General features: G+C 42.6%; 2 protein-coding genes across 8 annotated transcripts; both read right to left on the bottom strand.

Annotated features, from left to right (window-relative positions):
* Positions 1-21,843: 21,843 nt before the first annotated feature.
* BCL9 (BCL9 transcription coactivator) lies at positions 21,844-36,825 on the bottom strand. Of its 3 annotated transcripts, none has more exons than XM_007182130.2 (7): positions 36,696-36,825; positions 35,411-35,727; positions 34,018-34,207; positions 33,019-33,118; positions 26,988-29,229; positions 25,532-25,792; positions 21,844-24,200 (listed from the first exon to the last, which is right to left on the bottom strand). In XM_007182130.2, the coding sequence occupies exons 1-7, from the start codon at positions 36,746-36,748 to the stop codon at positions 23,083-23,085; spliced, it is 4,281 nt and encodes a 1,426-aa protein (XP_007182192.2). In that variant the 5' UTR covers positions 36,749-36,825; the 3' UTR covers positions 21,844-23,082. The 3 variants fall into 3 exon arrangements, with proteins under 3 accessions (XP_007182192.2, XP_057414270.1, XP_007182194.2); XM_057558287.1 differs by having other exon boundaries at positions 21,844-24,164; XM_007182132.2 differs by having other exon boundaries at positions 35,633-35,727.
* LOC130709391 (uncharacterized) lies at positions 36,790-117,423 on the bottom strand. 5 transcript variants are annotated; one of them, XM_057558325.1, is made up of 5 exons: positions 46,907-47,116; positions 43,173-43,308; positions 43,011-43,055; positions 41,189-41,280; positions 36,790-37,008 (listed from the first exon to the last, which is right to left on the bottom strand). In XM_057558325.1, exon 5 carries the CDS (start codon positions 36,994-36,996, stop codon positions 36,790-36,792), a length of 207 nt encoding a protein of 68 aa, XP_057414308.1. In that variant the 5' UTR covers positions 36,997-37,008; positions 41,189-41,280; positions 43,011-43,055; positions 43,173-43,308; positions 46,907-47,116. The 5 variants fall into 5 exon arrangements, with proteins under 5 accessions (XP_057414308.1, XP_057414302.1, XP_057414293.1 ...); XM_057558319.1 differs by lacking the exons at positions 43,011-43,055; positions 46,907-47,116 and adding an exon at positions 117,406-117,423; XM_057558310.1 differs by lacking the exons at positions 43,011-43,055; positions 46,907-47,116 and adding an exon at positions 105,220-105,486.
* Between the last annotated feature and the right edge of the window lie 19,345 nt (positions 117,424-136,768).

The following is a 136,768-nucleotide window of genomic DNA, read 5'->3' as shown; positions in this document are numbered from 1 at the left end:
CTCCACCGTGACCTGGGCCCCCAAGGTTACCTGGTGATCCCCCTATTTCCTTATCAATTTTCTCATTCTTCCCCAGAATCTATTTCAAACTTTCTCTGATCTCGAGCCACCAACCCCTTTTCTTCTCAGAGAAAATAGCAAGCACAAAAACCTCTCTGCTTCCTATCTTTATGTTGATGACTCCCAGATCTACTTCTCTAGTTCAAGGTTTTTCTTCCGAGCTTCAGACACTTATGTCCACTTGGATTTCCCACAGACACAAAATTTTCCCCCTCTCCTCCTAGACCTGCTCTTCCTACAGCCTTCCCTATTCGAATGGAAGACGCCTCCACCATCCACTCAGTTACTAAACCAGAAATCTATCCTTGTCTCCTTCCTCTCACATTTTTCTATGTCTAATCAGTTAAGTTCTATCAGTCCTACCTGTTTATTTCTTGAATATACTCATATCTTTTTTCCTCGATCTTCAATATCCCCTCACCCTACTAATTGCTATATTTCTTACTTCACTAAGAAAGTAAAAGCAATCAGAAGAGAACTTCCATATCCATCACCCTACCCCCAACCTGCTAACCCAGCTGCATTGGTGCCTGTAAGGCCCTCCTTCCTGTTACTGAGAATGAACCATCCCTACTCCTATCCAAGGCCAACCCTGCAGCTTTGCATTAATTCCTACAATTATTTCTTTCCTCTATTGTTAATTTTCTCTTCCTACCAGTTATTCCCATTAGCTTACACATATGCTGCAAAATCTCCTGTCTTAAAAAGTTTTCCCACATCTTTGAACTACTATGCTATTTTCTTCTTCCCTTTGTAGCAAAACTGCTCAAAAGAGTTGTTCATACTTGCCATCTCTGATTCTTCCCTTCCCCTTCTCTCTTGAACCACCTGTGATTTGGCATTCACCCCTCCCACTCCATGGAAACAGCTTTGTCCAAATCATCAGTGACCTCTGAGTGCTAAATCAGTAGCCAGTTTTCAGTCTTCTTTCTCAGCTTCTCATCAGCACTCTTGGAATATTTTCTTCATTTGGCTTCCTTGACAAATACTCTCTTGGTTTTCCTCACTTCTCAAATTCTCAGTTTTTGCTGAATCTACCTTTTAAAACTCTCTAAGTGTTGGAGTATCTCAAGGCTTAGTCCTTGGACCTTTTCTCCTACACTTACCCCCCTAGGTGATCTCAAGCAGTTCCATAATTTAAAATATTATTTACATAATGTCTCCTAAATTCATACCTTCAATCTGGACCTTTCCCCTGAATTCTGGTTCCATTTCCAACTGTCTACTCAACATCTCTGCATGGATATTTAAGCTATTTAATATGTATTGAACTTCCCATTGTCCATGCTAAACTCTCAATTCTCATGCCTCTTCACCTTCTCCCACATGCTTCCCGTTGAGGTAAGTGGCACCACCATTAACCCAATCGGTTGGGCCAAGAACTTTGGAGTTAGTTACCCTTAACTCCTCTCTTTTTCTCGTGTACTACATCTAATCCGTCAGTAAATCCTATTGCACCTCTCTTCAAACTTTATCCAGAATTGACCACTTCTTAAGACTTCCATTGCTACTGTTTTCATCCCAGCATCACCTCTCACCTGGATTATTGCAAAGTCTCCTGTTTCTGCCCTTTCCCTCTCTGCTAATTTATCCTCAACACAGGTGTTGCTTTTAAAATACGAGTCAGATCATGTCACTCTTCTGCTCAAAATTCTCCCCGGGCTTCCCATCTCAAAGAAAGAGCCAGTCATAATGGTCGTCAAGGCCTTTATGTGACTTCCTCTCCTACCTGTCTCTTCTTACTTTACGCCGGCTGCACTAGCCGCCTTACCGTTCTCGTCTGCCAAGGAGCCCCGAGTCATGTCCTCACCTCAGGCTCTTTGCACAAGCTCTTCCCCTCTCTTCAATGCTCTCCTAGACATGGGCATGGCTAGCGCCCTTTCTTCATTCAGATCTCAGCTCACTGTCATCTCAGGGAGGCCCTTCCCTGTTGTCCTACATAAGATATTTCAGATCCACCCCCTCACTCTACCTCCAGCCTAGTTACACTCTATCACCTTGTGTTATGGGTGGAATTATGTCCCTTCAAAATTCACATTTTGGAGTCCTAACCCCCAGTACCTCAAATGTGACTGTATTTGGAATAGAGCCTTTAAAGAGGCAGTTAAGGTAAAAAGAGGTCATATGGGCTTCCCTGGTGGCGCAGTGGTTAAGAATCCGCCTGCCAATGCAGGGGACACAGATTCAAGCCGTGGTCCGGGAAGATCCCACATGCCGTGAAGCAGCTAAGCCCATGCACCACAACTACTGAAGCCCGCTCACCTAGAGCCCGTGCTCCACAACAAGAGAAGCCACCGCAATGAGAAGCCCGTCCACCACAACGAAGAGTAGTCCCCGCTCACTGCAACTAGAGAAAGCTCACGTGCAGCAACGAAGACCCAACGCAGCCAAAAATAAATAAATAAATAAAGTAATTAATTAATTTTGAAAAACCATATTTCTCGACTTAAAAAAAAAAGAGGTCATATGGGTGGGCCCTAATCCAATATGACCGGGTAAAGAAGAGAACATTAGGACTCTGACACAGAAGGAAGACCATGTGAAGTCACAGGGAGAAGATGGGCATCTGTAAGCCAAGGAGAGAGGCCTTAGAAGAAACCAATCCTGCTGACACCATGATCTTGGACTTCCAGCCTCCAGAACTGTGAGGAAATACATTTCTGTTGTTTAAGCTACCTGATCTGTAATATTCTGTCACAGTAGCCCAAGCAAATCCATCCACCTTGTCCTGTCTCTTTTCCCCTGTGGTATTTCTCAGTGCTTGATATTACACATCTATGTATCTATTTGTTTATCTCCCTGATGAGAACGTAAACTCCATGAAGGCAGACTTTACCTTGTTCGCCGATGTGTCCCCAGCACTGAGAATAGTGCCTAGCACGCGCTAGTGCTCACAGATTTGTTGAGTGAGTGAGCACCTCTGGCACTGCTCGCCTGGGCCCATAATCATCCTCCCAGGTTACTCAGTGCCTTCCTAACGGGTCACTCCCTTTCTTGTGCTCCGTTACCCTTTGAGACGTGGCCCCTGCTTATATCTCCAGCCTCATCCCTCACGCCCCCTCATGCATCGCCCCCTGGCCAGACTGAACTGTTTCAAGAAAAGTTGGTCCCGCTCCTCTGGCCCTTGTGACACACTGTTTCCTCCCCTGGCCCCCGACACACCCTCCCTTTGCCCATGTATCCCTCTCATCTTTTTTTTTTTTTTTTTTTAGTTAAGCAATTTTTTTTTAAGGAGAAAGAGAGACGTTTATTTTAAGGAGTTGGCTCACACAATCCTGGGGACCAGCAAGTCTTTAGGAAGGAGGCTCAGGTAAGAGCTGGTGTTGCCATCTTGAGTCTGATGGTTGGAAACTCAGGCAGGGTTTCTATGTTCCTGTCTTGAGAATTCCTTCTTCTTCTTTTTTTTTTTTTTTGGCCGTGCCTTGTGGCATGTGGGATCTTAGTTCCCTGATCAGGGATCGAACCCGTACCCCCTGCATTGGAAGCATGGAATCTTAACCACAGGACCACCAGGGAAGTCTCTATCCCTCTCATCTGGATGCCTCCCGTGTTTCTGTTTGTCCCTCAGTAGGGGGCTGCCTGTCTTGTCCATTATTGTGTTCCTAGAGCCAAGTACAAGACGTAGCACAAAGTGGACTTCAGCCAAGATTTACTGAATGGATTCTGACCTCTCCCGCTCCTTGTTTCTGCTTTGCGCCAAGGGGCTTCTATGTACTCTTCCCCACTCACCACCAGGGGGAAGCATGGAGTAAAGCAAACACGTGGCTTCTACTGGGTTCAAATTCTGAAGCTGGTATTTGTGATCCTTGGACAGGTGTCTCTGAGCGTGTTTTTCCTCTCATGTAAAATGGAGATAATTATACCTACTAATTAGGGTTGTTGTGAGAATTGAGTAAATATAAGGGCCTTCAGACTTTCCTTTTTGCCCTTTGGCTATTTCTTCCCCACTAGATTCTTAGCTGTAACAGGTTTCCTCAACTAGTAGGAAACTGGGATTGTCCTTTCCAGCCACCCTCTCCGTAGGCAGTGCCTCCCCTCTGCCTGCCGTTACCGAGAAGAGTGAGCCTGTGTGTGCAGGAGAACTCTGGCCCCTCGCCCACCAGTTGTGCAACTGTGGGCAAGTCATTTAACTCCTCTGAGCTTATGCTTTCCCAACTATAAAACACTGATGTTGCTATTTGCCTACCTGACGATTTGTTCTGAGGATGGATGTGAAAAGCACTTCATAAACTCCTAACCAGCCCTTGCCCTTGAATCCTTTCTCTTAGTGCTTTTGAAAATGAGTGTTGTTAAGGTTAAAATAATTTCCAGAGAGGATCTCATCCTTGGATGGCAAAGTAAAGGGCCTCCCAGGATAGAGGAGAGTGGTCACTCCTCTTCCCCCTTATAACCGGGCTTGCTCGGGTAGGCTGATTTCATGGGGGACTCACCTGCCAAACCCTCCTGAGGGCCTCACGGCTTATCTTACTCAAGAGCTCTTGGTCTGGTACGCGGTGGGATGAAATAGCTGTTAGTAGACAAGGCCAGGCATTGCTATGTGCCAGCACCCCTTTAATAGTTTCATGTAGACAGTTTAAAAGAACAGCAAGGATGTCAAAACTCTGAAAGTTCCACCTGGAGAGAGGGAGGAAGAAAGAGTTCCCATCCCACCCCACCCCCAGACCTCAGAGCACTGGGTCTTGGCATGCTGACCTGTTTGTATTTATTATAAGAAACTTGGGTCTTTGTAAGTGATACCTGGCACCCCTTTTCCTTAGCCGGACTCCGCTAGGGCACTGCCCATGTACCTGCGAAGGAGGCTGCGAGGGGCTAAGAGCCACTACTTTGTTTACTATATGCCAGGGAAGTATCATTCTTCAGCTTTGGGGCCAAGAGCTGTGGTTTGCTGTGCACCCTGGGTCTGCTAGGGCAAGTGTGAGTCCCTTTGGCTGGCTGGAGAATTCTCTGGGGAGAGGGCTGTGTGCTCTGTTCAGACCCCGCCTTCTAGGGGCCAAGGGGACCAGCCATGCAGCCCTGACCCTCCCGGTCCACCCCGCCAACCTCTAGGAACCTGGCCCCTGCCCAAGGGTGAGTGGAGAGAGGGGAGAAACACTTTCCCCAATAAAAAGCTGGTCTTCCCTGAGTTCCTTTCTCTCCACCTGGCTTTTGAAGTGTACACTTCCCTGAAGGTGGGAGGTGGTGGAAGAGGGCTGGTGGCATGGAATCTCCATTTCTGAAGCAAAAATCCAAACTAACGTGTAAGGACTTGAGAGAGAACTGGTCTTGGAGTCACGAGCTGTGAGTTCAAGTCCTACGTCTGTATGTACTTTCTGTGTGACTTTGGACATTCTGTTCACTTTCCATTAACAAGCCTGCGTATCCTCATTTGTACGGTGGGACTCAAATATAGCGCCTCCCTCACAGAACTATCCCAGGGGTCACATATGTAAAGCACTTCATAATGTAAAAAAGTGTTATACAAACGTGAGGCATTGCTCAAATTATTGCCAGAAAAGCCTCTTTGTGGCTCCTTCTGAGTGTTCCTCAGGCAGCTGTGGCAGTGGGCACCCCATCCTAGATGGCCTGCCATTGGTGGTAAGATCCTGGTGACTGTTTTAGAGGCACTTAAGCCACTTGTGGGATGGTAAGAGAGCACCCACCTTGGAGTAAAGAACCAGGGACTTGAATGCCAGCTTTACCACTTTCCTGGGCTTTGTGACCGCGGGCCACTCACTTAACATGGCCAAGTCTCTCTTTATCTGTATATTGAGGATGATGATACTCTCTGCACGTTGGAGGGGGAAAGTGGTGGAGAGTGTAAAGCAAAATAACTATATAAAAGGGTCTGGAACATGGTAGCTTCTTAAGTACAAACTTTGAATCTTCATCTTCATGTATTTGGGGCTTAAAGAAACTAGAATTCAGCAGCTTGTTACATGCCCTGAAGTTTGAGTTGCTCCTTGTGGTGTAGGGATGTTTAGAGAGTGCAAGCATGTGCTTTGAAATCAGAAGTAGGGCCTAGGTAAACCAGTAAAGGAAGTGTGCTGTGGGGTAGGTCTGTTTATATTGGTTGGAAAGCAGGGCATTTTTCCCTGAGGCAGGTTTTCCACGGGGGAAAATCTGGATTCAAGAGAGATTAAAAGTCTCATAGGTAAAGGAAAGATGTAAGAAAATGGCCTGTACTGTATCACTGCAAAGGACAGTATTCATCAGAGAATTAATTTGGAAGGAAATAGAGTGTGAAATAGCAGCAGGGCTTTCAACTCTGGGCACCGTGGCCTTAGAAACCCAGTCAGTGCTTCAGAGGCTTGCCAAGGCCCAGCCTGGGAGCTACCTCCAGAAAAGCAGCCAGGGAATGCCCAGAGACCACAAATTGCTGAGCTCGGGAGGAACTGATTGAGTGTGTAATTAAGGGGAGGGTTGTATAACACTTGGGTAAGTAGAACTTGATGGGGTCAAACCAGCAGGGCTTCTGGGAGATGAGAGAGCAGTCCCTGGAGCTGCTAGTAATGGAAGCCAGATGCATAATGTTAGACACAGCTTACCTGGGCCTGTGGGGAGAAGGATGGAAGAGATCAGGAAGGGGAAAGGTTGAAAGAGTGATTGCTCCCTAGATCAAAGTGTCCCCAGACGCTTAACACCCTAGTGGTTCAGTTCTAGGAGTAAGGTAGCATTCTGGAGCAATGGGCAAAATCCCCAGAAACTGAAGATCAGAGAGGCTGTGACTTGGCCAAGATCACATAGCACGATGCAGATGCAACGGATGCTGAGTCTTGACTGTGGGTCCAGAGTGTGTCTTGGTATACACCAGTGATGGTGACAGCTAGAAGGGAACTGTCAGAATGTAAAGGGGGCATCTTTGATCATGTGTAGGGATTAGGAATGGAAATCATTCACATTGTATTTGTGGAAAAAATGATCATGTGTAGGCTGGATACTGAAGCAATTAGGCATATTTATAAACGCTTGAATTCCTATAGCTATATCCCTAGCATTCCCCTAGTACTAGAGGCCCCTCATGATAGGCCCTCTGCCCACCTCTCCTACCTCTTGCTCTTCCCTCAGTTCTTGAGATGTTGTCTCCCTCTTGTCATTCAGACCTCAGCTTAAATGTGACTTTTTTATATGAGAATATTTCCTTATGTGTTTATGTGTATGTTTAAGTTAGTGTTTATTTTTGCAGAGACCCAATAGAAACTCAGTGGTTAAACAGACAGGCTCTGGAGCCAGACAGCCTAGGCTGATGCTCCACCCGTTAGGATCTGTGTGATCTTGAACACGTGTCTTAACTCCTCTGTGCCTCCGAACACTTAATCTATAAAATGGGAATAATGATAGTACTGTATTTACTTCATAAGATTTTGTGAAGAATAAACATGTAAAGTGTTTAGAAAAATACCTGGCACATAGGAAATGCTCGATAAATGTTAGCTATTATTAGTAGTAGTAGTAGTATTATCCTGTCTCTCCCTCTATAATCAGCAGGAACCTTGTCTGGTTTGTTCACTGCTGTGTGTTTCTCCAGCACATAGATCATGACCTGGCACATACAGCCTCAACACATATTAATTGAGTGAATTTGCTGAATTAATAAAGTAACTAAATCAGTGGTCAATCATTCTTCAGGGAGGTGTTTCATGTTGTACTGTAGGCCTCTGCCCTTTTGGACATGTTTTTCAATGGTTTGTGTAAAAATACAACCGAATAAACATAGAGTGCAGGCTAGTCACATTTACTAAGGGCATAAAACTGGGAGGAACAGCTTATTGAATGAATGAATGAATGAATGAGAGTGAATAAATGATAAGTATGTTAGATATGTCCAGATATGTCCATATTGATATCTTTCTTTTGTTCCTGGGCCAAATATTACAAGATGTAACTTACTGGGGATAAATACAGAGTTCTTGATCTCACAATCCGTTGCCCACAACAGTATAGGGGTTGTAGTGAGCAATTTGTTCAGTGTGAGTCAATAATATGATGTGTTCCTCAAAATTCTAAATGTGCTGTGTCTTCACTGGTCCCTGAAATGAAGGAGGTGATGGCGCTGTTTTGTCCCGCGCAGCCTGGAGCACACCCAGAGAGCTGTGCTCGGATCTGAGAGCCAGACTTGGTAGCAGAGACAGACAAACATGTCAACTGGAAAAGGACCATCAAGGGGGAGGAATGGAGGCGCTGAGGGTACATCAAAGATTTTTTTATGTGGATCCCAAGGACTACACTCAGACCAGTATGTAAGCTATAGGGACATATAGACTTTAGATCAATATAAGGATAGTATAGGGACATATAGACTTTAGATCAATATAAGGATAGTATAGGGACATATAGACTTTAGATCAATATATGGAGAGTCGGTGAAATAATCAGAGCTGCCACGCATGAACTGGGCTGTCACTGGAGGATTTTGAGCTTACACTGGCATTTTGCCAGAGTATGGAAAAGGGTCGCACACCAGCCACGTGGTGGAATAAATGGCCTTTAAAGTCTCTCTCTACCCACCCTGAGAATCTCTGCTCCTATGATTCCACAGCAGCCTTCATTCCCTGTGAACAGTCTGAGTCAGAGGCAGGCCTCATTTTGTTTTTCATGTGGTCAAGGATGGGGTTTGGTCCTCTAATTTGATGGTTCTGAACTTTAAAGAAGAGGGGAGTGCTTGAGAATCTGATGACCTCAGTATAACCCTGTTAAAAGTGTTGCTACCATCACCTTGGGCCGGTTGGGCTTTGAGACTCCAGGGAATAGTGGCTCTTGAAATAGTACCTTCTTGCTACTGCTCCCACCATCCCATCTCAGAATTTACACTCTGGTGCTTCTTTCGCTAAGGCTTTTCTGTGCTGCCTTTCAGTGCCCAGGAGAGCAGCAAGAGGGCTCCCTGGGTCTCTCTTCTGAAAGAAGAAACACAATTTCCAGCTCCAGCTAGAACCTTCCTACTGCCCAGCCAGCACACATCTTGTGAACTTTTGAATTTACTCACTAGAGCAGCCATTTCAGATCTTCTCTTTTTGCACTGTGAGCCCCGGGATGAATCTCAAAAATGCTCCGATAACTCAGCTTGTACTAGGCATATGCATGTATGTTACCTGATATCAGTCTCATAAAAACTCTGTGACATCCAGATGTAAAGCTGCTGGCTCCGAGGGATCAAAGTCGGTGTTCCAGGGAGAGGCAGAGGCAGGACTCAGAGTCCCACCTTGGACCTTGAGGTCAGCTTGGTTTTCTCCCCATATCCCCATACCTGTCCTCTGGGATGTGGCTTTCCTTTTGCTTTGCCTCCTTCACCACATGTGGTACCTTCTTCTTTTCACTTTCCAGTATCTTCCTTTCTCCAAGGCTTACATCCACCTGTGCTCTGGTTCCTTTTCTGCTTCTTGTGATCTTCCTGCCAAGGATGGCAGGGGTTCTCTTGCATCCTCAATCCCTCCCACTCAATTGGTTCCTTCCTTTCTGTCTTTAAATAGTAATATTTCCATTATCTTAAACTTTATTTCTCCTTTCCTTCTAGCTATCATCTTATTTCTCTTGCCTAGTACTGCCAAACCTACTGAGTGTATTATAACTCACTATCTATCTCCTTGTCTCTTTCACACTCAAACCCCTTTCCCTGATACTTACCCTTGCAATCTGGCTTCCTTTTTTTTTTTTTTTTTTGCTTTATCAAAACTACTCTGGAAGACCAAAGCATCATTTAATCAATTTTGAGGCCCATCCTTAGTGCCCTTACATTCTTCAATTCCTCAGTACCATTTGGCCCTGTGGACCATCTCCTATTTCTTGAAAACCACTTTCCCACCCTCTCAGGATTTATACAACTCTATACATTTGTAGCTATTCCATTGACTGATTCTTTTTTATCTGGACAACCATTTCCTCATCAGTTACATGAGAGAGGTGGGCTAGACCATTTCTAAGCTTTCTTCCTATTCTATGAATTTCAGTTTCTTTGGCTGAAACTTCTCCCCGCTTCTGACTGTGCCAATCCTTCATGACTTAGTTCTTGGCCTTCCATGTGACTCTCTTTTCTCCCACTTCCATGGAGAGATAATCTATACTCATCTCCATGTGGAAAAATTCACATCTCCATAACCAATCCAAACCTCTCATCCCCCTGCCTTTACTTCCAGCTGTGCACACATAGATGCCACATCATCACTCACTTCATACTCAGCACTTCCTCAACCTACAACAAGAACTTCTCCCCAACTCCCCCAATTTTTATCCATGATACCCGAGGCTTGGGTAAGGTGTGGTGAGGACGGGAAGCAAACTGCTTTTAAACTATATTCTGAGAATATAATGAAAAAGTAAAATATAGATCCAAGTATCTGGAGGAAAAGATTTAATAAAGGGGAGAGACAAAATGAAATCATTTAACTCCGAATTCTCCTCTCTTTGCTATAAAGGGAACCAATCTTCAAGCCAAAAATGGCCAAACAAACATTGTTAGGAGGGATCAAAACCTTAAAGAGGTGAGCACATAACACCGGGTTGCTTTTAATGACTTCAGATCTTCATATCCAGTGAATAATACCCCGAGGTAGATAAAGAAGTTATAAATGTTACTTCAGAGAATTATCTATAAGAAATTAAGATATTTTCAGATTTTGAGTCTCAGAGAGCCAAAAATACAAAGGCAAATGTAGTCCTAGTTTTTTAAAACCCGTGAAATGTTAGACTCCAGAATCTGAAGACCAAGAGCTCCTTGGCCCCTGGTAGAGCCTAGCGCGGACTCTGAAACTAATAAAAGTTTGTGAGCACTTAGAGAAGAAAGCAATAATTACCATTCGGAGTCAGTAGTTAGCTAAGGTATTTCTTTTGTTTGGGCTAATAGACCAATAAGTCAAAGATTCCCAAGAAATTGATAAAATCTTTTTGGTTAGTTTATGTTTCTCAGTCTTACATGTTGGCAGTTTCATTTTCTTTCATGTCATACCTGTGCTTGTAATCACCTGTTCTGTGTCTGGCTTCTTCAATCAATAGGCTATGAGCTTGGTGAGGGCAGGGTGGGACCATTCCTGACCACTTCACTGCTATATCCATAATTCTTAGCTTTGTAGGTACTCATTAAAATAATAGATAAAAGGATTAATTGCTTAATGAGTAGGTAGAAAATGTGAACTGGATGATAATAGATTTATAAGTGATTGCAAAAATATACTTAAAATATTAATGAATTACTGAATTGATGCCAATCTAAAGATTAGCTCTAACTATAAAACTCTTGGAAGAAAACAGAGGGAAAGCTTCATGACATTGGATTTAGCAATGATTTCTTGGATATGACACCAAAAGCACAGGAAAGAAAAAAAATGGATAAGTTGGACATCATCAAAATTTTAAAAGTTTGTGCTTCAAAGGACACTATCAATAGTGAAAAGGTAGCCCATGGATGGGAGATACAAATCATGTCTCTGATAAGGAATTGATACCCAGAATATATAAAGAACTCCTACAACTCAACAGACACAAACAACCCAATTCAAAAAAGGGCAAAGGTGACCATATGTGCGTGGGTTTATCTCTGAGCTTTCTATCCTGTTCCATTGATCTATATTTTTGTTTTTGTGTCAGTACCATACTGTCTTGATTACTGTAGCTTTGTAGTATAGTCTGAAGTCAGGGAGCCTGATTCCTCCAGCTCCATTTTTCTTTCTCAAGATTGCTTTGGCTATTCGGGATCTTTTGTGTTTCCATACAAATTGTGAAATTTTTTGTTCTAGTTCTGTGAAAAATGCCATTGGTAGGGCTTCCCTGGTGGCGCAGTGGTTGAGAATCTGCCTGCTAATGCAGGGGACACGGGTTCGAGCCCTGGTCTGGGAAGATCCCACATGCCACGGAGCGGCTGGGCCCGTGAGCCACAATTGCTGAGCCTGCGCGTCTGGAGCCTGTGCCCCGCGACGGGAGGGGCCGCGATAGAGAAAGGCCCGCGCACCGCGATGAAGAGCGGTCCCCGCACCGCAATGAAGAGTGGCCCCCGCTTGCCGCAACTGGAGAAAGCCCTCGCACGAACCGAAGACCCAACACAGCCAAAAATAAATAAATAAATAAATAAAATCAAGTAAAACTTTAAAAAAAAAAAAAAAAAAAAAAAAATGCCATTGGTAGCTTGATAGGGATTTCATTGAATCTGTAGATTGTTTTGGGTAGTATAGTCATTTTCACAATGTTGATTCTTCCAATCCAAGAACATGGTATATCTCTCCATCTGTTTGTATCATCTTTAATTTCTTTCATCAGTGTCTTACAGTTTTCTGTATACAGGTCTTTTGTCTCCTTAGGTAGGTTTATTCCTAGATACTTTATTCTTTTTGTGGCAATTGTAAATGGGAGTGTTTCCTTAATTTCACTTTCAGGTTTTTCATCATTAGTGTATAGGGATGGAAGAGATTTCTGTGCATTAATTTTGTATCCTGCTACTTTACCAAATTCATTGATTAGCTCTAGAGTCATGTATCACAATGTTCATTGCAACTCTGTTTACAATAGCCAGGATATGGAAGCAACCTAAGTGCCCATCGACAGATGAATGGATAAAGAAGATGTGGCACATATATACAATGGAATATTAGCCATAAAAAGAAATGAAATTGAGTTATTTGTAGTGAGGTGGATGGACCTAGAGACTGTCATACAGAGTGAAGTAAGTCAGAAAGAGAAAAATAAATACCGTATGCTAACACATATATATGGAATCTAAAAAAAAAAAAAAAAATGGTTCTGAAGAACCTAGGGGCAGGACAGGAATAAAGACGCAGACGTAGAGAATGGACTTGAGGACACAGGGAGGGGGAAGGGTAAGCTGGGATGAAGTGAGAGAGTGTCATGGACTTATATATACTACCAAATGTAGAATAGCTAGCTAGTGGGAAGCAGCCGCATAGCACAGGGAGATCAGCTTGGAGCTCTGTGACCACCTAGAGGGGTGGGATAGGGAGGGTGGGAGGGAGACGCAAGAGGGAGGAGATATGGGGATATATGTATATATATATAGCTGATTCACTTTGTTATAAAGCAGAATCTAACACACCATTGTAAAGCAATTATACTCCAATAAAGATGTTAAAAAAAAAAAGGGCAAAGGACTTGAATAGACATTTCCCTAAAGAAGATATACAGATGGCCCATAAGCACATGAAACAATGTTCAGCATCACTAGTCATCAGGACAATGCAAACCCAAACCACTTCACACCCATTAGGATGGCTATTATTAAAAAAAAAAAAACAAACGAACAGAAAATAACAAGTGTTGGCAAGGATGCAGAGAAATTGGAAACCTTGCACATTCCTGGTGGGAATGCAAAATGGTATAGCCACTGTGGAAAACTGTGTGGCAATTCCTCAAAAAAATCAAGCTTAGAATTACCATATGATCCAGCAATTCTACTTCTGTAAGTTAATGAAGTTGACTTACATTAAAGATTAATTAAAGAAAAAAAAGTTAAAACAGGGACTCAAACAGATACTTGTATACCCACGTTTATAGCAGCAGTATTCACAATAGCCAAAAGATGGAAGTAACCCAAGTGTCCATTGACAGAGGAATGGATTAAAAAAATGGGATATATACACACAATGGATATTACTCAGTGCTAAAAAGAAGGGAAATTCTCATACATGCTATAACATGGATGAACCTTGAAGAAATTATGCTAAGTGAAATAAGCCAGTCACAAAAGGACAAATACTATATGATAATTCCACTTATTCAAGGCACATAGAGCAGTCAGATTCATAGAGACAGAGAGTAGAATGCTGGGTGCCAGGGGCTGGAGGGAGGAGGAAACAGGGAGTTATTGTTAATGGGTACAGAGTTTCCGTTTTGCAAGATGAAGAGTCCCAGAGAGGGATGGTGGTGATGGTTGAACCATGATGATATACTTACTACCACAGAATTGTACACTTAAAAATGGTTAAAATGGTAAATTTTATGTTATTTCTTTTTTACCACAATAAAAAGAAATAGGTGAAAAAAAATGAGTAACTCTAATTGTGAGCTTCAGGAATTTATTCTGGGCCCTTTCATCACTTGGAGAGAACCAATACAAACAATGTTAGAACAATTTTCTAAGGACTTTAAGATTCTGGAATAATAGATTAAAATTAATATTGAAATTAAGGAGGAATAACTGTAAAATTCTGAATGCAGAATATAAAATAAGCAAAATTTATATAGGATTAGGGCAATGACTTATTTTACATGAAAAAGATCTTGGCGTTTTCATTTCCTAAAATTCCAAAGTAACCCCACAGCAGAAATATATATATATATATTTTTTTAAATAAATTTATGTATTTATTTATTCATTTCTGGCTGTGTTGGGTCTTCGTTTCTGTGCGAGGGCTTTCTCTAGTTGTGGCAAGCGGGGGCCACTCTTCATCGCGGTGCGTGGGCCTCTCACTATCGCGGCCTCTCTTGTTGTGGAGCACAGGCTCCAGACACGCAGGCTCAGTAATTGTGGCTCACGGGCCCAGTTGCTCCGCGGCATGTGGGATCTTCCCAGACCAGGGCTCGAGCCCATCTCCCCTGCATTGGCAGGCAGACTCTCAACCACTGCGCCACCAGGGAAGCCCCGAAATATATTTTTTTTAAAGATAACTTTCCCCTATTAGTAGAACTGTGTTCAGATAAAAGGAAGTAATAGTCTCACTGTGCTCAGTGCTGATCAGACAAGACTGGGGCACCACTCTCTTCAGTTCTCGGTATTGTACATTCAAGGAGTTTATAAGCTGTAATAAAGCAGGATAAAACTGTGAGAACTGTTAGGGAACTCAAAACCAGATCTCATGGTTCTTGATTGATGAATAAGGGGATTTAGCCTGGGAAAAAGAAAATTAAGGGGGACAGAATAATTGTTTTCAACTATCTGAAAGGCTGGCCTGTGAAATAAGGACTGTCTTTATTCTGTATTTACTCTTAAGAGCAGAATTGGGATAGATAAAAAGCTAAAAGAAGCCTGATTCTTTGTGTGGCAGAATTTTCTAAATATTAGAACTGATGACATTCAATAGAATGGCCTCCCGGTACTGGGTGGCCACCTGTCAGGAACGCTGTAGGGCAGTAGGTGGGTCCTTTCCAACACCATGATTCTAGCTTCCTTTCAGTTTCTCAGTCTTGGCATTGTTTGACTCTTCCTTCTTCTTTCCCCCAATATCTAATGACATCTTAAGGGCTCTTCCTTCACAGCCCTCTTGGCTTTACCCCTTACTCTTCACTGCCATTGCCAGCAGCCTTACCTCCTCAACCCTGGATGACTTGTGCATGCTGCCAGTCAGCTCTTCCAGCTTTGGGGCTGCTTGCTTCAATCCATTCTGCATGCCCCTGCCAGACTCATTTTATAAAATATTTACCATGTAATTCCCCTGATCAAGACCAAAGAGTGGTTTCCCACTGCCTTCCACATCAAAATGAAATTTCTTGCCTTTTGGAGCCATTCTTCTTTCCCTCTCTTTTCCATCTCACATTCTATTACCCAAATGATCTATTTTGGTTAAGCTGTTCGCTTCAATGTCAACTAGCCTGATTGTCTTCGCCGGTTCATTCCCACTCCATTCCCTCATATGTGTTGTCCTTCTGTGTAGCCCCCGCCCCCCGCTTTATTATACAGACCACCTCATGTACCACAACCATACAAAATCTCCAAAACTCACACTGATCCTTCCTTTCTTTCATTCACTGAACAAATATTTACTGATTGCTCTTAGAATGCAGGTACTATGCTAGATGCTGGTGAACAAGTGATGAGCAAGAAAAATTCGGTTCCTGACTTCATGGAGTGGGTGAGATAGAATAAACAATTGCTACAGAGGACACAAATAGGATGTTGTGCTACAAAATGATGATGTGTATGTGTGTGTGTGTGTGTGTGTGCGCGCCTGCTGAGGATGGGTGGATATTTTGATGGGGTAATCAGAAAAGGCCTTTCTGAGGAGGTAACAATCAAGCTGAGACCTGAAGGATGTGAAGGTGTCAGCCATTGGGAAGGGCCAGAGTCAAGAGCATGCCAGTGCAAGAAACCAGTGTGTGTAAGAGTCCTGAGGCAGGAAGAGCTTGGCATGTTGGAGGTACTGGAGTTAGAATGGTTTGGCTGGAGCATAGTGAGTGAGGGGAGAAGGGCATGAGGTGAAACTGGAGAATGCCTGGGGCCTGGTAGGCCCTGTTTAAAGATCTTGGATTTTATATGAATTACACTAGAAAGCCATTAAAGGGTTTTAAGGAAGGAATTGATGTAAATGACTTATAGTTTTTAAGATAACTCTGGCTACTATGTGGAGAATAGATTGACGGAGAGCAAGAGTGGAAGTAGAAGTTAAGAAATGAATGTAATAGATGAGGTGAAAGATGGTAACTTCAACTACAGCAATGGAGTAGATAGATTTAAGATATGTTCTGGAAATAGACGTAAAAGGATTTGCTTATGGTTTTACGTGAAGAGTAAAGAATTAAAAATGACTCCCGTGTATCTGACATGATAACTAGGTGGATGGACATGTACCATTTACTAGGATGGGGAAATGGGGTATGGAGATTAGACTTGGGGGAAATTCAGAAGTTAAATTTGGGACTTAAGTTTGAGGTGCCGGCGAGACACTCGCAAGGCAGTGTCAAAGGTGCCAGTTGACTAGGAGTCTAGAACTCCTATGGATAGGCTGAGAGGGAGATAGAAATTCTAGACTTACGATCATACAGATGGTATTTAGTGATTTGTGACTGGATGAATTAGAACAGGAAGCAGAAGGCCTAGGGCCAATCCCAGGGCATGTCTGCATGCTGATGGGAATGATCTAAAGGCAGAGGAGAGATGATCACAAGTAACTACATTCTATATGGCCCTAGTCTGTCTTTATTGGCTAATTTAGTAATTATTTCAATACGGACTATGAATATGGAATATGATGGTGCTGAGAATAGAATGTAGTTCTATTTTACAGCCATTGCTAGGATATATGTCTTCAATTAGATGTAGGCTCCTCGTAGGCAGCTGTTATACTTTCCTTTTACTCCACTGTGCCCAGCACAGTGCAGGGATATAAGATAAATGCTCAATGTTTCTTATAAGGCCCTTGCTGAAACCATGGATTCTGTTATATAATGCTAAAGACCATTTCTTTCCTGGGCCAAGTGACGCCTAGTTCATACTTTGTATGGATGTGATCCTTGTATTTCCTTATTGGTATTAATACACTTTTAAATAATAATGATTATATTTTAAAGGCCTTGCAGACACTAAGTATAATAGGAATGAAGAGGATTGCAGGAATTCTCTAGCTTCATTGACAAGGAAAATACAAACTAATCTTTACGACAGTGTATTGACATTTCAAAACTAGCATTTAATTATTTACATACTGTAGTATATTAAAAGTACATATACATTTGTATAAATAAATCTGTGTGTGTGTATAAAATTTTTTAATAGCTCAACTACTGACAGCTGTAACAGAGAACTTCACCAAAGCCTGGAAGAACTTTTGCAGTTTGGAGAACAAAATAAATCACAGTAATCCATGATTCCCTGTAACCAAATACACTTTGAGTGAAGGCAATGGTGATGACTCAGTGTCTAGCAAGGTGCTGGGCCCGGCTGGACTGTATTTGATGCTGGGAACTGAGCAGCCAGAGGCCAGCGCTCCAGAGATCTTAACGCCCAGCCGAAAGCACATGCTTAGATCAGATTGATTCATGGGGAAGTGCGAGAGTCTCCAGGAAAAGAAACTCTCGGCGGAGCTGTGGGGTTTCTATGTGGGGAAAATGAAAGCTCCTGAAAGCTTGGCAAAGACTGAGAAATAAACACAGGCTCCCAGGAGTCTTCAACGGAAGAAACTTAGGCTCTGACAAAAAAAACAAAAAACAAAAAACTTGAAAAGTTAAATCCACCCTCAACACTAATTAGCTGGACAGTGAATACCATTGAGATTTCTAAGTCCGTTTTGCCTTTGACCCTAGCTCCAGCCACAGGAGAAAGAAAGAGGGAGTCTAGCACAGAGCTGTGGGCAGGTTGTACAGTATGAAGAACCAAACTTCCTGGAGTCACACATCAAACCAGGCCAGTCCTGTCCCCCTCTCCCCGCCATGGGGAAGACCTGCACTTTCCTAAGGCTGGGTTTTGTCATTTTTTTTTTTAACCTGTTCTTTGGAACCCCGGGGTCCCTCATAATTGCTTCAGGCTCTGAGGGGGGATTTTGCAAGGGAAGCCTGAGTTCTTGTATGTTTGGTGAAATAACTGAATTTTTCCATGCTTTAAATACACGTGAGGAACTCATATCTGAAGCTTCTCTTTATCTTCTTTCTGTGATCATATACTCACCTTCTTCCTCTGGCAGTATTGGTTGCCAAGCACAACTAAGCACTGAACCAGAAAGTTAACAGTTGAAGTGTGGTTACCTATAGGCAGAAAACAGATCGGGTCTGTTACAGTAACCCAGATAAGAAGCCGTGAGAGAGAGAGAGAGAGAGAGAGAGAGAGAGAGAGGCTTTTTTATTTACACAATCCTCATAGCATACCTTCTTTTTAATCTAGTTTATGATTTAACTCTCTCCAATATAAAATATTGGGCCACAAACCGGCTTCTGGGCTCTATAAACTGTTTGCTTTAAATGTGTCATTAAAATTTTACCACCAAATTAAGATTCCTTGACTTTTCTTAAACATAAGTGTTTGTGATTTTGAAAAACATGACTGGTCTGGGTTAGAGAAAAGAAAGTGACAGTAGGCTCAACTTACTTAAGCAGCAGAAGAAATATGATGCAATTTGATGTTTTTTAAAGCAAAAGAGATGAGTCTGTGAGTTTAAAGATTTCGTAGAATAAGCAAGTTTTTGCACATGATCTTCCTGTGGCTCTCTCACCCCTCCCCCAGCCTATCCTCCACACCCCAGGGCAGTAATCTTTCCGCAGAGCCAATCTCATCACCAGATTCCCGTGCTTAAACCTTGGAAGTTCAAACTCCTCAGTGGGCCACCCCGGGTTCTCCCGTGGCCTGTTCTCTTTCTGGGCTAATTTCTTCTCTCCACCCCCTTTGAAGAGCCCAGCAGGCTGCAACAAGCAGGCCTTTGCTGCCCCCACTTCCTGTTTAAAAGCCTACCACCACCCTCCACCAGGAAGTACTCCCTCCTTCAAGAGTAAACTCAAAACCACCTTTCGTGGAGTCTTCACCGTACCTTCTTCTCTGGCCCGTGGCACTCTGTCCGCACCTTCACTATGGCAATGATCATTAGTACACGGAATGGTCAATTCACACACGCATTTCCCGGTCCCAGCCTTAGCACAGTTCTTGACACACACTAGGCACTCTCTAAATGGTTGCTGGTTGCTGAATAAATGAGTCTTTGGGTGAAATACAGCTTTCCTCTCCTCTCAGCACTTTAAAAGTAGTCAGAAAAGGAAAAGGAAGTGGCTAAAGTGTAGACAGTTTAAACAGAACACAGTACCCACCCTGTCTAGGGTACTCCTGGCCACTGGGAAGGAGAAAGCAAGAATAAAGACAGAGACCAGGATCCCAGCTCTGCTGTGGAGCTGCTGGAATTTTTCATAACAGCCAGAACCGGCTACTTCATCTGTGGGACCCAGTGCAAAACGGACATGTGGAGCTCCTGTTCAAAGATTATTAAGAATTTCAACATGTGACAGCAGAGCATTAAACCAAGCCGGGCCTTGTGCAGCTGCACAGGTCACATGGCCAGGAAGCTGCCCTGATGACAGAAGTTGCATCACGATCACAATATCAAGAAGTACAGGAGAGCAGGGAGGCTGGGAGAAATTTTGGATCAATTTTTTGAATCACAGCTTTAAAACATGTAAAATTGTTTTAAAACTTATTTTCTCTTGCCCCAACCCTTCATAAGTCCCCTCCAGTTATGTTTGCTTGTTTTCATTTATAAGTGCAGATCTTTTAAAAAAGTAAGTAATTTTATTTCACATTGTTTTAGGGAAAATACCACATAGGCTTCATTAGTCCTTAAGAAATAATGCTATGATCCACACCTCACCACTTGGCCCAGAAATGAAGTTACACATCATTATTGTTTCTCCTTCATTTAATCCCAAAATTTTGGCAGGGGCAGGAGTGGGAGAGACTGCCTTGGCTTTCACGGGATTATGTTAACATGAAACATCTTTATCACCCCTTCGCTAATTTTTTAAAAAATCTTGCATCATTAGTTCTCCATGCAAAAGCATCCAATCTCTCAAATGTGATTTTATTTCATAGCAAGAGTGGCAAACTAGAAATTGTTACATTTAAACCCCAAATGAACTTAGTTTACCAGATGTCATCATGATGAAATGTATATGCTGAAAATGTAAATGAATGAAGATTTATGAAGGGGTCTTTTCAAAACCCAGCTCCTTTGAAACGGGTATGTTGGTCTGCACTGCTGCAAGTTCTCCAGCAGGGGGCAGCGCGCAGAGTGCCACATCCCCAGCCTCTCCCAGCAAGGGTCCACAAGACTCCTGCCTGCCTTTGGCTCCCTCCTTGGGACAGACGCAAAGGGACCACACAGCATTAGTGACCACAGCACTATGAGATGCAGCAGGAAGTGGGGCTGCCCACGAAGCCAGACCAGTGGACAAACGCCAGGTCCCAGCCTTCCTTTCAGGGCTCTCATCTCACGCTCCCCATGCCTAGCTGTTTCCCTGTTCTCTTCTGTTACTTCAAAGCCAGAGAACCTAGGAACAGGGCTAAATTCATGAAACAAAATGCTCGTTGTACTCTCCTAATTTCTCCACAAGGTAAAATTTTCACCGCCCAGGACCCTCTGTAAAGATCTGATTGTGTCAGAATTCTTAAACCAGTGAGCCCAGTTTTCTCAACTGCAAATGAGATGATTACAACGTACTTCCTAGGGCCCCTCAAGAATTTGCAAGGGAACGCAAGTAGAGTGGAGGTGACTGGTAGAGGAGGTGCTCAAATTAAATCTCACTTTTGTGGTCTGGGGCTCTTGTGTTACTGAGAAGATAGGGCTGCTGAAGGTGGAAGAGAAAGTGACTCTCAAAACACTCTTGGGGAGAGAGAGAAACATTCATAGGTAAAACTCAGACTGTGGAACACCGGCAGAGCCCAATCTGTACAAGCCTGTCTGCAGACGACGCTGCACCTGCTGCTCCTCGCTTAGATTCTCTCACCTGAGAACAGACACGCACACGGACGCCCACTTGCTTAGCTAAAGACGCCTACAACTCAAATACACACAGCAGAACAAACCTAACTGCACAGAAACACAAACAGCTGGTCCCTTAGAGGCGTACCTTGCGGGACACACGCTGGCGTGCCGAAGGTGTGTGCGTGGAAGTGAGCTGTGTAGACTGAGCAGGGCCTGCAGAGGGGATGCGGGCAGGCAGCGAGGTGGGGAAGCAGAACGGACGACAGAGACCCACGATTGTGGGTGCAGTAAGAATACTTCACCTTGACAAGTTCCAGGGACATTTCATGGCTTCTCAAATGACTAAAAATATACCTTTGGTCTCTTAATTACCTCACACCATTACATTGGCTCTCACAAAACTTCCCAGTAAAGACCATGAATTGCCTCTAGAGGTGGGGCATGGGGACCAGGGCTGCTCCTCTGCCTGTAGCTAGGATTTCCTGATTGGGACAGAAACAGTCTACACGAGTAGTTACGCCTCAACAGCAAGCAATACGCTTCATCTGCAAAAGCGCTTTTATGTACTTCCCCTAACCTTCACCCAGATCAACTCGGATACAAAGCTACTATGCTTCTGGGTCACATGGCAACTAATATGCCCAATACCGAACAAACAGGAATCCAAATGGACAAAAAAGGCAATTCAATTTTGTAAGAAACAATATATTTTATTTTTCTGACACCACAGCTCTGGTGAGTGGTTTTGTACCAAATTTAATGGAGGTTACACAGAACGTTTGACGCATGGGACGGGGAGGAAAGGGAAGGAAACACAAAATTAAAAACAAAAACAAAATCTTGGATAGCTTTTAGCATCTGTTCCACTCCCACATTAATAAAATTCACTTGGGAATTCCTAGTAAAAGGAGAACAGAAAACAAGGCGGGCAGGGAAGGGTAGGCTGGGGAAGAAAAGACGAAGGGCAAAGAAGACCATCGAGCATCCCAAAGACAGACCTTTCCCTCCCAGAGCCGGGACAACGCTCGGCATGGAAGGCGAGGCTTCGTTAGATTTATTTCCCCCAAATAACACCGTGTATTGCAGCTGCCAAAGGGAAAAAGAGAGGAGGGAAGCAGGGGGTCACCAGTGGGGGACACAACAGGAGGAAACTCACTTAACCAAGAAGATAGGGAAGGAGAGAGGAGGGAAAACAAGAGAAAAATGTGAAGGTGGGTCTTCAGATTGGGAGAGACAGACAGTGCTGAAGAGCACTTGAACTGAAAAACAAATGTCCTAAGCATCATTCTTTTTAAAAAGAAAAATCTCCCCCCTCCCCCCACCCCTCGCTGAACTTAGTTCCTCTTTTTGTGCTTTTCATTAATACTCTGCTCTGAGGTCGTAGTTTGGTTTTTCTATACACTGGAGTTGAAAGAAAATAGTCCAAAGGTCTGAAGATGGATTCTCCACCTAAAGTAAACAGCCCAGCATTCCTGTTCTCTTGTCCCAAAGACTAAAGTCTCTGCTAAAATCCCTTTTACAATATAGTACAGTACACACAAAAAAAATAAAGCCCAAAGCAAAAACAAAACCAGAAAAGAATCCTGGGAGAAGCCAGTCCAAAGGACGTAAACATACAGAGGATGGTGCAACACATGACCCATGGCAATTCTCAAAGCACGGCTGCAGATTCCCAGAAGTAGGTGCCATCATGGGATACCCAAGTCCACAAAAATAATCTTTAAAAAATAAATCTTAAAAAAAACACACCTGTTGATTAAATGAATAATTTGTTTTCAGATAAATCCATACATTCTCGAGTTCCCCCCTCCCCCAAAGCAGCCCTTGGGTCTCTGTTCTCCTATTGCATGACCAGCAGGACTCCTGGAACTCCCTCAAAGCAGCTCTCAGGACCTGGAATCTCATCTTGACAAGGATCGGCACATCCAATCTTAGCAGCTTAAAACATCATGTTTCCTGGGTTGCCAGGTCCTTGGCTAAATCCACCCATGCCCACGTCAGCGGCCATGCCCCGGGGCCTCATCTGTGGGGGGATCATGATGTTCTGTTGGGGTCCCATCATGCCCTGCATGGACATCATCATGCCTGGAGAGCCCACAGGCCCAGGGTGGGTGTAGAGCCCGGCAGGCCCTCGATCCTTGCCAGGAATCATGCCCACGGCAGCAGCTGGATTGCTCATCAGGGTGGGCTGGCCGGGCATTGTAGATTGTGCTGGTGACATCATCCGATGGTGAGGTCCCATCATGCCTTGCTGGAGAAAGGCTGGTGGTCTCATTGGGTTGTGGCCTGGCATGGATGGAGCTGTACCAAGAGGGATGTCTGGAGTTCCCACTGGCCCTGGACCTCCCATGCCAGGTAATGCTAGTCCCATTCTGGGGGCTTGTTCGCCCATCATCCCCTGCATGTGCGAAAACCCAGGTCCAGGACCCTGGGGCTGTTTACGGCCTGGGACTTCCCCTCGAGGGAAATATTGCAGTGTCTGGCTAGGCTTCTCAGATGGAATAATGCGAGACAGATCAAACTCAGGTATTCCGGTGGCTCCAGGTCGGATGACCTCCTGTAGATCTGGGTCTGTAAACACTGAAGGCATGCTGTTCCCCAGGACAGCAAAGGAGTCAGGACCCCCTGGGCCTCCAGGCTTGCAAAGTGCTGCATCTGCTGAACTTTGGGGCAGGTTGCTGGGGCGGCCAAGGGGCCCTTCTCCTGGGAAACCCATCCCTCCTGGGAAGTTGCCCTGCCCCCCACTGGGGCCATTGTGAGGAAATGGAACCTGCTGTGGAGGAGATTGAACTGGTGGGAAGCCCTGGGGGAAACCCATCCGTCCTTGAGGTACCATCGGAGGCTCCTGGGACCCATGCCCCATGATAGGATTGTGTGACATCAAGCCAGGCCCCATCGGGACCCCATGAGGAGGTATGGTGGGTCCCATGGCATTCGGAGAGGGCATCTGATTGGAGTGAGAAAGTGGCTGGGTCATTCCCATTGGGCTGAGGGTTGGCATTGGAACCACGGGGTTTGGACCTGAAATTCGAGGATTCTGTGTATTAATGCCCATTCCTAGAAAAATAAAGATATCAAAGGAATCAACTTAACCAAAAGCAGCTCAGGAAAACTATCATAAATCAAATTAACAAAAAAACTATTGTGCATCAAGTGTGCACGGTACTGTGTTGGGGAAACATACAATGCACAATCTCTGCCCTCAATAAGATTATAATACATTTTGGGGCACACAAACCAACAGCTCTACAAGACAATATATTATTGAGTCTTAAACTGTAGGACACAAAGGTATATAGAAGACAGCTAGGAAGAAGTCTCCTGTGTGAAAAGTTACAAGTGAATATGCAAATGAGTACAGTCTTCTTCATTGGAGACATTTAATATAGAAGAAAACAATTTGCCTGGATGACTCAGTATGGTCCTTTTTGGAGAAAGAGGACTAATTAGTCCTATGAGTCTAAGAATCAGCAATAAGGACAAGGAAACCAAACAGGCCTTTTTCAATTGATACTTGGCATCACTATTTTATATTACCTTACAGAGAGAGCATTTTGAACTCTACGTTATATGAAATGGTAAAGAAAAGCTAATTTTTAATGGAAAAGGAAAACACACAGGTTCTGCTCTGGTCTCTGGGACATTTAAATATTTGGTCTCTCCATGGAGTTAACCACTGAGAATGGTAAGGATGGTGCTTGTGCCACCCACAGAGCATGCCCTCACCTGCCTGATGATAAAGAGCATCCCTAACAATCAGAACGAAACTGGAACCAGAAACCCATGGCTCAAAGGTCATGGTCTCTTTACTGACCACCTTCACCATACCAGATCATGTCCTACTAGTGAGATTTGGGGAGACGGGAGGTGTAGGAGTGAAGGAGAACAGAATGAGTAGGGAAGGGAGGAATTTTATTCTCTCTCTAGTCCTAAAGAAAGTGATTCTCTAGGAAATAGGGGCTTTCCATTGTCTGAAATCCTGTGGCTGCTTGTGGTTTGAGGCTGCCCTTCCAGGAAAATATCTGACTAAAGACATTCCGATCAGCATGTTAAAAAGATACCGCTCTCAGTTTTGTGCCAGGAGGACCTCCCCAACCTCCACCAAAAAAAAAAAAAAGCATCTAGGTACACAGAAGCATCAAAACTTCCATAAGAAAATGACAAGAACTATAAAGAAACCTGCTTTCTTATCAACAAATACTGAATTAAGCTAATAAAAAATATTGTGATCATTCTCTTCCTCTAGGCAAGACACTTTAGTTTTACTGAAACTAACTCAGATGGTATACTTTTTCAACTTGGTGAACGTCCAGCCATCAAGAAAAGATTTCAAGAAGTTTTTCCTTTGTCCAGAGCTAGCTCCATATCCTATCTTCCTGATTTCTTACCTGGCATATTATTCATTGATGGCAAGTTGGGAGAACGAGCTGGAGGGGAGTCGTCATCTGAGCTGGCCACGGTCTTGATGGCATCGTGGTATAACGGGGTAGAACTGGGCATTGCAAACTTGGACATTCGAGACATCATAATAGACAGTGGGTTCTGGGAAAGGGTCGGCTCTGGAGGCATGGTGTAAGGTGTACTAGAAGGAAGACTTCCCGGGATACTCACAGAGGCAGACTGGCTGGCTGTAGGAGGTGGGGGGCCACCTAGGAGAAGAAAGCAAGACAAAACAATAAAGGGCAGGGAATTAGATTTCTCTTGAAAGCTACTGGGCATATCATTATGAACTAGCAGGGCCAGGAATGAGACAGATGAACAGGACAGTGTTACGAGACCCAGGACATGAATCATCAGTCTCTAGTCGAGCTCCGTGTGTGTGCAGAGGGAGACTGCAGTGTGAGATGGAGGTGACAGCTCAGCAGATGGGAAGACAAACGCACCAAGAATGCGTATGCGTAAGAAATATTAGTTCAAACTTGGGAAAACCATGGGTTACAGGCAACTCTTATGGATCTCTTTCCCTTGCCAATCACAATTTAGAATTCGACTCAGGCATTAGTATGCTAGGAAGCCAGATTAGCAATCCCACCCCAGGTACTAACAGAATCGCCCTACACATGCTCTTGATTGATTTTCTGCCACCAAGATGTCTGAACTGAAAAGGTCTGAGGGGGCAACTCCACTGTACTGCTTTTGTGAACTGCTCCCCAACGGAGAGACACACTTTAGCTTGGTAGGATAAATCTCCTATCTTATTCTGATTCTAGTCTTTCTCAAGTGGAGACAGCACAGACCTAGTATTTATACCTCAGTGCTCATCTTCCACTGACCACCTCTGGTCCTGTTCACAAAACCACCATCATCAGTGAGAGCTTCTCCTAGGAAGAAAATACTAATAAATTGTAGCTGATCTGTGAGAACAGCAGTTTACCAAGGAGAATGTTTCGGTAACGGTTTCTATGGTCAACACGTATTTACGAGAACCACTCAAGTATCTCAGCAGCCTCCCCTCTTTGCTTGGGATGATACTCAGACTCTCTTGACATGACGAAGGCAGCCCTTTGAAGTGGGTGGATCTAGTATTTAAGGCCATATTTACGCACTGTTGAGACATTCTATTCCACCACCGTGAGTTCACTGTGCAAATGTAAATCATTCAGTGAAATGACACACATTTCCCATCTTCCTCCCAGTCCTATCTGAGAAACATATTCTGCACTAAGAGCATAACCCCATGGAAGTCCCGATTATGCACTCTGCCACAAATACGTCCATCTTGGCAAAAGCCACCTCCTTTGGTTGCATAATCAGGTTAAGACACCAGTTTTCTTAAAGTACGTAAATCAGGCTTTTGCAATCTCTGGCTTTAAGATGCAACTGTGAGGATGAAAGCATACTGACCTGACTCTACACTTCCCAGCATGGCTGGGGAGGCCATGGTGAGGGGTGCTTTATGGTTTGGAGGGATCCCGGGACTCTGAAGGGGAGGTTTTGGAGAGGAGGTCCATCCAGGTGACGGGGCGGGAAGTGATGGAGACTTGAGGTGAACAGGCGAAGCAGCAGCAGACCCCAAGACAGGGGGGGACTTAATGGAAGCAGCAGCAGCTGGGCCCGCCAGCATGCCTGCCAGCTGCGATGGAGTCTGGGGGGACTTGAGGTTCCCCGAGGGCGAGCCCAGCATCGGCGACTGGACTTGGCGCATCGTGGGAGACTTCAGAGGGTTAATGCCTGGGGAATGCACCTGGCTGCCTGCCACAGAGAGATCCACGGGCTTCCGCCCCAGGCCGCGCTGAACGGGAGGAGCCGTGTTGAGGCTAGTGGGGTTACTAGAAGGGTTGAGAGGTAGTGGTGGCATATGACTGAACCGGCTGTTAGTCCTTTGGTCGGGCCCAATTGGTTCTCTGAGATTCCGCAAGCCACTGTTGCCGCCTGGACCCTGAGACATGGGGAGGAACGGCCTGGGGCCCATGCCATACTCTTGCTGAGGGTGCTCGCCGAAGGGCAGGGGCACCATCTTCTGCTGAGCAGGCAGCACGTCTGCACCGCCGGCGCGGAGTTTCATCATCTCCTCGGGCCCCGCCCCAGCCTCTCTCATCTTCTGAGGTATCATCTGAGAGCTGGATCCCATGTTGACATTTAGACTGACATCTCCCTTCATCCCACCAGGAACCATCCCAAACTCGAGTTCCCGACCGGGGCCCATCTGTGGGGGCATTCCTTTTGGAAAGTCACCCCTAGAAGGGCTCAGCGGGCCCTCCACTGGTATTCGAGGGAAGATGGGATTACTCCCCGGCTCCATGTGTCGCTGCGAGCCAGGGATCATCCTGTTCATCTCCATGCCGGGCCTGATGCCTTCCATGCTCATCCCCGGGGGCAGACCCAGCTGTTTCTCTGCCAGCTGCTGTTGAAACATCTCTTCAGACAATCCTTGGGGGTTTGGGAAACGTTCCCCTCGGCCAGGACCACTGAAGACGCCCTGGCCAGGCGGGAAGTTTCGACCGTCTGGGACCTTTGGCACATCGTCTGGCCAGCTGACTCCAGAAAGACCTGGTCTAGATGCCGGGTTGGGGACATTAGGCCCCTCCACTTCAGAGTTCATCATTCCTGCAAATCCAGGGAGGCGCATCTGGCTCCCTGGCATGTTGGGGTGGGGAGCCATGGCCCTCGGGGGCAGAGAATGGGGCATGTTGATCCCGTCGGCAAAGGGCTCTGCACCCCCAGGCCCCCAGGCCTCGCTGGGGGTCATCTGGTACGGAGGGGGAGGCCCTCGGACCACGCCCCGCGGCCCGTGCTGATGGACCATCATGTCCTGGAGGGAGCACTGCTGCACGACCACTTGCTCCTGCTTTCTCCTCTTCTCCTCATAGAACTCTTGCTGCAGTTTCAGCCACGCTATCTGCTCAGGGGTCATGTGATCCAGGTGGTCGGGTCCAATGGGCCCAGACTGGGAGTTCATGGAAGGTGGGACCATTTCATCCGGAGAAAAGGGCACCTCTCTGTGTCCCTGAGGGCCAAAGGGAGCCCCCACGTCTGTCCGGGGCCCAGGTCCCTTACCTAGGCTTTGGGATTGAGCCATCATGGCCTGTATTGGCCCTTCTGGTTTTTTCTGAGGTCCATCTAACACCCCAGTATTCTGCTGGGGTCCCCCACTCTGTCCTCCCGGGAATTCTTTCTCATCAGGGAAGAGCATACGCTGGATATCTCTGAGCGTTTGTAAGGAGCGCTCCCGGTGCTCCAGCTGCTCCTGAGACAGTCCGTCGGGGTTCTCTCCCAGTGCGGGGGGCTCTCCACTGGACACCGGTGGAGGCGGGGGGGCTTTGGGATCTGCTGAAGAGCTACTGCTCCCCTGGGAAACGGGAGTCACTGCTCGGTTGTTGGGCGTCGAGTTTGGCCCGGTACCGTCTGGCGGCAGTGGAGTGGAGCTGGCAGGGCTGCCTACAGAAGGAATCAGTTTGTTTTCTACCCCAGGACTCTCCCGGTCCAGGGGACGCGGTGGGGCGGCAGGCTTGGGTGCTGGTGCCGGAATGGGTGGAGTTGGCTGCAGTCTGGTGTTCTGGGAAGAAGTCTGGTCCTGGGTGGCTGGAGCGGGGGGCTGTTGTGGGAGAGTTTTCAGATCATTCCGAAGGGCAGATATCTGTGTGTTCTGAAGATAAATGAGATTTTAAAAATCACTGGTGAACTGAACAGAAGGGCAATGAAAAGAGCAAGATATGTTATAAAGGACTTGTCCCAGCCACATAAATCTACACTGACACTTGCTGTAGAAACTGCTCATGTACAACCCCACTCTGGACATGCAGACATTTTGATTCCTTTCTCACACTTTGCTGTCAAACGGCATCCTCTTTCCCTTGCTGAAGATTAGGTTTCAATAACTTTAAAGCATGCCAAGGGAAAGCCACGCTGCCAAAGTGAATACATTTGAGTATCTATTTCGAGGAACAGGTTTGATATCACATGTCTACTATGTGTTTCTGATTCAGGGAGAGATTAGTTTCTTGGTATGTGGGAGGCTGTACCTAACACCTTTTTCTTTCCCCGAAAGTATAACTGGGTATGTAGACTTCTCATTGTCAATCAAAAAGTCTAATGTTTTCAACTGAAAGTCGTTGTCACTTCCAGCTCTGTACTCTGCCCATCAAAGGCGGGAGGTACGGCCGCTCCACTTCAGTGTTTCCCCTGGCGCGGTGACTAGTGAAGTACTCCTCTCCTTGAGTTTCCAGGGGCCTGACATCTCCGATTTCTGTTTTCAGTTTGTGATCACTGATTCCATACGAGAATTTGTACATTAACTGTAGTAAGATCATCTGTAGGCAGGAAGGGTCTGCAGAGAAATCTGAGGCTATCTAGCTCGTGGTGTCTCTTGATCTGTTCTTTCCAAACAGACAGCACACGGCCCTTTCTACAGGCTGGATGATCACCTTATTATTATTTATTAAGTACCGATGCTATACTAAGTCCTGGGTAAAGGCACGCTCACCTACAATAGGTGACACGGACGCTGTCAGTGTCTGGAAGAGGGACTCGTAATGTTCTGGGTCTACACCTTAGCACTGCTGGAGGTACTGGTACTAGAGAAGGGCAGTACTGAAGAACAGACGGGCCCAGTCTAGTGACTCCATCAAGGGATCTCTCACCAGCCTCCAGTGAGCCGCATGATCCCTTTCTGATGTTCACTTGCTCCTACCTGTTCGCTTAATCAAGGCTGTATTTCCAAACCACTAACGCTCTTACTTACATCCCCACCTACTCTCTGGAACGTTTATCAAGGCGCAGATTTGTACAGGAATCATCATGCATATCCCTGAACACGAACAGTTCACGTTCTGTGGGTATGTATGCAAGTGTTCCACTTGCTGGTACTCTCCATGCATCTGTGTCTGCAGACTGAGACTGGTGGGGGTAAGACTGGCTGAACTTGGATGACTCTGGATGTTGCAGTGTCCTCTGTCTCTCTGACTCCTTAACTGGAGTGTGGAGGTCACCTTAATTTTCTCTCCAGTGCCAGTTTAAGTTTGGTTTTGTTGTTAAGGGTGGTCACTGATTTTCTACAAGGTGACCGTGACAGAAGAAACAGTTTAGTACCACCCTTTTTATTTTAGATTTGCAGCAATGGTGATTGGACTATTCCCAATTCCCTCCTTATTAACTCCTTTTCTGATTTCATTTTAGTACCAGAGAAGGTGGAGGTGAAAACTGTCTTAATGACTTAAGATCTGTCATTAAGTCAATAAAATGTCGGTTTGAGTTGCAATGTACCCTGTGCATTCCAAAACAATATAAATTATAAATAAACAAATATTTTTAAAGTATAAATTTAAAAATATATACATTTAAAGTATTATATATATCCATCGTCTACCCTTGAGTAGCAGAGATGCAGAGGGACATGAAATTTTTTTCTAGGCCTAGGAAAGCCTAAGCCTGCTATGTCACAGGGGGGACTTCTATGTTCATATACAACAAGGACAAAATGTCATCCATTCTGTATTGAATTGTCACTTCAGTCGTTTATTGTCATTTAACTTTTCCCATGTTTAAGACTCATCCAAGTTTTAGATTTTATGCTTCCTGAACGCAGGGACTGTATCTTGAACCTCTAGTGTCCCCACAGCATTTGGTGCAATGCCTTGACAATGTGAGACACAAGAAATATCTTTTGGTTCAATTTGGAACACTACATGTATTAAAACAACCATTATGTGCATTTTCTAATGTAATTTATAGTAGGTGCTTAAGTTCCAGAGAGGAAACAGACTAACGTTTACTATCATTTTGGAAATATCAAGCAATTAAAAGCATTCAATGGTTCTCTCACTTTGAAATAAATAAGAATCATTTTGAAAGTCACTGAGACCTTAATTATGGTATCATCAGCATGTACTCCAGTACTGTAGTTTTTGTTGCTGCTCTTTTTCTGTTCTTCAAGTAACTCAAGAGTGTTTGCTATTTTTTAAAATCCTGCTCTGTACAGAGGGTCTGAATTCATAATTTCCCAGAGATGGCTACATGATGGAAATCCTAAGATATCTAAATATCTTCTTTTCTATTTTGTACCTCTTCTCTCCTAGTAATTCATCAATGTATCAGCATGTTAGTAGAAAAGGCCAATGCAGTGTGATATGCCTAAAACCACACAATTAGGTTAAATGCTCAGAATGTAGTTTATACCATCAAGATTATCTCCCATTGAACCTTCATACACTGTTGGTGGGAATGTAAATTGGTGTAGCCACTATGGAAAACAGTGTGGTGATTCCACAAAAAATTAAAAATACAACTAACATACAATCCAGCAATTTCACTCCTGGGTATTTATCCAAAGAAAACAAAAACACTGATTAGAAAAGATACATGTACCCTTAAGTTCACTGCAGCATTATTTACAATAGCCAAGATATGGACACAACCTAAGTGCCCATCAATAAATGAATAGATAAAGAAGATGTGGTACATATATACAATGGAATATTACTTAGCCACAAAAAAGAATGAAATCTTGCCATTTTCAAAAACATGGATGGACCTAGAAGGTTTAGGCTAAGTGAAATAAGTCAGACAGAGAAAGACAAATACTGTATGATTTCACCTACATGTGGAATCTAAAAAACAAAGCAAATGAACAAACATAACTAAACAGAAACAGAGTCCTAGATACAGAGAACAAACAGGTAGCTGAAAGAGGAGAGGGGGTTGGGGAGAGGAGAGAAATAGGTGAGGAAAATTAAAAGGTACAATCTTTCAGTTACAAAATAAATAAGTCATGGGTATGAAATGCACAGTGTGGGGAATACAGTCAATGATTATGTAATATCTTTGTATGGTGATAGACAGTAACTAGACTTATCATGGTGATCATTTTGAAATGTACAGAAATATCGAATCACTATGTGTATACCACAGACTAACATAGTGTTGTAGGTCAATGACCACAAACAAACAAACAAACTCATAGAAAAAGAGATCAGATTTGTGGTTACCAAAAGTGGAAGGGCTGGGGGAGGGAGAATTGGAGGAGGGTAGTCAAAAGGCACAAACTTCCAGTTATAGAATAAATAAGTACTAAGAATGTAATGTACAACATGATAAATATAATGAATGCTGCCATATGTTCTATATAAAAGTTGTTAAGAAAGTACATCCTAAGAGTTCTCACCACAAGGAAAAAATATATATTTTTTCTATGTCTTTAATTTTGTATCTATATGAGATGATGGTAATCATTTCGTCACGTATGTAAGTTAAAGTATACAGTATACAGCACAGTAGGCTGTACACTTTTAACTTATACGGTGCTGTCGGTCAGTTGTATCTCAATAAAACTGGGAGAAGAAAAAAAAGACTCTCTCCCTATCAGTGAAATTCACCATCTCCCACCTTAACGGTCACTGCAGAACCTTTAAACCATTATTCCATTTCCAAAATGACGTACCAGAGGGGCTGTGCTTCTCTCTGTCTTGCTGTTAGAGATGTTCTGGATGTGGAAAGAGACAATAGTTTCAACCTGGCCCTTCAATACAGCTTCTGCAGCTCTGCAAAGACAAAAGAGATGCACACACTAGGACTTGTTCCTATTTCACTAACTGTAAATCCAAAGCACTTTAACCCGATTAAACTGGTATAAGAGAGGAAGGAGAAGTATAAAGAACCACCAGCAATGTTGAATGAGAAGAAATCAAGAGAAAAAGGTTTTCATTATTTGTCTATCATTTACCATCAAACTTCTGAAATTAAAAGATAGCCATTAGCAAATCTCAAAAGAGGTATTAAAAACCCCCAGGATTTTCTCCTTCAAAGCCATCCACTCTAGTAGGTGTTTTATAGAGAATCGTAGTTCAAAATCCCAACCCAAGAAGGGTAAAATGAATTCTCACACCTAATAATAATTAAAGGCTGCCAAGATGCATTCTATATCTTAATTTTAAAAATCTTAAATGAAAAAAACTAGGGTATATTCACATTTTAAATAAATAAATAAATATCCATTGATCCATCCATCCACTAGAGATGTATGTACCAAAATGTTCACAGTAGTTATCTCTGTAAATTCCTGAGATTTTTTTTTTTTTAGTTATTTACATTTTCTAATTATTCCAAAATGGACATTACTTGTGTCATTTTAAAAAGAATACTAAGTTGCAGAAAAGTGTATATTGTGCAATCAATCCCTTTTGTGTTTAAAAAAGTATATATATGTATATTTGTACAAGCACAAAAAATTTCTGGAAGGAAAGCCAAGGAAGTATCATCAATGGTTGCCTCTGGGGAGTAGGGGTGGGAGGTTTTATATTTTCTTTTACCTCTTTCTGTAGGGTTAACTTTAAGTAATAATACAAGTGGGCAAAAAAAGGATCAATCTTCAAAGGGAATAAGAACTTAGATGCCCAAACACGCAAGCCACGCCAATAGCAAGACACAGCCATCAACTTACTTATTGGCCATCTCAGTAGAAAACACATACACCACTTTGGCGGGAGTCTTCTGAGCAGGTGTGGGCTCTGGGGCAGTAGTCTGGCCATGGGAGGGGGTGGAAGACCTGGGGACTGTAGCATTTGACGGGGTCATCGAGTGTGGCGTGTGCTGGGAATCCTGGGACTTTATGTGGTCAGCAGAATTACATTCTAAAGGAATGAAAAGAGTCATGTCATAGAAAGAATAAAACTCTTTTTTCTGCCAGCATTTACAGCATCATAATGCAAACACCTTGAGAATTTCAAGGAGGAAGTACCTTGCTAAGAGAAAACCTCTTCTATTCATAAAAACACAAATACACTTCTCCCTAAATGACTAATTACAAAGCACTCTCCCCCCACCTCCTTACTTCTCTACTATGCATTCTTCAGATATTAGCATAAATGTCCCTCCTTCCTGGAAACCCCTTTCGGATCCTCCTGGACTGGCTGCCCCTGCTAGTTGGACCCATAGCCCCCTAACTCCCCTTATTTCAGCATTTATCAAATTTTACTGTAATTGTTTAATGATCTGCTGTCTAGGTGCATTCAAACCCTTGAGGATAGCAACTGTTTCTGTTTTGCTGACCATGGCACCCCCAGCCCCCAGCATAGTGCTGGCGCTCGTAACAGGCCTCCTACAAACACCTGAAGAAGAAAGGAAAGACAGGGGAACGATCACCCAGGTTCTCGTTTCAAATTTGGGTCGGGAAGTAACACTTCCCCTGCTTGAATACTAGTTTCATGTTCTGGCCTATAGTTAAGATTTTTTATTTTATACTAGGAGGAAAAAAGCCTAAAACCACAGCCATTGGTCCCATGCTCTTTCTGGCTCGCTCCATTTTGGTGCCTACTGTGCCTACTACATGTAGCCACTCGTTCCTGCCACGCTGAAACTGACTGTGACAAACCTGGACTAGTGCCAGGGCTGCCTCTTGTGCCTACAACTCCGGCAGCCAGAGTGCACAAAACCCAAGTCTTGAAGGATGAATTTGATGGAGAAGAGGAGGAGTGTCAGAAAGACCGCTCCAGGGTGGACCCTGGCGTAGACAAACTGGAGCTACCGGCTTGACACTTAAGTACAAAGAGCATGGAGGCCAGGAACATCCACAAGAACGTGGCTAGGGCCGTGGAACATCCTGAAACGCTTGCATCCTCAAGAGCAAGAAGTCAACAAGGTGGTTCCAAACTATTCTTCAGTCAGTAGGAAAACAACCAGAAAGAGTTCCATCTTAAACTGCGAGAACTCCTGAATCTGATGCGCCTGCTCTCCCCACGTGGCTGCTATTAGGCTCTCTGGCATCCACCAACGTCAGAGGCCTTTCCTCAGGAATACCTACTTCCCTCTGAGTCTCAAATATCTTATAGACATACCTTTCATGTCAGAGTCATCGTTTGGAGTCCCAGGATCTCTCTGATCAAAGGAGTCGGCGGAAATACTTCGCTCCCTTTTCCCCTTGCCCTTGGCACCATTTCCAGCCCCATTCTTCAGCCCCATGCTCCCACCTGGGCCAGGGAGTGCTTTAGGGGTATGGCCCCCACTCTTGGAGTCACAGGGGGATGGCTGGGATTGGCTGGCTGAGCCCCCCTGTTTACCCTGATTGGAGAATTTGGAATCCAGCTGGGGGTTTCCAGATGGGGACATCACTGTAGGGGGACGGACCATCACCTCCTGCTTTGACTTAGGGCTACTAAAAGAGACAAATAACAAAGGGAGATCAGACACCGGATACAACTGGGCAGCACAAATGAGGGAGGACTGATTTTTATCATAGGTCAAGGAGACCTGGACCACTAAGTAACCACCCCACCTTTCACCTCAGCCACTTGCTTGCTCCCTCCTCCCCTGCTCTCATTTCAGAGCTCTCAACAGAGAGGAGGATCAAGCAGAGTGGCCTGCCAGGTCTTGGGAACCCTAGAGTCACATGGGGACCCATCTCTAGGGCTTCTGTCAATAAAGGACAACGGTTTCTATGTACATAGAGAAATGACTCTCACACTAAGACTAGCTCAGAGTAAACAAACAGACATCGTTAAGATCAAAATACCACCCGCCCATCGGCTGATGACAAGGAACAGCTGTAACAAGAGACTAGCCTCCCTACTGGAAAATACGAGCAGGTCCAGGAGAGTGCGAGGAAACCTGCCCATGACTGGCAGGTTAGGGAAACCCTCCAGGACACTACTCCCTGAACAAGCAGTATCACACCAGCGCAGACACACTAACCACTGCCGCCAGGGGAGAAGGAAAAAACTCTTTTAGGGCATCAGCTTAACTTCCACGGAACAGAGGAAAAGGCCTCACGGTGGGAGTCCAGGGGCTGGTGTTTTAGTTCTAGGACCTTAGGCCTCCTCACCATTCCAGGTCTCGGTTTCCTCATGTGCCAAGTTTAGCTCACTGTACTGGCTGGTCTTTAAGGTCTTTTTCTTTATGTTTTGGTGAGGAGAGGGGTGGTAAATAGGAGCGGCCAGGTAATAATGGACAAATAATAACAGAGGAAAACTCTAACCTAAACTCTGATTCACTATTCTATCACTATTTACTTATCTTTTTTTCTTTCCCCATTCGCTTCTAATTCAACATGTTGTTCCACCAATGAGCGTTCATGGTCCACTATGACATCCCCAAGGAGCAGCTGGGCCAGGCCCTAGCCCTCACCTCTGTGTGTTTCCTGACGGAGAGTTCCTCACTTTAGGGTTACTGGAATGCATTGATTGAAATCCTGAGCTTGCAGCCACCAACAGGGACGGGCTCACCGAGTTCCTCTCGGGCTGCAGCAGAAACAGCTGCTGAGGACAGTGGCAGTGGCCCACTGCTTGCTGGGCGAGTCCCTTAGCGCTGGCCACCTGCACGCCTTTTTCCTCTTTGTTTTTCTCCGCTGTGGAAGTGGGTCCTGTCCCCTTGCGGCTCCAGCATTCTCTGGGTGTGTGCCTCCTGCTGCCAAAGGAAAATCTCGCATCTCCAGGGCACACTGGGGGCAAAAAGAGCAAAAATGGAGACATCAAACACCTCTACAGCAGGATCGAGGCTAAAGCACCGCCAACTTGATGGTGCAGAGCTAGATGGTTCCTCAGCTTCCATCAGGGTTAAAGGAAAGGGAGATGTGCATATTCCGGCCAAAAGGCCCTGGTGCTAAAGCAGCTGAAGAGTGACTAAGACTTTCTGCCAAGCATACAAGCCTCCCACCCAAGCTTCGTGTACCAGGCGTTTGTAAGCAGATGAGAAAGACATTTTTATCTTTAGCCATATATCCTCCCTTACATTGCTCTACGTCCAGATACAAAACCCTCAAAAACCTGGGTTTTTCTTTCTTCAAAACAATGCTTTGAAACCACTGAGTACTCCAAATCCATAGCAACTATCTGGTGTTTCACCTCTGATGGCTCTGAAATGTAACCAACCCATCCCAATTTCAAACCATGAAACAAATTACTCTCTCTTTATATTCTCAGGGCCTCAGGGTGGGGAGACATTAAAGGAGGTACTTCTGAAATCAACTATTGAGCCAATACCAAATACAATCAGTTCTGTCCCCTGATTTCTATGATCTTTCTACTAAATTATGCTGAGTATGTGTCCTGTGTTCTCACTGCTTAATGACAGGAGCTGTAGGCATGGGTAAGCATAGGAATGATCCATAATGCGGAAGGTAAAAGAACATCTTTGAAGGCTAAGATATTTTTTGAGCCAATTTGCAAGGCTAATTTGAAGCATAAAAGGTCAAGAAAATATTCCCAAACCTAGCCAGAGAACAAATGAGAAAGCCCTTTATTTAGGGAAGCCTAAACTGGTTCAGGGAAAACCAAGATACACTTTCAGTCACTGCTCCTTCCAGGGCAGTTCCAATGTGGTTTTTTGGTAACCACTGTCCCCCTGCACCTCCCGCTCTACCTTCTGGTATTTTACCCATGGGGTATAGGACTGAATGAGGATATTAGATGCAGGATTAGTGGCTAAAGAATCAAAGGGAGTTAGAAGTAGCTTAGGTGTTACATACACTTTGAGAGGCTCAAGAACTGGACTAAAATTGGGAGGGTCCATTATATTCTGGGACTTGGCACTGAATATGATCATTGTCAAGTGTTAGACGTCTATTTCTTCATTTAGAAATTTGCAGCAGTCCCAGCGATTTTACCTGAGACCATGAAAGGAATTTATGGAAGTTCTGAGTGCGTACAATCACATTTTTTTCTTTTAAATGAAGAAGTCAGGAAAAAGAACTAGAATACAATGTTATGGAATGTTTCTATGCTGACCTTGGGAGAAAGCATCCTAAAAACATTTTGGTCTTGATTATATTTAAGGTTGTATGTTTATCCCCCACCACCTTTAGCTTTTTTTTTTTTTTTTCCAGTTTAGACTATAAACCTGATTGTGGTTGTCAAGTTCAACATAATATATGATCATAAACCATATTGTAACCTCCCACTAAACGTCGGGAATCACTGGTAAAACAGAAGTAGTAAATGAATCTTGCATGGACAAAGCCATCAGAAAACATTTACCTCAGGATAAAAAAAGAAGTTATCACCTATGTAGTCCCCTTCTGTAACTTCTTCTGGTACTTTCTGTCTGCATCACACATTCTAGCACTCAATCATATGTCGAATTGAATAGTCCCATGTGTATTTTTTATCTCCCTACGTAGACTATGCTCTTTGAAGACAAGAACCTTCTTTTCAAGTTCTTTGATTTTTCTGTAATACTCAGCATGATGTACTAAGAATGTGGTTGGACTCTTGGTGATGTACCCAGCTCCTCTCAGAGCAGAAACACCTGGCACTTGTGTTGCACTCTCCTTCCAAAGAAACTCTAAACATATTACAAATATCAAATCACCTCAATCTGCCAGGCATTTCTGATGAGCTGGTAGCAAAGATTATTTCTAATAATAATAATCAACGGCATTTTACAGATGAATGGACGGAGCACACGGGTGTGAACGGGCTTCTCCCAGGTTTCGCATCAGTGCTCTCTGACCTGCTCTTTCCTCTAAGCCATCTCCTTACCATTACTTTATGGGTGGAAAGACAGCACAGAAGGCTGAAACAAGTTTGTGGGCTCACCCAGTGATGGGAATAAAATCCAGGTGTTTTAACCCCTAATCCAAGGGAGTTGTTGAAATAAGTCACCCTAGCTTTAGCCTGACACCAAAAACAACCAAGCAAGAAATCTGCCAGGTATCTTATCGTACAACCCCAAAGAATAAAATGAGACTCTTGCAGCTCCTGCATTTTCAGGTTAGTGCTCAACTGTTTACCTTTAAGGACTAGAAAAGATCTTCCACAGAATGGTTAATTGTAGCCAGAGTGAGGTATTTCCCCAGTACAACTAAATCTCCTAACTCTAAGATCTGCTTATATAATTTTTCTCTCTTTTCTTCTTAAATAATACTTAAAATTTTTACTATGTGTACATACTAATTCATTCAGAACAACCACAGAAGGCAGGTCCTACTACTATCCCTATTTTAGAGATGAGGAAACTGAGGCTCTGAAACAGTAAGTAATTTGCCCAAGTAAGTTGGGTCACACCCTAGTAAGTGGTGGAGCTGGCATTCAGCCAGACATGCTGGCCATGCTCTTCATCACTGCAGTGCCTGGCTAAGCACGGACTTGGTGCACAAGGTGAGCCAGTACATAGAAAATGCTTATCAGCACAACATAAACATTCAGGTTAACCGTGACTACTGCCATCCTCTAGCAAGCTCACTCATCTATCCTGCCTAATGGCATTTCTTACCTTCGCCGTCTCCAACCATCATCCTCCTCTCCTAGTGCATGGCCTTGCCCAGGACTTAACAGGGATAAGAGAAGTCACCAGGCAGGATTCCTCACCACCAAATCTGCAAATCTCTTTTTATCAGTACCTATCCCATCTTTCTTCCCTATTAATGAAACCGAAAAAAATAGCCCACTTCTCCCCAAAGGTCAGTCCTACCACAGGTGGCCTAGGTCCCATCCCTTCCAGCTTACTGAGCACCCTCACTCTCACCGGTGGCCACCTCTCTACGTCCTGCATCTCCTGGATATTTCCAATCAGCTTTCAGACATGTTGTAGTATCTTCCAGATTTAAAAAAAAAAAAAATTAAAGCAAAACAAAACCAGCTCTGGCATTCTATTCTCCTTTGGAGCCAAGATTCTCTACCAGAGTTGATAAGACACAGTCTTCAGTTCCTTACTTGCCATTCACCCTTTAACCATTTTAAACCAACTTCTACCCACAGATCACAAAAACCATGACTTTTGTTAAGGTCACCACTGACCGCTTTTCTAACCTCATCTTACTCCATCTCGTAGACTCTGACAGTTGATCACTTCCTTCTTGAAGCTCCCCTCTCTTGGTTCCCATAATACCACACCTTCCCAGTCTTCCTCCTTCAAGTCGCTCTTCATCTGCTTCCTTTGCTGGCCCCTTCTCTATCCAACCTCCACAATTCTGAGTTCCTCACGACTCTACCCTGGGGCTTCTTCTCTTCTTATTCTATAAGTTCTTCACATGCCAACAACTCCCAAATTTCCATCTCCGGCTCAGCTTCTGCTCTGCTGACCTGTATACACAACTGCCAACTTGACATCTCCCTAGATGTCTGAAACCTAACAAAGACAAAGATGAATTCTTCATCTGCATATAGCCTCCCTCCCAAAAGTATTTTCCCTTCAGTTTTCTATGTTTTAGTAAATGGCACCTTCATCCACCCAGCTGCTCATGACAGAAATTTGGAGTCATTCTTGATACCTCTCTCCCTCACCCCTAACCTTCCATATCAAGTTGAATATCTTTGCTGAGTGAAGAAAAGCTCAGCTTCAGTGTTTCTTCTTCAGAGAGAAAGGATACTGTAAAGCCACTAATCTAGACAAAATTCTCCATTACACTCTTTTCATAGCATCCTGTGTTTTTCCTTCACAACATTTCCCATGTTGTATGATTATGTGATCATTTGCGTAACATTCATCTCTCATGTTAGGCTCCGTGAAGGCAGGGATCAAGACTGATTTGTTCATCCCTGTATTCCTAGCACTTACTATAGTGTCTGACACATGTTATTTGCTCAAAAAATATATGTTGAATAAAAGTTGAAGCTTTTCCCCAAGATCATCTTTCTAAGCCAGGTGTGCTCTCTAGTGCTATCATCCATCAGGCTACTCACCAAAACCCCAAGGGTCACGATACGGCAGTGCTCATCCTGGAGGGGAGGAGCTTGCGGAGTCCAGGAACCCCTGTCTCAAAGGTGACCCTCACCTGGATGAAAATAAAGAAGAAGAGTTTCTAAGTGATTAAAAAAAAAATCAATAGTATCATTTTGTTACTATCTTAAGAGAAGAACAGGTTTCCTATTTATTCTAGAGTATTAGTTTAGGAGGAAGTTATCACCTCCCATGTAAACAGAATCACCTTCCAATTATTAAAGGGTATATTATCCAATCTGTAGATATCTCAAGGGCCTTGTGACTTTCCCTCCTTCCCAACTGCATATTTTCTTTTTAGAAACTGGAAAAATATTAATAGCAAATAAAATCAATTTTTCTACTTTTCTGAACATTTAGTAGGAAAAAAACCCTCACATTTTTGCTTCTTCCCATTCCTAATTAGTACAGAGAATTGAGAGCTGACTGTAAAGGTGAAAGATTCAAAATTCCAGATACACTTTTGAATTCACAAAGTGCATACCATTCACAGTTCCTCCCTACTCTCAACTGTAACTCTACAGGGCAAGCATGCAGCAAGAAAATTTATTTTCACATACTTTTGGGGGAACATATGACTGAACAACAGGACCATATGATTTCCTTTGCTTGAAAGCCTACTCTGTGTGAAATGCTATACTGACTTGAGCTAGATAATTCAATAAAACACTAAGTAACTCACCAGGCAGAACAATTTCCAACATTAGTCCTTGTAAACTAGAATTATAACACCAAGCCTCCCCCTTTGCCCAGAATTTATAGTTTTGAAATGGCAAGGAAGAACCAAGTTCCAGATTGTCCTAAGGCCAAATTATTCAGGAATCTTTAAAAGGAAACTCTATAAGGTTACCACAAAGTTGTAAATAAATTCACAAATTAGTCTAACTTAGGTCAGAATCACCTCTATAATTCCGATTTCAACTCCTCCAATGATCCTTTTCCACTCTCCTGCTCTAAGAAGTCAAGTTTATTACAACTATGTCATGTTTAACAAATTTCACTTCTATGCTATGACCACTACACCATAAAAGGCATAGTATCAAACTTAGAATGTGGAACTAAAAGGCCTCAGGATTCCATTCCTAGCTCATTCTTAACTTCTGGCATGCCAACTACTAAAAGGCTTCCTCTCAGAAAAAGCACACAATAGGAAGAACCAATCTTTCCAAAACATGTGGAGAAAAGAAAACTATACTATGGACTTATATAGAAAACTTTGGTCCAAACAAAATGCTAATATATGTTTTCGTACTCGAAGGGTAAAAACTCACCTACTGTCCTTCAAGCTAACAAACTTTAAGCAAGCAAATAAATTTATATCAAGCTCAAGAGTTTCGACAGAATTTAACCATTCAAAAATGAACGTCATCTATCATCATTTAGAGTAATGGCTACCCAAAGTAAAATGTCAGCACAAATATCCCTTCTTTGTGAAATTTTCCTTGATTCCAAACTATCCCCAGGAATGTCCTCCATGGCCCCACAGCATTACATTCATGACACTGTTAGAACACTTTAAAAATTGTATCCCTGTTATATATAGTCAGGGAACCCCCTGAGGAAAGGGTCATCATCTCAGGGCCCAAAAGAAACTCAATAAATGCTGGTTGATTCCTGTATTATCATGAGCTTGAGGCTTGTGTATTGCTACTCTTGCCTCACATTCATACAAATCAATGATGACACAATAAATACTTGTTTAACTTCTTACCATCTGCCTTTCCTAGGAAATAACTTATTGCAGAAGTCCCTGTTCATAGGAAAGTATAAGGTAATTGCACTTACAGTTATGACTTGCATTTAACTTGATGACCTCTGCCTTGGGAACTGCTACAATAATGAACAAATATAGTTTTAACTTACAAGAGACCCTACAGAAGCAGAAACAAAATCCAAAATGCACAGACTGAATCACAGAAGTTACGTGCTCATCATCGGGCTCTTTACCTTTCAAGATGTCCAATTTGCTCTCTCTTCTAACATTGGGACGCAGAGGAACTTTCCAAGAGTGATCTCTGCCTCCCAAACAGAAAGGAATTTTTAGGTCAAAGTGGAGTAACACCAGCTAGTCCCACATTCAGTCCTACAGGAATGAGAAGAATGGAAAAGTTTATACCCCATCACACCATCGGCAAAGAAAACCACCCATTCCCCAATGCTCTGTGACCAAAACAATATTTGGAAGAAGGAATAGTAAGAAAATAATTAGGTCAAAAATGGGGAAAGAAGGCAAAACCACTAAAACTCAAAATGCAAGAAGCTGGAGCACTATAGCCTACTTCTATCCTACTGAAGACTGGGAAGTTTAGAAAAGCAAAATCCATCAGGTACAAAAGCCTCATTCTAATCACTGTTTTTAACTTTCTCCCCAACCAAGAACAGTTATCACAAGTTGTAAAATAGACTTTTATTTCATATCTTCTCTATGCCCTTGTTCTTAGCATGGTGAAGATGCTGAAAAAAAAAATATTACAAAGCTTAAAAGGCAAGTGGCCATTAGATAATTCAACTTTCAAAAATCAGCTGGTCTAGAGCAGGACCTCTTTCTTAACCTGGGATCCACGACCTCTTAAGGGGTCTCTGGAGAGACTTAGGAGGGGTGGCACCTGTGAACTTGGCTGGCGAACATTTTGATCTTCATACTCACTAACCTCCAAGTAAAAGTTAGCACCACCTTTAACTGTGAATGTAGGTAACAACCCACAGCAGTATTAGCAATTCCGTGACTATGTCACCAAGAGGAACCATAAAACACTTCACATCACATTACAGTTATTGCACATCTCTCAACATAATATTTACACTCATCACTACTTCAAAATTATAGTATCATTAGACCTGAAGCTACATTTTGTTATTTAATGTGTTATAAACATACAAACTACTGTATTACAATTGTCTAACAGTTTGACAACTGTTTCCGTGTCATTTGTAATTCTATATATTTTATGTTATACATTTAAAAAACATGATTCTCAGAAGGGGTCCTATGCTTTGTTAAACTGCCAAAGGAAAACATGGGACATAGAAGATTAAGAACTTCTGATCTAGAGCACATAAAGTTTCTATAGACCCTAACATAGTCACCAAGGCATACAGACAAGTAAGTCATTCCATTAGCAGTACTTCATAGTTGAAAAAAATTAAGCCACCAGGAAGCCAAGTAACATGTCCAAGGTCACACAAATTTAGAGTCAGCATCAGCCTAGGTTAACACTCACAGCATGTATAGTACCATTCTCCCATGGGGACCTTTGCTTACATTTCTACAGTTGTCATCACTATCCTGTTTTACCACTAAATGGGGAAGAGGTATCACCTTTCAAAACTAATATAAAACCAAAACCTGGACAATAGAACAAGGCAGATGTATAAGGTACTCCTTTTTGTTCCTTGATCAAGCATGCTGCTGTAATTGTTACAGAAGCTGAATTTGGTCTGTTCCAGAGATAGCAGTTTTTTACAAGTGAGAAAAAAGTTGGGCTACGTAAACTTTCATTCCCAGAAGTGTCCAAGGCACTGTGCAGATAAGCATTAACTTGTTAAGCGCTGCAATGCGTTGTGAGTGGTTAGAGCAGTGGTATCCCCACTTCATAAATAGCAAAACTGGAGAATAAATATGAGAGATTTGTTTAAAGTCACACATAAGTCAATGGTAAAACCAGCTTCCTGATTCCAAGTTCAAGGCTCTAACCACTATACCAAATCACCATGATCAAATATTTAGTTGATTATAATGCTTGTGAAACCTCTGTACTTTTTTCCCCTACAAGCCAGAGAGCATTTTCTTTTGATCCACGGGAGCAGACACACTTCTGAAGGCTACGGGAAAAATATCCCATAGAATAAATTCCAAAGTACGTAAGTGCTTTTTCACTTACACTAGTCATCTAAGAATCCAGGTCAGGAATCCTTAGCTCAGGAGCCAAGTTACTACATAAAACCTGCCTTATAAGAAGAGAACAGTATGGAAATTGTTCCTTCATCTTTTAGTCAATGGCCTTCTTATCGATCTACCGTTATGTTTAGGAACTATTATCATCTTACATTCAACACTGTTATTACAAAATAATATTCTAATGGTTCAATACCATTAGATCCTAGATTCTAACACTATTAAAGGTCATCCCTATCTCAACTTTGCATTAAATTTTCTCTTCTTATCCAAACCACTAATTAATGGAATCCTCATTCCCCAAAGCATCCTTATGCCATCTAACTGCTTTTATTAACCCATTTCTGTGTCTTACAGATTGGGTCTTTTTCAATAGTTAGTAAGGAGGTCCTTCTTAAATTTGTACTTAGGACCATAACATTGTTCACACTAACTCCTTGTTAAACCTTCCCATATCATTAGTATCCCGTCAAAAACCAAAGTCAACAGAACAACCATGTTGTACAATCTCCATGAAGAGTGAAAAGTTCTTGTCCACACAGGAGTCTTATCTATCAATATTCATTTGCACCCCCTACCCCTTACTCTCAACTACGTATCCTTCCTACTTGCTAATTCTGATTCATCACTTTGTGCTCAGTGTACAAGAGCCCAGATCTCTGACCTAAGAATAAACACTTAATTCTTGAATACATCAAATGCTAACAAATACTCCATCACACACCATTGATCAAAATGTAACTCTTTACACAGCCACTCAATCATTTTCCCACTAAAGTCATTGCCAGGGATCTGTCCATGTCTGCCCTAACCACAGTCTAACTCTGCACCAATTCTACCCCACATTAGTCTCTCGCTACCAACACATAGTTATGTCCATTTCTCTACTTTGTCTAGTAACTTTAATAGTCCCCAACTGTCTGCAATCTAGGCTCTAAGTCACTCCTCTCTATCACAGGGCAGGGCTCTGGAGGACAGATTTCAGGCCTCCTCCTTCAGGCTTGGGAGCCTTCACATAAGGCCCCCAGCAACACTGTTACAGGCCTCTGGCCCTTCTCTCTGAACGTAATAACCAACCCCACTGTTTTTTCCTTGGGATATCTCCATTTCACCAGGCTCGCCCAACACTGACCAGTGACATCTTAATAGTCTTTGCAACTTTCAAAGGTTAATGGCTACAGCTCCACTTTGGAAACCACTGGTGTGTCCACGACCACCACAATGACTCAGTGACCTAGACACCCCCACCTCACCTGCTGGAGCCCTTTACTACAAGAACATTCTTCTTCACTTTCACTTCCCCCCAACCCTCCAACAAGTCACTGGCCTGCAAAGTCCCCTGTACCTCACTATCCATCTCCGGGGTCTAACAGACCCCACCAGACTCAACTCGAATTCCCTCATTTAGCTCTCCATCTCGCCCCTCGAATGCCCCTTCATCCCAGGACCCTGGGACCGTCCCATCTCCTCGTTTAGTCTCTCCAAGCACCGCCTGGGACACAACCTCTAAAAAATAAACCGAGAGATGCCTCCGTCTCTCCCCACCGCTCAGTGAGCGGTGGGCAGAGGACGCCCCCCCATCTCCCCCCACAGGTTTCTCTAGACTCAACTCTAAATCTACGACCTCGACCCCCACCGCTTCTCTCCCCTCACCCCACCCCCCTAGCCCTTCGTGGCTTTCGCTACCCCTGCCCTCAAACCCGCTCAAAACACGCGGACGCGGACCCGGCCCCCCCACCCCCGGCTTCGGTCCTTCCCCTCCCCCTCCCCCTGAGGTGCCACTTACCCCCGAGGCAGGAGTGGGGGAGGGGAGAGGAGGAGCAGAGTAGGGGAGGGGGCTTCGGTCCGGGGCGGCTCTCAGCCCCGGGGGGCCGGGGCCGGGGCCAGCGGCAGCGGCGGCGCAGCGTCTCCCCCCGGCGGCGGCAGCGGCGGCGGCGGCGCCGTCCCACTCCCGCAGGCACACATAGGCTCCATTGTCCGCCGGCGCCTCCCCCTTTCCGGCACCCCCCTCCTGGTACCGCCCCTTCCCCCTCCCCTCGGCCCTCCCCCAGCCGCACCGCGCCACGAAAGGTACCGCCGGCCCCGCCTCGGACGCGAGCGAAGAAGTGCCCCCTCCCCCCGGCCCCGACGTCCCGCCCGGCGGGGGAAGGGGGAACGCCGCTCCCCGCCTCAGCAAGGGCCCCGCCGCCGGTAAGGGCCCGCCCCCCTCCAAGGGAATGTCACTTGTCCCCCTTCCGGAACGCGCGTAATGGTACCAACCGGCCGCTTCCTCCTCCCCCTCCCCTGCCTTCCCGAAGAGGCACCGCCCCCTGCGCCCCGCCCACCAAGTAGCCTCGCCTCCTCGACCCCGCCCCTCCCTCCAATATTTTACTATGGGGCCGCCCACCGCCGGCACCACCTCCTGCTTTGCATGGACACGCCCACCAGGTCCCCGCCCCAGTTCGTCACCCGGCCAGAGGTGACGCCTATTCCCCACCTTAAAGCGGCAGAGCCCCCTTTCTCAACTAAAAGAACCTCCCGAAAGGCCGGTGGGGTGGGAGGGGCGGCCAGGGAGGGTCTCTTCTTTCCCGCACCTTCCTCCCCACGCGCACACTCACCCGGACCTCCCCACCGCCTCTCGCAGCATTGAGAAGCAGCCCAGTGGAAAAGGCGCGGAGGGGGGAAGGGCAGCGTGGAATTTGGCCATCTTTGACAAAAATACATTGGGAGCTGCCAAAGGAAGGGGTCTTTCCCTCACACTTCCCTGCTGTCCTGGTCCCGGCCTAGTCCTCAATCTTCAAGGCGACCCCCGAACACCTCCAGGATGCGGTTCCACCCTGCCCCATCCCCTCTCCCGTCCCTTGTCTTCACCCCTCAATCTCTGCACTGCCTTTGCTGTTGCCGGCTTTCTCCCCTCCCAAGGGTGCAGGCCCCTCTTGGGGTTGAACTCTCCTCCACCTTCTCCAAAGCACATTCTCGCCAGGTCCTGCAGATGCGTTGGCTGGTGCAGGGTTTCCCCTTCCTTATGGGGCCTGGCCCAACCCCGCTCACGCATCGCTACCTAGTGCCCATTGAGGACCTCTGCCTAGATCCTCGAATCGCTTCACAGCCGCTTTTTTAATCGCAGCATCACTTCCCTGATTTTTAGAAGGCCTGTGCTTTGGAGAGCTCAAAGCCCGGGCATCCTGGCACTGTCCCCTGTGAAGTGAGAGGGTAACCCATTAGACTGCACTTTTTCTTAGAAGGAAAAATGATGGCATCATGGTGAGCGCATGTTGCTGAATAAAGCTCAGATTCCCACTACTCCTGTTTTATCTTTGTGGCCCTTGTTGCTACCCTGCCCAACTGTTATTACAGACCTGTCTGCTCCACAGCCCTCCCCAGAACACAGTGTTACATCTCTGTGTTTGTAGAGTCTTGATCTAAGATGTTTCTGCAACTATATGCACTGGCCCGGCAGCTTTTCTCAATCAGTTAAGCGAAGACTGCTTATGTTATAATGTACTGCGTATTCTCCCCGAAGATAGATGGAGGCAACATGGCCAAGAGAAGTAGATAAATTTTTTTCTGCTTTTGCTTCTATCACCATGGTTTTAACCAGGTACTTATTTCTATGTCACTTTCCCTGTCTAGAAAATAGGAAACCTTCCTTAGGGCAATCTTTTAACGAATGATGCTGGTTGTAAAGGATGGTACAGGAGAGCCCAAAATGATAAAGCTTTCGAAACCATTTAAAACTGTAAGCTGGTCATGTAAGTTTCTATACCATGGCTCCGCAGCTTAGATTCTATGAAAAACTGTTTTTTCATAGCAAGATGTTTTCTTCTTGTCTTCTGTTATAACTGAGCATATAAATAAAAGCAGGTATAAACAATATAAATTTAGGATCAGTTGAAGGATTCCAAATGGGAAATAATTTAAATGCTTTCTTGTTAAGTTTTGGTGATAGAATATTTGATGAAACATAGTAGGGACCTCTGTAAAAAGAAGGCAGGAGGAAAAAGTCAGGTATGGACATATGAAAAGACAACTAAATCCAGAAATATGCAAGAAGCATTTGGGATTGCTAAGGTAGATGGAAAGAAGGGATTCACAGACTTATCTGTAAGAGAAAACCACTACTAACATAAATTCTGGGCTCGGGTGTTCCATACCAGATCACCTCTGCTCAGAGAGCTCAAAAAACAAGCTCATTATAATAATGACACACATGCAAAAAAGTCTTAACCATTTTACTAGGCCTTACACCCTCACTTAACTTTGACACTTTATATGTGTCAAAGTTCGGAATTATTTATTGAACCAGAAGAAAAAAGCAAATGAATATTAAATGTGCAACACTAGGCTAAAAGAGCAATAATACTGAGAATTTAAGCAAGCTGTAAGTCATGTTAATTTAGCTACCTTGCACATGGGATAGAAATGCACTTTAAAATATTATTTATTGTAATGAAATAGTTTATCTATTTTTACTAGAATTTTTTCCTCTGAATTTTCTAACTTCCATGCATTTCCATCTCACTTGAGAAAGAATTCTATTTTGCTGTACAGGGATCTAGTACACTGCATATACATAAATACTAATGGATAATGATGAAATCATTGTTAAAAGCATCCTATAAATAAAAGCTTCAAACTATTTCTGTCACTCTAGAAATTCTAAGATAAATCATTTTTTAAAATCTAAATGGTAATATTGTTAAAAATAAAAGCTTTCAACACTAACGAGATCTGGGTTTGAATTTTTACTTTCTGAAATTTGCGTCTCATAATCATGACGTGCACTCACTGTGATACAAACATGGATTGTATGTCTGGCTTCTTAGTTCTTCAAGTAATCACAGCATCTGTTATTTAAGTGTGCCGCCAGTCTTTTCTACCTGTGAACTCCACCTTCGAAACACTTTTGTTCTCTCAGCTCTTGATAAACATATACCTAAATTTTAGGGTTGGAAAGAACCACCTCCTATTTTACAGATGAGAAATCTAAGACATAGAAGTTTAATGACTTGCCAAAATTATGCCCATTTTTAGGGACTAGAATTTAAGTCCAGCACTCTACAGCACTGTTCTAACCTCCAAGGATTATTCATTCCTAACAATATTTACTATTGTAGGAGAGAACATGAAATTCTACCTTAGGAATGATGAAATCAAGACTCAGAAGGGTTGAACCCACTCAGCCAGCTGGTGCTAGGTTTATAAGAGGCCCTAATAAATCCTTGCCTTGGTCAAAGCCCTTAGTTTGTCCACGATTTCCTGCTGCTTATACTGTTTCTTACCAATTCATCTACCTCATTGTCTAAAGCAAAACTGGCAAATTTCAACCCCAAAGGAATACTACCAAGATAGTCATTTATGACTGAAAATGAGGGGTTAGAATGGAATGGCATCTTGACTTTCACAGTGCTGTAATAAAATAGTCAGGAAGGGATTTCTTCTTCAGGTTGCCCATGGAGGAGAAAAAAATCTCCCTATGCTAGCTTTCACCAGTCCATTTAAGCCAATGGGGAGTCCCAGAGCTTCATACCTGCCAGGAAAATTGAGGGCTAAGTGTCTCTTTTGTAAGGAAAAAATCAGAATTCCCACCTCCTGCCTTCCTGCAGCTCCACCTGGGGCCATTGGCACTCTGATGTGAGCTTGGGTCTTGTTCTGTGTCCCCACATATCTGCTTTCCACAACCTGGGAATTAGAGGCACCCTATCTGTAAAAGCTCTGACAGATCTGTGATGTGACACTCAGATCCCTTTAGACGGTACCACCAATGTTTCTCCTTCATTTTCACACTCAAACCTACATGGTTGTGCCTCCTACCCTCATTGCCTGCCTTCTAAAAGTCAAACTTTGTGACATTCAGCCCGCAAATTCCTGAGCCCTAATTGATTGATGTATTAAATGCTGATCCCCTTCCCCAGCTTTCCAATTTAGCCGTAGTCCATCATGGCTTAACAACCTATGTGTTCCACGTGCTCTAACCATTTCTCCCCAGATTTCTTGGTCTTCAGGCCAGTTCTTCACATCTGTCCTTACAGTCTCATGTCCCCTTTCCTCTTCAGTTTCCACTAATTTACTATTTCATTTCTTATTCTTAACCTCTTTCCCAAGAATACTTCTGGGAAAGTATTGCTACTACTTCGTTTCATTTTATTCTGCTAGACATTTCTCTAGGAATTTTGCCCTTCAGATACACCTATGTTATTTTTCCTGGGTTCTGCCTTCACTGCTGAACTCTTCCCACTTCCCACAATCTCTTCCCGGCCTCTCTGTGATTGGTACCCAACTACTGCAGCTTTGACCTCACCTCCATGGTTTGCATCCAGGTTGCTCTTATTAGCCACATTGCCTTTTGGAATCCTTGACCACCCATCATCCCAGCAATGGAAATTCCTAAGGCTGAGATGTACCTACATTTGTTTCCACTCCTGGGCTGGCAGACATTACTAGAAAAAAACCATGAAACCAAGAAAATGGATCTCAATCAAATTTCAGGTGATGGAAACTTCAATTGAACTTTATTAGTTTTTACTTGGCAATCCTTTTATGCATCCTCATTGCCTCCTATATCATTTCCCACAGCAATTATTCCAAATTTTATCCACTACTCCTACATTGCAGGACCAACCTTGTCATCTCATCTCACCTCAGAAGGGTTTTGCTCAGTTCTCTCTCTTCCATTTACTTTCTCTTTACTTTAGTATCTTCAGTAAAATCTTTCTTACACAAATAACTCTTTTTTTCCCCTTTCTTTTCATTCCCAACTTATCCAAAGGGTAACCTACATTCTCTGCTACCACAATTCCTTTTCTTCCTCTGTAATTAACCCAACCACTTACCAAAATTCTTTCTCCAGTATGGCCAAACCTAATCACCAAATCCATCCAATGAATATCCTTTCCTTACTCTCTTACAGTTTGAATTCCAAGATACGATGATATTCTGGTTTTGTCCCCCTCCCCACCCACCAACTTTATTGAGATATAATTGACATATAACATTGTATACGTTTAACATGTACGTATAATGATTTGATATACGTATATGTCGTGAAATGATTACCACACTAAGTTTAGTTAACATCCATCATCTCACATAGTTACAATTTTTGTGTGTGTGATGAGCACTTTTAAGATCTACTCTCCTAGCAACTTTCAAATATGCAATACAGTATTGTTGGCTATAGTCACCATGCTGTACATTACATCCCCAGAACCTATTTATCTTATAACTGGAAGTTTCTACCTTTTGAATACCTTCACACATTTCCCCCAACCCTCTACCCTCTGCCTCTGGTAACCACCAATCTGTTCTGTTTCTGTGAGTCTGGGTTTTTTAGATTTCACATATAAGTGAGATCACACAGTATTTGCCTTTCTCTGACTTATTTCACTTAGGATAATGCCCTCAAGTTTCATCCAAGTTATAGCAAATGGCAAGATTTCCTTCTTTTCTATGGTTGAATAATATTTCATTGTGTGTAATATATATATATAGTATATATATATAGTATATATATATGCGCCACATTTTCTTTATTCATTCATCTCTTGATGGGCACTTAGGTTGTTTCTATGTCTTGGCTGTTGTAAATAATGCTGCAGTGAACATGGGGGTGCAGATATCTCTTCAAGATCGTAATTTCATTTCCTTCGAATAGATAACTAGAGGTCTGTCTTCTTTTTTTCATTTTTAAATTTATTTATTTAATTTATTTTTGGCTGTGTTGGGTCTTCATTGCTGCACGCAGTCTTTCTCTAGTTGCGGCGAGCGGGGGCTACTGTTCGTTGCGGTGCAACGGGCTTCTCTAGTTGCAGAGCCTGGGCTCTAGGCGCGTGGGCTTCAGTAGTTGTGGCATGTGGGCTCAGTAGTTGTGGCTCACGGGCTCTAGAGCGCAGGCTCAATAGTTGTGGCGCACAGGCTTAGCTGCTCTGCGGCACGTGGGATCCTCCCGGACCAGAGCTCAAACCCGTGTCCCCTGCATTGGCAGGCGGATTCTTAACCACTGCACCACCAGGGAAGCCAGAGGTCTGTCTTTATTGATTTTAATACTTCCTTGACCTGAACATTCCTTGAATGTTCCTTTAACTCCTTGGTTCTTTGATCTTTTCTTTCTCCACTTCTCCCTAGGATCTCTCTCTCTCTCACTCTCCTAACTTTAGCCATCACCTCTTTGCAGATGATCAACACATCTTCAGGTCTAGCTCAGGCCTCTCTTGAGCTTAAATCCTGCATTTCTATCCACTCAGCTTGCCCATCTAGAAGTCAGTTTAACACATCAAAAAACAAAACTCACCATCTTTCAAAATTGTCTCACTTCTGAATTCACTGTCTCTCACTTAGGCTCAAAACTTTGGAGTAATCCTGACTCAAAGTTTCCAGCTGTCTATGTATTTTTCTCAATCACCAATGTCCACAAATTCCCACTTAAATCAATTTCTTGTTTTCTGTTCCCAAGTTGAGACTGTTGTAATAATTTCTAAGTAGACATTCTTGCCTCCAGCTTTTCCCCTTATCAGTCAATTCTCCATGCTCTTTCCAGGTAGAGCTTCCTAAAAGACCTGTGTGTGTGTGTGTGTGTGTGTGTGTGTGTGTGTATAAATATATATATATACACATATATATATAATCATCATATATAATGATATATGATATATCATATATGATATCATTATATATGTGATATAATTATCATAATATATATATAATATGTATATTATCATTTGTGCAGTACCTATTCGTCTCTAATTACCCTAGCCCTACTGGTTCTTCTGGGCCCAACTAGGGCCCCTCTACCCTAACATCTCAACAATGTCATATTGCAGGAACAATATTGGTTTTAGAGTCACCTAGACCTGGGTTTGAATATTGGACTGCATTTTACTGGCCAAATAACCTCAAACTTCAATAGGAAAAAATGTTGTTTTCTTTATCATTTATTTCAGTCGTAGATGTCTATATCACCAATTTCAGAACATAGCCTAGACATGCAAACTTTTAATGTCATCTACCTTTTATTGTAGTTGCCAGTCCTCCCCTATATCCTGAGAGCAGAATCTGACACCTCTTTGTGTTTTGCAGTCATTTAGTCATTGCTATATTTATTGAGCATCTACTTGGTGCAGGGCATCTTGAGGGGGACAAAAAAATGAATGAGATATCCAATTTTGTCCTCAAAATATAATTAGACTTATATGGAAGACTCATTCATTGGGAAAAAAAAAAAGTTTAGTAAATGCCTAATTTGTGCCAGGTATTGTGTAAAGTACTGAAGATTCAAATAAGAGGACATGTTCCCTGATGTTAGGATCTGGGATCTATCTAGTTAGGAATACTAACAAGTAAACATTTATAATCAAGTATAGTAAATGCTGTGATATGGATAAATACCAGGAGTTTGGGGCACACAGAGGAGGGGTATCTAATCCAGACAGGAGAGTCAGGAAATGCAATAAGACCTGAGTGGAATCTTAAAGAATGCGTAGGAGTCAGCCAGGCAAAGGACTCAGCAATGTGCAAAGGCTCAGCTGTGTGACAATGTATATAAATAACCACAATACAAGACAGAAAGTAATAAATAAGTGGCAGAGCAGAGGCAAAAAGTGGCTGTCAGAGGAGATACATTATTGGGAGTTCTATGAGGTGAGCTTTGTGGAAACTGCTTTGTGGAAGTGGAGGCATTTGAAGCAACCTGAAGGGTTCAGGGGTCAGGTTCAGACATGCAGTGGGGCCAGAGGCCTCTTTGCCTTCTCAGCATTCTATGCAGTGCCCTGTACACAATGGCACAGTGCCTTGTTTGCTGTGATGATGGTGATGATTATGATGATGATGGTGATACCTAGGTTTTTCTCATGAAGTTGCCTCTTCCCTCTTCCCAGAATGTTTACAAGGGAAGACTCATGATTCAAAAAAGCCATCTCTGGGTGGAGGGACTCTCAATCAGACTGCCTAGCTTTGAATCCCAGCTCTGCCATTAGAAGGCTGTGCGACTCTAGAAAAATTACTTAACTTCTCTAGGGTCGAATTTTTTCTTCCATAAAATGGAGTAATGATAGTATTTCCTCACAGGGTAGTACGAGGAACAAATGAATAACTAATGTAGATGTCTAGGAATAGTGCCTGGCACACAGTAAGTGCCCAATAAATGTTGGTTATTATTATTACATTTGTTCATCTCTGGATTATTCACAATGGGATTGGCCTTCAGAGAGATTTTAGGAGCACTGAAAAGGCCATCTCCTCAATACTTCGCTTATTCTCACGTCAAATCTCACTCACTGGTATCTCTTCAACTCTCCTAATACACTCCTTTAAATTCTATCATTAGAAATTCATACCTTTGGGGGACTTCCCTGGTGGCGCAGTGGTTAAGAATCTGCCTGCCAATGCAGGGGACACGGGTTCGATCCCTAGTCCAGGAAGATCCCACATGCTGCGGAGCAACTAAGCCTGTGCACCACAGCTACTGAGCCCACGTGCCACAACTACTGAAGCTCGCATGCCTAGAGCCCATGCTCTGCAAAGAAAGAAAGAAATTCATACCTTTGGATTTAAGATGTCACTTCCCCAATCCCTTGGGAAGGAACATAATAGGGCGTTCGCCCTGTTTTATTTTAATAATTTATCTGGCCAGACCTCTATCTTTCTTAACTGTCAACTGTACTGAGGAAATATTATGGAGAAGAAAGAAAAGGCTAATTCTGAAGCTTGGAGAACCTTCCCCAGAAACTTAAGCTAGAAGGCGATACTCAGAGGGCTTTCTGAGGGCAGTAGGTCCTCTGGGACTGGAGAAAGAGGTGAGGTAGGAGAGAGATGACAAGAAGTAATGAGGACAACAAAAACAAGGTCATTTGTGTCAGTAAAGACAGGCTTTACTAACTTAACAAACAGTGCTGACCTTGACTTTGGAACTCTTCATCCACCACTCCTTTCTCCACTCTGTGCTGTGTTTTGGAATAAATCATGCTTTTCAGGATACATCTTGATTCATATTAATGAAGGAGACTATACAGGGGACCAAGTACCCCTGGTTTTAAAATTTCATAATGACTTTTACATGTTGGCTTTCTTCATGATCAAAAACTATATTGTACACCTGTAACTTATATAATATTATACAGTAACTAATAAATACCTACTATCTGTCTTAGTGCCAAATTAAGTAGAGTGAGAATTTCATTAGAGGCTGAAGAAATAATCCCTCTCAGGGACCTTACAGTCCAATTGAGGAAGCAAAAAGATTTCAATAACAATTAATTCCTAAATTGTATTACAGACATGACACAAACTCTAGACTTGCAGGAAAAAAAAAAAAAAAAAAAGCAGTGAGGAAAGTCTGGAGTAGCAAGCAATAATTTGAAGGGTCAGAAGTTGAACTGGGCCTTGAAGAACAGGATTTGGGCAGTTCCAGGAGGGGACAATGACCCCAGAGGAAGAGAGACAAGGAGCAAGCCAGGGACTGAAAAGAGAACAGCATATGTGTGGACCAAAAATTACAACAGTAAAGGTCATTTCCAACAACCATAATGACAGCTGTCCCTTATTGAGTATTTAGTATGTGCCTGTAACAAGCACTATTCTGAGCACTACATTTATATTGTCTCACTTAATACCCATAATAACGTCATGAGGTATGATCTGTTATTCTCATTTTACAGTTGAGGGCTCAGATGCTTCAAGGAGTATGTAACTGTCCTAAATAATGCAGCTAAGTGGGGGCTGAGATTATAACCCAAGTCAACCTGAGGTGAAAGCTCTTAACCACCCCACACTACAGCCTCTCTTCAGTGCGGGTATTAGGATGCAGTGGGCATACAATTGGTTAAATAAGTTGGGAATTCATGACACAAAATATAGTTTAGAGAAAGCATGCAAGAAGGGTACACTGTGAGTTTTAAAAAAAGCCACATAAAATAAGCTATAAGGATAGATTCTACAACATGCGGAATGTAGCCAATACTTTATAATAATTATAAATGGAGTATATATAACCTTTAATAATTGCATCACTATATTGTACACCTGTAACTTATATAATATTATACAGTAACTATACTTCAATAAAAAAAGAGTAACAAAAACCCTAGTATTATAAAAGTAACATGCTTACTTTTTCTTCATGGTTTATTCTGTTAGTAACTTTCAACCAAAAGATTGTTCATTCTAAATAAAATAATATTGTAAAAAGAAAAGTACCGTGCTTAAAAATTTACAGCTTTTCTATGAATAATTTTTATAATGTCATTTACTGGTAGACATTTAACAAAGACATGTGTATTTGAAAATACTAGCAAATATTGCAATAGATGCCTATATTTATCAAAACAGAACCAAAACATGTGTATATATGCATTTATATAGCTAAAACAACATTCTAAGTCTTTACTAATAAGAAAAAGTCATAGTTTACTGAACACTGCTTGTGGAACAGGCACCTTCCTTTCAGTATCATCCTGAATGTGATTTATAATTACACCCATTTTACAGGTGAGAAAACCAAAATGAAGAGGTTAAATGGCTTGCCCAAGCCTCACAATAGTTAAACAGCTCAGTCCAGATTTGAATGCTAGGCTGGCGGCAACGCCTGTGCCCTTGCTGCTATCCTACACAGCCTCTCTCCTTGAGCAAGGGAAAAACTGTGTAAAAATAACACCACTGCAACATACATGGTATTTTTCAAAGCATTTTCACATTCGTAGCAACAGCTGGTCCTTATGATGACCATGTGACAGGTTTGGAAGATACCTCCAGCATAGTGAATAATAATAGTAGTCATAATAATCATTAGAATAATAATATTAGCCAGCACTGACTGAGTGTTCCCCATACACCTGGCACTATGCTAAGAACTTTACATGGATTGTATGGCTGGTTCATAACAACTCTATAAGATAGGCTCTATTATTATCCTTCCTTGCACATGAGGAAACTGGGGCTCTCCTAACTGGTGTTAAGAGAGGTTAAGTAACTTAATGAAGGAGGCTGGGCTCAGATAAGTTACAGAACTAATTCAAGGTCATGTGATAACGAGTGTGATTCCTGGACTAGAGCACAGATCCCCAGATTCCACATCCACACACGCCCTTTTCATGTTACTATTCTAATAATGAATCTGCAGCTACAGGAAGGACAATTTGAAGAGAGAGCTACAACCAGCAAGAAGAGCAGCTGGAAGACTAGTGTGTAGAGATGATGCAGAGCCAGGTAGCATAGTGTGAGGGGGGAATGAAGAGGTGGCAAAGCCAGGGGCTATCTGAGGAAGGTTATAGCAGCTCACTTCTGCAGCATGTAAATATAGAAGGAAAAATAGCTTTAGTTTGGCTTCTAACCATAAAATTGGTGAAAAGAGGGGCATTGTGGCCAGAAATGAGAGTGGTTCAAAAATGGCACTGGTCCACAGTAAGATAACACTACACACCAACCTAGGATGGATTTTAAAAAAGACAGACAATATCAAGTGTTGTGACCATGGAGAGATGCTGTAACTCTCATACATTGCTGTGGGAAGGGAAAATGGTGCAGCCGCCTTTGAAAACAGTTTAGTAGTTTCTTAAAAAGTTAAATGTAATTTACCATATGACCCAGCAATTTCACTCCTATATGTCCACAAAGACTTGTATGTGAATGTTCTACAGCAGCATTATTCTCAATAGCCAAAATATGGAAACAATCCAAATATCCATCTACTGATGAATGGATAAATAGAATGTGGTATATCCATACGATGGAATACATTCAACAATAAAAAATAATCAAGTATGATACATACTATAACATGGGTGCACCTCAAAATCACTATGCTAAGTGAGAGAAGCCAGACACAAAAGACTATATATTGTATAAGTTTATTAACATGAAATGTCCAGAAAAAGCAAGTCTATGAAGACAGAAAGCAGATTAGTGGGGCTGGGAATAAGGATCAACTGCAAATGAGTATGAGGAATGTTTTTGGGGTGAAGCATATGTTGTAAAACTGGATTTTGGTGATGGCTGCACAACACTGTAAATTTACCAAAAAATCATTGAGTCATACACTTAAAATGGGTGAAATTATGGTATGCAAATTATATCTCAGTAAAGATGTTCTTTAGAAAGGTGCAGCTGGTTTGTGAAGGAAGAAAGAGAGTTAAGTTTTAGAATCATAAGTGACCATTAAACACTGAAGTGGAGATGTCCCACCAGGTAAGAGGGTAGGCTGGAGGTGCAGAGGTGAAAGTCAAAGCAATAAAAATGGATAAGATCACGAAAGACAAAAAAAAAAAAAAAGCACACAAGACGAAAGGAAGAAAGGAAGATGCCAATGGCAAACGTTTGGTGTCACTACCATTTACGGGCAAGGATGATGGTTTATCTGGGCTAATGTGGTATTTACCCTGGTAGTGACGCATCTAGCTAATATTCAGATTTACTTGTATTCTCTAAGCATACACCCACTGAGAGCAAAGGTACATGTCCCATAGCATGGCAAACAGTAGGGTAAATCTACCTGGGGGAAAATTGCCTCTAAGTGACTAAAATACATAAGGATAACTGGGAATGGACTGAATATGTTCCCTGTATTTTGATGTTAAAAAGAGAACTGCACAAACACTTTTACCCAAATTAGAAGTAACATCAGCATTAGGGAGTGCAGTTTTCAAGAACAATGATATTTCACTTAGTCACTAACAACCAAGAAGGATGGATATTATGCTGGACCACTCCTGGAATCGGACTCTTTGGCCCCAAAATTGACTTCTGAATTTAGGAGCCAGCAGAGACTCAGGTAAACTCTACAACTGCTTTCTCACCTCAGAATTAGTGGACCCTTCCTCCTCCTGCCCCCACCCCATCCCTACCCAAAGCTTAGAACTTTGGGGAGGAGACCCTCCCAGGCTAGGGACCAAAGATGTCTTCCCTCCCCCAAGGCCTGACAATCCTTTTTGTTTCTCCTTCTGTCACATTTCTGGTGTAAATGAAGCAAAATTAGACGACAGACCTTGGCTGTGAAAATAAAGGATAAAAAAAAAAAAGATTCAAAAAATCAGGGAGCTCAAGATAGAAAAGGAAGCCCAAGGTTGGAACAACACTGGCTTCAGGACCACCCACCACCCACATTATATGGGGGGGGGGGGGGTCAGCTCAGCAGGGGTTCTCAATCCTGGGTGCATGGTGGACACCAAGGTAGAATTTAGATGTAGGGAAAATAAACCTTTATTTTCACTAGCTTCTAACTGAAATTTATAATTTCCTTCAATTCTGAATGTAAGCAAGAGATCAAGGTAGAGCAATTCATGACTTTTTACCAATAGAATCACAGATATTTTCACATCATCTTACAGCTGTGGCAGATATCCTAAATATCGCTTACACGCATCACTACGACAAAATTACAGTAGTTATTAGATCTGCCAGTAGACCTTTTTTATTAATGCTCTAATAAAGAAACACATGTAATACTATATCACAAATTTGATGCCTTTAATATTTTGATATTTCATTATAACTATTTTTGTTCACAATGTCTTTTGTTTTATGTGTTTAAAATCATTATTCTGTCCATAGGCTTCACCAGACTGCCCAAGGGGGTCCATGTCACAAAAAAGGTGAAGGACTCCCTGGCTGGAAAAACTCCCCAGTCCTCACCCAGCACCACCAAAAATGAGCCTTCCTGCTGTGCCTGCGGTCCCACCATTAGTGAACATTTCCTTTGGGTTTTTAAGATTCCCATTAAATTGCAAATGCCCCCAAATGAGAAGAACTTCTCCAAGTGTTATTAGTTAACCCCTTAAATGGGGTTGTTTAGCAGCTAGCTGAGCACAACACCCTACAATTCAATTAAGCAAACATTTATTGAGCTCCTGCAACGGGTAAGGAACCAGGCTTGGGGACGGCAAGCGAAACTCTGCAAGGTTTCTCCCCTCAAGGGTGCCAGCAATCTAGTAGGAGGCATAAAACAAGTACAGAAAAGACAGGGGAAAGAGAAATGCTACGGGGAAAGTGCAAAGAGCAAAGATCGTCCTGGGGGAGGGATGGTTCGGGAGGAAAGAGACTCCCTCATGCTTGCATTCCAGAAGGAGTGACTGAGTATTCACTTGGTGCCAGGTCCACAGAATACAACCTTTGTCAAGGTCACTGCCTAGGGTTAAGTTAAACAGGTAAAACACGAAGTAAGCTACTGGCATTGAGTTCACTGTGGGGTATAAAAGACCGGGGAAGCACAGAGGAGGGAGTAACGCAGTGCCGGTGGGGGCGGGGAGAGCCTAGAAAGACTGTTGGTTGCGATGAATGTGGCACGGAGGAAGTGACATATGAGCTGAGTCTAGTAGGATAAGTTTTAAAAAAAAAGGGAGAGAGAGAGAGAGAGAGAGATGGGGGAAGGGAGGAGGAGGGGGAGGGGCACCGCATTCCTGGCAGAGGTATGTGTAAAAGGGCCTGTTCTGAGAATGCATTTTCAGTAGGAGTTTAGGGATAGTGGAGGAACCAGGCAGGAGGGAGGTGGGCGGGGGGGGGGTGGGGGCTGGAATTGTATAGCCGGGCTGTACTGTGTGAACGGACCTTACATTTAATGCTGAGGAGTTTGCATCCTCTCCCTCTGGAACAATCAGAAAGGCTTCTTGAAGGAGGAGACATTTGAGCTGGGCCTGAAAGCCTGAGAAAAATTTCAACAGGTGGAGATGGGGCAGGGAGGGGAGTGTTTCAGGAGAAACGAACAGCACAGCCAGGCACAGGGCCGATAGCATATGGCTTGGTCAGAACGGTGCTGGAGCCGCGCGTGATCCAGAGCGCGCGGCACGCGGCGCACCTGACGGGGGTGGGGGGATGGGGGGATGGGGGGATGGGGGGATGAGTGTTAACAGCTCAGGTTCCCGGCCGCCACGCAGACCCGCCGAGTCGGGACCTCTGCCGGCAAGCGCCTGGTTACCCATATCTTGACGCGCAGTTGTTTAGTGACTTAATAGGAGAGAAGGCTAAAAGGATGGTAGGCTTTGAATGCACGGTAAGAATCTGCATTTAAATCGGAAGGCGGTGGGGAGCTCCGGAGAATGGACCCAGAGGGAGAGTGGTATTTATCAAAGCCGTGCTTACGAAGATTTAGAGACAGGAGAGATGAGGTTGGAAAGTGGTTAAGGGCTGTTACAGACGTCCAGGTAGGGAGTATTACGAAGTATGGCAGTGGCAGGGGGAAGAGGAGGGAAGGGACAAACGGAAAGACGTCCAGATGACAGACTCTACATGGCTCACTGGGCAACTGAAGTGGGTGGAGGGGCTGAGTCACAGAGGACTCCAGGGATTTGAGTTGGGCAGTGAGGAAATCAGTAAGGCCTTTAAAAGCAAAGCAGGGGAGGAAGACGCCTTTACTATAAAGCAGGTGAGGAAGCAGGGTGTTGAGGTGTAAAGCGGCGGCACGGAGTCAGAGGCCAAGAATCGTGATGATATTTCTTTTAAGGGAGCAGCCACTGGTTAGTGGTGTACAAAATGAGGCGCAGGTCGCACACCAAGACTGGGATGGGGCAGAGGAAGGCTGCAAGGGCTGCCTTTATCACCATTTTGCTGAGGATCCCCTAACAAGGTGAAGGGCAATCTGAGCTGTAAACCCAGGCAAGCCCCTTCTCTTCTCAGGAGCTCCCATTGCCTCCTCGTTGGAAAAGCAGATGATAATAAAACTTATCACCCACTCATCTCATGGGAGTGCTGTGGAGAGCAACCAATATACATACATAAATAAGTCCAAGGCACTCGGCAAGAACAAAGTGTGCTGGAAACGCTAAACAATAATAAATTCAGCCACTTCCTCGTCATGATAGGAAACAAGGTGTCTTTCTAAAAAGCAGATATGGTTAACCAGATACTAAATTTGAGGCTGTCTCTAACAACAGGTAATTAAATCTAAACTCTTGATTTTCAAGAATTCCTTCATCAGAGAGTCTCAGAGTGACCCTAATATCTCTATCAAACTGAGGCCTGGACCAGACAGCAGTGAATAAACATGAAAATTACTTTATCATCCCCCCTCCCATTCTTAGTATCCATATGTGACTAATATCAGCATCCAAACTATAGGCAGTCCCCACCAGCCCCCTAAGCTGTACTCTTTGTCACACCCCTGAGGTCCCTCTCTTGGCAGAAGGGTGCCGTATAAAATATTCAGATCCTCGGTAGGATATGCGCAACCTACACGGGAAAGAAGGCTGTCAGACAGAAAAGAACAGCACACCTAAAATGACAAAGATAGGAAATCCATTTTAAAGGAACACATCTCTAATTATATGTTCCATGCATAGCAAATCTCTTAATAAATCCCACCACAATCTCTGCTCCTCTAAAGAGCAGACCTGATAGGTAATAACTCCCCTCCTCTGTGATAAAATCCAATTTTCACACCTGGTAAATGAAATAACTCCATTGTGAACCAAGGTCGGGTTGGGGTGAGCCGTTAACAGAAGGTTAGGGGCTGTGCATCATGTAGCAGCTCTTCTGGGAACCCCTTCCAGAGATTTGCTCCTTTTATGCCAGTTGATACTACTCGGCCAGAAAACCTCCAACCTCCTAGGTTACAAATGCTATTTGTCACCTGGAGTGGTTATAAATGAGTACTACGGTTCTGGGGTCACATAGGTGCAAGGCCTGGCTTTGGCCTTTATCTCTTGTTTGGTAGGAAGGTTCCTTACCATTTGTGTACTTTTAGGAGATAAGCTTATACCACATTCCTGACAAACTGACCACGAGAAGGGGAGATGCTACTGAAACTTACAATGGTAAAGGAGTAAAACACTGGAGGAACAAAAAAATATAAAGCCAGAAATCCAGCCAGGATGTGTGTACTGTACAGACTTAATCAGGAACAACAAAGTGAACATCCACAAGGAATACAGACACACACACACACACACACACACACACACACACACACACTTAAAGATAACTAGAATGTGGGCCAGAAACACATCTCAGGATACATAAGAATTTAGTAAAGGGGACATCACAGATAAGTAGAAAAAGGAAGGCTTGCTCAAGAAATAATGTTGAAATAATTGTCCTACTGTTTGGGGAAAAAAATTCAGATCCTTATCTCACATCATATAATACAAAATTCCAGAGGGATTAAAGAGATAAATATAAAAATGAATTAGTTTTTTTTAAAAAACTAGAAGAAACATAGATGAATATTTATCTCACCTTGGGGACAGGGAAAGATATTCTTAGAATAAAATCAAGGGAAAAAAATAAATAATTCAGTAGATTTGACTACATAAAAATGTAAAATTCTGTATGTTAAAAAAAATCACAAAACTAAAAGTCAAACAACCTAGTGAAAACAAAATATTTCCAACAAGTAAGATTTCAACAGATATGACTGAAAAGAAGTTAATATTCTTAGTATATAAAGAACTAACACAAAGCAATATGAAAAATGTAAATACCTGAGTTGAAATTTAACACTTCATATACACAGAAAATTAACAGAAAAAAAAATCACTTGAACTTACGAAAAAATTCATTCTAGCTAGTACTCAAAAAAGTAATATAATAAATAAATCATATTTTCTATGCAGGCCTGGCACAGGATAAACGTGTGGTAAATATTTGTTGACTTGTTCAAATTAACAAAAAATAAGAAAATCCCAATGTTCAGTGTGTGGTCAAACGAGTGCTCTCACATGCAACCTGTAGGATTACATACTAAAGCAGGGGTCAGCAAACTGTTTCTGTAAAGAGCAGACAGTAAATATTTGGGGGTTTGCAAGCCGTACAATCTCTGTTGCAACTATTGGGCTCTGCCATCGTAGGATGAAAACAGCCAGAGACAATATATAAATGAATGAACATGACTGTGTTCCAAAAATATGCTATTTATGGAAACTGAAATGAGAATTCCAAATAATTTTAATGTCATGAAATATTATTCTTCTTTGGATTTTTCCCCAGTCATTTAAACATGTAAAAACCATTCTTATCTCATGGACTGTACAAAAACAGACCATGGGCCAGATTTGGCTTATGTGTCATAGTTTGCCCTGTCCTAGAGCAACACTTCTGGAAATCAGTTTGGCACTATATATCAAGAGCCTTTAAAAAGGCCATACATAGGCTTGCCAGTATTAAAATAATCTGGTACAAATAATTTTTAAAATGAAAAGTGGAAAGTTTGTACTCTTTTCCCTAATTGCCCTGTAATTCCCTTTCTAGGAATTATTTATAAGGAAAAAGGAAATGAGGAAACTCAGAAATTTATGCAAAGAAGTATCTAAACATCCAGCAGACTGGGAATGGTTAAATAAACCTTGGTACGTTCATAATGAAATATGCAGCCATAAATCTTTTGCAAAAAGTATTTTATGACATTCGAAAAATGCTCGTGATAAAGTTATGTGAAAAAAGCTGGATATAAAATGTATACATTGTCCTATCCTAATTTTGCAAAACATATGTACATACAATTTATATAGATAGAAATATACATATATATGTACATAGAGAAAAGACTGAAGGAAATGCAATAAAATGTGAATAGTGCCCTGGATGCTGGGTTCATGAGTGATTAAATTTTTCTTTATTCTTTTGTTCTAGTAATTCTCTACAATAAATAGTTATTACCCTTGTACTTAGGAAGACACTAATATTATATTTAAAATAAAATAAACTGGGAAAAAAATCCAGAATCTGAAGTTTACACAGAATAGTCAGAGAAGAAAAAAAAAAGAGAAAAGCCTTTCCAATGCAACCTAGATGTAAAATCTTGACAAAATCTGCAATGAAAAACAGACCCAGGCAACTGAAATTTGCCTAGGTCTAAAACTCAAGCAAAATCACCACAGGAGGAAAAAAAAAAGTTCTGATCGAAAGCAGCTGAGACCTGGAATCTATGACTGACCCTACACTGAACATATCCCCCCAAAGAAGCATAGATTAAAGGACCTGTCCTTGTGCACAGTGTGGATGGGGGCACTCAGATGCTTCTCTTTCCTCCTCTTCCAACAACCGCCCCGCCCCCCGCCTCCCCCCCACCCCATTGCCAACAATAAACCAAAAAACAACCCCTGTCTCAAGCTTTAGAAAGACAGAATTCTATAAGGAAAGCTTGCTTCTTTCGTTTTGTTTTTAAAGAGGTATGGCTTTTGCTCTTCCAAGTGTTAACTAGCCATTTACACTTGGATGCATCTTTTGCTGGAAAGTGAGAGTTGGGAGTTAGGGCAGGAAATGGAAGGTTCCCAAGCAAACTTCAACTCTTTCAGTTTGGTCCAGAGCCTGACCTACACACAATTAGTGTATGGCTATCTTTTGGGGAGGTTACTGTTTGCCACTTGATATTCTACCCCTTTATGTTGGTTGCTTCATTTAGTTCTAATAAGAAGCCAATAAGGAGGACTTTCCCCAACATTATCTAAGCAATTGTCATACCAGTCAAGACCTACCAGATAAGGCCTAGAGGAATCAAATAATTTGTCCAGGGTCATCTAGGTAATAAGGGGCAGAGCCTGGTTTCAAATCTTCTAAGTTTGTGGCATTGGTGGCTGAAATGTTTCTAAAGCCAGATTTTAAGGAAAGGCAGGGTAGAGCTCAAGTGTTACCATCAAACACACCTGAGTTCAAGGTTCAAGATCATAGTATGAGTTGATTTTTCTTAGCCTCAGTTTTCTCACCTATAAAAATGGGGATAATAAAACCTATTTCTCAAAACTTTTGGAAGTTCAGAAACAATATAAGGAAAATACCCAGCACATTGTAAGTGCTCAATGAATGGTTGCTATTAGGAGAACACAGCTACTACTAATTTCCTTTGCTAAGTCAAAGCTTAATCAGAAGGTTTCTTCTAGGAAAACAAAGGAGAGTTAAAGTAAAGTAGGGAAATTGCTAAGGTAACCTGGGAAAAGGCTTTTCCTTCCCCTCATTTCCCAGAGAGCTTTAATTCTTTTCTATTTAAGATAAGGGAAGCATGTTTGGGACAACAAGTTTGGAAATGGGAGAACGTTATGGCAGGTTCATGCTTTAAAAAGCAAGTCTAAACTCTTTAAGACCACAAACTACGGTGCATGGTGCTTTTCTAGAAGGGTAGGAGCAATAAACATATTCCTATAGGAAGACTCAGTCTCACAGAGCCCATGAGATGAGCCAAAGGAGAATCTTCTACCCACAAAGAGGAAGGTGGTAACGTCCTTCACTTCCTTTGTGGTTTTAACCTAAACCACAACTCCTCCCTGTTAGTTATGTCTTTTCTTTACATACATTCAGATGTGTGTTAGCTTTCTTCCACCTAATATGTCATTCCCTTCCCTGCCATATGGAAAAACAGCATATGCTTCTCTCCCTCCAAAGAAAGCTTCTCCAGCACACAGGAATGGTTTTGAGCTGCTCTCACAACCCATCTATTCTATCCAGAGCCGGTCTGTTCCCAGAGACCTCTGGAAGACTCCAGAATTCTTCCAAAGCCCGGGCCTGTGGCTTGGAGGCAGGGAGGGTGAATACATGTACTGTACATCACTTAGGCAAAAGAGGAAAAGCCTTGCTCTGAAATGAACGAGGACATCAGGGCTTTCAGTTGGGGACAAATCGAGGAAATAGAATGTCTTGTTTTGTTTTTGCTTTTTTTTTTTTTTTTTTTTAAGGAGGAAAGAAGAATGAATGAAAGGGGAAATAAGCACAATGTTCAAGCCAAGTAAAGGAAAATCAAAAAATACCCCAAAAGTGGTAGGTTCAGGAAGGTGGGCAGACTGCTGTCTCCTAACTGCTGCTGTGGTTCCTGAGTTAATATTTGCCAGACTGAGCATTCCTGTGAGTGCCGGTGGGATAATGGGCCCCGCTCAGCATCACGTGAGTTCTCCATCTCAGCCGAGGGACGGGATTTCAACCATATCACACACAGCTCTCATTACTTGTAAGGAAATGATCTTACTGAGGAAAGCAGCACAAACCATAAACACATTTACTTAAAAAGGCAAAGCTGTTAGGTGTACCCCTTAACTTCATGACTAATACCGTGTGCTGGTCTTAGCTGCCGATGTCCTGAGTCCAGAATAGAAATTCCCAGAGCGGATCTGAGAGCCCTTTCAGGTCATGGGCTGTGATATGAGAGGGGCACACTCGGGTTTAACGTTCTTGCCAGAAGGCGTAGAATAACGGTCATTTTCTAAGGAAGAATTTATTAAGCACCATCAATGTCAGGCAGTATATCTATTCCATATTGTAGAACAAGGAAATTCTTTGCCTTTGAGAGGTCTATAATTTTGTTAGGGAACCAGTATGCCAAATATCAGAGTTCTAAGGCTAGAATCATTTGATTCATTCTCAACTTTTCCCTCCCTCCATCTTTTAGATTAAACAACAACAATAACATTGAAACCTAGGGAGGCTGATTGACTGTCCTTGGTCACTCAACCAGTAAATTAGCAGAGATAGAACCAACGTTTCCTAACTCCAAGTCTGGGTACCATTCCCTTATGGTTCACTTTTGATACTTCAAAAGGAACAGCTAGAACAAATAACTACACAAGTTAATATGATACAAACCATGTGTACAGAAGTACTGTGGAAGACAAATTAAAGGAATGCAAAGTCTGAATTGACTTAGTCCAGAAAGGTTTCTTTGGAGGAAGTTCTGAAGATGTGTTTGGTAGGAATTGTCAGAAATTCAGTTTAATTCAACAACAATTTTCTGAGTGCCTAATGTGTACCAAGCACTTGGCATATAGAGGAGGAAGCCCAAAAAATGAATATCACAGTGCGTGCCCTAAAAGACAGCAGTACTAACTAAACTTATTAATGGTAAAAGGGGAATGACTGAAGTAAGTTACACAGACAGTTATAAGACAGCAGGAGGAAAAAGCAGATTCTTGGAAATATTGTGATGGCAAAGAAAAGCTGGCCAGGAACCATGAGGAAATATACAGTGAGAGGGAGAATTCAGATTGTATTAAGGTTTTACAGACAGGCAAGTTTTTCTAAATTTAAGCTGGGTAAAAGGGAAACAATCAATTAACTTAGATTTCAAAAATTTTGGAGTTTATCCTTATAGACATAATGTCTTGATTCATCACATGATCGTAGCCAGATTCATTCAGAGATTGATATCATAGAGACATTTTTTTTGAAACCCACAATGAGACAATAGGTAGAAAACTTTGGAAGCACTGCTCCAAAGCTCATACTAGCAAAATGCTAAAGACAAGGGGACTTAGAGATCACTCGGTCCAACATCTCATTACAAATGGAAAGATTAAGGTCCAGAGAAACAAAGCAAAAACTTACCTTTTCACTAAGGAAAGCGAGAAAGGGTTGGGCCCAAAACTAGAGCCACTTTGTTCTAGCTCTAGTGCTAATATTTTCTAAGCCAAAAATTGGGACACAAAATACAAGAGCATTTATAGGCCTAATGGAACAGAATATTTAAGATAAAAACAAAAGGTTACTGTGGTCCTTGATGATGCTTCCAGAACATTCCACTGCATTGGTCCTCTTGTTTGCCAAAGGCACGTTTCAGAAGGGAATCACACACTACTCAGAGTCATGAGAGACTTCCACAGTCATAAGAGAAGCGACAGAGTCTGTCTCCACCCAAGGTGAGCCCTTGATGAAAAGAAATGCTAGAGGGACTACAGGCAAGTCCTTCATAAACAAAATGAGATGATAAATAACATAAGAGTATCAGTTCCCAGGGCATCAGATTTTCTGCAAAGCCTAACATGCGCAGGGCTCAATAAATTCTAAATATAAACTAAAGTAAACTGATGATGACCTTGGCCAGGGCACTCCTTGGGCATCATAAGATACTCATACAGCAGCAATTTTAACCCTGTTTATCTGTTACTTGTACAAATGCAAATCCAATTATTTTAATATCATGGTTAGATATTTCTCATTATTCAAAAGCCAAAACAAAAAAAATTCCCAGGTATTAGTGTAATAACTGCCAGAAGATTTGTGGATTATTCTTGCACTAAAATAAGTCATCCAAGATATGCATCAAGCCCTGTCCTTGCAAAATAATATATAATGATGATGTCCTTTATATAGACATTTCTCTTCCAATGATAATAGATTTGTATGAATTCATACTCATTTTCTCACCTAACTCCTCTAGAAACAGAGACCAGCAGTAAGTTAAGTTGCTAACGTTAAGTGACTGGAACCCATGGCATCTGCCTCATTATGCTGATATTGAATAAACAGCCATATAGAAACATCATCCTAAGAGTTAGAACAGAACACCCAGGCCGATGCAGGACTCACAGTTGATGATGTCATTATTGTCCTAAGTCACGCAGCATTTCTCATTCATTAGGACCATATTTCAAATTTCAATAACCGTGATGTTTAGTAATAGTTTCTAAGAAAATAGACTTACAGAGCTTTGTGCTTTTGGTTTCTATATATTGAATTCCTCCCTCTCACTTCCTGTTTTTGGCTTAACTAGGAAGTGAGCTAATTCACTTTTTTTTTTTTTTTATAGCTACTTTATTTATTTATTTATTTATTTTTGGCTGTGTTGGGTCTTCGGTTCGTGCGAGGGCTTTCTCTGGTTACGGCAAGTGGGGGCCGCTCTTCATCGCGGTGCGCGGGCCTTTCACTATCGCGGCCCCTCCCGTTGCGGGGCACAGGCTCCAGACGCGCAGGCTCAGTAGTTGTGGCTCACGGGCCCAGCTGCTCCGTGGCATGTGGGATCTTCCCAGACCAGGGCTCGAACCCGTGTCCCCTGCATTAGCAGGCAGATTCTCAACCACTGCGCCACCAGGGAAGCCCCCTAATTCACTTTTATGATTCAGTGTGTACTCTGCTGTTTTATCAAGAAATAATACCTTTTAAGGACTTCCCTGGTGGCGAAGTAGTTAAGAACCTGCCTGCCAATGCAGGGGACACAAGTTCAAGCCCTGGTCCGGGAAGATCCCACATGCTACGGAGCAGCTAAGCCCATGCGCTACAACTACTGAGCTGGTGCTCTACAGCCCGTGAGCCACAACTACTGAGCCCATGTGCCACAACTACTGAAGCCCGCGTGCCTAGAGCCCGTGCTCTGCAACAAGAGAAACCACCGCAATGAGAAGCCCACGCACCGCAACGAAGAGTAGCCCCCACTCGCCGCAACTAGAGAAAAGCCTGCGCTCAGCAACAAAGACCCAACGCAGCCAAAAATAAATAAGTGAATAGATAAATTTAAAAAAAAAAGAAATAATACCTTTTAAAATGTATATATTTGCATATTCATCGACTATCTCCAGAAAAACATGGAAAACTGGTTATCTCTGAAGTGGCTGGGGGATGGGACAAGGTGGAAGGGGGCCTTTTCATTTTTATCTCTTTGTGAATTTTATACTTTGGGTAAGTATCATCTATTCATTTGAAAAATATGTTTAAAATTTTTTAATGAATAAACAAATATTCTTGTCGAGCTTCTTAATCCCCAAATATGTTGCAGCTGTGACCAAGATTAAATAGCAGTTGATTTCCAGAGTTTTAAAGGCATTGGCTCCATTCTGATCTAGCTTGCCTCTTATTCCTCCACAATGTTTCTTGTGCCACATTTCCTTTTAAACATCCAGCAAAGTTAACTTGAAGAAAAAAATCCCAAGAATTGTGTGTCACTGTTCAAAATAACTGGACATTCTTGAAGTGCGCCAAAACTATAGTCAGGAATCAATGAAATACAGATTCTGAAAGTGCTAGTTACATTTTAAAAAATTTGCAGAATCCAGTGGTATATAAATGCACATAAATTTTATCTGGTTTACTCCAATTCTCTTGGGCTTATTAGATTCAATTACCAATTATTTGACTATGGGCAAAAATCTCTAAATTGTAAGATAAGGTTGAAGCACTGAATAGATAGATATGGTGAATGGTTAAGGGACTTATTGCAAAATTGTAATACAGCATTTTAAAATGAGAGGAAAGAAAATCCCCTAACCCTCCCCTCCAATGTTGTACTTGTACCACCTAGAGACTTAACCTTGGAATTTTAAAAACTAAAAAAAGGAAGCATGATGCAATGGAAAACACACAGACTACAGGACCACACAGAGCTAAGTCTAAATCACCCAACTTATTAGTTGGGTGTCTTTGACAATTCATTTAGCTCTTATTTGTTAAATGCCTGCTATACTGCAGGCACTTCGTTGGGTGCTGGGCACTGGGCATAGAGCAGAGAACAAAGGAGAAATGAGTTTATCATTTGGTGGGGAAGATGGACAATTAAATTATAATAAAGTTTGTGAGGGAACGTGACAAGGAGCTAACCTAGTCTAGGGGTCAGAGTTGGCCTTTTGGAGGAGTGATGTTCAAGGTAAGACCTGAAGGATGACCTGGAGTTAGCAGGTGAAGCAACTCCCTTATCTTCAGGTCCTTGTCTGTAAAACAGGGATTATGACTGCTATCTCAGAGGTTTTCTCTGAAGATTTAATGCGTTTTGATATCTAAAGCATTTGGTGCAGCATCTGGCACATAGTAAATGCTCAATAAACGATAGCTATTATTATTTGTTCATTTTGTACAGCCTTCTCCAGTTTATATATGAGGCTGTGCTCAAAAGTGTAAAACTTACAAAATGAACCTTCAGCCAAATACTTATGTTCTCCTGCACGTGCTACACAGGAGGGGAAGGGATAAGCAGGCCAAGTACACATCCTCTCGGCAGGAATGCCCTCAGGCTTAGGGCAGCACACTCACCGTGACCGTGGAGGCAGGGGCCCAGATCTTCTTTGTCACAGGGTTAACATGTTATATGAGTCAGATCTGAAGTCCTGGCCCCCTAAAAGGCTGCTGGGTCTCCCTGTTTAATCAGACATGAAACAAATGGCGTGCTGCGGCAGAGGCGTACAAACACGCTTTAATTACAATATTGTAACACCAATTAGAGATCTATCTAATCGAGGACTCGGCACTTCCTGCTCAGATATTACTCCCATGTTGGGATAATTACTGCTAATTAAGCTTGGAACTAATTAGGCTAAATGATCTCATTTATACCAACAAAGATGACTTCTAGGAGTTCATAAGAAAAACTAGGGGTGATTTTATCATTCCTGGACTATTTGGCATTTCACACTGGAAATGAAACACCATCCCCTGCCACCAAGGTGTGCAGATAGTTTACTCCTCTGGAATTCTGGTCCCAGATGGCAGCAGGTTCTTCATTTGTCTACGCAGATTCTCCTACACAGTGAAACAAATACTGTAAAAATGCTGTCCACTCAAATCATCATGCTGTGTCCTTCCACAGATGACAGTCATCTCCCCATGAAGGGGCAGCCACTGAGATCAGTGACAGTAGCAAAGGGTGACTACTCACAGCCTTGTTCAGAGTCCCTTTTTCTTTCCACGTACATTTCATGTACAATCAACAGTCTTACCACAGTCTTCAGAGCATGCAGTATGACATGGGTTTGGGTAACTTATTTATTCTACCTAAGTCTCAGTTTGACAGCTCTAGTGTAGGGCTAATGATAATGCCATGCAGCATTTCTGTGAGGATTAATAAGGTAACACATACGGAATGTAGGATGGTACTTGGCACATGGTAGCCCTCAATAAGCAATAGGACTTTTTTTTTTCTTTAAGGCACCATAATACTCACTTCTGATCTAAGTCCTCATGTTACCTGTCTTGCTACTCTTTTCTGGCATGGTGCAGCGGTGGTGGAAAAAGCACTTGACAGGGAGTTAGAAAACCTAGTTATTTTCAGGTTTATCTCTAACTAGCTGTGTGACTTGAGCAAGTCACTTCTCCTTCCTGGAAAACAACGACATTTGCTGCATGTACTGAGCCAGGTCCAGTATTGACTGTTTCACATGAATTTTTTGACTTAACCTTTATAGCAATACACCTCATTTTAGAGATGAGGAATCTGAGACCTAAATAAATAATTTTCAAAAACAAAAACAATCTGTCACTGTTGTTATATGACAAGGTCAGGAATTGAACCCATGTCTTACTCCAGAGCCTGCCCTCTTAATCACTGTTACACTGAATTGCCTTTTTTTCCCTTCCCATTTGTAACTGAAGCAACTAGAGAAGGCTTCTCTGAGAATCTGTGGTTCTGTCCAATGGGGTGAGCCTCTCCACCTTATTCTTAGACAGCAATACTAATCAATTATGAAGTCTTTATTGTGTGTCTAATATAGGCGGCATTCTAGGGAAAATAAGATGCTCCCTCCCCAACACAAACACCTGACGAACTTCATTATTAGACTACCTGCCTTAGAGTTCCTGTGCTTTGACAAATGTTTGCTCCTATCAGAATTACATATCTTAACTCTTTTCACAACAATGAAACTAACTTCCATCTTGTGGAAAATCCTCACTTATGCTATCTTCTTTGGGCTCTACCACTGGGGCTTTTGTTTTTTTCCCTCTGAGAAAAAAATTCATGTGAAACCAGGGACTCTGGTTCTCTTTTATCCTCAGAGTCTAATCAGAGACTCCATAAATATTGAGTATTTATACACAGACAGATCTTTGCTGGATCGTTCTATTGGGGGAAACAAAACCCATAAATAAAGCCCAATCCTCTGTTCTTAAATAATAGAGAGAATTGAAACCTTCAAACCATGCACCTTTTCTTCTAGAGAAGTGTTAAGGTGATCAAAATGCAAAGGCTGGCTGGTCACCTATGGTCAGCTCAGATCAAGAATTTCCTGCAGCCTATCTTGGAAGTGATTTCTGTTGTTGCCAGAAGAGCCTGGAATGGAAACATATTGGCCACCTGACTCTTAGGGGCCTTTGCAGCAAAAGCCTGCTCTAAACCTGGCCTCCAGTCTTTACCCCACTAGAACGTAAACTCCAGGAGGACAGAATTGTTTTGTACCGTGTTTCATCTCCAGTACCCAGAACAGAGACTAGCATATAGTAGATGCTCAATAAATGTATGTGGAGCACTGGGTTCCAGTGCAGGAGTTTGGGGCAAAACCAAAGAAGCTTCTACACCTTTTCAGACATGTGGAGCTCTGGGAAGGTGCATCTTTCCTCCCCTTTAGTGCACGCTTCTGGCATCTCCTCAGGAGGTAACCTTAAATAGTCTGGGCTGTTCTTTGACTCCTATGTCTGCAGAGCTGCCCACGGCCACATCCTGTGGTGAAGGCAGTCCCTGGGTCTGATTCCCTCGCTCCAGGGTCTCTCAGTGGAGGAAAATGGCATGGGATGAGGGAAGAGGATGGTTTCTCACCTGCTGAGGAAGAATCCAAGGACCTCAACATCACCCTGCGGAGAGGCTGGTGGGTAGACCCTGCCTGAATGCCCAGAACACTGAGCATTTCACAACCCAGGAGCTTGGCTTTGATGGAAAAGTGGGTCTCTATCTGCAGCTAACTCTTTGGAGATTGAAAAACACTTAACTACCCTTGCCTCTGTCTGAAATAGACTGCCCAGGGGCAATGTCAAGTTGGTTCCTCACTTGCAAGGTGAGAGCCTTAGTTATGGTTGGTCAGAAAGCACAAAGAGAAGGAAGAAACAATGGAGTTGGGAGCAGAAAACTCAAGTCTCAGACTGGGTAGCTTAACTTTCTTCCTGTGTAAAATGGGGATAATAAAAGCAATCCTCCCCACCTCAGAGTTAAAAGGACCAAAAGGGGTAATGAATGCTACAACTGACCGCACACTGCAAATGTCATATAACAGTGAGTTATTACCTCTTGCCCACTAATTAATTGTCTCTAATTGTAATGGGACCTGCTTAGGAATGTCTGTGACCCACTGTGTCCTCAGGTACGCCTGGGTGGGCCCCATGGTGTATAGCTGGTGGATGGGAGATGCGCAGGCAGGTTCCCTGAGACCAAGTGTGAGTCTGTCTTTGCCAGAGATTGGTTTGGCTGCTCATCTGGCAGGATGTTTCCAGAGATTTACACCTAAGCAGCAGATGACACACACAAAGCCTTCCTGGCCTCCATCTCTTACTTTGCTGGAGATGGATTTATACGGCTGAAGACCTATGGGAGCTAAGGAGTCCTTCCTTATTTTCTACCAGTCACAAGGATTGGTTCCTTACCATTCCTAAGAGCATGGGCAACCCTAGCAAGTGAAGGACTTAGAGAAAGGCCCTTGGTCACAGGGAACCCCAGTTTGACGTATTAGAAGAGCACAATTTTAAGGAATCCTGAAAGGGAGCAAAAATTAGCACAGGCCTTAAGACATAATAGGTGATTAATTTGAGGATGAAAAATGAATATATTAATGAATAAGTAAATATTTGGGTAAAGTGAAGAAACCTTTTATAAGAGGAAGCATCATGCCATTCTCCTGATTCTCATTTTGTCTTTTGTGTGAATACAGTTTCAATGTATCATTTTTGTTTTCTTAATACAGCTGAGATAACTCAGCTTCTGGTGCTATCTAGGGCATGCCAAACAGAGAGCCAGGGCCTCTGTGGCTAGGTTGGTGAGGGAAATATTCTGAATCCCCAAATCACAGCATAGCAGGTCTAAGAGAGAATTTGGGTAAGTCAGCCAACCCCTTCATGTGACAGATAAGAAAACTGTGGGGCTTCCCTGGTGGCACAGGGGTTAAGAATCCACCTGCCAATGCAGGGAACATGGGTTCAAGCCCTGGTCCAGGAAGATCCCACATGCCGCGGAGCAACTAAGCCCGTGAGCCACAACTACTGAGCCCACATGCCACAACTACTGAAGCCCGTGTGCCTGGAGCCCGTGCTTTGCAACAAGAGAAGCCACCACAATGAGAAGCCCGCGCACTGCAACGAAGAGTAGCCCCCACTCGCCGCAACTAGAGATAGCCCGTGCACAGCAACGAAGACCCAATGCAGCCAAAAATAAATAAATAAAATAAATTTATTAAAAAAAAAAAAGAAAGAAAACTGTGGATCAGAAAGTTTACATGATGTGCCCAGGTCCATAGAACTATGCCCCTCTGAAGACAGCATGTTGGGATATTTGCCTGAGAAAACATACCAGCTTTCCTCATCTGAGGCAAAAGAAAAACAAAAGTGTTTCACATTTGTTGCTACAGAAGGGAAAACAAAAATCAACGAAGCTGCCAAAAAACAAGGCCTCCCATTTAAAGGCGTCAGAGAAATGGCCCAGTGAATATGGGCCTCTGAGCAACCGAAGACTGGTTCCTACAAACGAGAGAGGTACCGGGAAGTCGCTTGAGGCAGGTGTGTCAGTGAGACCGTGTCTTGTCTATTCTTTCACCCCATTTAGCCAGGAAAAGCTCCAAATGGGGCTGGTATATTTAGGACTACATATGTCCATCCATTCCCCTTTAACGACTATGACTGTCCCTGAAAATATGATCCACTCTTGCTTCAAGTATCTGTTAAAAGAATATGATCACACATCTGGAGGGCTGAAGGTCTAGAATCTCCCTAGTAAGAACCACACCATGAGGCCTAACTTTAAAATGGGTCTTCCTTAAAAGTCCTTGAAGTTAGTCTTCCCTGGTAGAAAGAAAGTGGTCCTTCTTTAAGGTTGGGGGTCTGATTGACATTTCTCTGCATTCAAGCTTTTGCTCATTCATTTATTCATTCATCCACCTGGCACTTACAGGGTTTCTATTCTGGGCCACAAAATAGGGTAACTTTGGGAAGACAGAATCCCTGAAATGAAGGGGTCATTACTCTCCAGTAATTACCCATACCTCTATACCCCTGAAGACTAGATTATCTATCCCTCTTCTTATCTGAGAAATGTTTTCCTCTGTTGGAGGGGTGAAGAGGGGCAAATTTTAACTGGTTGGTTTAATGCATCTGATCATCTTCAGGCAAAGGTCACATGTCATCCAATTGGAGCTAAAGTGAAGAGGGAGGTTGGCAGGCAGATCAGAGAGCAGAAAGGGCAGACCACAGGCAGAGGATGGGTTCCATAAGCTTCTGGACAGTAAAGCAAATGTCAAATATGAAAAGGTCTTGCCATTCATTCATTCAACAAACACGTGTTGAGCATCTACCGGGTGCCTGATACTACACTAGGGGCAGAGTTATAAGATTAAATAAGTGGACAACCTTATTCTCAAGGATCCCAGGATTTAGAGGAAGAAACACGAACATACACAACATTATGATGAAATGAAATAAGTTCTAGAAGAAATATGTACACAGTGCTAGATGGAGAAAGAAAATGCTGAATTTGGATATATTTTTAAGGTAGAGTCAGTAGATTCTCATGACTGTTTGGAAGTAGAAGGTGAGGAAGACAAAGAATTCAATGAGCCCAAGAGTTCTAGCTTAGGGGACCAGATGAAAGGTGGGATTATTTAAGTAGGAAAGGGAATACAGGAAGAGATTCTGGCTTTTTAGATGAAAGTGCATGCATTTTGTTTTGCTCGTGGTGTCCATGGGTGGCTGTAAATGTGTCTGGAATTCAGGAGAGAAATCAGAAAATAATGTTGTATTTGGGGAGGGGGGTGCAAAGGGATAGGATGAGGAAGAGAGGCAAATGTAGAGCATAAATATAGAAGAATTTGAAAACATGATCCCTGAACCTAAGAAGATAATGCAAAGTTCCCATCTACCCCATTGCTTTCATGTAGGTCACAAATGGCTTCAAACTGTCAACTGCAGATGGCACTTTCCACCCTAGCTCCTGCCTGATTCACACTATTGACTCCTCAAGGCCTCTTGCAGTTGTCTCCCTGTAGCTTCTGTGATGCCACCTTTCTAATTCTCCTCTCACTTCCCATTTTTTTCCCAGCTTTCTTCTACTTTTCATGAAGTATCAGGGATCCCCAGACTTCCATCTCAAGACTTCTCTTTTCATTCAACATGCTCTTCCTGGGTGATATCCCATAGCTTCAATTGCCACTTACAAACAGATGGTTCTCAAACCAATATCTCTATCCCAGACATCCTCTGAACACAATAGGTGACATATAGAAAGTATATAATCAACATTTGTCTGTTGAAACTAACTGAGCTTTAGCCGGACTTTTCCCAACCACAGGCTGCATTAGGACATCAGGATGTCCCATAGTCTTCAGATTCAGCATAAACAGAAGTAATCGTCTCCTGTGGCTGATCTTCCTTTTTTAACCCCTATTCTTTTCTCTAAATTCAGAAGATGGTACCTTTAATACCCAGGTACCTAAACCAGAGTCCAGAGTCATCCCAGGATCTACTGTCTCACTACCACATTGTCTTTCAGATTCTACCTCGAAAATGTTTTAAATACACCCCTTCCTCCTCATTCTCACTGTCAATGACCTTCACCCCTTCCCCCCCAGTTTCACTGTGAGAGTCGGCTATTTAATATCTCTGGCTCTAGTCTTGCCCTGGTCCAAAGTGCTGTCAGAATGATCTTACAGGATAAATTTCAAAGTCCTTGTTGTGGGACAGATCCTTTCTCTCCTGGCCCCTTGCTCATTTCCGTCTACTCTCTCCAAAAAGAATCCTTTTTAAGGAAATAATTATTTACTAAGAAGGCTTGGTTCTCGAGTGGCTTTATGACCTCACACATTCTGTTCCCCCTTAGTGGGTGCCCTTCCTCCACTTGCTTCCCTTCCCCATTTGTTCACCCAGAAGGCTCCTCTAGACCTGTAAAGCTCACTGTAAGAGTTTTCTTCTTCCCCTGCTTCCCCCAGCTGCCTGGTGGTCACCTTCCCTCCTCCAGGATTCTGTTTATCATTTTTGCCACTTTATATTGGACTGTTTATTCATCACTACACTACACAGTACTCACCCTGAAGGGAAGACAATTTATCTATGATTCCTAGGGATCCCTAGCACCTGGAACAGTGGTAGGTACTCAGGGAATGACTGAATAAATGAATGAATGGACGAGAATGATGGGAAATGGGACACACGTATAAAAAAGCCGTGGGAGAAATGTAAGCATGTATACAACGATAGACATAAAGAAATGCACCTTCTCTTGGAAAACCTCTGCTCTGGGCCTAGATAGAAGGTGGCCTTTCTTCAAAGATGTCCTCAAGTCTAATTATTTCACTTACTATGTCTTTTAGAAAGACTGTGGGAAAGAGGGAAGCTAAAGTAAAAGGGACTTCGAGTAAAAGAAGTCTGCTAAAAGTCCTCTTGAATTTGCCCTCCCATTTCATCTGATCCGTTTCTATATTTGAAAAAAAGAAAAAAAAAAAGTAAAAGGTTCCCACTCAGATAGGTGTATAGAAATCACAAACTATTAATTTTTGTTCTGTTTGGAACCAAGTAAAATGACAAAGAGACTGGCTTGTTTTTGCCTTTTTTCCCCAACAAGCTTTCTGGTTCAACATTGCCCAGGTATGAAATTTAATGAGAGAAGGGTTTTAAGCATTCAGTGAGATGTTGGACCAAATGTGATTCCTTGCAACTCTGAAATTTTGTGATTCCATGAAGTCAAGCATTCTAGGTTAAATGGTCAACGGGGTATTTGTTAGGAAGAATTTGTTCTGTTAGGTTATAAAGCCTCTAAAGGCTGTGGAACTCAACCTTTTACGAGATAATTCGACCACATTTTTCCCCTAAAGCACTTAAAACAGAGCCCTATTGGGAGAAGTAACGTGACTAGAACTTTCTTGGGATGAGTGGGTCCCTTGGAAGTCTAAAAAGATAAGGCATTGGCTACAGAGGTCAGTGGGATCATTAGCATATCAAAAGCTTGATACGCAAGGCCTTCCAAAAGAAAGGAAACAGCAGGCTTTATCAAGGAGAGTGAATGGGGCTTACCAGTGTTCGTGTGCACAAGTGAGTTACAGAGCAGTATGCGTGCAATTTGAAAGTGTGAGATTATTAGAGCTGAAATGAAACATAAAATTTGAAATAGATAGCCAGCAGTTGAGCAGAAAGGCAGTCAGACCTGCTGGGTCACTAGCAATGCCACCCTCAAAGTAAATAAGGGTATCTCTGCATTAGGAGGAGGAAGAGATTGATTCTTGAGATTGGGGTGGGGGTGGAGGTCGTAGGACAAGAACGGATTTAGGTTTCATTATGCAGGAACACTACTTGCTTTTACTTCATTTTTTTTAAAATAAATTTATTTAATTAATTTATTTTTGGCTGCATTGCGTCTTCGTTGGCTGCACGCGGGCTCTCTCTAGTTGCAACGAGTGGGGGCTACTCTTGTTGCAGAGCACGGGCTCTAGGCAAGCGGGCTTCAGTAGTTGTGGCACGTGGACTCAGCAGTTGTGGCTCACGGGCTCTAGAGCACAGGCACAGTAGTTGTGGTGCACAGGCTTAGTTGCTCCGCGGCATGTGGGATTTTTCCGGACCAGGGATCGAACCTGTGTCCCCTGCATTGGCAGGCGCATTCTTAACCACTGTGCTACCAAGGAAGCCCGCTTTCACTTCTTATAGTCTCATTATTTCCTCACATATTTTCCTTCAACAGAGTTAGGCATTATTCCCTACTGAGTGTCAGTTACAAGCCAAGTTTGATGCTTTAAAAAAATATTGATTTTTGTACCACTAATTGTTGAACATATCTGGTTTTTTAAAATAAAATATTTTCTCCTTGCTCTTACTGGACTCAAAAATAAATGAAAAAAAAATGAATGGGTTCCATTTTGGTCTTCCCTCCTAAATTTCCCTTAGACATATATCAAGTATGTGTGAAATGTCAACTCAATTAGAATATTTTGGAAATAAATTATCTATGATGGTGAAAAGCAGGCCAGAGTAGAATTGCTATTGTAATAGTAACATGTTAAGGAGATTTTAAAAATCTTACCCTGATTTCCTAGCTTCCGTACAGTCAATGAATTCACTTTTACAAGAATTCATTATCAAAGCCAATGGGTTTGTAAAATCCACTTGTTGGAGTTGTGTGTGTGTGTGTGTGTGTGTGTGTGTGTCAGGTGAGGGAGGGTTAGGAAGGGGTTGCTTTTTTTAGAAAACAAGAGAGGAAAAAAAGAATACAATATCACTTCATTGAGTCAAACACAACTGCAAACAGACAATGTTAGTATTTGCCCCTTTCCCACATTGGAAGATGTTCTTTTCACCCCTTCAGCTTCCTAACCACCCAGACTCTATTTCCCACAGGGTCCAATTCAGCCTTTTTTTCTAGCTTCCGTACAAGATTAGTTAATAAAAGATGCCTGATGCAATAACCTCACATATCCAGAATCCTTCTCTGATTAGCTTTCTCCCAGCATCCCCACTACGCCTCCCCCTCCCCCATGGGATATCATAAACATAAAGAAACCCTCATAGTTAGGTCTTAAACCTATAAACAAAAGACAAAAGACAATGAAGCTTTAGCCTCACTTTCACAGCTCCCCTCCAGGGTCCTGCGCCTAATTAATTTTGAATATTCTTTTCTTCAGGAGAGTCCCCCAAATTGAATAAACTTCAAGTTCCCCCAAACCTGGACCCACCTCTGCCTATACATATATTTGATTCTCAAGTACCCAGCTAACCCCTTTCCCAATAAGGCCCCAATGGCCATTTCACCTGAAGAATGGAACCCACAGTTGTTTAATCCACACAGATGTATGAAGGGGCAGGGCCACCACACAGCGCAGATTTTCTGGTATGCTTCCTACTTCAAATGTACCCTCTTGTTTCTAGACATGCTTTTATACCAACCACATCCTTTGCCTTGATAAATTCTTAAACTATCTCCCCCCCCCCATACCTTTACAACTGTTCATATACAGGGCCCTTGATTGTAGGCTCTCAAAGAAGGTTGATCAAAGGGCTAAGAATTTAAAAAACAAAACGAAACAGGAGTTTGGGGTTCTAGCAGCTTGGAAATTGCAAGTGTTATGTTGGTTATCTAGGAAAGGGCCAGCAGCTGGTAAGAGGATGGGGGTAGAAGTGGGTGGAGCTGGAGGGAAGGGAATTAAACATCTACTGGGCACCTACCATATACCAAGAGCTGTTTACCATTTTACAACCATATCGCATATAACCCTGGGAACAACAATCCCCATTTTAAATTCCCTTGCACTTTGCTTAAAGATCCAATATTTTCATGATTTAAATGAGTGTAGAGGAAGTGAGGCCAGTCTCATGGAATTTGAGCTGATCTGGGGAATTTATTCAAATTCTCAATCACAGAATACTCTGGTTCTCAAGGCAGCCAGCCTTCTAGGGCCCATGTAACTTAACAGAGGCAGTCGTGGAAGGGTGTGCTCCCCAGCTTTCAGCATATCTTCACTGTGACATAGGAAGAGCTCACCAGCAGCATTTGGCCAGGCAGGAGAAGAATGCTGAATGACAATAGCAAGCAACTTGTAAATTTTGTCTCAGGCATATTTTCTTCTGAGATGGATGGTATTAGCATCCCTGCAAGAGGAAAAGAAGCCTACTCTACTACTTATGTGTCCACAGTTAAACTGTGAAAAGAACAGTGGAAATCCACTGAAGAGTTGTATGAGCTCAAGCAAGTGATCTCACTTCCTTGGGCTTAAATTTTCTATCGTATAAAATTAGGAAGTTGGAATAGGTGACGGCCAACATTCTTTCGATCCTTGATATTCTATCATATGGTTGTTTGAAAGTACATTGGGTCTCAATTTCCTCATCTGAAGAACATCTAGCTTGGTTTTATCATGGCTATAGGGCTATGAGAAAGAATGGAAAAATGGAACTCAAGAACATCAACAACAGTGCTACCCAATGGAACTTCCTGCAAAGATGGAAATGTTCTCTATCTGCACTGTCAAATTTGGTAGCCATTAGCTACATGTTGGCTATAGAGTGCTTGAAATGAGGCTAGTGTGACTGAAGAACTGAATTTAATTTTATTAAATCAAATGTAGATGGCTACAGGTGAATATTGGCTACCATACTGGATAGGGGAGATGTAAACTTCATTTAAGCCAGAACTTGATAAAAACAAAAGAATAAGAGAGTGGTTTGAGAATTACTTCAATGGAAGAATAAAAGAAGGCATGAGTTTAATTCAGGCAGTTTACAATCAGAGCACTATTATTGTTTTAGACCTTCTAAAAAGAAGGATGGACTCTCATTTTGTAATGAAGGCAATAATAGTACCTTACAATTATATATGACTTTATGATCTCCAGAGTTCTTTCGTGACAATAATTTGGTCCTCACAACAACCCTGTGATGTAGAAGACAAATAATATGATCTCATTTTACAGAGGAGCAAATTGAGACCCGGATGCTTGCCTAAGGTCACAGATTTCAAACAGTAATGAAGCAATAATTTAAATCAATCAATACAGACTTCATTTTTCTGGTTCCTTTCACAGACAGTACAACCTCCAATCCTACCTCTTGCCTAACTTCATTGTGGAAGTGGTAACAAATTATACAATACTCTTAAATATGATAATAGGAAAGATGAGGAAAAGCAAGGGACTCAATAATCTACCATCTAGACCATCAAAACCTAAAAGAATCAAAAGTTAGTTGTGTCTCTTGTGAGAAAAAGAAAAGAGTGAAAAGTTAAGTCCCACTGTGTGCCAAGTGTTTTGCAGATTGTACATGACAGAACAAGTTCTATGAAACAGCATTCTCAGCAGCATTTTATCGTTGATAAAGTTATTAGTCTGAGATCACACGCCTATTGAGTGGTACAACCGGGATTCTGTTCTACAGCTCCTGGCTGCTTTCAGAAGTCACATTCACATTCAAAGGAAGAGAAAGATTCCTACCCTCTTCCCACCCTCCCACAAACTCTCCCCATACACACACCTCACCACAGAGCATCCTGCAAAGTGGGTAAGCATGCAGGCTTTGGAGTCACTGAGACTAAATTTAAACTTTAGTTTTGACATTTTTCAAGGATTTTAATGCTTCCAGTCTTGGTTTCCTCAATTGCAAAATTAGGGAGACTTTTTACCTACTTTACAAGGTTTTAAGGTGGATTAAATGAGATAATATGTGAAAATACTTATTACAGTACCTGGCACAAGTGCTTAGTGAATGAAAGTTATTAATATTTTGCATTATTATTACGGTGCTACAGACTCTGTGGTCAACTCTAAAAAGGTATTGCAAAACTATTTCAGACAAAGTAGCATTTTTGCTAAAGTCTACCAAGTAGACAATCTCTGGAGGACAGAATACACTCACCTGGACAATGTAGGCTGAGTCGGAGATTATGGCTTTAGGATCAGCGATTGAGGCTGAAACATTAAAGTGATGCCTTTGCTCAAAAAGGCCCTGGAGCTGTAATATGTTTCCTGACTTTTCATCTCCTGGAAGACAGACGTCAAACCTGGGCCTGTCTTGAGCTCTAGTCCCACATATCCAAGTCTTTGTTGCCCATCTCTACCCGAAGTGACACCTGAATAAAAAGCCAACATTCTCCAAAGAGAATCCATTCATTCATTCATTCATTCATTTGGCAACTATTTATGAAGCACCTCATATATGCTAGGCTTGATTCTAATAATTGAGATATAGTGATGATATGGACACAGTCTTGGAGCTTACTTTTGTTAGAGGGGAACAGATACAATGTACACAAACAAGATCATTTCAGATTATGGCAAGTGCTGTGAAGAATAAAAGCGGGATGACGTGATAAAGAGTGGCTGTGGGCAAAGGGTACGGTAATTGATTGGTTAGGAAAGGCCTCTCTGAGGAGATAACATCTAAGCTGAGACCTGACCGACAAGAAGGGCCAGTTATGTGAGGGCAGAGTGTTCTGGGCATAGGGTACAGCAAATGCAAAGGCCCTGAGGCAGGAATAAAGTTGGTGCATTTCAGGGACTGAAAGAAGGCCAGTGTGGCTAAAGCTGAAGTACTGGAGAGGGTGCCAAGAGATGAGGTTACACTGAACCAGGGGCCAGATCATGTAGAGCTTACACTAGGCCATGGTAAGGAGTTAGTATTTCATTCTAAATGCAGTGGAAGGCCATTTGGATATTATTAAGCAGGGGAGCAATGGGATCTGATTTGCCTTTTAAAAAGATTATTCCTAATCCTGCCATCCCCTCGCCCAAACACATAAATGTAAGTACATAAGTGCATGCATCCAGTTTCTCTTAAGAGCATCATCATTTTGCCAGTTACCTGCCATGCGTGAGTCTCTCCCCACCCCCATTTAATCTGTTGCCAAATCCTATCAAGGCGGCCTCTTGTGTTTCTGAAGCTCAACCCCACCGTCGCATTCCCAGTGCCATCACCCTAATTCAAGTCCTCACCACTTCTCGCCATTACTCTAGTAGCTCTCTAACTGGTCTTCCAGACTCTGGACTGACCCTTCCACCCCACATACTACTGCCAGATAAATCTTCCAAAAGTAAAGGTCTGCTTATGTCACTTTTCTTGTTCAAGAACTTTCAATTGCTCTCCACTGCCCAAGAAACTCGACTATAATTCTCTAACTCAGTGATTAAAATCCTTCACCATGTATCCTAAGCTACTGTTCTCTCCATACGTGCCTACATTCATCCTATGCTTTGGCTAAACTGGTCTATTTACTCTTCTTGGCACATGGCTTGCTTTTATTTATGCTGTTTCCTGGGTCTGAACGGATGCTTCCTCCAATTACATCTGTGAGATGCCTTATACTGTTCAATCCCTGGAGTCAAATGATACCATCTTCGTGATGCTTTCTCTGCTCTTTCTGACTAGATGTGAACCTCCCACAGGATTTTGCCTGACTCTTTTTAAAGCATTTATTAAATTGTTCTTTGTATTATAGTTATCTGTGTCCATGTCTTACTCTGTACAAAATTATTAGCTCCTGGAGGATGATGACTGAATCCTATTCATTTTTTATGCTTGTTAGTCCCTAGCAGAGAACATAGTGTACAGGAGGTACTTGATAAATATTTATTGAATGAATGAATGAACAAATAGACAATTAAACCTAAAATTCATCTTTAGGTGGCGTCGTTCAATAAGATGATTTTAGAAAATTATGAATAATCATTAGAGGGAATAAGAAGGGCCTAGCCCTCTAATCTTCACCATGGCATTTAAGGGCTCCCGGGAAACACAAATAAGCATGGAAATAGGTTTCCATTGTTTTACATGGAATGGATGTGAGAAAAAGTCACTTGGGAGTTGCCTGAAAATCTTGTGCTGTGTTAACAGTGCCCTAGGACACAGATTCTGTGTCTGTGGCTCCCACTACCCACAGTCCTTCAATCCCCAAGGTAGGTTTATGGGAAATAATGTAGAACCATTGCCCTTAGCAATTAATTTTGAGTTGAGTAGTTCCTTTTTAGAAAAAAAGATAAAAGTTTCAGCTAATTCCCTAATTCTTCACTGTACTATATTAGCATTCCAGAAAGACTGAATTAGCGTGTTGGGGTTTACCTCAATCAGCTGTGTCGGGGAGTTCATTTATCTTCAGCGATGTTGCTTTGGAAGAAAAGTACTGAATGAACTTCCTCACCGAGCAAAGCCTTCTGTTTACGTAGAAAATGGGCACAACGCTTGCTTGGGAAGCAACAACGCAACCTTTCCTCATTCACTATATTTTGCTTCAAGCACAGACCTTGACTCTCTTTATGAAGGAGGATAATCGGATGTCCCCATTATTTAAATTATACATATTGATAGTGCATTGTTTAGTTGCAAATCATCTGTTATTAATTATGTCTGAGAATCATGACACTCCCATGAACTAATGGTGCCTTGTTTTTATCACTATTTAATGGTTAAAGAGACTCCTCCTGGAAGGTTAAGGAATCCACCAAAGATCAGTCCCTCAGCGAGAGAGCAACGTGGCAGTCAACACTTCCTCAGTGTATGGCTCACCTCACGCTGGAGTGGCGCCCCCTTATGAATCCCATCCGTGCCCACACACCTTCTTCCCTACCAACAAGCTGGATACCAGTCATGATCTGAGCAGAATGGCTGGTTCCCTGAATCTTCTGTGCATCACTTCTGTTGTTTTCTTTTCCTTTCTTTTTTAACTTTACAACTGTAATTTATTTTGAAATATGAAGTCCTCATAGCATGTGCTGAGGAATGGAAATTGACTTTATTACCAAGAATTTAGGTAATTAGCTTTTACCAGCTTCTTAAAATCTCTGTTTTCTCTGGGCCTAGCTCCTGGCCTTCAGGACCAACTACTGTTCAATTGCCCAGAGGGTCCAGGAAAGAATCTTTTTTTTTTCAAATGCTGTTTTTGTGTCTAAGAGAGATCAACAGGAAGGAAAGGGTGTGAGTCCTACCTATGCTTAGAGGGGAATGAGGTATCCACTCTCTTGGCTGTGGTTCGCCGGGGGAAAGAGGAAGAGAGTGCATTTCTTTTATGATGTTTGGCTCCTTGAGGTCAAAAGTACTCTCCTGTAGTTCAGGAAAATGAGGTAAAAATGCCATTTCTGGATTTCAGCAAAGTAATTTGCAAGGGGTACATCCACGGGTAGAGGAGAAGGGATGTGAAAACATGGGTGCAAATCCTGGTTCTGCTTCTAACAAATGATCCTGGGCAAGCTCTCTCACCTGTCTCAGGCTCATTTTGCCTAACTGTAAAACAGGAACAGTAATATCTGGTTCATGGACGTTTTGCCCAGGTTAAATGGGATGGCATGTGTAAGGCCCCTGATATTCTTATAAACAAGATAGAGAAATATAGGGTATGACAGAAGAATTTGGTGGATTGGTACTGAACAACTAAAAGATTTCCTACGACCTCCCAACCAGCTCTGTCTTTGGCTCTGTCTGGCTCAATTTGTATAGCAATACTTTTGTTAATGCTCTGAAAAACCTTTTTTAAAAATCTCATTTGTGGATGTTACAAAATTGGGAGAGGTGAGCGTCAAATGCAAAAACAAAAAACAAAGAACAAACCCCAACAAAACAAAACAAAAGCCCAAAGTAAAAAATCCTTAGAAAGTCAATTCTAACAAAATAAATTTTAAAGTCCAGGTTGCCTGCATAGCAGTAGGTGTTTTAAAAAAAAAAAAAATAGAGAAGGAGAGTAAAGAAGAAGGGGCTGAGGAAGGAGGAGTTTATAATTCTGTGATGAGGTGCTGGAAACATCAAATGTACTCACAGGTTGTACCAAGAGAAGTACTGTACCTAAAGCAAGGGAGGTGATAGTTCTCTACTCCATACGAAACAAAATGATCAATTCTGAATGCCTCTCTTTAAAAGCAATACAGACATCAGAATAGCGGCCAGAGAGATTTCTATACCATGTCCTATAAGGAACTCAGATTGTTCAACTTAGAGAAAAGAAGTCTTGGAGGGGCCCTCATACTTGTTTTCAAATACGGGAAGGGCCACGTGGTGCTAAGACAATGAGGCTAACTCTAGATGTCTCCACACATAGAACCAGGACCAGTGAGTAGATGAAAGCAAAGCTCACAAAAGGTGCACTGAGCTGCCCAAGTGGCCCTGCCCTGCTGGTGCTTCTCAGAGGCCACAGGGCTCCTTGGGGGAATGTCATGTTCGGGGTTCCAGCACCAGACAGAGACTGAACCAGAGGAACTCAGATTGTCCTTCTACTCTTAGAAATCCATGGCTCTCTTTGACTCCAGGGTCTCTCAGTGTTCCCCTGAGAAAAGGTTTTGGAGAGACAAGTCCAAAAGTAACTGCTTTTACTAGAATACATTGTTTTTATTATTTATTTTCTAAAATCTCTGAGTCCTGGGCAAGCACTGATTTCCATCAGCAGCATAGTACTATGGAAAGGGCACTGGATTTGGAGACAGACTAATTTGGGTTAAACTCCAGCTCTAACACTTATCTGCTACTTCACTTCAGGCAAATGACTTGACCTCTCTGAGCCTCACTTTCTTCATCCGGCAATATTAATACTTAATTTAAGGGTTGTTGGGAGGATTGAATGAGGTACCACATCTCACTGATTCTAAGATGCATATTTTTCACGTTCAATAGTTCTGAAATCAAGATGTATTTTAACATTGACGGTACACCATGGTTTAATTGGGAGAAGTTTTTTTTTCTTTCATAGTGGCACATAAAGTAATGTGGATCTTACAAAAATCAATTGCAATTTATATTCAAAGGCATATGCTCACATATATTAAACACTTAGCATAATAACTGGCATACAATGAGTGCCCAATACAGTGTTAATTCCATTCTTCCTTTTCTAGACAACTGCTTCAAAACCTCTTGAGGAGAAGGGAGGGCCTCAAGAATTAATTATTGGAATTGGCCTACAGATTCTCAATACAGAAAATTAATGAGAAGGTTCACACCAGATCCTATGGAGGGTTATTTCTACTCTACACACACACACACACACACACACACACACACACATATAATATATATTGGGACTTCCCTGGTGACGCAGTGGGGTTAAGAATCTGTCTGCCAATGCAGGGAACACGGGTTTGAGCCCTGGTACGGGAGGATCCCACGTGCCGCAGAGCAACTAAGCCCGTGCACCACAACTACTGAGCCTGTGCTCTAGAGCCCGCGAGCCACGGCTACTGAGCCCATGTGCCGCAACTACTGAACCCCGGGCGCCTAGAGTCCATGCTCCGCAACAAGAGAAGCCACTGAAATGAGAAGCCCACGCACCGAAATGAAGAGTAGCCCCTGCTCGCCGCAACTAAAGAAAGCCCACGCGCAGCAACGAAGACCCAACGCAGCCAAAAATAAATTAATTAATTAAAAATTAATTTTAAAAAATTAAATGAGAAGGTTTACACCAGATCCTATGGAGGGTTATTTCTACTCTACACACATACATATATACTATATATGTATATATATATACTCTTTCTCATCCCATTTCCTTGTCATATAAACTTTCTGTACTTTTCCAACTGTGCTTGTTCAGTTTATTTTGTTTCACACATTTTTTGAGTGTAAGGCTAAATGTTTTTGCCCACTTTATCTTAGGAAAGAGGATATCCCTGCCATCACCAACACTCTACCTGCTTCTCCAAAACCTACCATCAAGTTTAATATCCTTCAGCTCTGACTTCTTTCCTCTTCTGGTGCTCAACTCAAGATGCTTTACTTTGTCACAAGAAGCATATGATAAACTCAATGCTGCAAGGATACATCAGTCAGGGAAATTTTTTCTTGACCCAGCTGGTCCAGAACATAATCATCAGAGAGGTTTTTGTAGTCAAATACTGTGGTTGTAAATGTGGATTTTTCCTCATATAAGAATATTATCTAATCCTTTATAAGATGTTATCAAGTGTATTGTCTCACTATTATTTTGTGTTGGTGAGTTACCTGGGTTAATTACATATTACACAAAATTGACTTCTTTATAGCTGCCTTCCATTTTACTACTTAATGGTGATATATCATCTCATCTTACAGCAATATTAGGAATTCATTTGCTAGCTCGTTCTCTCTAATCCAACTTCTGCACAGTGGATTGGTGCTTAGGACCCTCACCAGAAGATGTGCAGTGGCAAAGCTGAGTTTTGTTTTTGTTGGTATAGTCAGTTAGCTAGTTTATCAACGTTTATTGAGGGCCCACTATACACCCACCACTGTGCTAGGTTCTGGAACTAACCAGAAAGATAAAAGCTAGACCTTCAAGGTATTCATCTGCTAGGCCAGACATGGAAGAGAAGCCATACTGAGCCAGGGCTCTCTTAAGTGGCTGACACTGAACTGACTAATCTGTGGTTTCCATTCCCTCTGCAAATGTAAAGACAAGGTCCACGACATGCTGAGTGATCAGAGCCAGTAGTGGCTACTCTAGCAGGCCTGCACCCTGCTACTCCCACCTGTGGAGTTGTCTGCTCACCAGAAGCCAATCTGTTTGTTCCCAAAGTTGTTTATGCTAGTTCTTCCTATTATCGTAATTAATACAATTTAATTAAAGTTACTTAAAGTAATGAAATATGAGTGCAAAAGAGATAATTTGTTTCTATAAGATCCAAGCTGAATGTTTGGGAAAGGCACATAAAAGGTGAGTTACTGAAAATGTACTGTCAACTTAGGCGTGGGAGAGCCAACTGTAAAACATCATTAAATCTGGAAAAATCGGATTGCCTCACAAAATGTCTTTAAGATCTCGCTCCACTTTAAAGAAACTGAGACAAAATGATTGTGAAAGCCTCGGAGGTGTGGCTTATACGAGAAGTAGGATGCAAAGCACTAATGGGAGGCCCTAAACTCAAAAGACAGGCCTTGGCCCTACATCAAAAACTTGAGGGATGTTTTAAGTTGAAATAAAGGCTTAAGGAATGATTCCATCATTTTGTATGATTCTTGCTTTAACTAACTTGTTCAGCTAAGTCAGCAACTATCAACTGAATAGGGTATAAGGGTTTCTACTGTTGTTAACATAACAGCCTGTTAAGAGCTATAATACAGGGTGTGCAGGTAGACAAGATGACTTCTTCCAAGGGAGGAGAGGGCTTAAGATGGGCTCTATGACAGAGGTGAGTACTGAACTGTGTGCCCGAGGATAGAGTAGGAGTTCCTAGGGAAATGAGGAAAAGCCAGTCACTCTCCAGGGCAGGTACTGTCACATGAGTCTATTTTTAGACTTTTAAAATCAACCCAGAGGCAAGTTAGCATAGGTTTGATTCTTTACTCTGTCATTATTATCTGTCTCTAAGCAAGCTGTCTGTGCCTCAGCGTCTGCATCTGGAAGGTGAGGATAATTGCAGTATGCACCTCAAAGGGCTATTGAGAAAATTACCGGAGATGACCTTTAAATAATCAGGCATTAATAAAAACAGATGCAAAATTATCTTAAGGTTTTCTGGGAGCAAGGGAATAGGCATGCTGCAGATGATTCTGGAGATGATGGAAATGTTGCATACCTCTTCTAAAATCTCCTGCCACGAGCACAAGTAGTAGAAGATTCAAGAGAAGGGAAGGTGTGGTGTAAGCCCCCAGGTGCTGGGAGCCATGTCTGCTCTTGAGATGGGCAAGACAAGTAGGAAAGCAGGAGCACTTGACAACCAGCTCTCAAATTCATACATTACCGCTCACCAACCACTTCCACTAGCTTGTTTAGTTCTCCCAACAAACCCGTAATTTTACAGATCCTTCATTTTACAGATGAGGGAACTAACTGGGTCTCATAGAAGTTAAGCATATCACTCAAGGTTGTACAGATGATAAACAGAAATGATAAAATAGAACCCTGCTCACCTTATTCCAAATTCTGTGTGCTTCCCAACACCCCAGACTGTCTTTCTCATGAGCCATTTAGTTGACAAACCATGGGCTGCTATGTCTTGTATTTATTCATCTGTTAAAACTTTTCATAGGACAGGATGCTGCAACTAATAGCTAAAATGAGGGTTGGAGATTATCAAGGATTTCAATTATCCTGCCTATCTCTGGCCTCCATTACCAGGGATAATCAGAAGCTAGCTCTAGCAATTTTCTGAAACTTTCATTAATTTTAAATAAATTTATACAATGTCATTTTCCCCCCTTTATCCAAATTAAAATGTCCTTGTCTTTTCAGTTTCTCTTTACAGGCAAATCCCTTGTATGTCTTGGAGACAGTCTGTTGTTTTTCTCTGGATCCTTTGTATTTCTGCTTTGTTTTCTTTGAAATGAAAGGACCCAATGCCGAATTCTGATTTTAAGGTGAAGTCATAACATCAATGTATATCATTAAAGTGTTTTATTGTAATTACAGAAATAGTCAATGCCAAATTATGTGCACTATATTATTTTCTGCATTATTCTTTATCCCATTCTCAAAGTTAATACAGCCTATTATATCTCATTCATTCTTCTGACTACGGCTGCACAGCAAGCAGATGTCTCCATTGAGCAATCCACAATGAATCCGAGATCTTTTTCCTGAGCACTTACAAGTAGAGTAATTCAGAGCCCATCAGTGAGTATGAGCTGTTTCAATTGTTCCTTCCAGTGTACATTAGCGTGTACTTGTCTACATAAAATTTCAAGGAATCACAGATATTAGAGATGGAAAAGACCAGTTTGTTTACCAAGCCTGAAGGAAATAATCCTATCAGTTCATGCCATTTTAATGATGCTTATTAATAATAATTACAATAACTGTTTATATTACATGGTTTCTTTCATTCTAAAATCAGTAAGATGTTACTTTTTTTTAAAGCAACATTTCTTTTCTAAAAGGGAACTGGGGCTCGGACATCAATGTTAACCATACCCAAAGCCAATCCAACGAAGCCAAGAATTCGACTCAGTTCAATAAACACCTCTGAGCACCAACCACTTGTAAGGCTGGGACCCTGTTGGGTATTTTGAGGGACACATCGGTGAATAGAACCTAAGGCCCTGTCCTCTTGTTTATTACCTGTTAAGGGATTTGTGATAGTGAACACATATGTATAGCTATTATGATCATTCCAAGAAAAGTACAAGTAACATGGACACCATGGAGCTGGAGAGATTTCTCAGGCTCTAGGAATTGAGAAAGACTTTGTGAGGACTTTGTGACATTTGAGCCAGGCCTTGAAAAAAAGATGAGCCTAAAGTCCATTGACAGAGCTTGGGAAAAGGGGACTTGAGCAAAGAACCAAAATAAATCAAAACAATAGATCTTAGCTGGGTTTCTACCTCACAGCGTAAAGACAAGTATGGACATTCTCACTGCAAGTGGATAAGGTACGTATGCAGAAGATGTCTACTTGGCCTCTATAAACAGGATTAAGATGTGGAAACTCCATTTAATTAACAACCTGAAATAACAATCAGAACACATAGACTACCAATCATGAATATACTTATGGAGACAAGACAGAATGTTTTAAATTAGGATGTCTCAAAAAAATTCCAGAAATCCTGCTATTGTATGTAAGGAAAATTGGGAAGTCCCAATTACAGAGAAAAATCTCCAATCAAAGTGTAGATGGATAAATGACCTATCTGCCGGTACCTTAGTACTACTTAATACCACTCAATGCAGCTGAGAACTGATACTGGGGTAACATTTGGCCATTGGAGGGATTTGCAGGCCCTTGTTGGTTTGCTGGACAACTACAGATCCCCAACTGAGGATGCACAGAATAGAGGATTCCATTTTATGATTCCTTCAATAAAAATATAGATAAGTATAGACCACAAAAATGCCAATATGCCTCTGATTTTTTCCTTTAATTTTTTAAATTTTTAAAACATTTTTTAATTGAAGTTTAGTTGATTTACAATGTTGTGTTAGTTTCTGCTGTACAGCAAAGTGATTCAGTTATACATATATATATTGATACATTCTTTTTCATATTCTTTTCCATTATGGTTTATCACAGAATACTGAATATAGTTCCCTGTGCTATACAGTAGGACCTTGTTGTTTATTCTCTATGATTAATCAGAGTAAATGTTTCTCCACTTTTAGTCAAAGAGCCTAATCTTTGAAAACTCTATTGTCTGACAATATATTACCACAGTAGTTAGCTACTTTATACCACCCTTTATAAAACCCTTGACGTGAAGAAAAAGGAAGCTATAGAAGCCTTCTAGTACTTTGATATTCGTCCCCTCACAGACCATTGCAAATGCCATCTCCATCATGAAGCCTTCCCAAGTTCCTTCCACCACCATTCCCTTCACCACCAAATTAATGTTCTCTCTCTTGATTCCACAGTCCTTCGATCCATTGCTATATGCTTTATCATTTGTTGTGTGAGCATCTATCTCCCTCCACCACAATGAAAGCACCTTAAAGAGAGGGATTCAGCCTTATGCATTTTGCATTTCCATAGTGTCAAGACTATTTTTCACTGCCTGACCCACAATAGACATTCAACACATGTTTGTTAAATCATTTCACCAGGTCTGAGAGACCTTATTTTGACATATTCTAATTATTAAAAAAATTCTCCCTTTGAACCCTTTCCAAAATTTGCCCTTGCTGTCTAATCACGGCACTCAGATTCAGATGCAGCATAAGTGTGTGTATGGCTACCACTATTCTTCATCAATCAGCATGTTTCTCTGGTAGTGAACTGCAGAATTATTGCCCTAAACCAGACCTGAATCTTGACTTAGTCACACTCACATTCATCAACTCTGTGATTTTGGAAAACTTTAGAGTCAGACTGACCTAAGTTCAGATAGACTTACACACAAGCTCTGATTTGTCACTTACTAGTTGTATGACTTTGGGCAAGTTAAACTCTCTAGACCTTAGTTTCCTCTACTATGAGATGAAGACATGAATAGCACCTATCTTGGTTTAAATATGACAACACATGGAAGGGTTTAGCTCAGTGCTTTACACATAGCAAATACTCCATTAAGTATTATTATTGTATCCTCATTCATAAAGTAGAAATAACACCTGAAACTTATATAATACTGTACCTGTACCTCAATAAAAAATAGAAACAATAATACAAGACCTGCAGGACTGCTATAAGGAATAAATGATATGACAAGCAAAATTTTGCCCAGCACATTGTTTGGTCAATGTTTCCTTCCTTCCTATGTGCTAGAATAATTGCTACAATTGACTGAGCACCTATTACATTCTAGGTAATGTGTACCAGTCACTTTAAATATATTATGCCATCTAATTTAATTCATATAATAAGCTATTGAAATAATAATCATTAGCCCTATTTTACAGATGAGTAAATTGAGTTTCAGAGAAAATATATAACCAGCCCAAGGTCACATCACTAGTTGATGACAGATTATTCCAGAAGCTAAAGATAAGAGGAATCAAGTACAGAACAGAGAAGTAGAGGAAGAAAATACAGGAAGAGAATATAGGCAGAAACTCCTTAACCTTAGTATTCCTATTTGTCGTCTAGCCCCTAATTCCAGGATGATGCTTGCTTTTTTTTTTCCATGTCTTGCGGCATGCAGGATGCGGGATCTTGGTTCCTGGACCAGGGATGGAAACTGTGCCCACTGCAGTGGAAGCACAGAGTCCTAACCACTGGACTGCCAGGGAAGTCCTGATGCTTGCTTTTTAAACTAGCCTCTGGGATCCATACCAATATAGTCTCCCTTTCACTATTCACCTACTTTCGTTTTTAATAAATGTATGAAATGATGTCACTCATTAAGAACTAACTCTAATACACTTCCCTCTCTCAATTTCTTTCCTGGTTATAAATTTGCTATTTGTTCCCACGGTCTTCTTATTTCAGTTATAATAATCATCATCCATGAAACATTTTAATTTTTAATAATCTGGTTATCCTTAATTTCTTAGACTTCCATAATGGACTCATAATAGACATGTCAAGTACATTTGTTGCCAGCTACATGGAAGGGAAGATGGCCCTTCCATAGTTCCTACTAAAAGGCAATCCAGTTTTGTACCGAACGACAATCCCCCGTTCCCACCCACCTCCCTTTGCTGTAACACCCTGGACTAGAGATGTAGTTCTGACCCTTGGGCAACTCCAATCACAGGCTAGTTAAAGTCCTGTAAGGAAGGGCAATGGAAAGAAGTGTTGGATTCTTTCTTGGGAATCTGAATTAGGGAATTCTGAGAGAATGAAGCAATTAACAGGGAATACTACAAATGAAAGAATATAAGGACAGAAGCTATGAGGAAGAAGCCAGGAAGGAAGTAAGGTAGAGATGGTAGGGTTTTGGACATGGGGGGTCTTGGCAAGTCAAAGAAGCAACAATTCCGTGTAAGCAAAAGCTATGAGATTGAGAGCGGTTACTCAGAATAAAGCTAGAAGACCAAACCAGCAGGTAGCAAAAGGAGCCCAAGTAAAGCAGACACACAGTGAGAGGACGGGATGGATAGAAGACAGAAAGTTGTCCCTAGAGCTGCTTCAGTAGCTGAAAGATTTCTAATTCTGATTCCAGGTTCCATCTGTGAGCATCCTCACAATGAACGCCCCTTTTCTTGAGGAAATTTCAGTGAGTCAGTTCTTTGTAACCAGCATGGCTTTTCTAGAGGGTTCAGCACTTAAAACCTTTTTTAGAAGATGAAAGTTAAGTTGTACTGTTCCCCTTCTTTGTTTCAGATGGGTCACGATTGCGGATTCCTGGAAGTCAGTCACTCACCTTACTATCCTGATTGTCCCGACTTCCCCAAAATATCTCTATATTTTCCCTTTTCTGAGATAGAAGAAAGTTCTCTTCAGCTACTACCTAAATATCAAGACAAATTTCACCAACTCATTTATCACCTGATTCTTTGAAATAAAAAATAAACTCTTAGGTAAGGGAAGCACAAGATCCAAGAATGGGAAACATGACAAATAAGCTGTAGGGGAGAAAAACTGGACATCAGAAAAAGGAGGATTCAAGGGTATAAAAATACTTCGTTATGAATGTGTAACTTATTCTTTGCAAAGGGGGAGAAGAGTGAATACCCTAATATAAGAAGTTTCTGTTTTTTAAAATGTGGGACATAAGATTGTATAATTTAAGATTTTTACCTGTCATTCTTTTTGTATTTAGTTAAATTTATTAAGAAGCTATATTTCAATATAAACTGTTTATTCATTCAACAACATTTATTGATCACCTGCTCTGTTTCACCTGCTAGGCATTAGGGGTACAAAAGCCAAAGACAGCCCCAATCCTTGATGGGGCCACAGACCAGAGTGGGAGCCAGATGATTCCAGTGCAGCATGATAAGGGCCACATAAATGAATGCCTAGCCCAGGAACAGTGGAGCAGAGGTAGGGTGGTTTGGGTCTAAGGAGCTTTCCAGAAGAAATGCCCAGGATCAGTTTTAAAGGAGTAGCGGGAGTTGGCTTGGAAAAGACAAGGCAGAAGAATGTTGCAGGCAGAGGTGCCTGGGCACTGGCACAAGAGCTAAAATCCTGCATTCTTTAGAGTATGGTTGCCTTAAACAGCCCAGTATGTCATGGATTTCTATACAATAAATCACCACTCCTCAGAGCAAGTGTGCCCTTGACCTGCATTCAAAAAGTCCCTTGTCCACAGACCCTCAGTGAAATTTTCCTCCTCAAACATATACTAACTACACAAGCCCCAAGGGTAATAGACAGTCCAATATATCTAGTATTAGGCAAGATAAAGCTACCTCAAGATTCACAAGTTTCTCTTCTGAGCAAATGATGGCTTGGCTTCTTTCAACCACCATTACTGTTAATTTTGAGTTTGTGAATTTATTTTTCAAGAAAAAGAGTGATTCTGGTTTTCATGGAAATCATTTCAGTTCTCCAGAGCTTTAGATTAGAGGCATGTTGAATCTTTAAGTGAATAGCATAAAAATGCTTTTGATAATTATTTATATCATTAAAAATTAGATTGACAGCAATAATATGTAGAGTATTATTTTCCATCATAGTTTATCATTTATCAATAACCAAACACTACACATATTTCTAGAGAGTATATTCTTACATTCTAAAAAGCGTGCCGGTATACTATGTCACAAACCTATTCCTGTTTCCCATCTTTAAAGTCAATAATGTCTTTCTCTTATGTATCTCCTTCCAAGGATTGTTATATAAGGCTAAGTAAGATATCCAATGTCAGAAATTTTAAGCTATCAAGAATAAAAGAACAATATAAGTGAAAAAATTATTATATGTGGTTTTCAAAATTCCCTTCCCTAGTTAGAAAGTAATTATATATTATATACTATTTTTTTCCAGATAGAAATAAGACCAATTCAAAGAGAGTCAGTGATTTACTAATCGTCAAAGCAGCCTTGAACTGGTCCCCCTTGCTACAAGGAAGATGATGTTTCTAAAACATGGCAGAAGAATTTACTCTGGGGTTCTAAAAATTGCATTAGGGCTTCCCTGGTGGCGCAGTGGTTGAGAATCTGCCTGCCAATGCAGGGGACACGGGTTCGAGCCCTGGTCTGGGAAGATCCCACATGCCGCGGAGCAGCTGGGCCCGTGAGCCACAACTGCTGAGCCTGCGCGTCTGGAGCCTGTGCTCCACAACAAGAGAGGCCGCGACAGTGGGAGGCCCGCGACTGCGATGAAGAGTGGCCCCCGCTCGCCACAACCAAAGAAAGCCCTCACACAGAAACGAAGACCCAACACAGCCAAAAATAAATAAATAAATAAATAAATAAATTTAAGAACAGTTTTAAAAAAAAATTGCATTAAAAGCTACCATGTAAAATTTTTAAATTATATCTTTTCAAAGCTTTAGCCAATTTCAAATGAATAGTGCTTGGAATTACGCATAGAAAACATGCTTAATAAAAATGTCATTCATTCTCAATGCTCTTTGTCCCACTGTTGGCCACATTTTAGAAGCAATTTATTACTCACATCCTAAAGGCATCATATATATATATATATATATATATATATATATATATATGCACACATACATTTATTTATTTATTTATCATTCTATCAGCAAGTCTTCAGCAATATCCTTCAGGAGTTGCATATCATAAAGATCATCAACAGTCCTGTCATCCCCAAAAGCATAACATTAAACATACAGCATGTATCATAAACACTATAATTGCTTAAACTGGTCCCTTGCATCCTCAAAACAACATGTAAGCATAATGCAAAAAGGAACAGCACAATTTCTGTGAAAAAGCTGTGAGAATGGTGAAGCTAAGAGATGTACCCAGTGCCCATCCATTTTAAATTCATACTTATTATACAGGAAGACATGCATTCAAAATCGTTGATTCTTTTGAAAATGGTTCTTAAGTCTCCCTGCACATGTGCCTGCATGCTGACTGGCAAATTCTCTTAAAATCCATAAGTTAAAATCCCACTTTTTCCTATTGTGCTTTTCACTTCAAAATGTCAACATAGTTTGGGTGTAGAGGAATTAATCCCATATATCCACAAAAGTCACATTTCCCCTTTGGTAACCATAGTTCTTGAACTGGGCCTTGTGTAAGGTGACCAAAAGACCAGATTCATGGAAGATCCTATTCATAGAATCAGAGAAATACTCAATAATGCAGCTGGAAGGAAACAGAGAGGATTTAGTCCAACCCGTTCATTCTAAAAGAGGTCCGGAGAAGAAGAATGGGGAGTCCTAGGTCATAGATTGGCAAAACCAAAACCAGAAACTGGTCCAATGTATTTTGTAAAAAAAACATGTAATTGTTAAATAAGAATTGGGGATCCCTCTCTTCTGATCAACATTCTAAATGTTAGTCTTTAAAAAGGGGGCCAAAACTAAAGCAATTATTTTAATGCCATGTCAACACAGTACTCTTGACCTGAATATCATGGTGATTTGGTGACTGCCTCACTCCTTTGCTTCTCAACTCTTGAAGAGATTTAACCTAATGGGGAGATTTAATCAGTTGGCCATCTTGCCCCTTATGTTCTTGTGAGTCCTTGGATGAGACACATAAACTTACTCAAATATAACAGAAGGATAACAATATACTTAACTAAACAATGTTATTTAATTACAAGAAAGGACTAAGCAGATATCATTTTAAAGTGCATTAAAATGTCAAGACTTAAAGGAAATGTAGAAAATTTCCATTTTACATCTTATATGTATGTCTCTTTGGGAGTGGGCGGGGCCACAAAATTTCCTTCAGTAAAACTACATGCAAAAGCAGTGCTTGTAACCAAGGAGTTTTGGTACTGTCTTCCATGTTGTACTGGTTTTAACTTCAGTAGGACTAGAGGCTCTAGCACTTTTATTTATACAAGTATCCACACACTGTACCTTTTAAAATAGTATCACAGTCTTCATTCTTATTCCCCCCGAGTTAAGGATGACTGAGATCACTGCTGCCTGGCTGCCCAGTTCTGTTCAATCTTTTCCCCAACCAGATTCTTGTTTTCTTCACTTCTTAACTCCCCACTCAGATTACCCCTCTCTTTGGATTACTCTTCCAAGGCAACTCGGAGCGCCTCCCCCAAAGGCAGCTCCCCAGTGAGTAACAAGGGGGGTTGGGAGGAGTGTCTCGGAAGTGATCAAATACATGCAGATGAAGTCATACAGCTCACAGGAGAAGGCAGTGGCCACAGGTGCCAAATGCAGGCGACTACCCAAGCGCCGGACAGGGCAGTTGCGACAATGTGGGTCAGCAACCTCACTGCGTAACAATGTTGGGTGCGTAGAAATGACTCTTATTCACATGACTTGACCACACAACCTGCGTGTGGTCTCAAAGTATAGGCGCCAGACCTAATGATTTATGTGGGGGGGGCGGGGTGCATATCTGTCCTTTTAAACTATGAAATTAATCTAAAAAAAATGGATTGACAACATTGAAGACAACACCCCTGAGTACTGAGAAAGACACGATGTAGAAAATAGTGGTACAAGCGTTAACACAAATCTGCCTGCAAGGAAATAACTGGCATTTCAATCAAATATTCTCTCCAAACAAGACCGTAAGTGGGGTGTCGGGGTGCTCCTACCTTTGACCTCATAAAACGAGTAAGATTTTCATAACCCAACCAAAAGGCGACCGATGGAAGAGATTTTAAAAATGTTCTCCCTTTATGGATATGTGTCCTTGTTGGTAGGGATGGGCAAAGCCATTTCATTACACTACTATCTTTGCAATTCCAAGATGACAGTGATAACGGTGGAGTGGCCTGCAGCTAAGTGTTTCGTATCAACTGGAAGAACTATGGAACAAGTACAGTGAGACAAGAGCCTCACTAGCCACATGTCCCCCGCCCATGCGCATCTGGTTTAACAGTGCACAGAGGCTATAGCTAACGTGAATCACCCAGATAATGACAGTTATATAGGCTGGCTCACAATGAGTGTGAACTTGTTTAATAATACAAGTGTAAAAGGGTTAGCAGACGTTATTTGTGTCTCTGTTGTATTGTGTGGAGGAGGGTGGGGGGAAAGAGAGAGAGGGAATTTTCTGCTGTCTTTGGAAACACTGGACTCCGTGTGAGTAGGAATGCTACCAGCGGAATGCAAGTTGGCCAGGGCAAGAAGAACTCAACCACAAAGGCAAAAAGACAGTTAGCTTATGCCTAGTTACAAACTTCAGGTCAATGACTTATACAACTTTATGCCCTGTATTATCGTATCTGCATGCTGTTCAATGTATATTATCAATCTTATAATTACTAATTTGTTTATGCAGTTAACGTTGATTCTACCACCAAGATTGCAAGCTCCCTGAGAGCAAGGGTGCATCTGCCTTGTTCTTTCCTACATCCTCAGTGCTCAGCAAGGTGCCTGATACATAGCAAGTGCTCCTAAAATACTAGTTGAATAAACAAATGAATACACGAATGAATTCATGCAAATTCATGTTGTGACACATGTTTGCCACGTTTGTGCCTTGAGCAGGGCTGAGTGTGCTGTTATAACAGAGCACAGCAAAAAGAACTCCAAAAGGTGCCTATCTTTGGCTGGCCCAATGCTGGAGTAGGCAAAGTCAAGTGTGGAGGCCAGGTAAGGGTGGCTGGCATAACGACTGACACGCAGGGCACTCTGAACACCAGGGTGTGATCCAGATGCAACCACAGCTGCATTGAGCCCCCTCAGAGCGGTGCTGATCTTTCCCGGGCTTTAGTGTTCTCATTTAAAACTTGAGGAATAACCTTTCTTTTCCCTTGCAGCTCTGAAATTCTAACCATTTAGGAAGATATCTGGACCCTGAAATCTTGCCAGAGACAAACCATGGTAAGACCTTCTGCTTACAAAGTAGAAAACAATTAATTTCTAAACTATGAAGTTCCGTTCTAGTTCAATGAAACATTTTTAGGGGGTAGGGGTGGCTTCTTGCCAGATCCAAGCCGGTTAATACCTTCCCTTCATCCTTTCCCACACCCAGAAGTCAGGTTCTCTAGGCCTCAATGGGAAGAACATAAATATTCTCAACCAGGGCTGGCGCTTTGCTTCAATCTCTAGCTATCACAGGGAGTCGGTCTGATAAACATTTGCAGTTAGAATGGAAGGAAGCACAGCCTCCCAGACTTTTACAGATTTTTTTTTTTTTTTGGACAAGTAGCAGAGTCACAGAAAACCTAGAATTAGGTAAGAAAGCAAAATTCCTTCAGAGAATTCAAAGAGAGCTACAACTGAGAGCCTTGAAACAATCACTGTTACAAGAACTGAGGAAGGGAAACCCACAATTCAAGAAAAGAAGCAGACATTTTTTTTTCTTAAAAAAAATTTTTATCTGACTATTAGGCACCGATTTTAGTCCTCTACTCCAATCTCTCAAGATGTCACTTTAAAAAGCAAAGGTTTTATCCACAAAACCACCAGCGGGTAAACAGCCTTCACATTCTTACCCTCACGCACACAGTAAGATATTTACTCTCTGATAAACAGCAATTGTAAATAAATCTTGTTTAATCTCTAAAAGCCAAAATAAAAATCTTTAACCTCCAAGGTAGAGTTTATAGATGTGCCTGTATGCCCTGCCAGCGCCAGAAAACACAAGGTCTTGAATAAACTCCTATAACGGGAGGCATATTTTCTGTCTCAAGCATCTTACATTGACCTTCTTTTTAAAAAAAATATGTACCAAGGAGGAGGAAAGGGGAAAACCCAACCCCTCCCACCCCATTCTCTGTACAAATCGACCAATAAATCTAACGAAAAGACACAAGAGAAAAGGACAGAAGCCAACAGGTGGAAAAAGGCTTTTTGTTTCCTTAGAAATGCTCAGACACTTGATCTGTGTTCCCCGGTCTATTTGTCTCAGGGTGTCTTAATGATGGTTTTATTATCGTGATGATGATGATCAAGAACAATGATAACACTTCTACTTTGTGATTCCACAGCATTTCTAGCTCGAAGCTTTCTCCACGCGTTTGAGACAGAATGGTTATGTGTTCCGTTTTACCAAATCCCAGGGAGGCATGCAGCACCCCCGGTCGGCTCTCTGGATTTTACAGCCGGGGAAACTGAGGCACGGGGCAGCCCACAGCTGCTTCACGGTCCCTACCACCAGAGAAATCCCTGAGACGGGAAAAGTTTCTGGATTGTCTGGCGGCAGAGTTCTCTTGCCCTCCCTCCTAGCCTGCCATGCCGCTCTTTCTCGGAGCGTCTGGGCTCGGGTGGTAAGGATTGGGGTACCTCCCCTTCACGACGAGCCACGCCAGGGCAGGGTGTGGGAAGTCCACACACGCACACGCACACAGGCACACTCGCACACACAAAGCTCCGTGCAATCTCTGCAGGCACTCGGCAGAGCCTCAGACGGCCCTTGCTCAGCCTGAGAAGGCACAGCTCAAGCTTGCAAGGAGGCCTCCTTGGGCTCCGGGCTGGGGCTGCTCTGAACGAGGGCTCTGCCCTTCTCTCGCTCTCTTTCAGGCTGCTCTCTCTCTCTTTTTTTCCCCCTCACACCCTCCACCCTCACACCCTCCTCCCATCCCTCTGCATCCACCCCTTCTCCCCCAACAACCCAGAGGCACAGATCGTGTTACTGGGGTTCCCTAGAAAGAGGGGCCATCCCCAGCCCTGAGCGCCTGCGAAGACTTCCAGGGGCAAGGCTAGAGCTCCAATTGCAGGACCCCAGCGCTCGTCCTGAGCAGCGCAGAAATGAGACCCCGACTTCCAGGCACGGGCGAACCAGCCTGCCACAGAAGAAGGAATTGTTAGGGCTCTTACCTTTTTTATGAGGAGAAATTCTGGAGAATCATTTCAGAAACTGAGGGGGGAAAGTGAATGAAGACAAAAAAGACCCTTTTCCTGCAATCCCTGGCCTCCTGGTATCAAGACACTAGGACAACATCAAAGCAACTTAGGGGGAACACTTTAGGGGCCTATTGTCTGCTCTGGTCTGATCTGTTTTTCTTCTGACTCCCCCTCTTGCTGCGGTGACACTTGGTACGGCCCAGGCATTCATGCCAAGTAGCTTTCACACATGGAAGCTTGTCTCAAGCAATTGCTGACAAGCCACAAACAAGACATTCTCCCTCCCTTCTCCGCGCCCCCCCTCCTCCCCCCTCCACCTTTTCCTCCCCCCACCCCAACCCCCGTCTCCCCTCCTCCTTTCTTCTGAATGCAAACTAAAACTCTCCAGTGACAGGCAGGCTCGCAGGCTTGGCCTAGCTGCGCACGCAGACACACACACACACACACACACACCACACACACACACACACACACACACACACTCTCTCTCTCTCTCTCTCTCTCTCTCTCTCTCTCACACGCAAGCAGCTCAGCTAGTTGCTGCTGCACTGGTGGAGTTAAGAGACAGGAAAAAGCCTAGGCTGAGTTGGGGGCAGGGAGAGAAAGCGAGAGGGAGAGCGGGAGAGCAGCCTCCTGTGTCCTGGTAAAATGGCAGAAGAGAGGTGAGCCCTCTGCAAAAACAGCAGAGGCCACTCACGTGTGCACACAGACACACACTGGGAGGCAGTCTGAGCTCCAGGAAGAGTGAAATCAATGACTCCACAAAGGAAAAAGCCTTGTCCCGTCAGCTGCAGCTTGGGGGAGTGGGGAGATAAGAGAGTGGGTGGACCCAGGGCTGGGGTTTCTGTTGAATGTTTAGGTGGTTTTCTTCTTCACAGTAGAAAAAAAAATGTGTTCCCTAAGGATCTAGTCTTTCTTCACTGCATAATGGAGTCTAGAACTGAGCTACTAGTTAAAATAAAACCAGGAAATGCGGTAAATGTGTGAGTAAACTTAACTGTGGGTTCAACTTGTACCCAAGATATTTTTAAGTGGAATTAAAAAAAAATTTTTTTTTTTAGCAGAAACCCTAGAGAGCAGTAGCAAGGAGAGTAGTAACAAGTAGTATAAACTCTTGGAGCTGTGAAGTGTGATGCTAAAGTTACTGATTGCCAGGCTGCTGGAATTTATGGAGGGTGGGCACTGAGAGTTGGAAGGGGGAAGGGTGAGTCTCTGTGAGCAGTTTTCGAGGAATGAGGGGGGAATGAGGTAGGATAATGAACATGGCAAGAAGCAAGCAGGAATTTGATTGGTGTGGAGGGAGGAGGAAGGTGGGGGTGTAAAGGAGGGAAGAGAAAGAGAGGAGGAGAAAAACCACCGCATTAAAAATGAAGAAGAAAAATGGCAGCCCAGAGATTGAAACATGCGGAGTAAATGAGATGGCAAAAGAAGGCATAAAACGTGAGCAAAAAGGAGCACAAAGGATGTGCAAATTTGCAGATGGCATGAAGTCAGGAGGGCCAATCGAGATCAAGAAGAAGGACGGGATGATTATGTGACATTCATATTTTTAGCCAGTTGTGGAGTTATAAACCTGACAAGGTCTTCTTCGCCTGGGCCGGGATGGTTACCCTTCTACAAGCAAGACCTGAATGGAAGCTCAGCTCCTAACTGGAGCTACCAGATCGGTGTTTTGCAGGAAGGTTATTTATATTCCAGTCCTCTGACGCTTCCTCTACAAAATGCGAATTATGTCAACACACAACACTCATTCCTTCGTTGGGGTACAATAAAGAATAAATTATGACTTTTTACATTTAATACTAGCTAAATGGCTCGTCACTACCTAAAACTCACCACATCAGACACATCCTTGTTCCTGCTACCTTTTCCCCTTAGTTTGCTTCTCCATTATGGCTGATCCCTAGAACTGTCTGTTCCGACCCATATTCACGATAATAATGGTGATGATAATGAAAATAATTCCTTTTGGTTGAGTATTTACTTGATTCTCAGCATTTTCCAAGCATTTTTTTACCATGAAATCATTTCTATTAAGACCACCCCTATCTACAGATGATAAAAAATGAGGCAGAGAGGTTAAGTAACTTGCCTGAGGTCCCACAGCAAGGTAAAGATGGAGCTGAAATCAGTCTCAGGTCTGTGTGATTCTAAAGCTCCAGTATTTACCCACCATTTTATGTCCTCTGACCTGAGTAGCACAGGTTCTTCATGGTACCCCAAGTCCACTCAGCCATATAAGTGCACGGTTTCTTTCTGCACCCCAGAGCTAGGTTTGGATCCTCTCACTTTGAGCCAGGGGACCTTCTGACCTCTCCTTAATGGGCTACTGATTCACCGTCTACTTCCAAGTTGTGGTGACTCACTATATACAATGAGGCCTCCTAGTCAAGAATTGCATAAAGGGTCAACTTGACCTTTAATGACTGTATGATTTACGGATTGCCAGGCAATGGAGAAAGGCAGCTAAGACCAGAAAGGCTTCCCTTCCTTAAAAAAATTTACAAAGCAAACTAAGAACACCCCCAAGGTGTTGATGGTAATGACGATGATGATGAGAGCTAACATGTATTAAGCAGGTAGCTATATTAAACAACCCCATAAAGTATAAACTATTATTGCTCCCATTTTCCAGAAGAAGAAGCTGAGGCACAGAGGTTCAGTAACATGCTACATTCACTCAGTCAGGAAGTGCTAGCTGAGCTATGGTCCCAGGCAGCCTGCCTCCCCAGAGACCGTGCTCTCCCCCACTCTGCTGTACTGCTGAGGGAGTGAAAAGAGTAGTTCCAATTATTAGAGTGAAAATCCAAGTGCTCAGTGAGAGAAAGAGGAGAGAGGCAATAATAATCCTCATATTTTCACATGTTCTCCATGAGTAGCTAATGAAGAAGAAAGCATGTACCAGGGTCCCCAAACAGCCCCAGTTTTCTAATTCCTCCACAGTCCCACTTGGCAGAGGACAGAGAATCTCCAGCCTCTGGGTCAGAGCATGTTGGTAGGAAGAGCAGGTCAGACTCTCTTGCCCCCAGCAGTGATGGCTTTTACCTGCCAACTCCAAAGAGAGAAAAGAGAATCCAAGTGGATAAGTGAACAAGGTCAATCATGAGTGTTTCTAAGTGTATTTTGCAAGACTTCTGAATGTTAAGCATGGAGTGTAGAAGAAATTACCCTAGATTCTTGGGCAGAAGACCTCGTGCCAATTCTACCACTCACCAAGCCCTTGTCCCTGAGCTTTGTTTCCTCAATTATAAAATGAGCTAATGACATTAGCTCTAGAACCCTCTCCAGCGCTGAAATGCCATCATTCTAATAATTGTCCAGTTGATGAGGAAAAGATTAGCAGCCAAGGTAGCTGATGAGATGTGTGTTTGTGTGCATGTGTGCGTATGTGTACTGGAGAGGTTGGTGGCTTAAAAGGATAGGGCAAGAAAGACCCTTGTTGGGCTGGTCTCCCCATATTATGGCAGATCACTTCCAAAATACCTTCTACATAGTAGCTATTTTCACTTTGTTTTGTTCCATTGCTAGAATTTCCACCAATTACAAATGTACATGCAAAACTAATAATCTTTTTTTTAATTGAGGTATAATTGATTTACAGTGTTGTGCCGATCCCTGCTGTACAGCAGAGTGACTCAATTTTATACATATATACGTTCTTTTTTAAATATTCTTTTCCATTATGGTTTATCCCAGGAGATTGGATATAGTTCCCTGTGCTATACCGTAAGACCTTGTTGTTTATCCATTCTAAATGTAATAGTTTGCATCTACCAACCCCAAATTCCCAGTCCATTCCTCTCCCTCCACCCTTCCCCCTTGGCAACCGCAAGTCTGATCTCTACGTCTGTGAGTCTAAAACTAATAATCTTTTTAAAAAGCAAAACTCTAGAGGGAATAAGGAAAATCAGCCTCTTATACTTCAGTGTGAATTATTTCATTAGGCTGCTTTCCTCCAAACACCTAGTTCATATCCAACAGCCATTTAGATTGGAAGGTGAAGTGGAAAGACCAGGGGAGGGGCAGGTAGCTAGTTTTAGAATTTAGAGGACTCCTTGGTGTAAGGAAGCCCTGATCTGGAGGTTGCTCAGAGCAAGAGAAGATAAAGGGGCATGAAGAGATGGCATAAACTATGAGAAAGAGAGGAAATACTAAAAGCAAATAGTCTGTTTCAAAATTACTTCTGGGGCAAGCCTGGAGTTAAAGGAGGGAGAAGGACTTTGCTTTATCTCCCTCTACACCCTTTCCCCCCCCTTTCCCTGCATCTGGCACATACTTATGATAGGTTCCTCTGGGGTCATTGTGGGGCTTAAGTTCCATCTAAAAGATGGTTTTTATGAAGGAAAAATGCTCAGCTTTCCAAACATCCAACTTACAAATTCACCCTAAAAAACCCAGCCCATTCATAATTTGATATCTATCTATATGTGTATGATTCATAATAGATATCTACATGATATCTATCAATACATTTAACTGTGGGGAAAAAAACGTGGGAGTCAGGAAAAAGAGGATTTTCTCTTCACATTTCTCAAAGGTGAATTGTCTGACGTAAAGGAGAGAATCAAGAAACAAGTTTCAAGATTTACTAAGATAAAGCAGCAATTTAGAGGCAGGAAAGTTTAGAACTCAATCTAGAAATAGCCACCTCTTCTAATAATAATTTAAATTAATTATATAAAAATATACCCCCCCCATGATTAGAAGGCAGTGAAGTTTCTGTGCTCTGGAATTAGAAGATCTGAGTTCCCATATCAGTGTGCTTATAAGCTAAATGACCTTGGCCAAGTCTTTTAACCTTTCTGAGCCACAGTTTTATGATACTTCACATGATATCATGAAGTAATGATCTACTATGTCAATGAGCTTTATAAAGAGTAAAGTGCTATACAAATTTTTGCTGGTAATATGTAATAACATGTAATAAGAATAAGAGAACTAACTATGTGCCAGGCATGCTCTTTTCCTGCATTATCGCATTTAATCCTCATAACTCACTTTATGAGTAGAGTACTACGATAGGGACACAATATAGTGTGGTGTTTATATACTTGGTCTCTAGAGCCAGACATGGCATTGAGTTACAGACTCTGCTACTCTGTGATTTTGGACAAATTACTCAACCTTTTTGAGTTTCAATTTCTTCATTTGTAAATGAGGATATTAATAGTACCTTCCTCATAGGATTATTTTGAGGATGAAATGAGATAATGAATGCATGTGACATAATTAGCACAGTGCCCAGCCCATAACAAGTAATCAACAAATGTTAGATGTTATATTAGTTCTCATTTTACAGACTTGCTGAGATTAAGTGCTTTGCCCAAGGTCACACAGCTCATAAATATAAGGGGCCCAAAACGTGGTTCTGTTTGATCCAAAGCTCCTGTTCTTTTATATTGTCTATCTCACCATCGACTTTTTTGAACCACAGATAATTGAAAGGACATACTAATTGCATCATCATTTGTTTTACCTTTATTAGCTTCCCACTTGAACTATTAGTCTGCAAACATAAGCACTCAGGGAAAATATTTTCCAGACAGAACATCTTAGAGAAATAATGTTATCATTTAAAAATACTACTTGAAAAGATCCCTCGAAGTAATCCAAAGTAGAGTTCAAGCATCTCAGAAAAGTACTGTGACAAATCATGTTTTAGAAATTAAAAATTATTAGTTTAAAATTTTCTTTCTTTCTTTTTTTTTTTTTTTTTTCCTGCCGTGCCACGCAGCTTGCTGGATCTTAGTTCCCCGACCAGAGATTGAACCTGGGCCCTTGGCAGTGAATGTGCGGAGTCCTAACCACTGGACTGCCAGGGAATTCCCTCATCATCTTTTCTTAGCTAAGCTTCAGGTCAATAAAGAGCATTTAGTGGCCAAAAGCTACAGTATAGAAGAAAGAAAAATAAGGTATCCAGGTAATCCACAAACTGTAATATGCCTCCCCCCAAACTTTAAGAGATGGGTAGAAAATTGAGAACTACAATTTTTACAGGCCAAAAGAAAAAAAAAATGTTTAAAGGAACACAAGTTGAAATACACGTATTAACAAGAGATACACATTATTGAACTCTGAAGAGAGATAGCAGGTAAAAATAGACCGCCATTGTAGTGGGAAATAGAAATTCCCCTCTCCTTCAGAATAAATGAATATAGCTTCTTCATTCTTTTTAAACAACAATAAATCAGAAGAATGGACCCACATGTGGGTATGCTGAGAGGATAACCATTCTGGAAGTGACCAACAGATTAAATGCCCCAAGGTCTTTACGGCATTTTTTTTTTGTCCTTCTAAATGAATTAGAAACTTTAATTGTCAGAATCAGGAGAGTAATACAACCAGATTTTATACTTGAGACTATAAAAAGGATGTTGCACACCAAAAAGTACAACATAATTTACATGCTATTTGCTATAGTTACCAAAGGCTGTATATAAACATTTGTGAAAATACTACCTTTCAGAATAACTATGAATCACAGAAGAAATTATCTATGCCATTCTCAGAGGACTCTGGCTGTGGTAGGGCAGACATGAGAACTGGCCTGTGAATCAGATCAGGATGTTAACACCATTTTTTTAAAGTACAGTTATTTTATTTTATTTTATTTTTCTCCAGGCAACTTTCTGAAAAAGCTTTAATTGTTGCCAAAGACCCATGGGTACTTTTAAAGGAGTCTGATTAGGTGATCAAGGATAGTCAGAGATCTGCTTGAGTTCATATGTATTTGATTTTATTTATAATTGCTATTTAAGTGGGGTAACTAATGATAAATTGAGTTCTATGCAGTTCATGAGATGTGGCACATATGTATGTGCACACCCACACACAGTCCTCTTGGGAGAAAGATCAGCCTTAAACTACATTAAATACCCCAACATTGAAAGTCTTAAATTGTCCATTATGAACAAAGTATATATGTAATAATACAACTGGCATTTTAGTGGGACGTAAAATCCATTTTGTCTTGTCTCCTCTCCCTTCTAATCAGGACGTAGAAGGGAGCTTAGAAGAGCCTGAGAAAGGCCTCAAGAATCAATGTCAGCCAAGGCAAGGAAGGCACAAACTAGAACATGGTGCATTTGCCTTGGGCTGTGTCTGTAATGCCTCGTCCCTGAGATCAGCTTCTGCGTGAAGCTTGCAGCTCATCAGAGCAGAAAGAGGCAGCAGAGCTACGTGTGGGAGCAACTGGGTTTGGTAAACAATGAGCCAACTTCTCCCCCAAGGGAGCAGATCAGAGGAGAAATAATAAACGGTGGAGGGAAACTCTCCAGCAGTTACAAGTCAGCCAGGAAAGGGCCGCCTCTCCTGATTGACCTTGGTGGCTGCAGCGGCTGAGCTTCCCTGGCCTCGGTAAAAGGGCAGAGGGATTCAGGTATGATCTGGGGCACTCAGCTGCTCCCAGGCTTGCTTAGAAGCCAGCATAGGCAGCAGCTACCTAGGCCACTAGCCACAGCTAAGTAATTCTCTGCTCAAACTGGCCTTGAGTTCACTTTGGGCTGACTCTGAGAGGGATACGTATAACAGGATTTCTTACTAGCCTGGCTCCAGAGCTCAAGTTGTTCCGCCCTGCAGAGCTGGAAGGAGATAATTGCTCTGAAACTATTATAGTTGCATTCATAGTACATCTGGACCTGAGGTTGTTTGACCTCTGAAAACCTGGAATGGAAATAATGCAATTACCTGAGCTAAAGACAATTTAATTAAAAAAAAAACAGAAGCCAGGAAAAGAAAATTTATCTTTTACGCCACAAGTCTTTTGCCTAGCAATGGAATGTGTACCTTTCAGAAAGATGAAAGATGCTTAAAGACTGAATAGAAGGTGATGTTTTCAATTCAATTCAATAGCAGTTGCTATTACCTGTTGTGTGCAAAACACTGTACTGGAACTGGGGACCCCAAAATGAGTGAGGCTCTGCCCCTGTTCTAAAGGAGCATGCTGTCTAGACAATGGAAAAGAGAGACACACACACAAGTAACCACAAGCCATCATGTGATAAATGAAGTCAGCAAGCATCACAGGCATTCTGAGGTGTCTGCCCAACACATTCCCTCCATTCTTGGCGAGTAGCTCCTGGACTACCCACTCAGATAAGCTTCAGCACTTATGTTTATACCATGCAACCAGTGCCCCCAGCCAAAAGATCCTCTCTCCCAGAAATTTAAAATGAGGACTCTCAGAAGTGAGTTGATCTGTGAGCTCTTGAACTGAGAGGACTGCTGAGAAAAGAAAAGTAATGAAATCAGCCTAGTCAGAATGGTAGAGATGGGAGTCAATGTGGCCTGAGAAAGAAAGAAGATCCCTGGTTGTCAGCTTTGGAAACCATGGTTTTAGCTCTGGTGGCGGCTTCCTGAATTTAGGTTCCTTAAGATGTTCCTGATTCTAAATCACCCCCCTCCCTCCCTCCTCCTAGACTAGAGCTAATGAGTTCCTTTTTCTTGCACCCAACAGAGTGAGAGTGAAGCTCAGTAATTCGGTTCAATCCTTCTCAGTTGGCAAGCACTGTACGAGTTCCAGATGCACACCAAATAAATTGAACTCACAAGACTTTGAGGCCTAGTAGGGATTCTGGTAGCGGGGAAAAGTACAGTATGTAGTGCTATAAAAGAAGTGTTAAAAGAATCTGAGAGGGGAACAGCATTCATTTCTTCAAGGGAATTTTGGGAAGCCTTCACAGAGGATGAGCACATGATCTAAACCTTGAGTAGGATTTTAGTGGATTTGGTGGAATAATGCATTTCAAGCAGAGGAAAGGGTGCTTCCTTCTGAGAAGGCAGGAAGGTTGTATTAAGATATTACTTCTATGCTTCACTGCCTCTCTAATTTTCAACCAGGCTCCAGAATGGCAAGCTAGTTTGCTCCCTATGACCTGTGGACCAAATCCAGCCCGTTGCATTTTTGTACAGTACAGCCTGCAATCTAAGGATGATTTTTACATTTTTAAACTAATGGTTGGAAAAAAATCAAATGAAGAATAATGGTCATGACATGTGAAAATCATATGAAATTCAAATTTTGTTCTCTGTTAATAAAGTTTTATTGGAACACAGCCACCCTTATTCCTCCACATGTTGTGTACAGTTGCTTTCACACTGCGATCATGGAGTTAAGTAGTTGCAGGAGAAACCATATGGTCTGCAAAGCCTAAACTATTTCTATCTGGCCGCTTGCAGAAAAAGGCCATGGACCCATGTCCTATACCTCAGCCTCCAGAGGTTTCCTTTGAACATCTGGGATGTGAAGTTGTAGCCTTCAGAGAGGGTACATCAAATATCCATTTATAGACAAAATGGTGTATCAGTATGTACTTTGTAGGGTTGTTTTGAGAATCATCCATAATACCTGTCAAGTGAATAAAGAGATGTGAAATAGTTTACGTATTTTGGATCCCATATTATATACAGACATAGATATAGAGATATCGGTATAGATAGGAAAAAAACTGAAAAAAATATGCAAAGAGCTATCGATATTGATTACTTCTGAGATGTGAATTATGGAGAACTTTATTTATAAAAACAACAACATTAATAATATCAATAATAATCACCTTTAGTGACTGCTTACTGTGTGCCAAGCACCGTGCTCAGTGCTTTATGTATATAATATCTCATTTAAATTTCCCAGAAACCCTATGTTATGAGAAGTATTATTGCCCTCATTTAACAAATGAGGAAACTGAGGCACAGAAGAGTTAAGTAACATGTCCAAGATCACCCAGTTAGTATTGGTAGAGCCATAACATAAACACAGGCAGTCTGAATCCAGTGCTTTCCCTCTTTCCAGCACACCACACTCGCACTTCTTTTGCTATGTATTTCTTGTTAGATCTTTTTAACTCTGACCATCTATTACTTCTGTAATTAGGAAAAACCCATACTTTATAAATAAATATGTAAATACATAGCATGGTGCCTAGGCACAGAGTGATTGCTGACGACGACGATGATGATAAGGAGGGAGATGATGATGATAACTTACATTTATTGACCTCTTCCTATGATCCAGGTTCTGGTGCAATGTACCAGGCACTTTGTACGCTAATTTAATTGAGGAGGTATTTGATAATTTGTTATTCCTATCACCATCAGGTGTTTCTCAGAGCCCCAGAGACGGGCTGGGGCTGTGTGGGTCTGGGATGGAGCGTGACATCACAAGTCTCCATTCCAAGGGCTAGGGAGAAGCTGTTCTTAATACCTCCCCCATTTCCTTGCCATTTTAAGTGGCCTGGGAATGAACAGGTATATACAGGTGGACCAAATGGCAGCTGGGGTCCAGTGAAGAAGGGTTCTAGTCTGATTCCAGCATCTACTTTTCAGCTCTGTGATCTTGTTCTAGGCCTTACATTGTCACAGTTGGGCATATTTGTCCTGTTTTTCCAATTCCCCCTTGCGTAGCAGGATGGTAGGTGTTCCAGGCCGCTGGGGAAGGCCCTGCTGCCCTACTGGCAGGCCTCCCATAGCCTGAGAATCTCTCATGAAAGATTCATTCTTTTGGGTTAAAGCTTTGCCAAGGAGAGGTGACACATTAAGCCACTGATACCGTAGCGATTTAATTTCATGGAATCATAAGATGTTAGAGCTAGGAGCCTCGTAGAGTCTAAAGCCTCATTGTTCCTACCTCTAAACCCATTCTTTTCTTTTTCCCTCTACAATGGGAGAGGTGTCCCTGCTCCTGTCTAAGCTAATCCTTCTCCCTGTACTCTGAATCCCACCCACCCTCCTTCTCAAACACCTCCCTTTATCCATTACACCTTCCCTTTCCATACCACCACCCCTCCCCCTCTGCTGGCTTCTTTCCATCAGTATTTAAATAAGCTCAGGTCTCCCTCATTTTAAAAAATAAAATGAAATAAAAAGCCTCCTGGGCCTCATACCCCTCTTAACTACTATTGCCTTACCTCACTTCTTTCCTTCACAGCCAAACTTCTTATGAGAATTGTCTATAAACTCTAAGGGGCAGACCACAGAACTCCAGGTTTTTAGGGCAGGCATATGTTTTGGGGGACCTGGTTCATCCTGGAGCAGGAAGAGTAAGTGGCACAAAAATAGGCTGAGGAAAGGAGGAGAGGAAAGTGGGAGGTCCCTGTGGGCAAACCGCCTATTCCATGCTTTTACCTAAAATCAATACTAACCCTTCACACCAACAAACAAGTTATATTGGTCTGGGCACCTTTTCTGAGTATGCCACCTAGGTACAATGGGGGATACCGTCTAGTAATACTTACCCCATCACTGCCTTTGGATTGTTCACAGTTTCATCTGGGAGGCAGGATATACACACTCAATGAAGGTATCAATACCAGCAGTGCGTGATTAAGGCTGAACGAATGATATAAATTCATGGTCCTCAGACCACAGAATCAGCATCACTTTGGAATTTGTTAGCAAGGTAAATTCTCAGGCTCCACTCCAGGCCTACTGCGTCAGAGACTGGGGATCCCAGCAATCTGTGTTTTAAAATGCTCTCCAGTAAACCAGTAGACAATTTCAGATCCTTTCCAAACTTAATCGTACTTCTCTGCTGGTTGAAGAGCAGGAAGGATCTGAATTGAATTGGGAACTTGATTGTTAACAATACTCATAAACCAGTGTGTGACACGGGTACACGATGACTGGTGTGGGAACAGGAGCTGCCACTCTGCAACAGCTCGAATTTTGTCCAACAGTAAGTGGGACCTGAGTTTAAGCCAAATGGAACCAACAGGTTAGAGATTAATTAATTAATTAATTAATAATTAATAAAATGCCCTCCAGGAGATCCTGATGCAGAGTCTAGAGACCCAGTGGTGTAGGCAACAGGGACCCCTGGGTCTGGAGGATCAGGTCAGACTCATGGGGCATTGGGTACTTCAATCTGATTCAATGAGATAGAGCGAAGGGTAGAGGGTGATCCAGGAAGGATGAACCGGGTGAGTGAAAGTATAGGGGTTGGAATACATAAACTACATAAAGGCTGGAGGGAGAGGGTATGGTGGATGAGGAAGGTGGGGAACCAGGAGCGGCAGCCGGGCCGCAGGGGAGGTCCCTGCAGAGGATGAGGGCGGGGCCAGGGAGCCTTAAACACAGCTCTCTTGTGGGGAAATAGAAACCTCTTCTGGCTCTCTCTATAGACAGGGCTCCACCTCCCACATCCCATTTCTTTCTCCCCTTTACCTTCACAGGCATTCTCTCCCAGCCTCTCATCTCCAGAAGCGAGGCTCGCCCCCCTCCTTTGATCTTCGCTGCTCTGATCCAGAATGGTCTCTTTCCCGGCCTCCCCATCAGTACTTCCTCTTTCCTCCTCCGAATCCGCCCCCTCACTCCTGCTACAGATGAGAAATTATAAACCACTCCTTTGAAAAAATGTTCCTAAAGAGGCTCCATGATTTGAACAAGTTCCTATTGAAAGCGTCAGGGGAGCTACACCTGCCTCTTAGATTCTGACAGTGCGAACCAGGGATTCATTTAGCATGAATCAGAGGACGGTCGTCGGAGCCGGCTTTTCACTGAGCCTCACGGTTAAGTTCTACAGGGCCCCGCGGAAGGCTGACGCGGTGTGGTTGGAAGCAGCTCTCTGTGGGAAGTCCCTCCCGAAGCCCAGAGGAATGCTGTAAGGCCGTGTGTCCTTGTTTCCCAGCGGGACCTTCTCTCAAGACAGACCCTCCAAACGCACCTTTAGGCTCTGACGTTTAGAGCACCTTATTCCTGGAGAAGCAACTTGACGTTATGCGATGTGCAGTGGGTGATGAATGCGCAAGGGATTCCTTCTGTCTTAGAAGTTTTCATCAGAAGGCCAAGGTTTTGTTTGCTTGTTTGTTTTTGGCTGCGAGCCTTGTGGGATCTTAGTTCCCCCACCAGGGATTGAACCTGGGCCCTCGGCAGTGAAAGCGCCGAGTCCTAACCACTGGACCGCCAGGGAATTCCCAGAAGACTGAGGTTTTGTTTTTTTTTTTTTTGACATATGTTACATGGAGCTATCTATCTATCTATCTATTTATTTATTTATTTATTTATGGCTGTGTTGGGTCTTCGTTTCTGTGCGAGGGCTTTCTCTAGTTGCGGCAAGTGGGGGCCACTCTTCAGGCAAGTGGGGGCCACTCTTCATCACGGTGCGCGGGCCTCTCGCGCAGGCTCAGTAGTTGTGGCTCACGGGCCCAGTTGCCCCGCGGCATGTGGGATCTTCCCAGACCAGGGCTCGAACCCGTGTCCCCTGCATTGGCAGGCAGATTCTCAACCACTGCACCACCAGGGAAGCCCCCAGAAGACTGAGGTTTTAAGTTTGAGCTCTTCTGTCTGCTAGCCAGGTGATTTGGTCTAATGCGATTATCTTCTCTTGGGTGCCTTATCTGTAAAATGGGGATAATGAATACCACCTGACAGAGTCACTGTGCAGATCAAATGAGAGGTAAGAGTGCATTGTAAATGACACCAGCCCGTATGACACCCGGTGCTGTGGTGGCCTCTGGATCACTCCCCTGTTCTTCCATCCTCTCCACACTCCGTTAGATCTTGTCCACTGTTGTGAACTGGTTTTCCCAAAATGTGATTTTTATTACGTGGCAGGATAATATTTCAAGATATTATCTCTCCTACTCCATTTCATCTCCCAATATTTCTTTTCATCCTTTACCTTTCAGTCACTAAGTGGTATGAGGAACAAGAAAAAACAGAGACAAGCTGGGACTCCTCCAGCCTTTCACCATCTCCAAACCCGGACACACATCACAGCCTTGACAAGGAGCATGTGGCCGGGCGCCTCGTGGAGCGGGCCTGCACACCTCAGGAATGGAGATGTCTCAGCGGCCCCAGCATGGAGAGTAACAATAGCCGAGGATCAGCTGCCATCTCCAGGGCTTGCTAAGCCTCACAGAACTTGGTCTCCACCCTGCACATGGCCGTGCTGGCCCATCCTTGCTGAGGTGTTATTTTCACCACGGGGTGGAACGGGGGGCTGGAAATAAAAGTTCTGTTTTGGTTCTTGGATATTTTAGTTTGATGCTTGACATTTAAAAAGCTGTTGCTGGGCTTCCCTGGTGGCGCAGTGGTTGAGAATCTGCCTGCCAATGCAGGGGACATGGGTTCGAGCCCTGGTCTGGGAAGATCCCACATGCCGCAGAGCAACTAGGCCTGTGAGCCACAACTACTGAGCCTGCGCATCTGGAGCCTGTGCTCCGCAACAAGAGAGGCCGCGATAGTGAGAGGCCCGCGCACCGTGATGAAGAGTGGCCCCGACTCGCCGCAACTAGAGAAAGCCCTCGCACAGAAACGAAGACCCAACACAGCCAAAAATAAATAAATAAATATTAAAAAAAAAAAAAAAGCTGTTGCTGACCATGTTGTTTCCCTAATCAAAGGGCCTCAGTGACTTCTTACTGTCTTCACACTCAAGTCCATATGTCATCCTGTCATCTGGGCTCTCTACTGTCTAATCAGCCCTTTACGCATCCTAGCCAGTCCATCAGATTTCCTCCAGCCCAGACCTGGCTCCTGAGCTCCTGCTGAGTCTAGCCCACTACCCACTAGGGTCTCCACTCCGATGTCCTCAATACATTATCTCATACACTCCTCCTTTCCTTCTTCTGGGTCCTGTCACTGCTGATGGCCCCACAAGAAATACAGCTATAGGAGCAGAGCTCTGGGAGTCATGCTAGTTCTCTCTCGTCTTTAATCTATCTACATATCAAATTAATCACAACACCCAGTAGGACCTATTTCCTCAATGGTTTTGGACTCTGTTTCTTTCTCACCATTCCCACCCCCACCGCTTAAGCTCTGGCCGCATTATCTTTTATTCTGACTATGGCTCTGGCTCCTCCCCTCCTCCCCCCTCCCCTCCCCAGCCCTCCCACCCCACAGACAGAGAGGTAGCAGAGCGTAGGGTTAAGAGTTTGGTCTTGGAAACCAAAAATCGTCTTACTGCTCCTACTGCTTGAGTGACCTTGAGCAAGTTTGTACCCCCCTCTGGAGGTGATAAAGGTCATCGTGAGGTTGAGGTTTATAAACCGCAGTTGGCCCTAAATACTGTGAGGCATTGTTCTCATTATCTTTCCAAAATGCAAATGTGGTATGTCATCTCCTCTGAAATCTTTCACTGATTGCCTCATCCTCTGAATAAAGCCCCAATTCCATAGAATGTCCTCTAAATGCCTCAAGATCTGATCTCTACCCGTCTGACTACCTTGTTTGTCATCAGTCATTATCCGTCCTCCACCCTGGCCTCCAATGTCCTTCCTAAAGAGCCTTTACATGCTGTTCCTCGTGGATGCAGGGCCTTGGCTCCCCTGTGACCCACTGAGCCCCCACCTCATTCCCCAGGAGGATGACACCCTTCTGCACCTACTTTACATAGACCTCTATTGTTACACTCATCACACTCTAATATACTTTTGTTCTTCATGTTTGTGCCTCCCCCATTAGATCAGAAACTGCTTGAGGGAAGGAATAATGTCCTATTCATCTTTCAGACCCATAATGGATATTTCCAAAAAGTTTTGTTCAATGAATTGATGAATCAACAAAATAAAAGCCGTGTTCATCCCTGCTAACGTGAGTTTCCTCCTAGCGACTTCCTGCTTGGCACGCCACCCCGTACCCCCATCTGTTTAGATGATACTAAGCCTTCAAATCACATCAAGTCTCACCATCCTCAGAAAGCCACATGAGACTATTCAACTAGACCCCTTGGTTAACACCAAGCAGGCCTCTTGGGCATGACTGTGTTCTGCCCTGTATTGGAGCCATTCTCATACAGATCACCACCAATTCTTTATTAAAGTATCGGGTCTTTGAGGGCAGCATTTAGCTTCCTGAGCTCCGTATCCTTTATGGCCTTCAGCACAAGGGGTGTTCAGTGTCCATGAAATAATGAGTCAGTAAATGAATGTATGCAAGGAGGAACAAATGAATTAATGTCTCCCCTGTCTTAACTATTGTAGCAGTTACCTGTTTTGAAACATCTGGGGATATATTCATACATGATCTCATGTATTCTCTCTGCAAGAGATTTTAAGCCCAAGACTCATACTGCTTTACACTGCTTTTCTGTTTCCCGTAACCCTTATCACTGTGTTGAAAAAAAATGGTACAAATTTCGTAAATACTTCTTGAGGAATTAAATCAGCCCCTCTGACTAGTAATGGAAGTAACAGACTGTACAGAAGGAGAAATTGGTCTGGTGTATTACAACACGTTCTGCCCAGTGTCGTGCTTCTTCACGTCACTGTTTTTCTCCTGTTCCACTCTTGTTCAAGTCTATTTCTCTAGCCTGCGGCTAAACATTACAACCAGCTTAGTTCCTACTACTCTCGCCCTATTCAATACCGGATAGCAGTTTTCCTGGGGATCCTTCCTCAGTTAATGCCTGCCATTGCCTGCTCCTATTCAAAGTCAACCCTGAAGATGAACCTGTGGCCTTATCATCAGCCTGCAGGCCTGGTGAGATCAGAATGATTTTCTTATAACAAAAACAGTGGCAACAACAATAATAATAGCTACCGTTTAGTGAGAGCTTGCGATATGACGTGACAGGTGATGAGCTAACTGCTTAAAATATTTTTATATTTTAAAATATTTAATAATAATATCTGATTCTAGTTCATCATAAGAGAGTTGTGTCGTTTAGGAGTATATAGAATAAAACACCAAATGCTAAACAACAAGGTCTTTCTGTATAGCACAGGGAACTATATTCAATATCTTGTAATAAACTATAATGGAAAAGAATCTAAAACAGAATATATATATTTATATGTATAACTGAATCACTTTGCTGTACACCAGAAACTAATACAACATTGTAAATCAACTATACTTCAATTTAAAAAAATTTTTTTTTAATTAAAAAAAATCAAATGCTGAGCATTTTTTCTGGATTTTATCAAGTAATTCTCCTAACAATCATAATAGCTAACTAATAAATAGCCAGGCACTATTTTGTACATTTCACATATATTAACTTATTTTAAGCCACACCATAATCTGTTGAGGTAGATGTCCTATTATTATCCTCACTTTACAGATGAGGAAACCAGTACAGAGAGGCATAGAGAGATTTACTAGCCTGCTGAAGTTACAGTGGTGGAAGTGGCTGAGTTTGAATTCAGGTTAAGGGAGTCTGGCTCTACTGTCCATGTTCTTCGTTACTATGTTTATTGCCTATGGAGTAGTGTTAATATTATTCTCATTTTATAGGTTTATTTATTCATTCAGCAAATAGGTATTCCTAGGTGTCCTAACAGGCTCTAGGGATATTACAGTGAATGAGGCCAAGTCCCTGTCTTCATGGGGCTTCCATTCTAGATGAAGAAACAGAGGCTGGGAAGCACTTGCCGAGCGAGTACTGCTGTTCAGGCTGAATACAACAGTGCTGGGACCCTCGGGTCTGACTCTAAGGCCAATGATCTTAACCTTAGACAACACTGCTTTTCTGAACAGAGTCCATATCAAAGGGCCTGGAGGACCTTGTAAGGATTACTGGAGGTGGCAATGGGTGGTGACACTGAGCTGTACCCACAGCGATCACTTTCACCTTTCCTTTCCCACTGTCCTCTCTCCTTCCTCCTTCTCTTTATCACTTTCCTGCACCTTCAAGTGCACAAAGGTAGAATTTACCCCTGATGGAGGCACTCAGGGCCAGAGAGATGCTGAGGAGAAGAAGCCCAGCACCACTGCTGATGCTGGGCATTGCTTTTCTCACCTTTAAACTATCTTTTCTCTTTTTAATATGACCAGAAACACTATTTAGTAATCTTCCTCTCTTCAGTCTTCCTGACAATCTTCCCACCCCCACCTCCCCACCAAATTCAAGACCTTCATGGTCCTTACAAGGGAGAAGTTCCATCCGACCTCAATCTCTCATACGCTGTCCCATTCCTCTGGTCTAAGTCAGTCTGCCTGAGTCACTGGGACAGTTGGTGTCCCTGCGCATCTTTCCTTTTCACTAAGTTGAATCACTCCTGCTCCTCTAGGCATCCAGCCTAGATCTGTTTCTCAAACTCATATCCCTGTGACATCCGCTCCAAGTTCCTATTATCATGCTTCACTTGTGAGGCACAAAACTCAACATGGTCTGCATTCAGGAAGAATCAGGCCTATTGCCAAGAGCAGAGGAAGCCGGTCTGATGGCCCTCCTGAGCACACTTTCTGGTGAGGATGCTATAGGGCTCAGGGGTCTGGGAAGCCTGGCTGTCTGTAGCCCGAGCAAGTGCTGATCTGAGGATGGGCTGAGGGTCCTGGAGCGATCTCAGCCTTCCTTCCTGAGTGCTGAGATCTGGAGACTTGGAGAGGGAAGGAGGGATGTACAGGAGTCCCACAGAGGGTATTGCAGGCATGCTGAGGTTCACCTTTACTCCTCCCTGCAATCCTGGGCCTGGGAATACAAGAACCCCTTTCAGCTTTCACAGACATCTGGGGAGAGGGGAGGGAACAGGGCTTGGCTGCTTTGCCCTCAGTGAAGTGTCCTGTATGCCACAGATGTGGTATTCCCCATTACTCGGGTCTCAGGGAGCTCTCTGAAGATCCCTGGTGACTCTAAGTCAAGTCCCCGTAGGACTAACGCAAAAGAGGAAGTTGGTCAGAGGCCTGATAGGTGTGGTAGAGAGAATCCACGCCCCCTCCCTGTGTCATATTGTGTGACTTACTCCTGTCTCTGAAACAGCTACTTTGCAGGGATATACAGAAAATAGCACCGAGTTCACTCTTAGTCCAGATTCCCTCCAAGACCAGGGCTTGTGTACTGGTGATTAATTAGGGGAAGTTATGCTAAGGAATAGGACTGGGGGGTGGGGGATAGGGAGGTCTGTGAAGATCGAAACAGGGAAGAAAGAGAAGCCAATCCATGGAGACTTTTGTTATCTGATCATCACTGTGGGCAACCAGAGCTCAGTCCTACATAGGACCCTCTGAAGAGCCCTTGCACAATGCCTCTCAGAGTTGGCAGCCTGCAGGGTGGAAGAAGGAAGTATTTGACCACAAGCTTCTGCTCCCTGTTGATCAAGTGTTGTTCTTTTAGTGTTAACATCCACACACTTCCAGGTTTGCCTGTGTATCAGAATGGCTGAGCAGGTTCCTGCGGGCGGCGGGAGCAGAGAAGCCAGGAGGAGAAAGCCAGTGCTGCTCAGGGCACCCGAAGCTACAACGCTGCCAGATTGCTCTGGCTTGCAGCTGGTTGCTGCAGCGATGGCTGAAATAGTAAGGTGGGTCCAGAAATGGAGGTGGGGCACTGAATTCAGAGGAGGAATTCTCTTTCCACTCCCTCTGCCTTCAGATTCAGATCCCCCAAATCCTTCAAAGTTCGGTTCAGTCCTCTCCCATGAAGATTTTCCAAAGGAATCTCATCATAGCCAACTTTTCTCCTTAATCTCCCGGAGCACAGTCACTTAATTAGCATTTTTTTTTTTTTTTGCTTGATTTATGTTATATACTATAAAGCTTTCACTCCTTGGATTATAACTTGAAGGCAGAGACTTAATTCACCCCACTCCTAGGGCCTTTAGAGTAGTAGATGTAAAACAGGCCTGTCAATCAGTGTTCGTTGAATTGAATGGTATAAACATTATTAGCAATAAGAGCTCTGCAGTTTTCAAGCATCTGTTTTAAAGCGTTTGCTTTTTGTTGGCATCATAGACTAAGCTGTAGGGATGGAGGAGGTGAATGTGGGTGAAGGTTTTGTTTAGGGCTCTAGATTATAAACTTAGCCACTGGAACAATGACACTTTCCTACTCCTCAAAGTCTTTATCTCTAGCAGAAAATGTACCCTGTGACCTCCTCTTTGAAGACATGACATGTGCTGGACTGAATGTCCCAGCTGGTCATTTCTTCCTGTGCCCTTGCTATCACTTCAGCATGGCTCCCTCCCTCCCTCCCTCCTTCATAAAGCCTTTTTGGGGCTAGATCTACTCAAGTCCCTGAATATTGACCCAGAGCCTTCTATAGGTAACTCCATGGATTCTCTGTCCCTTCTCCTGAGAAAAAAATTAAAATAACAAGATTTTCTTCCCCATGCTTCCTAGAATTAGAATTAGTGAAGGATTTGCTCTGCTCTACTCAAATTCTTTTGCCCATTCCTTGCTGTTGACCAAGGCACTAGTGGGCAAAATAGCAGATTAGGGGAGTGGCCTGTATCACTGGAACTAAGATTGCTACTTCTTGAGACAAAGGTAACTGGTCTTTTGAGAATTGAACCAATGACCTTGACCTCATTGGCACAATGCCTTAGTTGACACAGGCTAGTCCATCATACACTCCTTGTTATCTATACTAAAGAAGGGGAGCCCTGGACATGAATAATAGAAGTCATAGGTAATTCAACTCAACAAACAGCTAATGAGACCGTATGGCGTGCCAGGCCTTGTGTTATACAGGAAGATGCTCTGAAAAAACCATCACATTTGGTATCAGAATTCCTGGGTTTGAATGGTGGCTCTGCCACTTAATATCTACGTGCCCTTAGGTGAGTCATTTGACCTCCAAATGTCTTAGTTTTCTCGTGGGTAAAATGGGGACAATAATTTTTTGTTCACTGGGATTTTTGTGAGATATTATATGTGAAAGTACTTTTAAACAGTTGAGTCTGAAGTATTATTAGTGTTTATGTAAAGATGAACAAGACCCAGTCTCTACCTTTAAGGCTCTTAAATTTTTGGCTGAGCCCGATGGGGCTAAATTTCTCCCAGAGAGAAAAATGTTCTTGAGGAACAAAGTCAGGGCCCCAGCCCACTTGAGCAGAAGCAAACCTTCTTGTGGAATAATTCTTCTTCCCTCCATGGGGGTCTCTCTAGCTTCCTAGCCAGGGAGGGGGCTGCCCATGTTAGGCCATCTGAATGGGCAGCAGCTAACCACTAGGTGAGGGACCCCAAACCTCGATAATGTGTATACAACTTATGCAGAATTGACAGATATATTTGGGTAGCCCCCAAATAGGATATATGTAGATATTTTGGAGCAAACTGTTCTAGACAAATGGTTTAAAAATCAAATTTGCTGGTATGACTGAAACCTTCTCCCCACAAATCCTACTTGATTTGAGAAGATATGTACATTCTGACTGGGGACCAGTCAGACCTTTTACAACTAATTAAGTTGTAGAAATATGCAGTCATGAACACGTTTGGCTAATATGTAACAAAATTCACTAATTGAGAAACTAGAGTTATCCAAGTTTGGGAACCCTGTAAAGTAATTAGAGTTCAGAGAAGTTTGACAAAAAAGAAAAATGGAGACCGTTAAAAAAATCAAGACTGGGAAGATTAGGGGATTTAATTCATTGGAAAAATCATGAAGCCAGGAATAAATGAAAAAATTGAGAGATGAATGAGAAAGTCCCATCATTTACTCCTTTGATATTTACTGAGTGTGATGGGGCAGGATATGTTCTAGCTGCTGGGGTGGGTAGTAGATCCTCATCACCTGGAGGGTGTACCCATCTGCCAGCCACTGAGGACCCACAGCTGCACCCTTTACTGGAGACTGTAGGTGGAAAGCACTGCCCGCAGTGATACCTGGGAGGTTATGCCCCCTCATTCCCACCCCCACCTACACATACTCAGCAGGCAGCCTGCAGATGATGAAATGACTGATGTTTGGGGGGGAGTAGTGAAAACTCACCCCCTTGCCTCAAGGTGGGACAACTCTCTGTTGTTATTCAAGACCCAGAGCCCCACCCCCCCGCCCCCCATCAGACTTTAGCTAGACTTCAGCTGAGCCCACAGCCGATCTCCCCTTGCCCTATTCTGTTTCCCTCATTCCACGGTCTCACCTGAAAGTACTCCCTCAATAAATCACTTGCATAAGAATCTTCATCTCAGGCTGTGCTTCTAAGGAACCCGACCGAAGGCAAACAGCAACACTGAATAGATCGGCAGCAGTCTCCACACTCCGGGAGCTTGTTTCGCTAGAGGATACCGACAAAGGTACTACCAGTGTAGAATAACGGTGATATCGTCAGAAAATACACAGTGCTCTGGGAATACGGGTGCCCACAGAGGGCTTCTTAGAGTTGAAAATTTCTAAGCTGAGAACTGGAGTGTGACTCCGAGCTGGCTGGGTGAAGAGGTGGGAAAAAGAATTTGCCAGGGAAAAGAAAAAGGAGGCGTGGAGGTACAAATGGGAGACACTGCAAGGTTCAGCCTCACGATTACAAAGGATTCAGCATGACTGAAGCCGAGGCAAGAAAAGAGACCCAAGAGGTTAAGGGGGTACAGATTATGAAGGGCCTGGTGAGCTACTAACAAGTCTGTACTGTACCCAGGCAAAGGAAAAACAATGAGGTGTTTTAAACAGAGGATACACCATGATAAGACTTCCATTTTTTAAAAAAACATTTCCTGGGCTGTAGAATGGAGAAAGAACTTAAAAGGGCCAGGCTAATGGTAGGGACGCAACACCAGTCAATATCGCAGTTTTTTTTTGTTTTGTTTTGTTTTTTTTAAAAGGATTTTCTTATTTATTTATTTATTTATTTATTTATTTAATTTATGGCTGTGTTGGGTCTTCGTTTCTGTGCGAGGGCTTTCTCTAGTTGCGGAGAGCGGGGGCCACTCTTCATCGCGGTGCGTGGGCCTCTCACTATCGTGGCCTCCCTTGTTGTGGAGCACAGGCTCCAGACGCGCAGGCTCAGCAATTGTGGCTCACGGGCCCAGCCGCTCCGTGGCATGTGGGATCCTCCCAGACCAGGGCTCGAACCCGTGTCCCCTGCACTAGCAGGCAGACTCTCAACCACTGCGCCACCAGGGAAGCCCCAATATCGCAGTTTTAACGTAAGGGTTACGGGCTAGAGCATTCGCATTAGAGAGGTAGGGGTTTAAATTCCAGTGCCAAAACTTCCCAGCTTGGGCAAGTTATTTATTCTCCCTGAGCTTCAATCTCCTTAACTGTAAAATGGGACTATTAACAGTACTAAACTTTCAGAGTAGGCATGAACATTGAGGGATCTAATGTATGAAGAGGATTTTATTAGTTTTTTTATAACCCTTGCACTGTGAAAACACCATCAAAACTATCTCTTATTAACCATGTGGTCTGACCTAGGGCAGAAGCAGTGGGAATGGAGAGAAGTAGATGGAGTTAAAAATTGTGGGAGGAGGAGGAATTGAAGGGACATGTGACTGTTTGGATGTGGAAATCAAGTAAAGAAAGGTGTTGAGGATTTCTGGTTTGGGCAGCAGACTGCAGCACCCCTCATAGAGATGAGACTTTTCAGGAGGAGGTAAGGATTCTGAATGGAAGCTAAGGCTAGTTCTGGGCGTGTTGATTTTGAGGAGTCTGTGAGATACCCAAAGTGGAAATGTCTGGCAAGTAGTTGTCTAGTTTAGGAGAGAGCTCTGAACAGGAGATGCAGTGGTGGGTAGAGTGTGTACTGAGGGCAGAAGAGAGGGTCAGGCACTGTGCTGGACCCAAGAGCAAAGGTGAGGACACATGACTTGCAGCTCAGGGAACTCAGTCTGGTGGGGGAAGCAGATAATTAAACGCTATTACAATACAATGGATATATTTTTGAACTGAAGCTATGGGGTGGATCCCAGGGGATGAAGGAACTGAGGATGGGAGATGACTCCAAAGGTCAGAGCTAAAACTGGAGACAGTCAAGGGGTTGGAGGTGGGGCAAGGAAGGAAAGGGTGGAACAGCTTGGAAGGTATTTTTTAATACACTTAACTCAGAGACGAAATAATTGACTGTAACATCGTCACAGCATCAGAAAGTTTTAGTGCTCTTGAGTTCCATGCCTCTCAGAGTTCCGTGCCTCTCAGAGTTCTGAGGGGCCCTCGTAAATAGAGGCCACCACAGTGTGGGGAGCTGAAGCCAAGCAGACACCCTCTATTGAACAGAGGGTCTGTCATTGGTTTGGAAATTGGGACATTGTGTGCAAGCTTTCTTTGGAAAAAGCTGTTGTATCAGACAAACAAAGCAAAAAGCTATTGACAGGTCAATATACAGATAAGGAATCCGAGGGCAGAGAGATGAATTTGCTTAAGATCATACAGCTAATTAGGGGTCAAGCTGGGCTTAGAATCTAGATTTTTGATTCGCAAGCTAGTGTTCTCTCTTGCTATATCTGAAACCTTGTACTTCTAATGTGCCCAGTCCGCATCAAACTGTACCTTCAGATTTTTCTGAACTGTAGTAAAAGAGGTGTGTGCCTTAAAATATCACAGGAATAACGCATGGGAGGAATATTTTTGTGGTGTAGCAATCAAAATCATTGATGGCACGTGGTCGTTCACAGTGAAAGACATTTCACAGCTGAAACCCCTTTCGATTCCTATCAGGGAAGCAGCAGAAACTTAACCCAGGTGAAAGGCCCTCAGCCTTGCTTAGGACCCAGACATTCCTTCCTGTCAAGGGATCCCATTTCATTAGAAATGACCTAAATTTGAACAAATACCACAGCCTGATGGTGGTATGAAAGGTCTACTATGTCCTCTGTTTAAAACATGATTCTCAAGGAAAGGTAGAATCATGACTCTTAACAGATTTAGAATGAACACTCATTAGAGATTTTATTTAATTCAATCAGTGAGGGAACTGGGTAGATGTTACAACTGGTTCAAAAAAGAATCTGAAAGGGAACAGACCCATTTCTAGATCAGGCATATTGACATGAATGTGTAAAAAGAAACAAAACTAGCTTCTTCCTCAGGGGGCATGGGAGTCATTTGAACCTCTACCAGAAGTGATGGAAATTTGCATGTCTATAGACAAGAATTATATTTGCAATGCTATCAGTTATCTATAATGTACAGAGTTGTATAACATACAGCTCCCATTGAATCAAAATCAGATAACATAAAATGGTGTGCTGTAGACAACATACAGTTTTCCAGTGATGCGAAAATTTTTTCCTACACCTATGAGGAAAGCAGAGACACATTTCACAAACAAACATGGGGATCCCAGGATCCTTTCCCTGTTGCATATATATATGTATACATATATATATATACACATACATATATATACACACACGTGCACGTGTGTTTACATATAAATAAAAGTTTAACAAAATGTTTAAGTAAATACTTAGCCTTACTACATGCAATGCATCCTGATATTTTCTATTCTCATGTTAATGCTGGTACCTACACAAATTAATTTCATGACTCACCAATGGGTTGCTACCCACTCATGAATCAAAGATTCACAGTTTGAAAACAGGGAACCAGATCAGTGCTCCTCAAACTATCTGTTGTGAAGAACTCATTTTTAATTTTTTTCTTTTTACAATTTCCAGTCCTTCATATACAGTTGACCCTTGAGCAATGTCCAGGTTAAAGTTGCCAACTCAACGCAGTTGAAATCCAGGTATAACTTTATAGCCAGCCCACCCTACCTGTGGTTCTGCATCTGAGGATTCAACCAACCAAATCGTGTAGTACTGTCGTCGTATTTACTGAAAAAAATCAGCATATAAGTGGATCCACGCAGTTCAAACTCCTGTTGCTCAAAGGTCAATTGTACTGATAATTTTGTAAAGCACAAGAAAAGTAAATTACTAGAAAAATGAACTGGAAAAAATCCCCACAGATTTACAAAATGCAAGCTCAAATTTTTATTATTAGATTCAACAGACATAAAATTGGAGGTTGGGGCAAGGTCAAATTGCTATTAAAGTTTTCAAATGCTTACTCAGTTTCTATTCCTAGTTCCCACACACTGGAATGGTGGTGGATTCCCCTGGTCCTTGGACCACACTTTGAGTAGCACTGACTAGGTGATTCCTAACCAGCTCTGACAGCCTTGGGATTTTTTGTTTTCCAGGAACCAGCACTCGCTTAGCATACCTCAGTCAGTGGGAGATCATTGAGGCATACCTGTGGCAATAAGAAGAGAGACACATCATAGGAGCATCTGGCAACAGTGAGTGAAATGCCATATGGGCAGTGGGAGGACTAACCCAAGAGGTGGTCCTTCCTCTCTGTACTGTTCACCACAAGCATGACCAGGCTGTTCTCTCCAGCTGCTCTTCTGTGTTCATTCTGTGTTCATCTGATGCATCTCATGGTACTGATTGATTTTGGGGGGAGTTTCCCAGTTCAAATTCCTGAAAGAACTTTACTGCCCTATTTAATCATCACTCCTGTTGCTGCAGAACTTCGTGTACTACTGGGGTTACTTGACAAAATTCAGATTGCCTGACTTTATATCAGGAGTCAACTCTGCATTCGATCAGAAGGCAGAGAGAAGGCTCTCGTGGTAGAGAACACGGCCATCCTCATTCAAGGCACAGCCAGGGCCTTCTTCCTTCAGCACAGCCAGGAATGGAAGGATGAAGCCAGTTGTCCTTTGAAGAAAAAATTGACCCATCCAAAATATATTTTATAATTCTCCATTCCAAACTCTGAATAATACTGAGATGTTACTCCCCCCGGAGACTTAAGAAGGGCAAAGCTGTTGCAGCAGCTGCTCTAAAATAACTGCACATACAGGCCCTTCTGACTCCATCACCATCCTACCCTAGAACTAGATAATAAAAAGACTTTGGAGAATTTATCTATACTTGTGGGGTATTTCCACATCTCTTTAAAATCGGGAAACCCTTTGCCTTTGTGAACTATACTTCTTAAGATATTTGCAAGTCTTCAAGCTCTCAGTTAAAACAATAGTTTATACTATCCCCCCATAAAATGCAGTAAAGCATCATTTCAAAAGAATGATGACAAACTCAATGAAACATATAGAACAACCAAGTTGTACTGAGATGTAGACAGTGGGCAGTGAACAATTGTCTCTCAAAAGCTGAGAATCATTGCCCAGCATAAGTCATCCTGGTATCTGAGTAAATTACAAATTAACCCATGTCCTCCACTTCAAGGGCTGCTCATGAATAGTCACAACTGGTTATGTCAAATCCTTGAATGCTGAAGTTCTTATACCTCAAATCCATATCCTTGCATTTACTTCATTTCATACCAAATGAACAGGCATATTACTTGATGTTTAGATTTCTTTGGCTTGTCCGTATTTCTCATATATAAGATGTAACGTGTATAAAGTGCTTAATACTATATCTGCCACATAGCAAGCACTCAATATACGTTAACTCTGACACACATAGATATTAAACCTATACTATCTAGATTGCTTGAGTTATTTTTTGTGCATGTGGTTGTATTGCTGCCTGCTTAGGTTACAGCTATCTTCACTATTCAATATGATTCTGCTCTCACATTCACAGAGTTGTTGTTTTTCTGCGGTGGTCTCTTCCACCAGTATTCAAGCTCATCTTAGAAGGTCTTTTACAGTCTGGCTAACTCCCTGCACTTATTAGTACCAAGAATGCTCTGTGCAGTGGGTACCCAGCAAAGGCTGCTGGCGGGCTGACTGAGTGATTTGCTGTCACCTCCCCTCCAGCCCATTATAAGCTTTCATCACTGCAAATATAAGAACCTCCTTATCTACATCTCCTGCCATCCAGAACAGTCCTCCTAGATCTCCCTGCCTCATTGACTCACCATCTCATTTCACCCTTTCTTCCTTTTCCTGGACCTTCTAACTTCGTTTTTCTCCCCAGACTATCATTTTAAGTCAATGAACACATTATTTAGTTGTGGAAAATGTTTCCCATTTGCTCCTGTGTCTTAATTTGGCTGTACCCATTTCTATGGAGCTTAGCTGTATAAATGAGACAATGGCTCCAAGAGCCACTTGTAAAAAACGGAAAGCTCCATGCAGACTGTCAGGGAAATTAAACACATACTTTAGACCATAAGCTGAATCTATGAGAGGGAAAGCTTGCTTAGCTCTTCTGTAAAGCTGTATTGGGGTGAATGTTTTCAAAGGAATGTTCTGAATATGGAGGGGGGGTGGGGTGGGATGAAGCCTTGGCCATCTGGATGAGAAAGATTCAGGCGCTGAAACAGATCTCTGGAGTTAATGAATTTCACAGTCCTTTGCCCTTACTTTGCTTTCAGTCTCAGTCTAGGAACAGACACCTGGTTTGAGCTCGTTAAGTGGCAGGAGTAAGTAAGGAAGTGAAACAGAGGTGAAGCAAACTTCTCTGCAAACCACTCTCCTTCTGAAACTAAGCAGGGAGCTCTAGGAGTGAAGGTAACTCAGGCAGCCTCCCGGCTCTGTGCTGAGCGTGGCACCAAGGTTCACGCACATTTACGCACACCTGCAGCTTTTTTTTTTTTTTAAATCAAGTCTGGGCTAATTACAGAATTTCATTGTATTTTCATACATATAATAATCTAGTTTACTCTGTAAATGATTCATTTGCAATTCAATTAAACAGCCAAGGAGAACAAAATGTTAAAATAAACATGTGTTTAAATAAAATACAATATGTATAATTAGACATAACACGTCCCCATATCTTAGTGTTTGATGTGCACAATAATACAAAACAGGGCATTTGAGGCTATGCCAAATATCAGGGATTAGATGACCTTTAAGTTCCTGCCAAGCTGGAGAGTCTACGATTTTGTGATCTGAATGAAAAATGAAAAATTCAGTGCGTCATCCAAATGTCTACAAGAATCCAGCTGTTTGATGTCAGGTAGACAAAACACCCAGACAACTGACAGAGGCATTTCATTTTCATCCAGATGTTTTTGCATTGTGTTGATTTAGCCTGACACATAGCAAAGTTAAGTGACTTTCTCAAGACCTGTGACAAAATCTTCTGAATATACTGGCAGTAAAATTGTTTAGAGGTTTGCCGTTTTAGTATCTGTAGCACCAATGTTTTGCTACTGCCCTACCGATAGCTTCTGCATCCGTGAGATGAAAACAGTCAATTCAGTTCTCTTCATTCTCCAGGTCTTTGCTCTCCTCATTCTGCTTACCCCTCCCCAACTAAGGTCTGTGTTAACCTGGTCTCTGACCCATGACAAAGTGGGCTCCTCCATCACAGGGCTGTGCATCGTGGCCTTTGTCTTTGAAGCTGCTTCCATTCACGGTGATCATTGTGTCTCTGGGACATCGTTATCTGGGCCAAGGGATGCCAGATCAAAATTTCTAGCCATCTTAAGGGTTGATTGCGGTACAGGCAATCACAGCCACCATTCATCCTCCCATTATCATGGTCAATTATACAACTCATCTAGATTTGGCCGTGATTCACAGGCCCGGCTGAGGTGACTGATGCTGACCAAAAGTCCTATCTACACTCCATAAATCTAAATGCTGTCCTAGAGTTGCAGCTGCAGCTTCTGTATGCAGAGCCCTATGCTGTTTGCAAATCAGCCTCTTTGACTCAGCTTCTTCCGGTTGCCTTGACTCCCAGTGAATTTCCCAGTGCCTGATTGCTACCCATTCCAGGCCCATCTGGTACCTCTCATGCCCAGATGTCTCAAGCTTGACCATTCGGTTTGAAATTGTGCTGCTCTAGCATCTTCTCCTGCAACCTTTCCTGGCTTCTTTTCTTCCAGTACCCTGCACCCTCACTTCTTTTACCATTGCCTCCTTCCAGCCCTCTGCACAGACGCTGCTGTTGCTACTCAAGTCCCACCTGAGTGTGGATAGTGTGGCCTTGGCTGTCCAGAGGGCTGGTAATAGACCAAACTCCCTATGTGACCTTGAGCAAGTCACAACACCTCCCTGGGTCTCACTGTCCTTATCTTAACATGAGAGCATCGGACTAAATCAGGTCTGAGGCCCGCTTCAGTTCTAAAATTATATTAACTCTCTAATACTGTTAGACTGGCTGCCTTCCAAGTTGTCACTGCTTATCATTCTATCTAGTTGTTATGCAGGGATTTTGGGGGGTGGGGGTGAAAAAATGAGGCTCTGGGACGAATATCTTGAAAAATTGTAAAATGCACCTGCTCCCCTTCTCATCTTTACGAGCCCCCTCCTTTTCTTCTCTGTTGAATTTAAAACTCAGAGACTTAAACATACACATTATGACAGTTCTGTCACTTCCCCAAATTACAGGGTAAAAACAGAAAAAGGTGAAGGTAAGCTTAGCACTCTGAGTGTTATACAAGCAATGCTGCTTCTGGGCCCAGGATGGGGTTCGGGGGTGGACAGAAGTTCTGCACAGGGAAGCCAGAGGGGAGCGGGGGAAGAGAGACATAAAGGGATTGAGGGAAGGTGCCTGCATTCATGTGAATATAGGAGAGGAGTGTTCACCTGGAGCATCCAACTGGTACTGTGTGTGGAGTTTAGATATGTTAATTTCAAATGAATATAACCTTTAAAAAAAAGACATTTAGCATATGTACAGTGTTTGGATGCTTCCAGTGTTTAGACTGCCAGATAAACAATCATCTGTGGTAGCAAAAGCTTGTCCATTCCTGATATGGATGGTGCAGGGATATCATGTTAACTGCTTTCTCCTCACACATTTCTACAGGTAAAGTCAGGTTAATCAATATCCAGGGTAGTTTTCAAGAAGTCACAAAGGGTGTTAATCTAAGGAGGGGGTGTTGACGTGGAGAAGAAGGCACTTACTTCTATAACCTCTTCTTATGTGAATGAAGCAATAGGGTTTTGGCTATTGTAATTGTTTTTATAATTTGAAACTGCCAACTGATACAGTGATTGACTTTCCCACAACATACACCTGGTGGTGATTTAAAAAAAAAAAAATCACTTGACTTTATCTCTGATTTTTGGCCTCTAAGCTCAGGAATGGTTCTGAATAAGCAACTCTGCTTCCAGATTAAATCATAAGAGATCAAATGTACGTCCTGTGTTGGGTAGCACTAGATGAGAATGGGACACCCACCTCTGTTTGGAGCTAGCCAGAGACATTATCCTGTTTTGGTGAGATGGGCTGTTGTCAAGGGAACAGTGTATGACCAGGGAGGATGGATTTACTATGCTGTTCATAGTAAACAACTCTTCTACCCTCACATATACTCCTTGTTTCTCTTTCTCCCTTTTCTCATATCATTTCCAGTCTCTCTCCCCTGTAATCCATGGATTGAGAGTTTGCTTTAAAACTCTTTCAGCATTCTATTCCTCTCCACATCAACTTCTCCAGTGGCCAGGATGACCTCGGGTTATAATATCCCCTTTCCAACAGTTTCTGGAGTGAGTGAAAGCAAGAGGGATTGTTAGAATGGTTAGGAACAGAGATACTTATCCTTAGTGCAAAGGCAATCACTAAGACTCCCAAGGGTGGGGAGAATCAGCCTAAAGAACTGAATTGGATTAGACCAGCATGGAGCTGTAGGTTTGCAGGGGTGAGTGTAAGGCTTTGGCGCAGCTGCTGATTGAACCAAGCTGGAGATGGAACTGACAGAGATGATATGGAAGACAACCTGAGCAGCTCCTGGATCAGAAAGGAACCCCCAAGTGAGAAAGCGCAGGACAAGTCTCAGCTGGTGGGACTCTGATACATCATGACCTCTCAACTGTTGAGGAGATGGTGGGTCCAGAAAGAGGTTGAGGAATCTGGAAAAGTAGGGGAGATCAACCATGCATAATTTTTTATTCTTGTGGGGGTTTGTTCTACAATTTCACAGCTTACAAAGTATAATCACAAATACCGTCTCATGCAATTTCCACAATTACCCAATATAACTGAGAAGTAGTTATAATTGACTCTATTTTGTGGTTCATTCATTCATTCAATATACTTGGAGAGTCTT

The sequence above is a fragment of the Balaenoptera acutorostrata genome, chromosome 1 (assembly GCF_949987535.1).
Source record: "Balaenoptera acutorostrata chromosome 1, mBalAcu1.1, whole genome shotgun sequence".
NCBI lineage: Eukaryota > Metazoa > Chordata > Mammalia > Artiodactyla > Balaenopteridae > Balaenoptera > Balaenoptera acutorostrata.
This window is presented reverse-complemented; position numbering and strand designations above follow the sequence as displayed.

Coding starts and splice junctions, on each gene's coding strand:
- BCL9 (XM_007182130.2), bottom strand. CDS start 36,748: ATGCATTCCAGTAACCCTAAAGTGAGGAACTCTCCGTCAGGAAACACA. Junction 29,230..33,018: donor AGAGAAGCACAGCCCCTCTG/GTACGTCATTTT, acceptor ATTTATCTTCAG/AACACACAGATATCTGCCCT. Junction 24,201..25,531: donor ATCAATGAATAATATGCCAG/GTAAGAAATCAG, acceptor TTATTTTTCTAG/GAATGGGCATTAATACACAG.
- LOC130709391 (XM_057558319.1), bottom strand. CDS start 36,996: ATGCGAGATTTTCCTTTGGCAGCAGGAGGCACACACCCAGAGAATGCT.